This window comes from Macrotis lagotis, chromosome 4 (genome assembly GCF_037893015.1).
Source record: "Macrotis lagotis isolate mMagLag1 chromosome 4, bilby.v1.9.chrom.fasta, whole genome shotgun sequence".
In the NCBI taxonomy this organism is placed as follows: domain Eukaryota; kingdom Metazoa; phylum Chordata; class Mammalia; order Peramelemorphia; family Peramelidae; genus Macrotis; species Macrotis lagotis.
In genome coordinates, this window is record NC_133661.1 from 260,997,446 (window position 1) to 261,141,624 (window position 144,179).

The 144,179-nt window shown below is 35.7% G+C and overlaps 1 long non-coding RNA gene across 1 annotated transcript; it reads left to right on the forward strand.

Moving 5' to 3' along the window:
* The first annotated feature begins 27,446 nt into the window (after positions 1–27,446).
* LOC141520395 (uncharacterized) lies at positions 27,447–110,651 on the forward strand. Its single transcript, XR_012477608.1, has 3 exons — positions 27,447–27,507; positions 109,219–109,343; positions 110,220–110,651. It is a non-coding gene; the product is annotated as an uncharacterized LOC141520395 (long non-coding RNA).
* The last annotated feature ends 33,528 nt before the right edge of the window (positions 110,652–144,179 follow it).

Genomic DNA, 144,179 nt, shown 5'->3' on the forward strand with positions numbered 1-144,179 from the left:
AAAAACATTTGTACAAAATGAGAATAAAAAAATAAATTTAATAAAAAAATAAATACTGCTTTGGACTTATTGAATTTGAGAAGCTCATGGGTAATCCTAATGTCTTTAAGTAGTTTGGTAATGTGGAACTGGAATTCAGGAAAAAGAAAATATTGATTATAGATTTTAGAGTTATCTGCATGGTGAGAATTCGTGGGAATTGGTTGGATAATTGAGAATGTAGAGAGAAAACAGAAGGGAGCTCAGGACAAAGCTTCGGGGCATACTTAGAAATAGTCTGAGGACACGAATAATATTCTTGCAGAGGAGATTGAGAAAGAAATGTCCACCAATTGGGGAAGAAAACCACAACAGAATAGTGTCACAAAACTCGAAGGAAAGAGTATCCAAAAGAGCATGATCAGAAGTGTAACACACTGCAGAGAGGTCAGGAGATATGGTCCATGGGGTGACAAAGAGTCGGGCATGACTAAACAACAGCAACAATAACAACAGCAAGGATAAAGACTTAGGAAAGACTATTGGAATGGTCACTAAAGAGATCATCCATAACCTTGGAGAGAACAGAACTAGTTGAATGGTAGGAATGAGAATAAAGTTGTAGGAATCTGAGAAGGGAACAGAAGGCCATGAAGTGGAGCCAAAGTATTGAGGAAGCTCTTTCTGGGCATTGATTGTAAAGGTCAAGAAAGAGAAAGGACTACAGCTTAAAAGGATGGAAGGATCAAAGTAAAGAGCATTTAAGTGTATAGAGTACCAGATCTGGAATTAGAAAGACTCATTTTCCTGAGTTCAGATACAATCTCAGATACTTACTAGCTGAAAGTGCTCTTTCCTGGGTAAATCCCTTCACCCTCCTTGCCTCAATTTTTCTTATTTGTAAAATGATACCACTTCAGTATCTTTGCCAAGAAAACCCCATATTGGGTCACAAAGAATTGGACATGACTGAAAATGACTGTACAGTACACTAACAGAGGATCAAGTAAGGTTTCTTGTTTGTTTTATTTTGTTTTTCCCTAATAAGGAAGATATAGTCACTTGAAGGCAATAGGGAAAAATTCAATGGATAAAGACAATTTGAGCTGTAAGGAGAAATGATGATCTAAGTACCAATAACCACAGAAACTAGAATTGGCAAGAACTATCTGTTCCTTTGAGACTATAGAAAAGATTGGAAAATGAAGAGTTTGAAGTGTAAAATTGAGAAGGAAAAAGAGCTTAGGGATGGCTTCACTTTTTCCAGTGAATTATAAGGCAACGTCTTCAGCTGAGAGGGAGGGGAATCATATGTGTCTTGTGGAAAGTTTGCAGGAGATCCTGTAGGATGCAGGACAGTTAGGGAATAATGAAAGGCTTAATGTGCAACAGCAAAGAGTTTCATTAAAACTGGAAAGCACCAATATCTAGTTTGCATGAGTGTCTGACTTTTTTTCCACTACAATTTGACCTTACTTAGAAGTGGAAAAGGCAGATGGTAAAAGGTTTCAGAAAGAGATTAGCATGGATAGGGATGTTTAGCAGCTACAGGACCCAGAGTTGGATGTGGTGTGGCTTTGTGCAAAGAGGCCTAGATTTGGAGTTAGATAATCAGGGTTCACATCCTCTGTCTATTATTTACAACTTATGTTATGTTCAATCAGTCTCCATGGGCCTATGCACTGTAATTCTATATTGCTTCACTCTATCAGCAAAAGCACTCTGTCAGCAAAACTTTGACACTGTTTTTCTTCCCTCCTCATTGTTTTTCTTTGTAGAGTGAAGCAGTAGAAAGAACATTGGTTTTGTTTTGTTTTTTAAAGTTTTATCGATTTTTTTTTGTTTTTATATTGCACAAACATTTACAAGTTACCTACACTCTGTGAGAGTCTATCTCTTGGAACAAAGTAAAACAGTTAAATAAAAGCATGAACTTTCAGATGAATGACCTCAAAAGAGGAATGCATATGTGATCCTGGAGATATGGGAAGCCCCAGAAGCTTACTGAGTAGGGCAGTGACATGTCAAGCCCTCACTTTAGAAAAGTCACTTTGGGGTGGAGGATAGATTGAAATGGAGCAAGATATGAGACAGAAACATACATGCAATCTACTGTTTTTGCATTATACCAGACTTTAGTTGATTCTAGCTGGACACAGGCAGCTAGATGGTATTTTGGATAAAGTGGCGGACCTGAAGTCAGGAAGACTCATCTTGAATTAAAATCTGGCCTCAGGTACCTAGTGGTTTTGTGACCCTGGGAAAGTCACTTAGCACTATTTGCTTTCATTTTCTCATCTGTAAAATAAGCTGGTGAAGAAAATGACAACCATTCCAGTGGCTGCTAAAAAATCCCAAATGGAGTCATGAAGAATCAATCACTATTGTAAATGACTGAACAGCAAAACTAGGCATGGTATGTATTTTTTTTTTTTGGCAAGGCAATGGGGTTAGGTGATTTGCCCGAGGTCACATAGCTAGGTAATTATTAAATGTCTGAGGCCAGGTTTGAACTCAGATCTTCCTGACTCCAAGTCCAGTGCTCTATCCACTACACCACCTAGCTGTCCCATATATAATTATTTTCACTTGTAACTTGTCCTCTTCATTGCTAAATCTTTGTGAATGGTCAATGTCCCTATCATGTCCTATATGTGCTATTTTTACTCAGTTGGGCACCTTCACAGGATCTCAGAGAAGGTTCCTCAGAAGATCTCTAAGTTAGAAATTCTCATTGCCATTCTTTCCTTCTTAGCTGTCATTTCCTTTAATGTTAAATTTCCATCTCTTATTTATAGGTAATCTTGTCTTTTTAAAAAAAAAATTATTTTTTTTAGTTAAGACTTTTTTTTATTTGAAGATCTATGTAAATTTGTTGCACAGTTACTTTTTGGATTTAGTCCCTTGGAAATTCCTTTAGTCTAAGTTGTTTTCTTCATTGTGTTGTTTTCCATATTATCTTAAGGTTATTTTTCTGACTTACAATCTTTGTACCCAAACTATGTCCCTGTTTCGTAGATATTCACTTTCATGATACTGGTTCTGTGGGTCTTAGTTTCCCCTAAACCAAGTTAAATTTCCCTCTCAAGTGATCACAATATATTTTTGACCATCTAATGCACATTCATAACTGAAGCTTTTTTAAATCTTTTACTATTTCTCATCAGTTGGTAGAATCCTTGCATTGGACCATCATTAATTCTGCTTCTTTTTCTTATGATTTCTCTAAGTTTAAGGTTTTATATGTTATCCCAATTTACAGTAAATTTTCTGTAATCTCTTGACTGAAAGTCTGAGTGATCAGTGATGTGTTCTCTTGCTTCTGAGGCTCATCTATGAGAAGATGATCTGGAGACAGTTAAAATTGGATTTTCCTAAGTTAGATCACTTCAAAGCTTTAGGGTTATTCTTTAACTGACATTTTTTCTAATGAGTGATCAAAATCTAGAAGCTTCCATTCCTATTTAAGACTAATCAGATAATACCTTCCTTTCTCAGTTTATTCTGTCACTCATTCACATTAGTCTAATCTCATTTACTTTCTTAAGATTTCTCAAGATTTATTATGTCTCTCTCATCAGTCTCTGAAATTGATACAAATTATACAAGCTACAAAATCAGAAGGCTCTCCCTCAGTCAACTGGATAAACTTGACCTCCCTTGCTATGGTGCGCTTCCAGTGCCTAATCACTTGTCTGGTATTAGTGAACATTTTCCCCTTTTGCTTTATGTACTCATACTGCACAATTTCAAAAGCTGTTCCTTAAGATTTACCAAAAGCCTATCTTCCCATCTACACCCTTTTTTTTCAAACTCAGGTACACTCCAATAATGCTGAAATAATCCAGTCACATGGGTGCTCCAGACCTCCCATCATTCTTGCCTAAGGGAAGATTTCTTAAGTCTGTGGTTTTCCTGCTGTACAAGAGAACAGCATATGCTGGAAGTGTGGAATGGTTGAACAGCATACATTGGAAGTGTGGAATCTTATCGGTATCTAGAGAACCATTAACATAAAGTTTCAGAGGGAATTTGAGTCATATCCCATGCCCATCCTATGGATCCAAAAGGAAGTGAAGGGAATATTTCATATAGTCTTAGGTCACCATGTAAGTAAAATATGTGCATTTCTCCTCTAATATTCTCATCATAGCATGAAGATTTTGATGGCTAAAAATGAGCCCCAGCAAGTTTGATAAAATTGAAAATTCTTTGAATATAGTCTCCATATTTCTTCTTTGAGGTCCAGTTTAGCTAATTTTGGAGAGGCTTATCATTAGAAAGTTTACAAATAGGTAAAGAATTTCTTTAGATCTCATCAACTCATGAAGACCATCAGTTAAATCATGGAGAGGATATAATGTCCATGGAGAGGGAAGATCTGCACAGGTGTAATCACTCCTATTTTAAAGTGGTAAAGTACAAAAATTAGTATAAAATAGTATAAAATATGAATTATAATGTGATTTATTTTGTGCTAACTTTCCATACTTAAAGATGGAAATCATATCATAGTGTTATAAAATTTTGTTAGAATAGATCTTGAGATCATGTAGTCTAACTATCTGAGGTTTGATAGCATTGCATCTCAAATGAAATTCCCTAAATTGATTTAAAAGCAGTCAGGGTTAATCAGGTTTTTTTTATTTTTTCATAGAGGAGGGATTAGACTTATAATTTCATCAATGTAGGCAGTTCAGGTGAGGAGCTTCTACCAATGACTCATTTTTCTTTGTCTCCCCAATGCCTAACACAGTGTCTATCATAGTATATAGTTAGTAAATTAAGTTAATTTATTGAGAGAATGACAATCTTAGAAAATTGCCTAGGGTCATCAATAGGTTAGTGACTTAATTGTCAGTATATGTTAGAAGACTTGAACACAGAACTTCCTTACTCAGTGACCTAAATATCATGATGCTTTAGCATAGCTATAGAGAGGGGAATTGTGAAGGGTAGCCTGGGTCTGGATGAAAACATACAATTTAGAATTGCCACAAAAAAGTCAATTACAAAAAATATGATCATTAATTTGTGTCTATTTAGTTTAAGTAATAGTTCCTTAAGTATGATTCTAACAGTGGAAATTTGGGGTCCTCAGGAATTTGGGGTACAATTCTACCTTTTGAAACTCCCAAGTCATAAAATTGTAATGCATTTGTGGAGTAGGCTTCTGAGGAATGAGGAAAGGAATAGAGATAGATTGTCCCCTTCCATTCTGTCATGTCTTCTTAGAACTTGGAAAGTTTTTTTGGCTGCTAAGGGTAATAACACATAGAATTGCTGTAGGCCCAAAAAGGCACAGATGAGATTCAATCCTGTAGAAGCCCATTCCCTAAAGAGAGGAGACAAGTTCTTTTTCCATCACTCTGTGGCTCTTTCCATCCCCACAACATAGTTCTGGGGTGGGGTGGGGTGGGGTGGGGGGAAGAGAATCACTTAGGATCTCAAGACTAGAATTTTTGCTGAAAGAGAAGGAGGGGAGAGAAGAAGGGTATCTTTTGTACAATTTGAATCATGTAAAGAATAGTTATTTATTTTTCTTCCACTGAAGGAAATGCATCTCCCAAAGAAGTGCTTACTTGACACTTTTTTTAGGTTTCTTTTTTTTGCAAGGCAATGGGATTAAGTGGCTTGCCCAAGGCCACACAGCTAGGTACTTATTAAGTGTCTGAGGCCAAATTTGAACTCAGGTACTCCTGACTCCAGGGCTGGTGCTCTATTCACTGTGGCACCTAGCCGCCCCAGTGCTTAACACTTTTAAGAAATACTTGAGGGCGGCTAGGTGGTGTAGTAGATAAAGCACCGGCCTTGGAGTCTGGAGTACCTGGGTTCAAATCCGGTTTCAGACACTTAGTAATTACCTAGCTGTGTGGCCTTGGGCAAGCCACTTAACCCCATTTGCCTTGCAAAAATCTTAAAAAACAACAACAACAAAAGAAATACTGGAAAGAATCACAAGGGTGCATTGACAAAGATTTAGATGAACAACAGTAACTTGTAACTACTGCTAAGACTCTCTGAAGAGATTAATATTTGAAACATTGAAGCATAAGGCATTTTGCAGTATTGCTGAATGGGCATTTTACCTTCACCTATGCTCTACACTATCCGAACTCCTGTTCACTCTATATCTGTTGACAAGCCAAGTCCAGACAAGCTCAAGTCCTTGTCATCTTCTCCCCAAAGGGCATTTTTTTCTTCTACCAGTTGGCTCAGACAAGTCTGCATCCCAGATGGCCATGTCCGGTCTAGCAATTTGGGGATTGGTAGTCAGTGATCTATTCTTGGTGTAGGAATACAAAACAGAAGAGGCACATGGAAGCTGAGGTTCAAACTCAACTAAGTGAATCCCTAATCTAGCTGCCAAAAATGAGCAGTGGTCATTTTTGCCTGTGTTGAGGAGAACACCTGTCTCTCTTGCACCCCACACAGGAAATCCAAGAGAGGAATTTTCTCATGCCTTATGGTTCAGAGAGAGGAAAAGAGGGATACCAAGGGAAGGGTAACTCTTTTTAAATCCTCTGAGTGGGCAATTCTTCCTGTTTCTGTCCTCTCTGATTTAGCTTTGAATCAGATTCAGCCTGTCCCATCCTACAGTCATGAAAGGATGCAGTTTACTTTGTCATCCTAAAACACTGCACCAGGTTTAGTACACAGAGAAAAGGGGATAAGATTTATATATTTATAGTAATATTATTAATGTAAAGTCGGGACTATTATTATTTCATTTTTTCAGTTGAAAAAACGGAGGAAAACAAAATTAAATGACTTGTCCAATGTCACACAGTCATTAAATATTTGAGGCAGGATTTGAAATCAAGTCTTTCTGACTCCAGGTCCAAGGCTCCATCCTGACACCAGCTGCCTGTACATTGTAGGTGCTTACCGCTAGTTGACTGACTTGCACTAAGCCCTTTTGTGTTGAGCCACTTGTGTTGCTGGAAGTTGCCACATCGACTCAGCTCATGTTCCATTGGCTGTGCTCTAAACCAGACTAACTGGGATTCAGGAAGGTTTCCCATGATTACAAGCTTTTCATCCTTGTTAGTCCTACAGGTAATTACATAAGATGGTGATGATAAGAGACTGAAAGTCCTGCTGCTCTTCCCCTCCCTGTGAAAACAGTGTATACTTTTAAAGAAATGGTCTTTATATAGCTGAACTACTGTTCCCACATTTTAATAATAACAACTTTCAAATACCTTTTCTAAATCCCTTTCCTAAGATAACTATCTTGAGTTAGATTAGGGCATTCACAGCTGAGGAAGCCCATAATTTTTAATTACCTGGAAAATCACACTCTTTCTTTAAGTGAAAAATGACTTAGGTGAAAGAGATTAAACTGTTTTTGTTTTCAGATTGATTTTGTTGGCCAGTAGGTAGAAATATGGAAGATTACATCAATTCATTTAGCTGTGATGAAGATAAATTAATACTAGAAATCTCTTTTTTTAATATTTACAAATTAAAGTCCATTTTTCTCATCTGAAAACAGGTTTTCCTATCAGGAGAAGGAAAAGACTGGGATTTTGAAATTGGGTTGTTTAATTAACCTTTAAGCATCATTGGAATGATTGATCTGCTTGGTAGAAATCTAGCTAAGAGACTCAAGAGTCTTTAGATGAGATTTTGAGTCTTCTTTGAGTCTTCTCCCAACTGAAACCTGCAGATTTCAGCTGTTATCTCCATGACTTTCTCCAAAAAAGTAAGTTTTCTCTCTTGTTTCTATTATTTTACTTTAATTTTAAAATTCTAATTATGAAATTAGACACTGTAAGAAGCTGAGTACAAAAAAGAGGATTCTCTATGAAATCATGAATCTCCATTTTAAAAGTTTATTTAAAAAAATAAATTCTATTGATTACTTTCAAAACTGTCTGACTTATTTGTGCTTCCTTCTGTACTTTCTTTCATTTTCTTTTGTGCATTTAAAAATGTTTTGATGACCTCCTTTTTATTGTATCTTTGTTGCTAACCTTCTTCCCACTCCCAAATAATTACTATGATCATTTCCAAATATATACATATTTACATGAGTATACATACAGACACACTGACACATATTTATGTAATACACACCTATATAAACTTTTTTTTTTTGACAAGGTAATGGGGTTAAGTGACTTGCCCAAGGTTACACAGATAGGTAATTATTATGTGTCTGAGTCTGGATTTGAACTCGGGGCCTCCTGACTCTAGGGCTGGTGCTCTATCCACTATGCCACCTATAACTGCCCCCTATATAAACTTTTTGCCTTTTGTATGTTCGTTCATCAACTCTGTCTGGGTGTAGACAAAATGTTTCATCATAGGTCTTCTGGAGACATGGTTAATCGTTGCTTTGATTGGAATTCTTAAGACTTTCTTTTTTTTAGATTTTTAAAAATTTTTTTTGCAAGGCAATGGGATTAAGTGGCTTGCCCAAGGCTACACAGCTAGGTAATTATTAAGTGTTTGAGGCCGGATTTGAACTCAGGTAGTCCTGACTCCAGGGCCGGTGCTATATCCACTGTGCCACCTAGCCGCCCCTTCCTAAGACTTTCAAAGTTGCTTTTTCTTTTTTTCAGGGAATTTTTCTTGACCAAGAGCAATTGGACTTATTAGGAGAAGTATACCCATCATTGTGGAGTTCAAGTAATTGTGGGTCAATGATAAGAGACCAAAATGAACACAAAGAAATTTATTAGTATGTTAAGGAAGACTTCTGATTGATAGCAACTTCCAATTTCTAAAGTATAGATTAAGTTTTATAAGTCCACTTAGAGTACAAAAACAATTTAGCAGCATTCTGAGACAATTTAGGATAAAAGCATTTCACAGCACAAAAGAGGGATAGAGAAAGGGAGAATTAATCTGGGGGAATGAGGGGATTTTCTTTTTCCCATTCTAGACAGAATTTATAAAGAAAAGATTTTCCCTGTTTAAGGATAGGAGGCAAGAAGAGGTGAACAAATTCTTAAAAATTGTGAAAAAAAATCCTTTTAGACAAATCTACAAGGGAAGGTGGTAAACATTTAGATAAGACTTTACATTTCTGTAGAGCAACAAATAATTTTTACAATAGATAAGATTGTCTGCTTCACTATATTTTTGATTTGCTCTTGTATTTTATTTCTTCAAAAGAATTTGGGGAACATTCCAATATTAGGTTATCAGGTAGTTAGGGGATTATTCCATTAAGAGGTTGTAAAAAATGATTGTAACTCTTTTTCCTCCCCCCTTACCCATGTACATCTTACAATGATGCTATCCTTCTATAAATTATATATTAGTTCTGCTCACTCCACTCTCTATCTGATCTTATGAATCTCTGAAATTATATCTCTCATAATTTCTTATGATCTAGTATGGTGTTCTATTATATTTATATAACAAATATCTATTCATCCATTCCTCAAATCTTGAAGAGGCAATCTGAAAAACCCCTATAATTCTCTGTTTTGCTTCCTTCCCTTTTACTTTCTCCTACACCATCTAGAAGTATCATAGCTTATCCTTTCCTAATATTAACCTATCTCTTAACACTCCCCAAGATTATATTCAGTTTTTTAGAGTAAATTCTTCATTCTTCTTGGTTGTACATTTTTCTCTTTTGCCTCCTGGAATACTGTATTACAAGCTCTTTTCTTTATAGGAGATGCTGCCAATTTTTATTTGATTTTGACTATATATATAGTTTCCTGGTACTTAACTTTTTTTCTGGATGCATATAGTATTTTCTTTGATGGGGAAATTATGCATGATATTTCTTGTGTTTTTCTCCTTTGGAGGCAATAGATATATTCTTTTTTATCTTTACTTACTCTCTGGTTCTAAATATCTGGGTAGTTTTCATCAAAAATTCCTTAAAATATAAGTGTCCAAATTTTTTGGCCAGGTTTTTAGGAAATCTAATAATTCTTTTTAGATTTTTTAAGGCAATGGGGTTAAGTGGCTTGCCCAAGGCCACATGGCTAGGTAATTATTAAGTGTCTGAGATTGGATTTGAACTCAGGTACTCAGGTACTCCAAGGCCAGTACTCTATCCACTGCACCACCTAGCTGCCCCTAATAATTCTTTTTAAAAAAAAAATATTTTATTTGTTTGTTTTTCCAACTACATGCAATGGTAGATTTTACCAATCATTTTTACAAGGTTTTGAGTTTTACAATTATTCTGCCTCTCTCCTTTCTCTTCCCCTCCCCCTGACAGACAGCAAACTGATATAAACTATATTTATCACCTTACTAAACATAGATCGATATTGAACATGTTATGAGAGAAGACTCAGATCTAAACAGAAGAAGGAAAGCAGTACAGAGATAAAAAAAGAGATAATACATAAGACAACTTTTAAAAATTGAAGGTAATAAGCTCTGATCTTCATTCAAACTCCACAGCTCCTTCTTTGTATTTGGATGGTATTTTCTGTCACAAATCTTTTAAAATTGTCTTTGATGATTATTGTTCTGCTGAAATGAAGAAATCTGTCATAGTTGACCTCATGTTGTTGCTAATGTGTTTCGTGTTTTTCCTGGTTCTGTGCATTTCACTATGCATCAGTTTTGGAAGTCTTTCTAGGCTTTTCTGAAATTCTATCCCTCATGATTTATTATAGAACAATAGTGTTCCATCACATACATTTACATATAATCATTCTGCAATTGATAGGCATCCTCTCAATTTCCAATTCTTTGCTACTGCAAAAAAGTGCTGCTGTGAACATTTTTGTTCCTGTGAAATTTTTATCCTTGGAAATCTAATAATTCTTAAATGTTCTTTTCTTTACCTGTTTTTTAGGTTATTGTTTTATATCAGATATTTTTAACCTTTTGATTTTGTTCTGTTGGTTCTTGTATCACAAGGAATCCTTGATTTTTGCTTGGTACACTTCAATTTTAAGGGATTCTATTTATTGGAAAAGGTTTATATTTTCTCTTCTAAACTTTTTATTCTTCAAATTCCTCTAAGGTTTTATTTCAATTCTTAATATCTTTCTTTATATCTTATAGGTATACACCTTTTACTTATGGAAACTCCATTCCCCCCCACCACCCAGCCCACCCATTTTCTTTTTTTTTTTTTTAGGGTGGGGGAAGTCTCTACAGTTGCAATATTTTTGATACTATTTGATATTTTCTTTGATACACTTATCTCACTAATTTTGGTTTCTGAAATGGGACTTTGTGCTAGTGTCAGACTGCCAATTGTTTTGCTTTTAGATGAGATGGCTGGCCCTACTTGGACACACCCTGGGTCACATGATTTTCTATGCTGGAATAAGTCCTTGGAATTTTGAAGTTAGAAATTTAAATAGTCAAGGATTTCTCTGCTGTGTCAGGACAGAGTGGTAAGGATCTTAAAACCCCTGGGCCTTGAGAATTCTTCTCTGAGCCAGGTGACACCACACTGATTACTGTTCATTGCCATCCTAAGGACCTTCCAAGATTTTTCTCCCTGAAGATTTCTGTTCTTCCTTGGGCTTTCTTGGGTGAGCTTTCTGCTACTGATGCCCAAGGCCCTACAAGAGTAAGCCGCACACATCCCTGGATGGTGTCTCGTACTCTTCTCATGTTGGAAAACTGGGTTTTGCTTTGTCTTTGCCTTTGCTGGTGTTGCCGTTTCTCATTGTATTCTGACTTTTAATCACCCTAGTGAGCAATTCTGGATTGCAAAACATTACTTTGATATAGTTTTCCATTACATTTCTTGATTAATTTTCAATCTGATATGAATTTCAGGATTTTGCTGGAACAAGTGTATTGTATCTACTTAGCATGACTTCTTTTAGGACAGCCATCTTGGACATAAATCCTGCCCCTCATAATTTAAAAAATACATTCCTAAATCTGCTTAAAAAGAAATAAATTCAAAAGTCAAATGTACTTTATTTGAAAAATATTTATATTGATTTTAATATTAAATATTTTTACTTCATTGAGCAATGGAGAAACTGCTGCCTATTATTTATGTTCTGCAATGTGTGTAACAGGGCCATACCACAAAATTACCTTCATCCATGCAACTGCCATACTAGACCCTTCTGTCAAATGCCAGGAGCATAGACAAATACCAAAGAAAAATTTATCAGAGCATAAAACATTTTATGGACTCCATTCTCACATAAAGGTGAAACTGAAGAAGGGTAGATAGCAGCTCTATGATTTCACTGGTATAGGGGAACACCCAAATAAGGTAATTCCTCCAAGCAATACATATATACATTTACCATTTTAGGAAGTTGCCAAATGCACTGAGAGATTAAGTGACTTGCATGAATCAGAGGCAAGAATTGACCCCAGATCTTCCTGTCTTTGTGTCTGCCTCTCTATCCATATTGTTGAACACTTATTTCAACTAAGATTTCTGTTTATAGTACCCCAAATCTATTTATTTATCTTTTCTTTTTTTTAAAATTAATGCATTTTCCTCCCAATTAAAGGATGTTTTAATTAAGTATAAAAGGAAATATCAATCAACTTGAATCTAGCTAATGAGAACTGAAATTTTATCAGAATTCACAAATTCACAACAAGATTAAGAAGAGGGAAAAAATAGGAACCAACTTATATGTTACCTCTAGCCCACTATCTTTGTCTTTTACTTCCTACCACATGGGAAAATGCCTTCTAAATCTTTGAGCATTATTCAATGTGAATTACTATTACTACTCTCCATAGAACTGTTCAATGAGATTCTAATATAATATCTGAAATTAATATAGATGTAATTCAATTTATTATAGTGACTTACTGGAATAATTTGACAATTTGTAATTTTTTCAATAAAGATTGAAATCTCTATCAGAGTGTCACTCAAATGACTTATGTCTTCTTTTTTTAACTTATTTTTTATTTATTTAAGGCAGTGGGGTTAAATGACTTGTCTAATGTCACACAGCTAGGCAATTAATTATTTAGTGTTTGAAGTCAGATTTGAACAAAGGTCCTCCTGACTCCCAGGGCCAGAGCTCTATCCACTGCACCACCTAGCTACCCCTATGTCTCCTTCTTGAAGATTATTATCAATGGATTACTGACTCTGATTATTCCTACTAAACTAGGTAGGGATATATGCCAAATATACCATAGGTCATTTCCATATACTATAATCCTTCAAATATCCCATGGACTTCTAATGAAGAATTAACTTTTCTAAATTCAGAGAGCTTATCCCCAGAAGACTGTTTTTTTTTAAATCATAGCTGCTCATGAGGTCTGAGAGGATTGAAAGTTATATGATTTTGTTTTTTGTGTGGATATTATGAAAGGGAGAATATCCATGCTGATGAAATCACATAATTTTTGAAGTATCGAAGAAAAATTAAAGCAAAAGTAGTTTCTTAATTAACCAGAAAATCAGAATTACTTAGATCTTTCTCTTTAGTATATAAGTAGTACTTGAACAGACTTCAAGAAATAGCAGAGGATAGAAAATCCTGGCATGTTATGGTCCATGGGATCATGAAAAGTCAGACACAACTGAAAGACTGAATAACAAGGTTTTTCAGGTTATTAGCATATCAGGTTATGAGAAATAATTTCTTGAATGTTAAAGATTGTTGAAATTATATTGGAAATCTTTTTCACACATACATACCCACACTCAAAGATGCTGCTGCTGATGGTGATTTTTCAGTATGTGTGTGTATGTAATAAGAGTATATATAATGTTCATGCATAAAAATTTTTCTTTGGTTTGATGCAAGTTTCATGAATAAAACCAGTTTACAAAAAGTGGGGTAAACTATCTGAGTAAGAATGTGTAAAGGTATTTAATTTTTTTTTAAATGGAAAGAGGACAATAAAAAAATTAGAAAGAGGGTTATAACCAAAAGAAAAATGGAAAATATTTGCAAAAATCATCTCAAAAAACTGTATCTTTTTCCATCAGGCATAGTAGAAACACCCCATTTGGATTCTAGTATCACAGCTCAGAAAAAGAAAAAATAGTCAGTTTGGATCAAGTATATATATATATATATATATATATATATATATATATATATATACACATAATATATGTTCTGGAAGTGATACATTTATGAGATCACTGAGGGACTGATAGGCAAGGAACTGAAGGATGAAAAGAAGGAAATATGCATTTATATAGAGCCTATAACATGCCAGGCACTATGCTAAGTGTTTTATAAATATTATTTCATTTGATCATCACAGCAACACAGGAGTTAGATGATATTATTATCTCCATTTTACAGTTGAAGAAACTGAGGCAAACAGAAATTAAGTAACTTCCCCAGGATCATATAGTTAGTAAGTGTCTGAGATTGGATTTGAACTCAGGTCTTCCTAACTTCACAACCACTACTTTATCTACTGTACCACCAGCTGCTGTAGTTATCTAAAGAATGGAAATATATCAAAGACATGGGGAAAAAAAATAAAAAAAACCCTGTGAATACTCCAAATAAATGACTTGAATTTTGAAATCTGTCATTTGCTAAAATGCAAAACCAATGACAAATCATTTAGCATCCCAATCTCAAGTTCTTCTATAAAATGGTGATAATGGCACTTTCTCCAATATCCTCTCAAATTTATTTTGAGAAAAGCACTTTGTAAAACATAAATACAGGATGAGTGAGGAATAGACTCAGATTGAGAAAACCTGAGTTTGAGTCACTTACAATCACTTGACTTCCTTAGCTCTCTCTCAGACTTCTCATTTTATAGATGGATCAAATGACATTTTATTTAGTCATTTTCAGCTTTAAAATTCTATGACTCTATAAATCTATGGGAGAGACAGAAGGACATCTTGGAGAAAGTACCAGTCCTGAAGTTGGAAAGATTTTGGTTTAAATTCTGCCTCTAAAACATACTAACTGTATATTTGTCCCTAGGTAAATTAATTACCTTTCCTGTGCCTCTTTAAGATTATAAGTTATAAACTATTTAGGGCTATGTTCCAGTAAAGGGACTAAGACTAGGAGTTAAGTCCACACTGATGAAGACACAGATCAAGACAAATATGAATGTGAAATTTTTGGTGTTATTATTAAGGTACAAAAGAAGACCTTGGGCAGCTACTTTCCAAGGACTTCCTATCAACCTCTAAAATCTAAGGTACTGGGGCAGCTAGGTGGTGCAGTGGATAGGGCAACAGGATCAGGAAGATTTATCTTCATGAGTTCAAATGTGGCCTTAAAATATTTACTAGCAGTGTTACCCTGGGCAAGTCACTTAATTCTATTTGCCAACTGAAATGAGTTGGAAAGGAAATGGTAAATTTTTCCAGAATCTTTGCCAAATAAACCCCAAATGAAGTCACAAAAAGTTGGACAAGACTGAACAACAATAATCCTTCCTCTAATTGCTATAAATTTTAGAGACAAGCTATATTAAACACTAACGGTTAAAGCATTAAAATAAAAGTTATCAAAATTTCTGAAAACCTAGGAGGCCAAAAAAATTATGCTCAACAATCTCACTAATAAGTTGTGACTGCAATTTTTTTCAGTAAAATTGCCAAGTTTTAAAATTGAAGCCAGTAGCAGATACTAGATATAGTGATTAGATATGGGTAAAGGTTATTCATTTTTTTTAATGGAAAGAGGAGATAGTCTCCCTTACAAAATGAATGGACCAAAAGCTGTCTGTAATACTGTAAAGTAAAATGGTGATTGGCAAATTATCTACTTTGTGAGGTTTGTTGAATTTAATAAAATGACACAGAGGTCAAGATCAACTCTAGCATCTCTAATAATCTTACAGAAGAAATAACAACATGTTAATACAGTCAGCAAGTGATCATAATTTAGAGGTATTGAAAACTAGAGAAGAGCTGAATACAAAATAAGTTTCAGAATTGAAAGAAAAATCCTGAAATTCAAAGTACAACATTAGCAGGACAAGAAATATGTAACTCAGACTTTCAGTTCATGTGATCAACAATTCCCATGACTTATAAAACTTCTCTAAAACAGAAATTACATGTCAAAGATAGGTCCATAGTGGTATCAAACTTAAATAGAAACAGGCGATATATTGATTTAGAAAACAACAAATTAATATTTTCTATCTTCTATTGTATTTTTATTTATCTTGTTTAACCTTTTGCAACTGGTTATTGCTGTGGGGGCATTTGAGATATATGACTAGACCATCCAGAACCCAAAAGATGGTTTAAAAAATTCCATAAATTGAGCCTACTGTAACTTTATTCATCACCCTCTCCCTAACCACCCACCATGCTATCCTCAGTGAAACCCCATTAGCTGAACCAAGGACCTGAAATATGAATTTGCAACAAACCTAAACTTGCACCCAGTGCCCTCTTCCCTCTTTCTGCTATCATGGAGATATAGGCTCAAGGTTTTGAGCCAGTATTTCTCTGCTGCAAAATATCTTTGCATCAAGAGTGGAGGAACAGAAGGAAAGGGGCAATATATGTATCTGAACTTGAAACAGAGCTCAAAACTATATTCTAGTTCATCCCATCTTCTAGTGGCTCAGAGACCCAAAGTACAGAAATAAATCCTATAGCAACACAACAGTAGTTCTCCAGTTGTCAGTACCAAGGCAGAGAATTGGAAAATAGATCCAGTAAGGCAGAACACTGGGGTAGCACATTGATTGCAGCATTCCATAAGTCTGAGGGAAAGAGTCTACTGTACTATCAATTCTGTCCTCCTTTTCCTCTAATCACTTGGGGCAAAGACCTAAGCTGGTGAAATGTGAATTGGCCAGTATGGAAGGAGGCTGAGATGCTTTGAGATTTTACTCTCAAAAAAAGCACAGTCAGAGTAGGGAGTCAGAGACTGAGTATTAAGGGAAAGAAGAATTAAAAAAAAAGACTGAAACTACCAAAGATCCTAGGAAGAAAACTCAAAGGCCTTGAACATATGCAGATAAATTAACAAGGAAAACAGTAATAGCAGAAGGTGTTGTAATCTTCAAATTTAATAAACAAATTCAGACATCTATAAATAAATGCTACAAAACAAAAGAAAATGGTCCACACTTTATGAGATAGAAAACCCTATGGAATTTGAGAACATGGAATCACCACATTATTTCTGATTGTTTTACAATAAAAATAAGAATTATGAGAACATAATTCATGGCCCGAGTAGCAAAAACAAAATGGGAGGATAGAAAGACTTGAATTTGTCATAGCAAGTATCACCAAAAAACAAAAGGGAGAAAAATAGGTTGGGAATAAAAATTCATAAAGAAAAGGACAATCTAGAAGAAGAAAAGCAATATCATTAAAGGAAAATATTCTCATTATCTAAGCAAAATATATTGCTCTAGAAGTGTGTGCAGAGATAACCTATCTATTTTGTGTTGTCTGGGAGATAACACAAGATGAAAAACCTGAACACCATTTTACAAGATATAATAATATAAAGGAACTACCCAGAACACAGAAAATGAAATGCCAATTGAAAGAATTCTTGAAAACCCAAGAAGCATAGTGCTTAAATTTAATAATTTAATTCAGAGACAAATTCTGCAAGCAACCAGGAGAAAAACCCTCAGAAAATTTTAATAACACAGGACTCTTGCACCAAGAAGGGAATGGGTTAATATATTCCAAAGAGCAACTGGAGCTCAGAAGGAAGCCTAAGTGAAGCACTTTGCAAATCTTAGTTTAACTGTAAATTTTAAAAGATGAACATTCAATAACAAAGAGGCATTTGATACTTTCTTAGAAAGAAAACCAGACCCAAAGAGATTATTTGTTTATCAAATATCTCAGAAGAGAAAAATCCAAGAGAGGTGAATCAGTGCAAGAGCCAAGGACAGCAATAGCAACAAAGTGACAACACAGTCCAGGAATAGACTTCTTTCTAATTGTACAAAAGGATACAGGGGTGAAGAGGGGAGTTAGGTGAAGGTACATGAAGAGCTTGCAGGTCTGGAGCATTCTGGACCTGGTAACATTCAGGTTTTTTTAATTTTATTTTTTTTATTTTTTTGAGGAATTGTATTCCAAAGTGGGAGGTCCAGGAAGGTGGGTAAAGGAATAGGTAGATAGAGGGGAAGGTGTTCTATGGGTCAAAATCAGGTCAAATTAAGATCTAGGAATGAGGGGAAAGTAAACTCTTTGATTTCACAGGAACAGAAGAGCCTTCAGTGGAGTGAGTGAAGAAAAGGATTTAAGAAATAAAAGATGGGAGAAAAAGGAGGGAGGCCTTGCTATGGTGAAGAGAATTCCACTGCTTAATGTTCCTATGGAGGAAGAGAGATATTCTTTGAAGGGAAGTACAGCACTTATCCTACTTCAATAAGGGGAAGATGAGAACTCCCGAGAGCAACTGGTGCATGGGGGAATGGGAGAGTTATAGGGAAGAGATTTTGATGCAAATGGGGAAAAGAAGAGGGAGAGGGTATCCATTTAGGGTGGGCTACATAATTAAAGACATAATGTGAAGGGATCTTATCATGGAGTATTCTGCTGTTTGTCACCTAAAGGAATTGACTTTAGTCTGGGAATGAGTCACAATGGAAAAAAGAAAATCTGCAGGGCATGATCTTCAAGGCTGTGGCAGAAATATGGGGGAGCCCCGAATAAAAAATAAAGGATATGAAAGGAAATCATAAGCAAGTCAACATTAGTAATAAAAAATATATCCTCCAAATTTTGCCTTAGCATCCAAATTCGTACTGGAAATATTAACTAAGTTAGAATGAATCATAGACAATGACACACTAGCACAGAAGACTTCAATATCCCTCTCAGTTTTGTATAAATAACAGAAAGATAATTCAAAGGAAAAAAACATAGAACTGAACAAATTGTTGAAAGTAAAACTTAGACTTACTATATCTTCTGAGTGAAAGTGCAAAGATTATACTTATTTCTTGGCTTCACACAGAATTTCCCTGTGCCCCCACCCCACCCAAGAACCCAAAGATACTGAAAAAAAAATTGTAAAAAGGTAGATAAAGAATATATATTCTTTATAGACAAGAATTAAATAAAACTAGAAACTGATTCAAGAACCATAACCAAAGACATAGATTTTTGCTATTTTTCCTTTTACTCCTAAGGATTCCTTCAGGATACCTAGGCTCAAAACCTTGATCTCATCCTCAATTTCTCTTTCACTTATCTCACATATTCAATTTCTTACTGACTCCTGTCATTTTTATATATCCAACATCTCTCACATATGTTACCTTTTCTGCTTTCATAATTGCTTCCTTGACACAGGTCTTCATCACCCCAGACATGGACTATTTATTTTTATTTATTTCATTTTCTGAAATCTCTCCCTACTTTAGTCTACCCCATCCAATAGAAAAATTGATTTTCATAAAGAGTTGATCTGAACATGTTAATGTGTTCCTTATCTCAGGAAACTCTAATGGTTCTCTATCCATCCAATATCAAATAAAAATTCCTCTGTTTGACTTTTGGAACCCCCCTACCTTTACATTTTTCTTACATTTTACTTCCATGTACTCTATGATGTACTCTCTCTTTCAACATTTCTAGTGGCTCTCTCCCATCTCTGAAATGTTCTCCCTCCTCTCTTTTGTCTCCTAGTTTCCTTCAAGACTCAGTTCTATTCCACTTTCAGCAGGAGGCTAATAAATAACAACAATAAGATCAGTAATAATGATAATAAACTAGCATTTGTGTAGTTCCTACTACCTAGCAGATACCATTTTAAGTGTTTTTACAAGTATTATCCCATCAGTATTATCCCATTTGATCTGCAACAGGGAGATATACCATTATTATCCCCATTTGAAAAAATTGAAGCTAATTAAAGAGGTTAAATGACTTAGCTGAGGTCTCACTGCTAATAAGTTTCTAAGGTCAGATTTGATCTCAGTTGTATCACTTAGCTGCCTTTCTCATTCCCTGTTACATCCCTAAGCCTCCAAAGCAATCCATTTGAGATTATCTCCCATTTACACTATATATATATATATATATATATATATATATATATATATATATACATATATATACGGGAGATAATCTCAAATTGATATATATATATATATATCCATGTATATATATATATATATATTATATTTATAGTTGTATATTTTCTCCCTCATTAGCACCCCTTGAGGGGCTTAGTACCTTAATGCTTGCTACATAATAAGCATTTACTAAGTGCTTGTCACCTGTCATTGATTCAACTATAAAAGCTGTTATTTCATCCATTTCTTAAAAAGTTCAGAGAGCATTAAACAGGGATAGGAATTGGATCTGTGGTTTTATTTATGTAGGAGATAACTTGCCCATCAATGCTGGTAGGCATCTTCTCTGTGACTTGTATGATTAGGGAGCTGCTGTGAATACTAAAAGTATAACTGACTAGCCCATGGTCACAACAGTCAGTAATAGAATCACATTTCTAATGCATGTTAGTATTTGCAAAGTACTCTACATGCAACATCTCATTTGATGCTTACAATAAACTTGTGGGGTCAATGTTTTATTATTATTGTTATTATTATTATTATGTTATCTCACATGTCTAGCTCAAAGCGACTTGACCAAGGTTACACCGAATCATACTTAGCCTCTCTTAGTTTCCTGATCTGTAAAATGAGAGAGTTGGGTTGGATGATTTCTAAAGGTCCCTTAGGCTCCTATGGTGATGAATGTCTGGATAAGTATGAAATCTAGTGAAGTTTTAGATATAGCCTGCTTTTTTCCCCCACAGTGATGCACAGAGAATGACTTTTTCTAATAGGCACACAAAAATTTTGGCAAAAAAGTCCAGATGTGTTTTCACTTAAGATAAGATGACAGCCAACCCCAAATTCTTCCTAAGGACAACCCCTCCCCGCTCCCCAGATTGCTCAAATTCATAATGTTGCTGAGTTTTTTGTGCATTGAATTTTTTTTTTGGTGCCTTGAGATTCCTTGCCAAGTATTTCCATTTTAAAGTTGGAAAATGAATATGATGACTTGTTGAATTAAGGGCATAAACAGTTAGCTAACTTTCTTTCTGAATACTTTTTTTTTTGACCTAAGCAGCTCATTCTGAACATTTCTATTCAATATGCAAGTGTCTGATATATTTACTAACCATATTACCACTTTTTTTAGGTTTTTGCAAGGCAAAGGGGTTAAGTGGCTTACCCAAGGCCACATAGCTAGGTAATTATTAAGTGACTGAAGCTGAATTTGAACTCAGGTCGTCCTGACTCCAGGGCCAGTGCTCTATCCACTGTGCCACTTAGTGGCCCCCATATTACCACTTTGAGGAAACCTATAATACTACCTTGATTAATATGGTGATACTTATTGTGCTGAAAATGTATATAAATAAGTCATTAAATTCAGAAAAATCATAGTTTTTCAGTATGTTAGCACAGCATTAATATAATTTAAGCAGAGATGCAATAGATTCCTCTCACTTCCATTAAAAAAGGAACAGTAATTATACAAATAATAGTGCCCCAAATAGTTACTGATGGAAGTTTCAGCAAACAAAAGTTTTCATCTGGTATCTTTGTTTAGTTAACTCCTATCAATGTCAGTTATCTCTGCTCTTCTATTTACCAAGTAATTGAATGGGGCCCTTTTGACTGGATATGAAAAGGTCATGGTACTTCAGAAGGCAGACAGGTAAAGGACAAGACTGGAAAAATAGCTCTTAAAATATCTTATCAAACAATAGAATTGTGTGATACCTTACCACAAAAAACGGTCTGTGTTTGAAGGGTAATGCATGATAATGCCAGAGTGAAAAATGTGACTTTTCTGAGCCAACAATGATGTTTGTTCATTTTCTAGATAACAATTAAACAGGGTAAAATGTTTTAGAAAGATGTGGGTGTCTGACACTCAAGCCAACTGAGAATCTTGGACTAGTTCCAAGACAATGGTAATCCCTCACGATTCAGAGTAAAGGAATTTCTAGAGCTGATGTAAAATTTTAGCTTGGAAGTGTGGAAACTTCAAGACATTGGCAAAATGGCAACTACCAAAGTTAAACTTTGCTGCATTGTTGAATAAAAAATGTTCAAAATGAGTAAGGTCCTTCTCTACTTGGTCTTGGTCATTGTATTTAGTTCTGGGTGCGATCTCAGTCTCTTTCCTCTTTGTTAATCTATATAGCAGGTGGTTAGGGAAACTCTCTTATCTGGGGTATCTCCAATGGAACAGTAGCTACAGAACATGGAAATATGTATATGTTCTGATTCAGGGCTGAAAGACCCTTTCTTTGGTCTAGTGAAACCCTGTGACTTTGAGGCTACAAATAAAGATAATTGATAACTAAAGTAGGAATTGCTGTTTCCCCAGTAGACTATGAAAGGATAGAAAACAGGCCTTATCTCTTTATTGAGCATGCCATTTAGGATTCTCATCTCTTCTTTGTACTTCCATCGAGGGTGGACAGAGAGGACTTTTCTTCTTCCTCCTCATCATGTCCGGTGGTCATAGCAAGCAAGAACGTGTATTGCCCTAGGAGAGTCTCAGACTGGATTTCAAGTCTTTGGCTACCTTGTCTATTTTGTGTTTCTTTTCCTAAAATCAAGTGACCAAATAATAATCTCGAGGATAGTTGGTAGTGAATTTGAGAGGTCAGGAGTTCCTGAGGAAGTTCTACTGCAGTTTTAGGAGGAAGACTTTGGAGGATTCTGATTCTGAAAGAACTAAGGAATCCCAAACCATGTGCTGGTTTACCAGGGGTACATACTTGTGAGCTGCTTGGATGGCAAAGTTTACAGGGTAAAAGGAAATATCTGATTAGCAGTCCCCCAAAGGATCTATATCTTTGGGTAAGATTACATTGATTGTAATGAGTTGTTTTATATTTTAAATATTTATTAATGCATACTGATGAATTTTATATTATAAACAATTATTTTGTGATCGAAGAAATAAATAGCTGTTCTAAATTTTATATCAACTTTGTACATTGCTTTTTCTGGAAAGGGATCCTATTACTCCTTTTTTTAGGGGAGATCCTGGATTTAAGCCATAATGAAACTCTGTTTTAGAGATTTCCCCTGGAACTCCAAGGGGTCAATGAGCCAGGAAGTTAAAAAAAGGAGTCTGATCCTCTCTCTTTAGGGAAAGGCTCCCAGGACTGAGCTTGGCCTGTCTGAGACCATAGTTAGAGTCCCTTGAATGATATGTAAGCGCAGTCTTCTTACCAAATTTACAACTTCCATAGTTTAATTAATCCAACTGGTTCAATCACTTTTTCTTCTTGTATCCATTTAACATTAGGTGGTTCTTTTTATTATATTATTTTATCATTGGAGAAGTGCTGCATGTTACTTTTATGGACTTTTATATGTTGTCTCCTCAATTATTATTTAAGTTTCTTTATGATCAGGTTTTTGTCTTCTTTTTAAATTTCTTTCTTGGCTTTTGATAATGTTGGATTCTTAGGGGATGTTTAACAATTGTTATTTGAATGAATATATAAACAATTGTATTTGATGCAAAACTAATTTCTCATTGATTTTCTTTTTTGCTGAATGACTTGGAGGTAAGCAGTGAAAACTGAGACTCAGTACCTAAATAAATCAGTGAAAGTTTTTCCAGCTAGGAAGCATCAAGAAATTTAATCAGAGGAGGAAGGCTTCATTTTGGGCAGACATATCATGCTAATGACTGTTTTAAAAGATCTTAATTTTTCTTTCTTTAATCTTGTCCAACATTTTTAAAAAATTTAATACTCAAATCTCTGATTATAAGCAGAGAAAGACAGCTATATTGATGAAATAGTTCCCTCACATACCAATGCTTACTAAACCAGGTTTAGTAAAGAGTTATGTAAATGTGAGTTATCAGCAGTATTTAACCCAAAGGTATCTTTTTTGACCAATTTTGCTTTATAGTCTTGAATTGAAGCAGGGTGATACAGTGGGAAGACTATAAATGTGAAATTGAAACTTGAATCTTGCCTCTGCTACTTACTATAATTGTGTACTTGGGCAATTCATTTAAGTTTTCTGGAGCTTACTTTCTTCATCTATAAAAGGTGGTTATTTGAATAGGTGACTTTTTTTTAAAGGTTTTTTTTGCAAGGCAGTAGGGTTAAGTAGCTTGCCCAAGGCCACACAGCTAGGTAATTATTGTCTGAGGACGGATTTGAACTCAGGTACTCCTGACTCCAGGGCCGGTGCTCTATCCACTGCGCCACCTAGCTGCCCCCGATTAGGTGACTTAAGATTCATTCTCGCTCTAAATCTATGATCCTATTATGGATCCATCCATTCATTCTCTTTAAGGTACCAGCATCTTCTTATGGTCTGAGAACATAAGGAAAGTAGATACTGCTTTAAGATTTCATTTTCTTTCCATAGGTACTTATTGAATATTTATATGAAAAGAATGGTATTTAGGGGCTGCTAGGTGGCGCAGTGGATAGAGCACCGGCCCTGGAGTCAGGAGTACCTGAGTTCAAATCCGTCCTCAGACACTTAATAATTACCTAGCTGTATGGCCTTGGACAAGCCACTTAACCCATTGCCTTGCAAAAAGCTAAAAAAAAAATTAATGGTATTTGGTATCTTTTAAGATGTGGTTCTTGACCTCCAAGGTACTTATAGTCTATTATGAGAGAGAAATTATATGCATAGTCAACTGGGGAAAACCAACAACAAACTAGATTATAAATATAGTAAGTGATTTAAAGTGGTATGAATAAAAACTAAATAATAATGTTATAATAAGTATATAAAGAACAATCAAACTTGTCAGTGGCAGAAGAGATCTCTTTGGGCTGGGGGAAAATAAAGGGAATTTCATGGAGGAACAGGGATAAATATAGGTAGCAGTTTAGCAGCTTGGAGGCACAATGAATATGTCACCTGGCTTGGCGTTAGGAATATTCTTCTTCCTGAGTTTAAATCAAGCCTCAGACACTTTCTACTGATGTGATCCTGGGCAAGACAATTTGCCCTATTTGCCTCATTTTCCTCATCTGTAAAATGAGTTAGAGAGGAAATAGCAAATTTTGCCAAGAAAACCCAAATGGGGTCACGAAAAGTTAGATACCACTGAACAACAACAACAAAATATTTTAATAGATATATGGGCAGAACATTTCAGATTTATACCTTCCATTATCTTTCTGAGTTAGTCCAGTGATTAGGAAATAAATCTTGTGATGGCCTCAGAAGAAGAAAGGACATGAGAGTACTGACAAGACTGGAAAAGGAATAAAGCATTTTTTCCCTGACAGTGATCTTTAATCATGATTTGGAAACCTAGGGAAAGACCTAAGAGTCTTAACCCACTTTGTGCCCTTTACATAGAAACTGGACCCCTAGAGGAGGAGCCCAAGAATTTCTAATAGAAAGTTGTGTCTCAAGTTTTGCCAATTAGAAGTAGCAGTGAGTTTGGCAATTCACTATTGTAGGTTTATAAGTTCCACAATACAAGAGGGGAGATTTGGCAGACAAATAATCACAATTCATATTGAGATATGAGCAGGTATTGGGGGGGGGAATGAGAGTTATTGTACAGTGCACATTAGTTTCCTCCAATAATTCTGGAAACTATAAGTGGTCCCAGCAGGGAAGCAGTTAATGTATCACGGCACAGTTCTCAAGTCAGAAGAATTTGACCCCCACCTGTGACTTGTTTCTAGCTGAGTTTGGGGGATTTAGAAAGAATTGGAGGGTGGGTGTGGTCTCAATGTTTAGTTTCTCGGAAATAAAACTATCCTTTTCTTTGACCTTTAATATGACTCATATTAGTGTTTTCTTAGCATTCAGTTTTACTCAACTCATTACTAACTGAAAACTGTGAATGGTAGTTTTATGTACATTCTCCATATTAGTAACAAAGATCCTGAGAAAGAAACCCAGAGACTTTTGGATTCGGGGTCCAAAGGGCATTGACTTTCTGATATTTAACATTTTCACTCATTTAACTACTTCTCTTTCCTTACTTGTAAATGGGTAGTGGAGACCTCTTTAAATCTCTCCTCATTATCACCAAGCTATTCTTATCTAAACTAAAAGATGATGGGCAAGAATCACTCAGAGATCTTCTCAATGATATCCATCATGGGTAGCATACTTCTGACATAAGAAACCTCAGTTCTTAGAAACTAAAAACTAGAAACTGAAAGAAAACTTTAGAAATCCTGGCCAAAGGATATCCAAAAACACTGAAATCTTTCCCCATACCTGGGTTTTAACAAAATTTGACTTTGAGTCATTATGTTTGATGTATTCACAATTCTGGATCCTTCTTCTGTAATTATCACTGAAAAGCTGTAATCTGTGTATTATCCTCATTTGTCACATTCTAACACATTCCATTGTGTTAGACATTTCTGGGGCAGTGAGGTGGCACAGTGGGGGGCAGCTAGGTGCAGTGGATAGAGTACTGTCCCTGGAGTTAGGAGTGCCTGAGTTCAAATCTGTTCTCAGACAAGTTGGGCAAGTTACTTAACCCCATTGCCTTAAATAAATAAAATTTTTAGAAAATACCTAAAAAAAAAGAAATTTTGTTGTAGACATCCAATGTGGGTGATAATATAGAGAAAAACGATTCTGATTTGACTTTTAAACTCTTAAAATATAACCAATTAAATAAGATTGTTATTCTTATTGGGAACATTTAATAAATACTTGTTGAATTGTTTTAAAATTGAGATGATGGCAATTGGTTAATTTTTTTCTTTTCAAAAATAATCTTTCTTACAGAGGTATAATCTATATCCAATCATCTTTGAGAGGGAAGGAAAGGGGAGAGAGGGAGAGAACTCAGAATCTTTCAAATAATGAATTCTGAAAATTATCTTTACCTATAAGTGGAAAAAGACAATATTGATAAAAATATAAAAAGAAAATTAATCTTTCCCTCTACTCACTCTCTCTGCTCTATCAACTGAACAAATTAAAACAGCAACAAACACATTTTGCATAATCTGGCAAAACAAAGTCCTATATTGACTATAGTGAAAATACATGCCTCCTTCTTCATTTTGAGTTCATTCCTTTCTGTCAGGAGGCAAATGGTATTTTTCATCTTCATCCTTTATCATTGCATTGATCAGAGTTTTAAAGTCTTTCAAAGCTGTTTTTCTCTATCATGGTATCTGCATTTAAGGTGGAAAAGGTTTCTTTTTCTTTCTTTAATGTTCTGCCCTAATTTTTTCACCAAAGTAAAAGTGACCCAGATTAATCACTATTCTGGAATGGTGAAAGTGGGAACTTGGTCAACTTTGTATTGATCAGAATCATAAATACACCTTTAGAGTTGGAAGCCATTTTAGGGATTATCTAAGAATCAACAGCAGAATTGACAGAAAGTCCATAGAGGTCAAACTGTAATGTTTAGCATGAGATGACCATTTTTTTCTGAATATATATCTTTGGTTAATTCTGAGTCTTAATAGAGTTGATAAAGTTGTATTTTGGTCTTGTTTGGATTTCCTAAACCTTTAAAATGGAGAGCATTTGACCCAGGAATGAGATTCACTATCAGTCATTCTGACAGTGACTCCTGGGAGGGAAGAAGTCTTGAGCTCAGACTGTCAGACTCATCTGACAAGACACAGACTCTGTGACTTGGAGAAAGGATGATTTGTTTACTCTTCAATGCTAATGGAAACAAAGACTTTGATCCAGGTAATTACTAATAATCTTGAATCATGCAGCATGTATTGATCAAAGGGGCAACAGCTGGTGGATGTTGCCACCAGAAATTTTTGAGAGAGTTTGAGTTATGCTTCATTCATAATAGGTTTAGCCTGTAATTTGTAGCATCTTCCCATCTGTGCCTCTATTATGTTCCCTAAGAGTTTTTGTATCCTTGTGAAGTGAAGAGGACAAATAAGAGGTGGGGGTGGGGTGGGGAATATCTGTGTCTGAAGTATTAAACAGATACAGTAGTATGTCTACTTGGAAAGATAGTAAATTTAAATTTCAAACATTTCATTCTAAAAAAATATTCCAGGAGGATGGGTGCAAAGTTTCTTGCTTTTTGCCTTGTTTTAGCTTTTGGGCTTTTTATGTTCATAATGTTTAAAGCTGCTTTTTTGGACAATTCTCCAAGACTCTTACTGCTAGTAAACATTTCTGTAGCTCTAGTCAGTGAAAACATCTGTGGCAATCACAGTCTTTTTAACCACAATGAAAAGTTCTTATGAATCATGTTCATTCCTCTATTTCAATGTCTGTCTGAATCTGGTTCTGAAGAAATTCAATGAATAACAGTTTCATGGAGTATTGTCTTTTCTATAAATCTCCAGCTCTTGGGCTTTTAGCCTATACTATCCAATACTTAAACTTCCTCAAGGAGTTATTTAAAATTTTGGTTGAACTTTAGCTACCCCTTAAAACACTTGGTTTATAGACAAGTTTGGGAAGGGAAGTCTAATTAAGTTTCTAGTTTTGCTTTGTCTGTGAAATGTAACGAGGGAGGCTGGCTGGCTGCTTGGTAATCAGACCTGAGTTTTTCCTGGGCTGATTCAAAGATGAAGATTTTGGCCCCAGGTCTCAAAATTATGTCATGCCTTAAATTTCTATAGTACTTTCAGACTTTTAAAGTATTAACATACAACATCTCTACAATATTAAGGAGGGTAGACCCAACAATAGCTCCTATGGAAAATTACTTGTAGAATCATTTGGGAATATGTGAAATGCCATATATATTGTCATAAATGAAATGTGTGGATGATGCTCCTAATCTCTGAATTCATGTTATGTCTGAGACTTCTCAATTTTCCCTTCTTTTTTCTGTTTTTGATTGTTTCTGGTCACTGATGCTAACCTAGTGACCTAATGTTGAGTTAAATATCAGAAGTTTTAAAAAGCCATATTTGGGGGCAGCTAGGTGGCACAATGGGTAGAACACTGGACCTGCAATCAGGAGAACCTGAGTTTAAATCTGGCCTCAGACACTTAATAATTACCTTAATTAACCCCATTGCCTTGCAAAAAAAGCCATATTCATCCTGAGAAACCTTTGTTTTGACAAGAATGATTCCATAAATTCTTTTTAGCAACTTAAATCAGAAAATGTTTGGTGCCAGGCCTAAAATAGACATGGGTTTTGAATTATTCAGTAATTTTACTTTATCCAAACATCTTCCTTTCCTCACAGTGGGAACTTTAGAGAATCAACCATATCTTTATAGTCAAATGAAAATTGATTAACTATATTGCACTGTACTAGTAGATGTTAAATGATTCTTCTGTCATTGTTTTGTGATGTAGAATAAGCATCCATTAACTACCTACTATGTTCCAGTCACTGTGCTTAGCACTTTAAAAATATTATCTCATTCAATCTATATAACAACCCTGTGAGGAGGTACTCTTATCCCAATTTTATGGTCATGGAAACCAAGGCAGACTAAGGTTAGGTGACTTAGCCAGAATCATACAGTTGGCAAGTATCTGAAGCTGATTCCAAGCCCAGAACTCTATCTACCATATCTACTATACTCTATCTAGCTGCTTCTATTTAGCCTATATGTTACTCCCTGTATATAGTCTATACTTTCTTGTCTGCTTTTGCTTACATCATTCTCTCTATAACTTGAAAGACTTTTAGAAAGATTAAAAAAATGCTGATTTGAATAGGAATTAGGAGACTTGAGTTCTGGTTCTTGCTCTGTCCCTGACTAGATGTTTGACTTTGGGCAAATCATTTAGTATCTTTGGGTCCTTAATTTTCTTATCTGTAAAATGATGAGATTGGATCCCTTAAGATTTTATGGCTCCATAAATTTATTCCCCACTGTGTTGTTCATGCATAGAAGCTTAGAGAAGTCTTTTTGTACTTAATAATTAAATTGATCATTTTGATTTATTTCAAATTCATGAAATATTTCAAGAACATGAAATACTTATATTCCCTTCGGCAAATCACTTAAGCTCATTGGAAATCTTTCTCATTTTCATAATGAAGAATTTGGTCTAGATGATCACTAAGATTCCTTCTATTTCTAAACATATGAATTTATTTATGATCTTCCATTCTTATCAAATGAATGTAGTATGCATCCCTTTTATGTTATGAGAATGATGAATTGGACAAGATTAAATTCAATACAAGAGAGTTATTATTGACTGAAGAGTTAGGCTCCCTTTCTGTCCTTAGATGCTGTCTTGTAAGAAAAAATAATTTGGAACTGATCAATCAATCAATAATTATTTATTAAGTGGCTACTATGTTCCTAAAACTGTGCTAGATCCTGGGGATACAAAGAGTGAAACTATTCTAATAACCGATGAACTTATATTCTAAAGAGGAAGACAGGTAATGTATAAAAATATAAATATAATATATGAAATTAATATATACAAATATAAATATGTCATCTGGGACTTAAATCTATTTGCATAAAACTTTTCTTATTGGTGGAGATTGATATTTCAATGATACATTGTCTGCATTAAGAGTTTAGGAAAGAAAAAATCTAGACCTTATGGCTTTCAGTTTTTAGAGAAGAAGACATGAAATATCTAAAAGGAGAGGAGTCTGGGAAGAAACCATTGCATAGAGGAGTCAACACTTTGATCACATCCACTTCTCAGTTTTTTCTATCTTTAGAGTCCTCTCTTTGAAGATAATCTGGAACCACTGAGCCTTTTCCCTCTAAGTTGGAAGCCAGGTGATCAAGATTTCCTCTTTCCTAGTCTCTCATCAACTCCATCCATCATGTAAAAGGATTTGAAGCCCTGAATTATATCCATATACTAATATGGAAAGTGATTAAATTGTGGTACTATGAGAAGGAAGGCACTAGCATTTGTGGAATCATAAAAGTGGTATCATAGAGAAGATGGTGTCTGAACTTCATCTTGTTTAATTGACTCTTATCATAGTACTATGTCAACAAACATTCACAATAAGTAAGGTTAGATAAATTCAGATCCATGCCAAAAAATATGGAAAAGGAAGTTCTATATTTAAAATATTTAAATTATTCCATTTTGTTTGACCTCTCCTCAATCTTTTTTGTTGGATTTTCATCCAAAACTATCATTGTACCCCAAAGCTCTGTTCTGAGATCTCTTAGCTTTTCTCTATATTTTCTTACTTAACTTCTATGAGTTTAGTGATCATTTCAATTGATATTAACCACAGATCTATAGATCTACATATCTATATACTTTGTTCTACTCTGTGTCTTCTGAGTTTAGGCTCATGAACAAATTGATTAATGAATATTTTGAATTGGATGATCTGTCCAATCCAAAACTTATTGTTTTGTTCTCCAAACTCACATTCTGCCCAGTTTCCCCTAATATTACCATTTTATTTGTTTTCCAATCATATACAATAGTAATATGTATCCATCATTTTTTTTGCAAGGCTCTGAATTCTCCAGTTTTCCCCCCCTCTCCCTCCCCCCCCCCCCGAAGGCTGGTCTGACAGTCTCTACATTGTTTCCATGCCATACATTGATGCAAATTGAATGTTATAAGACTAAACATAAGAATAAACATAAACCCCCTCCCCCCCTCCAAGAAGGTGGGAAACCTCAAGAATAGAGAGAGAGAAAGAAAAAAAAATGTACTTCAGTCTGTGTTCAGATTTCAATGGCTCTGTCTCTGGGGTGATTTGCTTTCCCTATCATAAGTCCACCAGAAAAGTTGCTTCAATATTTTCCCCTCAGTTGCTATTACTAGCTGTACCTCCACCCTATTTCTCTCCGCTCTCATTTATTCTATTCTCTCTCTCTCCTTTCATCCTGGCCCTGTCCAAAAGTGGGTTGCATCTGAGGACCGACCCTCTCCCTTGATCTTCCCTCTCTTCTATCACCTATTCCCCCCTTCCTTACCCCCATTCCCCTTCATTCTGTCTCCTTCCTCCCATCCTTCTTCAGGGCAAGATAGATTTCCTCACCCTATTAAGTGTGTATGTCATATCCTCCCTGAGTCATAACTTGGACTGGGAAGTATCACTCAGCCTTTTTGTGGGTTCTGCCCCACTAAATTTTGGCTAGAGTTATCCTTTGTTTTTGGGGGGGTTTGGGGGGTTGGAGTTCTCAGGGAATGCTGCCTTCATCCCATCATCTTGGCTCCGCCCCCTCCCTATCAAGGCCACCTTCACTGAGTTTTGTTGTCTTGGTATTATCCTTGAATCCTCATTCCCACATACCCTACACATACAATCACTTGCCAAATCAATGTCCACAACATTTCTTGAATTTGTATTGTCTTCTCTACACTCATACATGACTCCCACCTTAGCTAATACCCTACTCACTTGGACTATTAAAGTAGGCTACTAAGTGATCTTTAATTTTTTAAGTTTTTTTTGCCAGGCAAATGGGGTTAAAAGGCCATATAGCTAGGTAATTATTAAGTGTCTGAGGTCGGATTTGAATTCAGGTACTCCTGACTCCAGGGCTGGTGCTCTATCCACTGTACCACCTAGCCACCCCTCTAAGTGATCTTCTTGTTCAAAATTTCTTCCCACTTCAGTCCAGCCTCCTTTGGCAGGTATCTGCCAAAGTGACTTTCCTAAAGGTCAGGTCTGATCATGTCACCTTCATCCTGCTAAATCAATATACATCTTTGTCATCCTACTATTTTTTTGAATCAAATATTAATTCCTCTATTTGACATCAATTCACAATCCAGACCCTTTCTGTCTTTCTCATCTTACACATTATTCCTTTTCAAATACTCTAATTATGGTGGCATGCTAGCTATTTCTCACCCTCAGTGCTTCATGTCTTTTGTGCTTTTGGACTGTCTGTCTCCCATGCCTGAAATCCTCTCCCTCCTCAACTCAACTTCTGGATATCCATAGTTTTCTATTTTCCCTGACTTCCTTTGAGACTTAGCTCAAATTGCCACCTCTAGCAGGAAGACTGGTCCTTCTCATTTTAAGTTTCATTTATGTATTTAATTGGTATGCATCTTTAAAAATTGTTTATTTTTCATAGTATTTTATTTTTCTAATTACATGTAAATATAATTTTTAATATTCAGTTAAAAAGTATTTGAATTCCAAATTTTCTCCTTCTTTTCCCCGCCTCCCTAAATAGTAAGAAACTTGATATAGGTTAAATATATGCAATTAGAGAAGAAAAAGACCAATTGAAAAAGAAAAAAAATAAAAAAGTGAAAATAATATGCTTCGATTTGTATTCAGTCTAAATCAGTTCTTTCTATGGATGTGGATAGCATTTTCCATCAGGAGTTCTTTTTAATTGTTTGAGATCATTGTTTTGCAAAGAAGAACTAAATCATTCATAGTTGATCATTATACAATGTTGCTGTTGTGTATATTGTAACATTTTCCTGGTTCTACTCCAGTTTGCATCAGTTCATGTAAGACTTTCAAGGTTTTTCTGAAATCTGCCGGCTCCTCATTTCTTACAACATAATAATATTCCATTACATTCATATGCCACAACTGTATGTATCATATAATGTTGTTTGTGTATTTGTTTTATCTAGGAAAATGTAAGGACCTTGAGGAGAGGGACTACTTTAGCTTTTTTGTATTCTCTGCACTGCCTGATCTTGAGTAAACAGTAAATGCTTGTTGTGTGATTGATAACTGTTGGATTGAATGTATAAAAAAGAATTAAGCATCTATGTGTTAGGCATTGTGATAAGTTCTGAGTCATATTTTAAAAAGTGATAGTCCTTGCTTTCAAGGAACTTACATTTTAAAAGAGGAATAGAACACAAATTGGAGAATGAAGGTCAGAGAGTAGTATTTCATTACAGAAAGTTTTAGGGGGGGAAGGGATGCAGACATTGGGTGAGATGTTTGAATGAGATGAGTGTGAAATGTGATTTGGTGTATAAGGCCAGTCAGTAGCTATAACAGTCTAAGTGGACCAGTTTGCCACAATAAGTCACCAATCAGTTGAGTTGGACCTTAGGGAAGGAGTGTCAAAGATGAATGTATTGTCTCAGATCATTGGGGTTCTGAAAGATATGTGTAGGAGTCCAAATCCAGGTTCGATATTGAAGGGTCTAGTCAAGGTGGGGGAGAGCTGAAGAGAAATAATTGAAGCCAAGTGCATATGATGAATTTTAGAAAAAAGTGATATTAATTTTTTTCTTTTTTATCCCAGAAAACAACTTAGGAAAAAAAAATTCCTTCTAAATCAAGTAAATTTTTTTTGCAATTGTTGTATGAAAACAAATTTCTTTTCACCCTGAAAATAAACTTGATATCCTTCAGGCTCAAAATAGTTGTCATGCTTTTTCTCAAAGAAATTGATTTTCCTTTTGCCAATTGAATTCTTACATGTCTTTTATTTTTAAAATAGTGTTTTCCCAATTGCATGTATAAATCTTTTCTATATTTTTTAAATAATATTTTGAACTCCAAATTTTTCCCTCTCCCTCCTTCCCCTACCTTTTCCCCAAGATAGCAAGCATTCTGATATAGATGATAGATTTGTAAAACAAATTTCCACGTTATATCTTTTAAAATATATTTCAAAAACCTTCCTCTCCATGAAGTTTCTTCTGTCTCTTGGTTGATAATGATCATCCCTACCACTTTTAGATATTAAATAATATTTCATTTTGCTTCTTTCTTAATGCCCTTATCAGGTATTATTTTGTAATTCAATTATTGGTATGCTATTTTTCTCCACAACTATACATTCCATGAATTAGAATGTATAGTTCTTATCTAAAATTTTATATATCATTCACTGCATATCCTGTGTGTAGTAGATGATAAATATTTGTTGAATGAATGAAAGAATAAATGAAAGATATTCTGATTGGTCTTTTACATGTTTTTGTATTTCACGATGCAGTGACCCTCAGTTTGTGTATACTTCTCACTAGAGTTCAAGATATTCTTAGCCAATAATTTTCCTCTGGTGGTAAGTATAAGGAGGGGTGGAGGTAGAGATGCGATTCCTGTCCCTTTCTCAGTTCATCTAATGTGACATGGAATGTTGTCTCATATAATGATGTTTTGATATTTTGGCAAGATATATCTGTGCAAAAGCAAAAGATGGTGACCAAGATAGTGGTGGTAGTTTCACCTGCCTGATTTGTGTTACTTGTCCTACCCTCACATTCATTGTGGCTTTGGCAATGCTAGCTTCCCTGTCCTGTAAGTGGCAGTTAGGTAGTTGGTGATGATGGCCTGACTCTTTTTGTTTTGTTTTTGTTTTTCTTTTAGGTTTTTGCAGGGCAATGGGGTTAAGTGGCTTGCCCAAGGCCACACAGCTAGGTAATTATTAAGTGTCTGAGACCGGATTTGAACCCAGGTACACCTGACTCCAAGGCTGGTGATTTATCCATTATGCCACCTAGCTGCCCCATTATGCCACCTAGCCTCCCTGGCCTGACTCTTTTCCACAGGAGTTGCCTCTTTGACTAAAGTTGGGAAGGCTGGCCCAGAATCAAGATTTGTGGTTTGGAGAATCTGCCACCCCCAGGGCTCTTGCACTTCTCTACCTATTGGCAGCAGTTGATCATAGTGCTGATAAGGAAGAAGATGGAGCCACTTTTTCCTAGAGATGTCTAGGCTGGGCACATGCATGCCTCACTCCTAATGCATTGAGTCCATTCTTACTATGGATGTTATATTTATTTATGTGTTCTCCAGGATTTTGAGGGATAAGATTTTTATACTGGATTTCCTTCCTATGCCATTTGAATAAATGTTTTTGATAAAAGCTATTTGAGCTGATTGCTAATGGGCAGCATGCTGATGGAGGTTCATGAATTTCAGGAGAACAGTATTAATAGCCATTCACCAGCTCATTCCTGGAACTTTGAGATAGTTTCTGTCCTCTGAGGACTCAGTTTGTGAATGAGAGTGAAGACTACAGGAATTTGCTTCAGAGAGGGTATTAAATAAAGATAAGATTTGTTCCTTACCATTCAGCTAACAATGTGATCACATATATGAATGAAAATACTTTTCAGACCTAGTTTGTACAAGAACAAAATGTATTTCTTTACTTTGCTTTCCATCAATTTTTCCAGTGAATAACTTTTTCCTTCAAGTCTCAAAATATCAACAAAAATACCCTTTGAATTAATTTTGCTTCATAATACTCCTCTGAGTTCACAGAACTCTGTCTTTATAATGTCTGAAATAATGTAGAGAAATTGGTGATAAAAACATCTTTTCTATTGGGATATTTCCTTCAAAGATTTGTATTAATGGAATTTTTACCCAAACAAATATACATTCTGTCTTGAATTATAGATTGATTTGAAAAGGTTGAATTTAAAAAGAAAAAGGTTGAATTTAAAATTTTTGTCATTTTGAAAATGGTCAAGTAGTAATTAATGACTTAATGATATTGAACTATCCTCTCTTCAAATTCCTGCTCTCACTCCAATTGTAGTTCAATAACCATATATCATTAGTTAACTGTAAAACTTTATTTTAAAATTTTTGTTTTGAATTTTGTTACTTTTATTTACATTTTTCTCGTTCACCTAGTTATTTAAATATTTTATTGATTATTTTTGAAAGATTAAGACCATATTCATTAATCAAGTTAGTAAAAAAACTTTAAGTGCCTACCATGTGCTAGGTCATGTGCTAAACTCTGGGAATACAAATAGGAAAAAACAAAGATAATATCTACATTTAAAGAGTTTATAATTTAATGGGCAAGGGGAGAGAGAATGGACAAAAGGGCGCTTAAAGGCATAGGGGATAATGAAGGTGAAAATGGAGGAAAAGTCAGACAAGTCTCAAATTACTTCAACCAGGTTGAATCCACTATTTTGAGCTGAGTTCCTTCCTTAAATGGAGGTTTAGGAGCTCATGGTTCCATCCTTCAGTCAGAGGGACAGAGGATCATATGTCATATGTCTTTTTAAAAACACAGTCACACCTTGCTTTGGTTCTGACTGCTTAAAAGTATATTTAGAATGACTTCCATAAATTCAAACTTTAACAAGTGATAGGTTTATTTGAAATCACAGCAGTGGAGCTACATGATATATAAAGCAATGCCAACTTCAAAAACCTTTCCCTTACTGCTTCTTTAAGAGGTAATGGAATCTTGGACCATTACAGTACAACTGTCATTCTTTAAGAAAACCATAAGAATATTTAGCTATTATTCTGAAGAGACTGTTAACTGCAATGACTTGAAAAAAAATACAAAAATAGAGAAAAAAAGACTTCTTTTAAAGAAAACTGTTTTGATTCTTATTTTATGAAGAAATATGAAGAGAGTTTCTGAGAATAAACTTAAATTGATATTCTGCTAGAATTGATAGTGACACTGTTTTCAGAATTGAGGAGGTCAGCCATAGCAGTGATGGTTAAAGATAACTTTGGCTACGAACTCTTATGAATGATACATTATAAATATTTATGTCTTTGTTTTGTTGTCTATTACATTGCTAATAAGTAGAATTTACAGTAATCTTGATGTTTTGAGCCTAGGAGATTAGGAAGAAGAGTAAAGACTAATGGAAAAATATTTTTATAGTTTATTTAGTTAATAATATTTAATAAACTGTAGTGGGGATCAGAACTAATTGATGACATAGCTGTTATTTTAATAATTTATGAAGAAATATCAAAATACCTGTTAATTGTCTTGAAACTTAGGATAAAAATAGATAAGGTAAATGAGTTAGTAGTAGGTAGGGGTGAACACCGTACATAGAATAAGTGCGGTGCAAGGGGCATTGCCCCTAAATCCTGTTACCCTGATGTTCACAAAGATTTCTCCCAACATTCTAGGTTAAAATGTATTATTGTTCTGCACTATCCCCTATTGTTGAATCTCTTACTCCCTTATCCTATATCCTATTATCTAACATAGTCCTAACACTGAATTATTCCCTCCAACAATATCTTCTATCTATAGCTGTCCATGTTCATATGCTACTGACAATATAAATTTTTGTTACTTAAATTCCATTGAACCTTCACTGCAGTGGAGAAATCTTTTTACTCTTCCTTAATTCTCCTTTGCACTCATTACAATGGTTTTTCTAAGCATTTTTTCTTTCCTTCTTTCTATATATGTTTCTCAGCTGAAGTATTCAATATTTTACTGAGAAAATGGAGACCATTTGACATGAGTATCCTCTTAATCATTTTTCCTACATTTCAAAATCTTTTAATAATATCCTCCACAATTCTCCTTTACTCCAGTTTCTGAAGAACTGATCCTTCTCCTCTCCCCTTTACATATATCTCTCTGATCTTCTTTTATCTTCCATTTTCCTGTTAATTGCTCCTCAGAATTGCTCCTTTCTCATGAATCTTCAATCTCTTACCTATTACTAATTCCTTCTCTCTTGCTCACAATTAGTCTGTCTAAAGTAGGAGGGATGGATCTTTACCCTGTGGGATGTGTTGAACTGTTCTTTTTGCTTCTGGCCAGGCATGGGTACTGGCTCAGAATTAAATGCAAATATTAATTACAATAAAAACTACTGCCAGATCCATGGGAGCTGGGGATCTTTTTTTTTAGGTTTTTTGCAAGGCAAATGGGGTTAAGTGACTTGCCCAAGGCCACACAGCTAGGTAATTATTAAATGTGTGAGGCTGGATTTGAATTCAGGTACTCCTGACTCCAGGGCTGGTGCTCTATCCGCTGCACCACCTAGCTGCCCCTGGAACTGGGGATCTTACACTGTTCCTTTCCATTTAGTGATCTTCCTCAATCCTGGACTCATACATACTACATATCCCAGGCTTAGTTCTCTGAAATCTTGCTACTTAAGTAAAGGCTTAGACCCCTTTATCCCCCCCACCTTCTCTGGTTCTTTTCACCCTAACTTAGAACTCAATGAGAATCTCAATACACTTGGGTTTGGCTCATGCCTAGAGTAGAAAAGTATGAAATTTACAATTTAAATCAGATATAAGGCAGTTAGTTATTTGTATTCTTCTCACAAAAGATATGCTTTATGCAAGAGATTGAAAAGAACTCTTTAGTAAAGATTTAAACACATAGGAGTAAATAATACATCTACTGTTAGAATAACCAGGAGTTTAATAGTAAAAATATTTTTAAACATGAATTGATTGTTTATAATTAAAGAAGATCATGATGTCATGTAAATGATGACTCCACATCATGTTGATTAAAGTGAGGGGAATATTATGCAAAGACATCCTTCTCATTACTCTCTTTAGTGACCTCATCAGCTCCCATGGGTATAATATAATTTCTATGCATATGGTTCTCAGAACTAGGTAGTTGGTCTTGCTTTACCAATTGCTTATTAGACATTTCAAACACTATGTTCTATAGGTATCTCAAAGTTAACATTTGAAATAGAACTCATTATCATCCCCCCCTTAACAAACCCTTCTGGTGAATTTCCCTTTTTATCTTTAGTGTAACATTATTGTTTTAGTAAGCCAGATTTATCTTTTTTGGAGTTTTTCTTTGACTCCTCACCCAACTTCACTCAGCACATGAATCAATCATCAGGCTTGCTGAACAAAATGGGACAATAATGAAACCATCTCTTTTGCAGGATCTTTATCCAAGTCATGCCCCTTAACTATGGGTATCCTAACAGGCTCTATTTCAGTTTCTCTTTTCTTTTCCCTCTGTTTCACTATGGATTCAATTCCTGTGGATTTAATGATCATTTTTATGCTGATGATTCTCATATCCCCTAATCTAGTCCTAATCTCTCTGTTAACCTCTAGTCTCTTATCTACAACTGCCACTTCCTATTAGAAATCTTGAAGTGAACATCCCATAGATAACTTAATTCCAAATTGTCCCAAACTGAACTCATGTTTCCATTACCTCTCTTAAATGTTCCCTTCTTCCTAATTTCCCTATTATCATGGAAGGTACCACTATCTTCCCAATCACCTAAATTTACAACCTAGGTATCATCCGCAATCCACCATCTAATCTGTTGCCAAGGCCTATTGCTTTTATCTTCATAACATCTCTTGCATATATCCCATTTTCTCCTCTGACATTGCTATTACCCTGATAACAAGGTCGTCATCAGTCCCCATCTGTACTATTGCAATAGCCTGCTAGTTGTTATGGAGCTCTCCTCCAAAAGTCTTTGCCAACTCCAGTTGACATTCTACTCAGTTGTCAAAGTGATTTTCCTAAAGCATAAATTTCCCCTCTAAATCTCCTATTGGGTCCCTATTTCCTCCAGAATCAAATGTCGAATTCTTTGTTTGGCATTCACAACCCTTTATAGCTTGATCTCTCCATACTTTTCCAATTGTCTCTGTGATCCAAAGATTGATATTTCTGTTCCCCAAACAAAATAATCCATTCCTTGAACTTGGACATTTTTCCCGATTGTCCCAATGCCTGAAATGTTTTCCCTCCTTTCCATCTCTTGGCTTCCTTGAAATATCCATTAAAATCCCACTTTCTTGAACCTCCTTAATCCTATTGCCCTCTCATTGTTGATTATTTCATATACTGGAGTGGTTTGCCATTTCCTTCTCCAGTTCATTTTGTAGATGTGGAAACTGAGACACAATACCTTGCCCAGTTTACATAGCTAGTAAGTGTTGGAGACTGGGTTTGAGTTTCGGTAGATGAGTTTTTCTGGTTTTCAAGCCCAGTGCTCTATCCACTGAGCCACTTAGTTGTTTGCAAATTGTTTCTCAGATCTACTAGGAGCTTCTTGAGGACAGTGGCTATATTTTGCCATTCTTTGTGTCCTTAGTACAGTGTCTGTCACAGAAAAGGTGCTTTATAAATATAGATATTTATTGACTGACTGATTTTACTCCACAGCACTTCTCACATCCATTCCCAACTCTCTACTCAAAAGTGAGCATTCTTTAAGTTTAAATATTTTCTTCCTTTGTTGGACTATTGCAGTAGACTCCCAATAGATCTTCCAGACTCCTGCCTCTTCCTTACTTTAATTTATCCTCCATACTGCTGCCAAAGTGGTATTTCTAAAGCATAGGTTTGACTATACCAACTCTCTACATAATAAACTCCAAAGGACTCCTATTATTTCTGCAATAAAATAAAAACTTGGCATTTAAATCCTTAGGTAAATTGGATCCAAATTTCCTTCCCAGGTTTATAGTATGCTATTCCTTTTCATACAGTCTTCAGTTCAGTCAAACTGACATTTGTTCTTTTCCTCACAAATAATATCCATATTCATGTTTTTGCAGTCCCCCATTCCTGGATGCATTCCCTCTCTATCTTCCCCTCTTAAGAATCCCTTATTTCCTTCTAAACTATGCTCAAATGTTAGCTTCTACATACAGCTTTTTCCTGATCCTTGCCCAAATGCCTAACTCAACTGTATATATTTTGTATATGCTTACAATTTTTATGCATCTCTCTGTGCATATATATGAATGTATGTATGTATGTATGTATGTATGTATGTATGTATATGAATCTACTTGTGACTCCTCCAGTTTTTCATGGTCTTCCTTCCCTCCAACCTCACTCTCTCAGTTTGCCTCATACTTCACTAGAAAAATTGAGACCATTCACTGATAGCTTTCACTTCTTCCCTTTTCCTCATATTTCATTATTCAGGCATCTTCTACTATCTTTTCATTATTGTCTCAGATGAAGAGCTAACCCTTCATGCTAGCAAATATTCTCCTGTATTTGCCCTAGATTTCATACCGCCTTGTAACTTTGCTATTGGATTGCCCCACTATAATTTCACTTTGTGGTCTTCAGTCTTTCCCTATCAACTGGCTCCATCTCTGTTTACTACATTCTTATGTCTTCTCCATCTAAAATAAACAACCCATTCTCACAATTCTCACTTGATCTAACCATTCCTGCTAGCTGTCATCCTGTAATCTTGAGAAATCCATCTAAAATCATTGCCTTCTCTTCCTCTCCTTTCACTTTCTTCCATATTCTCTATAGGCTGGCTTTCATTCTTATCAATCATGCCCTTTCTGACATTACCTGTGATCTCTTAATGGACGAATCTAATGACCTTTTCTCAATCCTGATCCTCCCTGACCTCTATGAAACCTTTGACATTGTCAATCACTTCATCTTGATTACTTTGTTTTCTAGTTTTTTTGTGACACTGCTCCCTCCCAGTTGTCCTTCTATGTTCCTAATCATGCCTCTCAGTCTCTTTTCTGAATTTTCAAACATCATCCTCAGCAATCTTGGTTGTTTCTTAATGCTCTGTCCTCTACCCTCTTCCCTTTTTGCACTATATGATTTTACTTGGTATTCTCATCAGATAGTATAGGTTCAATGATCTCTATGCCTATGATTCCCTGATCTATTCTCTAGTCCTAGTCTCTCTGCTGAGCTACACTCATGTATCTTCCACTGCTTTTTATATATCTCAAACTACATGTCTCATAGGATCAAACTCAATATACTCCAAATATAACTCATCTTTTATGCAAGCTCTCTTCTTGAGGAACTTCTCTAATACTATAAAAGGTGCTACCATCCTCTGAATCACAAAGTTTCACAATGTTGTTGTCATCCTTGACTATTTGCTCCCTACATGTACAATCTCTTGACAGATCTGATCATTCTTACCTCTGCATCGTATCTCATATACATGTCTCTTCATGCAGTCATGACACCAATTTAGAACTGTTATTTCTCCTAGATTATGACAATGGTCTCTAACTCAATACATTGATTCAATTGTCTCCCTACTCTAGTTTATCTTTTAATAAATTGTCAAAGTAATCTTCCTAACGTACAGGCTGAACAATGCCATCTCCAGGCTCAGTGAACTCTAGTGATTCCATATTGTTTCTAGAAGCAAATAGAGAGCTCCCTGCCTATTATCTAAAGTGCTTCATAACCTGATCCATGCCTATCTTTGCAGTTTTTTAATACTTCACTACATTCTATGTAAACTGAAAGGTGACTCCCCCCCCACTATCTAAATTGGTCTCACTCCTTTCATCCTCAAGATCACTTTCAAAGGGAACATGGAGGAAGGGGCTGGTAATTATCTCCTTTTAATGGATGGAAAAATGGTCAGCATGCTACCAAACAACGTTTAAATTGGGAGCTGCTAGCTTACTCTCCTCTGAGTTTGTTTTATTTTAAACTAGGGAAAAGATGCCATTCTCTACCTCAGCTCCTATATAACCTTAATCACTGAACGGGCATTGCTTCCATCAAGGTTAAGGTCTTCCACTGTATCCTGATCCATCCCCAGCCATCCTGATCCATATTTGGCCACTGGACCCAGATAACTTTGGAGGAGAAAGTGATGATGTTGCCTTTGCACAGTCATCCTCACTCAAATTCAATTCACTTGTATGTCATGGCATCACCTCCCTGATGTCATGATCTTTGAGAACATAGACCAAACAACAACAGCAACAACAACAACCCAGCCACAAGACTGAACTTGCAGTTCCTCCATTTGCTATCTATGTACCTTTTCATTGATTGTCCCCCATTACTGCAGTGCTCTGTCCTTTATGCTCTTAGTTTCCCTGGCTTTCTTCTATTGTTGTTTAGTTCTGTTGTTAGTTTAGTTTCAGGGTCTGACTCTTCATGATTCTATTTGGGGTTTTCTTGATAAAGATACTGGAATGGTTTGGATTTTATTCTCTAGCTCATTTTACAGATGATGAAACTGAGACAAATAGTAAATGACTTGCCCAGAGTCACACAGCTAATGAGTGTCTAAGGTCAGATTTGAACTAGGTTTATCCTGATTCCTGGCTATTTGCTTTATCTACCATACCATCTAGCTGCCCTGGCTTCCTTCTGGAATGAACTCAAATTCCATCTTCTGTAGAAATATGTTCCTGGTCTCTATGCTTTATTTCCTTCCATTTGAGATTATTTCATTCTCTCTCTCTCTCTCTCTCTCTCTCTCTCTCTCTCTCTCTCTCTCTCTCAATCTAGTTTTATAAATGTCATTTCCCCCCATTGAAGTTTACTTCCTTACACGTAAGGACTGGCTGTTGCCTTACTTGGAATTCCCAGTGTGCTAGTAACCTTCTTTTATTATGCTTGCCTTCTTTTCCCTTTTCTTTGGATGTCTTCAATTAAGTTGGGAGTATTTACCCTTTTCTTCTCTGCTAAACAAAAAAGACTATTGTTTTCAGCATGAACTGGTTCAGTTAATCCTTCTATAAAGTCCCTTGAGGTGGAACCCTAAAGAAAAATAGGTAAATGGGATGAAGAAAAGTGAAATGAGGAAAACCAGAAAGATGATGCAAAGGAAATTTTGAATTCTCTTCTTCATGTAATTCTAATGACATTGAATGTTTCTTATACTTTTGGGGGGTAAAGCCAGTCAAGTGCTTCAGAAATATTCAACTCTTAGCAAAACTTTTCTCCATCTGGAATAATTCAATATGGAGAAAAATCCAGCATTATTAGTTCAGTGTCTTTCCACCCCCGCTTGCACACCAGGTTAGTTTTGGGTTGGCTCTGGGGATGCTATCTTGAGCCAATGGGAGAACTGTGTGATTTGGATCAGAGGAATGGTTTGAATACATTTTCCCTGGCTGCAGAATGAATTTCATTTCTCAGACCTCCCTGGACCCTGGAAGAACAGTGCTTGCCTATTCTGACAACCATTCAAAGTCATCCCAGTGCTAGATGACTGTTAAGGTGGGGCCCAGTGCATCAGTCAAGGAAGCAGCAGCCCCTGGCTTAAACCAGGAAAAAAAAAGATTCTAATTCTAAGAGACCCAGAAAACAAAACTGATCTTCTGGGGGTAAATTAGCTGTCTACAAACCAGTGTGATCCCTTAGAGATGATATTTCGGTCACCTTTCTTCTTTTCCAGGAAAAAAAATCATTTGTTATAATTATGTTTTTCTTAAAATTTTTATTAAGACCCCATTTTGTTTGGGTAGCAAAAGCCTTAAGGATCAAACAACCTAATTTACTGATAACCCCCCTCTTTCATCTTGCTTCTTGACCTGTTACCATGTTTAACATTTTTTCATTTTGTCTGAACTAGGGATCTGTTTATATGTTTCCTTATTAATTAGTAATGTTTCGACATCTCCTAATTCCTCTTAGAGGAAGTTAGACAGTAGAGTGACTAGAGAGTCGGACCTGGAGTCAGGAAGACCTGAATTCAAATATGAATTCAAACACTTATTAGCTGTATGATCCTGGGCAAGTCACTTAACTGACCTGCCTCAGTTTCCACATCTGTAAAATGGGGATAATAATAGCATCTACCTTCTAGGGTTATAAGATAATAAAATAAGATAATATTTGAGAAGAGTTTAACCAACCTCATGTACTTTATAAATACTAGATGTTATCATCATTACTCAATTAAGCTTAGAGTCCCCTTACCAAATAATCAAATATTATTTATTTTAAAATGATTGAAACATCTTTTACTGGAACTAGTTAGTCATATCTCTATTTAATACCTTATGAATCTCCTAGGATTAAATAAATATTCAAATTAATGATATGTAATTAATTCTCAATGAAATTAATAATTAAACAAAGGTATAGAAATTTTTGCAATAGTTTAGGAAGGAGAAAGAGCAAAACCAGTCACTTCAATCCCTCACAGTAAAAGCAGAAAGTTTCACTTATAAGAACATCATTTTATTGTTCAGTTGCCTTGAGATACTAGAATTCTCAATAATTCTCTTTGTCCTCTTCACGAGGTAAAAATTAAAGCAATTCTATCAAGAAAGAAGGCCATTCCCTTCTCACTCTTCACCTTTTCTTCAACCATCAAAGGAAAACTACCTTTAGTGCTTTCCTCAAGTCATCACTCTTAATAGCTTCTTCTACAATCCCATTCCTTATAAATTTCTTTTTATGTTTCTTCAGAAACTAATTGACAGCATTCACAAGAAAGAAAATTCTCCTCACCTTTTTTCTCCATAATTTATCTCAGCTTTTCATGGAGCAAAGTCAAAAATATACCCTAACAGACTCCATTAGATGAAATACCTCACAGAGGGACAATTAGGAACATAACATTTGGCTACTGTGTTTTGAGAGAAGTGATAGTAACAGTTTCTATGGATTTTTAAGATAGAGTTTTGAAACAGGTGTCACACTTGTAAAGCTCAAATAAATAAATAGCTGATTCACCCAGATAATGACTTCATGCTCCAGATAGATTGTAGATTCAGCAGGAATGTCATTTAATCCAAACACCTCCCAGACAAAGCTTTTTTAGCCATTCTTGAAGGAAGAGAAGGAACAAAATGAGTGTTTGAGTGATTTCAGAATAATTGGAAGCCAGCATGTTGTATGCTAAGGAATGTGCAAAAGCTTTGCCAGCCAATATATTTGATAGATGGTAAATGTATTTGTAAAATAAATCTACACTTAGGCAGGCACCCATAGCCAACAGCTGCAAGGCTTAAATTGGATATCCTACAAAAATATCTTTCACAAACACAAAAACATAAATATAAATGCCAGGGTTGTTTTAAATGGACCCCTTCACCATTAAAATGTACTTTCTAGAGTTAAAAGGTCTTCGAGAGAGTTTCATTGCTGCAAGAATGACCCATATTATTTATATTCTGGTTGAAGGATAAGGATTCTTTCCTCTCTGTGCCACTTTACTGGAAAATCTAATGAAGTTGAGAGGTTAGAGATGAATGGTTTATTTTGCATTATGATAGAAGAAGCATGAGGACTCTTACTGCTCAAACAGCTGCATCATAAATAATCCATGTAGAATTAATGCAAATTTATCTTGGATAGGATACTTTACTGGATCATTGGTCACAGTGAACTATTCTGTATAAATGTTTAAAGATAAACAAAATAACTGGCTGAGGTTTTTTATTGAAAAATCTAAACCATAAACTTAGATCTGAAGTTTAATGCTAATGTGGTAGCTTTTTTATGAATGTCCTCTATTGAAAAGAAGAAATTTCAGTGTGGTAAATAGCATTAGCAGATACTTGAAGACCACAAAAAGAGCTTTGGGTGAAAGTTTCTCATTTAAAAAATGTGGTTTATTTAATATATTTATTGATGAGCATGAGCTAGTCATTTTATTGCCAAAACTTGGTATTAGGAAGTAGTGATGAGGAAAAATTAAGTTTGAATCAGCTGAAAAAACACTTACCATGATTATTGCTTTTCAAGATACAATTTACAGGCCACCAGCTGTCTCTAAAGACCATGTTTGGTGGTCTACTTTGCCACTTACCAGTAGACACAGGGATTTTGTCAAGAGTAGGAAGAGTGAAAAAGGGAGTGTACTTCAAATGTTCAAAGTAGAGATGTTGGTAATATATCCTTAAATTGATGACAAATGTAACCACAGAGTCCCTGGGTCCAAGAGGGCTAGGGGCACTTGCCTTGTTAAATTTTTATACTCCCACTTTGGAGATCTGGGGTGGGGTATCATTTAAAACTTAAATATAGCTTATGTCTAGCTTCCTACCCAAAGTTACAGTATCGTGTAGATCAGGTATATTGGTTATTTATTTCCCCTCATAGAAAACAAATGCTTAAAATACAAAAGGCTCATAAGCACACATTAGCAAAGACAAAGCTTGATACAGTAACCCATAACTGCTATTATAGTTTTCTAGGAAGATGATACTTAAAACATGGGTGGTTTAGAAAGACTGTGGAATAAATAGTTCATTTTCACATTGATTCAGGACTGTCTAAACAAGCACATGAAGGTTCAAGTCTTTTCTCTGGCCATACCAGGGCCTGGACTACTCCTTTTGGTTTCCATGGGCTTTTTTGAGAAGTCTGTAGTTACCCCAGGAGCATCTCCTGAAAACAAGTGGCATTTAAAGTACCCAGGCATGACAGACCAGTGAAGCTTCCACTGAAGCTCACTGCTCTCAGGTAGGAAATATCAGGATTTGGGGAAAGAAGCACCAAAAATAGAGGCAGCCAAGGGCTTGAAGTTCAGACTTTAGCTGCCATGTGACTGTTGGAAAGTGTTGCTCCATTCCTATCCCATTTAGGGGGTGTTCCATGCTGTTGTGGAGAAATAGATATTTTTTTTAAAGCTACCTGAGTGGACAATTTTTCCTGTTCAGCAGCTCATAAAAGTACCATTTAATCATCTCAACATCTGTGCTGAATCACATATTAAGCATATACCCAGAAGCCCTTAAAGGTAGTAAAAGTTTTGTCTGTTCACTATCTTCCAGACAAGATGGTTTTTTTGTTTTATAGCTTGAAGATCATGGAATTTTTCTTCAGCAACTTTTTCTTCAACCCTAGGAAGATTTGGAGTCTGGATCTATTCATATTCATTCATCTATTCATTGAAGAAATGATTGACTAATGGAAAGTGGGGTTAGGAATGAGACATGAAACCTCTCTAACATGCATAAGAACTAGAAGAATATTAGAGAATGGCCATCAGGAAGTTCCTATTTTCTTGACCTCAATGAGATACTGTTTTGTAACACTCTAGGAACCAGAGAAGGAATGTTAAATGGCAAAGGATCTAAATTTTAATCCTTCAAAATATAGAATAACAGGCATTTAAACCTGAGAATATTCTTTTTTAAAAAATATTTCAATGTGAGTAGTGTTTTCACTAGTTTTATACTATGGAATGTAATGTATTAAAATTAAAATTAAATTAACCTTAACTTGACCCCCAAAGTTTTTACTTAAGCTTTGATTTACTTAAAACATCTCTGTTCTCTTTCTCATATCATTTTTGGTAAATATTTTTTTTAATCAACTAAACAAAGTTACACTTTTTTATAGTCCAGAAAGAAAACTGACATTGTGGATCACATCCAAAAGGAAAATGATCAGAATGGACAGGACAGTATTTTTTATTAGGTTGATTGAATCCAATAGTTCAGACTTGGGTTTGGAATGACTTGAAACATGTGTGGATCATTTAATATTTAACAGAAAAGAAGCATGTTTAATAATAAAATGGAAAAGATATTCAGTAGAGTATGCAATACTGACTTATTTGGGGACAGATTCTCTGATGTTGCATTTTTCCATGGTGATGCAACAGAAAGAAAGAGTTTCAAAACTGAGGGTCGCCTGAGTTTTTGTGCCTTTTTTCTTTGGCTAGGCAATGGGGTTAAGTGGCTTGCCCAAGGCCACACAGCTAGGTAATTATTAAGTTGTCTAAGGCCAGATTTGAACTCAGGTACTCCTGACTCCAGGGCCAGTGCTTTATCCACTGCACCACCTAGCCACCCCAACTTGAGTTTTTGTGAATGGACTTTTTCATTTAGTTGAAAAGATAACTAAATCAAAAGTTTGAGTCTTAGTGTCTCTCCTCCCTTGCACCCCACTCTCACCCCCATTAATTCTCAAGGACAAATTGATTAGCTTTTAGGGAAAAATTACTTTTCATTATTTGGGGGTAGATGGTAGTCCTTGACAGTAAGATCTTAAGGTCTTCCAGAGGACCTTCTATTACTTAGATGAATTTGGATCCAACCCTAGATAATCCTAAACTCTGGGATATAACAAGTCTGGCATAGACATCAATGGAAAAAGAGTGTAAGGTAAAAGGAAAATAAAAAACAGAAAGCATAAAAAAGGCATAAAAGAAAGCAAGTTATGTTGTTATCCCCTGAAGAGATTGTACTGAAGGAATAACTGAATATAAATGAGACTAGAGCCCAGAAACTGGAGGCTTTACTTTCCCATATTTGGACTGAAATCCAGCTCTTAATTATCTGGTCTATGTGCACAGTTAAATAGGCACAGATACTACCAGGTTCCCCCATGTAAAATGGTGATTATGAGCTCCTTTTTCACAAATCTAGATACTTCATGTAGTTTCAGTGGAGATGTGCCAGGAAAGATAGAAGCCAGCCATAGCTCTTGTAATTCAGGCCTGAAGCAGTTGGGGTCATGGTCCTGACCTATCAGAACAATCTCAGGGGAAGGAATCAGATATTGCACAGGTTACTGCTGAGGGAGACAGCACTGGACTTGTCTTGGAGCACTGGAAACCCTGTCAGGAGCCTGGGCCAGGTCAGCAACTGAGACATATGGAGAGGTGGGGAAAAGAGAGGGAAGGGATCTTAGTGAAGACCTGAGGCTAACCTACTCTTAACATCTGATTGGATCCTGTCAGGTAATAGCAAAGGATAGAAATAACTCTCAGTTAGGGTACTGTCAAGAAGAAGAGGCAGAATAAGGCTGAGGTCAACAGCAACATTGGGCTACTAGGAGAAAGAGAATTGTGGCAGAGGAAGGGGCATGGTCCTAAAGGCCATAGAGGCCCTTCATACTTCAATGGCAGTAGGGGTTGCATCTAGATTGCAGAATTTTTGAGTCAGCAGAGAGATCTCCCCAATTCATGTAAGAAAATGGAAGGAAAAAGAAATTTGGAAGCTGAGACTGAAAATAAAGAAGAAAACACTAAATGTAATTAAGTATTATTAGGGGATTAAAAGAAACCAAAGAGTTTAATCCAGAATAATAAAATAATTCTACAACTAATACAAGTAGGGCTGAAGACAAAAGAATGTCTTAGAAATGAAGATTTTAAGAAGGGCTATAAGAAATAAATAGATAAAAGTATACAAGAAAGAAATTAGAAAAGAATTGCTTAGAGCAGAAAGGAGGAAATCTTACCTAAGTAGTTGATTTCTTGAAAAAATGGAGAAATCAGAGCTTAGGTATTCCATCAAATTTCATGAAGAAATATTTGAGCAAATTCTAAAGGTTAAAAAAAAATAAAACATGGGCAGCTAGGTGGCGCAGAATGGATAAATCACCAGCCCTGGAGTCAGGAGAACCTGGGTTCAAATCCAGTCTCAAACACTTAATAAGTACCTAGCTGTGTGGCCTTGGGCAAGCCACTTAACCCCATTTGCCTTGCAAAAATCTAAAAAAAAACAACCCCCCCCCAAAAAAACAGCATTTAGAGTATTGATTGCTAAAAACAAATAACCTGAGAACTGAGTTGAGAGCTGATTTAAAAATGATCTGACTGAAAAATATGATCAAACAATGAGAACTGATTTTAAAATGATCTGACTTAAAAAAATGATCAAACAAAAGTGTATTTCAAGAAATTATTTAAAAAATACTCACATCTATTAGAATCAAAGGACAAAGTGAAAATAGTGAAAATAATTTTAAAAGAATCTCCTAATTGAAAACCCCCATGAATGTCATGGCCAAAACCCAGTTTCCTTATCAAAGAGAGCAACAAGAGAGCAAAGAAGAGCAATTAGAAAGAAACAAGGAGTAGAATTGTGTTTCAACTAAAATAAAGAGAAAGATTTGGAAAATTATTTATCATATGGAGAAAGATTAAGATTTTTAATGAAAAATAATTTACCCAGCAAAATTTAATGTAATTGACCTTTAATAGAATTGAAACAGAAACATTTAAATGAAAAGGCCAGATCTGGGTAAAAATTTTGAAATGCAATGACCAGAGATGAGAAGAACATAATAAAATAATATATTTGAACAACTTGGACAATGGGTAAATTATGATGAAGAACTTACATGACAATAAGTGAGATAATTCTTCAGAATTTCACTGTCTTTAGAGATCACAGAGAAAGTCAAGAAAATCAGAGTCCCTGGGTGTCTTTTTATTCTCTTACTAGTTTTAAAGAGGAAAGAAAAAGGAGAGAAAATGCACTAGAGAAGAAAATGAGGAAGAAGAGGTAGGACCCTACTATTTCTTATAATTAGGGTATAAGAGAAGAAGAGTATACAAACTAGGAAGGAATAGATGGAATAAACACCTCATGAATGTTTATCTGAACTTAAGGAGAATTGAATATATACATACACAAGGAGTTTAGTGTAGAAACTATTTTGCAAATGCCAGTCTATCAGGTTTCAACTTCTTTAAACAAGATGTCTACCCCACCTCCCTGAAAACTTGCCACTTCTAATCTCTTTACCCTAATACTACATCAATCTCTGATGAACACTTCCCTCAACCTCCTCTTTCCCCTCTGATTGGAGAGCTGGAAGGTGGAGCACCAAACTCTTTCCAGTTCCTTCCTTTATAGAAGGTAGAAACTGGACTTCCATCTCACTCCACTTTGCATCTGTTGCTTTACCTGGTTTCAACCCCATGAAATATGATGCTCCTTGGTATCTTTCTCCACATCTTGCTTTCCTGACTTCTTTTGTTTATTGTATCTCCCTATTAGATTATAAGTTCCTTGAGGGAAAGAACTTTTTTTTGTATTGTCTCCCAGCATTTAATACAGGTCCATAAGAAAAATTTATTTCTTCATAAAATTTGGTGAACTAAGTTCTGATTTCTCCATTTTCAGGAATTCAACTACTTAGGTAAGATTTTCTCCTTTCTGTTTTAAGCAATTCTCTTCTATTTTTTCTCAAGCCATACTTTTATTTTTATCTATTCAATTCTTATAGCCTCTCTTAATAAGGGAAGAAGGGGGAAAGGGATAAGGTAAGAAGAAGGTTTAGGAAGAAGGGTAGAGACTTGGGGAGAGAATAGTCACTTGCAAAACAATTTGAATTATTCACAATTCCTCATTGTACAATATCAGTGTAACTGAGTGCAGTATTGTCTTGGTTCTGCTCACTTCACTTTGAATCAGTTCATGTAAGTCTTTCCAACCTCAAAAGATTGTTCATATTGGGGAGATTAAAAGGAGGAAATTTTAATTTGGGCTAGGTCAGAATTAGAGCAGTGAGGCTAGATCTATTCAATATAGATTATTATTCCTACTGACATTCTTTCTTTTTTTTCTTCCTTTGTAAAAAAGGATATAGGGGACAGGATAAACAGGATATGATGGAGGAAGGATTTCCTTTTTTTTTTTCTTTTTTAGTTTTTTTTTTTTTTTTTGCAAGGCAATGGGGTTAAGTGGCTTGCCCAAGGCCACACAACCAGGTAGTTATTAAGTGTCTGAGGTTGGATTGGAACTCAGGTACTCCTGACTCCAGGGCCAGTGCACTATCCACTGGACCACCTAGCAGCCCCTATGATCTTACATTCTTTTTTTTAGGTTTGACTGATCTGAGTGACAGAACAGTTATATCTTTTTTTAAATTTATTTTTGAATTTTACAATTTTTCCTCTAATCTCGCTTCCCTCCCCCACCCCTCCACAGAAGGCAGTCTGATAGTCTTTACATTGTTTCCATGCTACATACATTGATCTAAATTGAATGTGTTGAGAGAGAAATAATATACTTAAGAAAAAAATAAAATATAAGAAGTAGCAAAATCACATAAGATAACAGTTTTTAAAAAAATTAAATTTGGTCTTTGTTCAAACTCCACAATTCTTTCTCTGGATACAAATGGTATTCTCCATTACAGATAGCCTGAAATTGTGCCTTATTGTTGCACTAATGGAATGAACAAGTCCCTTAAGATTGATCATATGATCTTAAATTCTAAAGAGAAATTTTAGGAAGGTCCTTTATTTAGCTCAGTATTGAGCACAATGATGTTCTGAACATCTCAAACTAGATGTCCTCTGGACATCTTAATGGACAATGACAGTAAGGTCTTGCAATGTACCTGCACATTGTAAATGAATTGGAAGTCCTCATTGGAGAATTAATGCAGTTAGTTAAACAGAAAATTCAGGGAGGGCAGTAGACCACAGCATCATTTTGTAAAAGGAATAGAAGGCATAGAAAAGTAACATCTTGATTAAGGACCAGCAGGGAAAAAACAGATCACTAAGTACCTTATAGAGGGACAGCTAACTATAGAGCACTGAAGACTGCCAATTCTACAGGCACAGATACATCAAAGGAAGTTACACCAACAGAAGGAATCTAGGAAAGTCAGGTCAGGCCAAATAGGGTCTAACTACCCCCATCCAATAGTGTGGAAAGGGACAGACTTTATCACTAAATTTCAAATCTAGATCCAAGACTAGATATATGAGTAATAGGAGACACTGAACACTATGAAGAAGCATTAGTCATCAAGAATGGTCAAAGAGAAAGACCCAGAAGGAGATAATAACAGCACCATAGCATTTAAGAGCTTCAGAGAAGAGAATGATTTGTCCAGAGGACTGCAAGACTATCTAGAAGAAATTATTCCAAGAGGTCTCCATCTTAGGTGGTATTCTTTCTCTCTATATAATTCTGCTTCAGAATCTTATAAACTCTGATGCATTCAAACATGCTGATGATTCTTATATCTAATTATCTAGCCTACCTACTCTGTTGACTTTGAGATTTGCATCTCTAACTTCCCACAGGACATCTCAAATTAGATGTTCTATAGACATCTTACAGCATACACAGGATGCCAAAAAAGCAAACTCATTATTTCTTTCCCCTCAAATCCTCTCCCCCACTTTCCAATTTCTTTTTTACTGTTGAATAAACAACTATCTTCTCAGTTACCTAAACTCTCGGTTACCTAAACTTGGTTATCAACTTTGATTTTTCGTTATATCTCACCCCATTTCCCCCATATCTAATCTGTGGCCAAGACTCTTGCATATACTTTATTCCCTTTCCCAACACTGCCACCTCCCTGGTACAGACTTTCATAACCTCATGTCTGGAGATAACAATAGAATGCTAGTTATTCAGTCTCTCCTTAGACCATCCTCCACTGAACTATCAAAATGATCTAGGGAACAGATCTAACCACATTTACCACTTTATCTCCCTATTCAGTCAACTCCAGTGACTTTCTAACATCTCCAGAAGCAATTATAAAATCCCATCATTTTCAAATCCTACAAAACTTGGTTCACCCCCCCCCCCCACATTTTCAGTCTTACATGTTACCACTCTCCAATCCCCCACATACGCAGTTACTCAAAGACACTGATCTCCTTGTTCTTCTTCTAAAAAGATATTTACTTCCCAACTTTAGGCACTTTCACTGTTTTCCATGTCTGAAATGTTTTCCCTCCTCATCTCCTCCTGGCTTTCTTATATTGCTTTAATTCCCAGCTAATATTCACCTTCTACAAGAGATTTATCCTGGTCAACATTAATGGACAATGACAGTAAGGTCTTGCCAATGTACCTCTGTCGTTATTTCAAATTTATTCTGTACATAGCTTGGTTGGACATAGCTGTTTGCGTGTTGTCCCCCCCATTAGATTGTGAACTCCTTTAGATTAAGGGCTGTCTTTTACCTTTTTTTTGTATATAAAGTGTTTAACTCAGTAACTGATATTTAGTAAGTACTTAACATGTTTATTGATTGATTGAAATGAAGCAAGCAATAATAAGCTATGTAGAAAAGACTTTGAGGGCAATCAATAGCTTAGAAGATGAAGGGGGTGGAACTTACTATTGCACATAATTAGGAGGTGTGAAGTGGAGTATACAATCATGAAGGAAGGGCTGGAAGTAATGGGCATCACAAGAGTTTTGTTTCATCTGAAAACTCTAAAGGAATGTTAGATACACAGACAAACATACAAAGAATTTAAGGATACATTAAATTCAAATGAGAAATAGTTGGGGGGTATTCAAGTGGATTAATGAAAGAAATCAGAAGAAACAAAACTTCTGTATCAGAGGGAGCTTTATGAAGAAAGGATTAGAAGGAAAGAAAAAGTTGGAACCTGAGATTTATGGCTGTGCAAGGGAAAGAGAAGAGAGACAGTAGAGTGAAAACAGATCATTTAAATGATAGTTCAGTAGTATTAAGCAGACTTCTTTTACATGACATTTTTCTTCTGCATAAAAAATGGGATGGGGAGGAAATGAGAATGTAGGTGAAATGAAATTCATTATTAATAACTATAACCATGAACAAGAATGGGGTGAATTTACTTATAAAATGGAAGAGGATAGCAGACTTGATTATAAAGCAGAATTGAACAATATATATAGTTTAATAAGGAACAGATTTGACATATGAAATGTCTCTCAGTTAAAGAGATATTGCTATCATTCTCCATATGAACTCCTAAAAGTTGGGGTAGAACTTATAGTCCCAAACAGGGCAACAGTTAAAAATAGATGACTAAAAGAGATAAATAGAGAAACTATATTATGCATAAGGTATACCATATATAATTTATTAAATATACTGAATGGCATAGCATCTAAATGCTTAAAGGAGAAATTAATCAAATCGCCAAGAGAAATAGCCTAACTATAATAATGAGGAGTCTTAATGCACTCCTTTCACACAAATCTTTCATAAACCTAACAAAAAGATAAAAATAGTAAAGTTAAAACCTGGATGGAATTTTAGAAAAGTTGGATATGAGAACTTTCTAGTGATTACAAAACAGGATCAGAAAGAAGCATGCATATTTGTCAGAGGCACATAAGTGAAATTGGCCCTGTATTGAGGTATAAGACATCTTAAATCAACGCAGAAAAGAAGAAAGGGATGAACTATCAGTTAGACACTAAATAATTATTAGTGGATCAAAAAGCAAGATATAGAAACAATAGAAAATTTTATCCAAGAAAATGATAACAAGACAATATACTTGGAATTCAGCCAAAGCAGTTTTTAAGGGAAAATTTGTATCTCCAAATAGCTTCATTCATGAAAGAGAGAGAACAGAAAAATGAATGCACATCTGAAAAAAGCTAGAGGAGCGCTAGGTGGCACAGTGGATCTGCACTGGCCCTGGAGTCAGGAGTCCCTGAGTTCAAATCTGACCTCAGACATTTAATAATTACCTAACTGTGTGGCCTTGGGCAAGCCACTTAACCCCATTTGTCTTGCAAAAAACTAAAAAAAAAAGCTAGAAAAGAAACAAATAAAAACAATTAATATTAAAACAGAAAATTTAAGAATCAATGTAAAAATTGACAAAACTGAAAGCAACAAGTCTGAACAATTGAATTGATATAATTATGAAATGATTTAAAATAATAAATAACGATTTATTTAATCTGATTTAAAATATAAAAGGGAATATCCACAAAAATTGAATATGAAATAAAACTATTAATCTCTATTGTGCCAAGCTATATGAAAGCAAAACTTAGAAATTAGTTGAAATTAATAGATATTTACAAAAAATGTAAAATTTGCAATTTACATAGGACATAGAAAATTTATTTAACCCAATTCCAGAAAAAAAAAATTGAAGAAGAAACAAGATACAAACTCATTCTAACATGATATTGTCTTGATGATTCCATTGTCCTGCATAGAGATGGGCAATGGAAGCATCAAGATGAAATCAGTATGTTTGCTATTCTTTTTTTTTATGGTTTTTGCAAGGCAATGGGGTTAAGTGGCTTGCCCAAGGCCACACAGTTAGGTAATTATTAAGTGTGTGAGGCTGGATTTGAACTCCTGACTCCAGGGCTGGTGCTCTATCCACTGTGCCTCCTAGCCACCCATTTGCTATTCTTGCAAACATTTTATGTATATTATAATTAATTGGTTTTCAGCTTCACTTATAAATCTATTAGATCCTGTTTTTTTCCCGTTTGGAAATACACTTGTTTCTTCAATTTTTTTTATGAAATTTGAATAGATAAATTTTCCATTTCTGTATACACTATTCATTGATATGACCAATGCCATTAATACTGTCAGTCAGGAGGGCTTGTGGAAGATCATGGCAAAGAAGTTCATCAATATTGTACACCAGTCATTGAGATACAGCAGAGTATAGATCGATTCTCTGTTGCTTGTGCTAATTTTGGCATCATACCATTCATACATTGAACTATTGATTTCAGTAAAGGGGACATTTTGAATGCTGTGGATACATTCACTCACCTTGGCAGCATAACTTTCTAGGACTGATGAAGTTGATGCTTGCTTTGCCAGAGTTAGCTCAGTATTTGAGAGGAAAGGAAAGTCTGGGAGAGAAGAGGTATTAGGTTGCCTACTGAATTGAAGGTTTACAGAATGCTGACCTCATTGTTGTATGCCTATGAAACCTGGACAGTATGCCAGTGCTAAGTCAAGAAACTGATTCACTGCCATTGAAGTTCCATGAAGATTCTGAAGATCTCAAGATAAGGTACTGCACACCTAGGTACTTCCTCTAGCTCAATTGCCAAACATTCACAACTCCAGTGGGCAGGTCTTCTTGTTTGAATGCCAAATGAATGTTCACCTAAAAGACTATTTGCAGAGAACTCAACACAAGGCAAGCACTCATATAGAGGTCAGAAGAATTGATAATGCAGATTCTCTCAAGGTTTCTCTGAGGAACTGTGGAATCAGTTGTGAGATATGGGAGACACCAGCACAGGGCTGCCCAGCATGGGGTGCCTGCATCAAAGAAGGCTGTGTTTTATGAGAAAGTAAAATTGCAATAGTTCAAAAGAAATGTGAGATGTGCAAATCTGGAGATAGTCTACCCCAAATGTCCTTACAGTCTTCTGAGTTCATGCTAGCAGGATCAATCACAGTTTACAGTATAGACATACTGTACCTTGACCTCAGCATAGTGAAGTAGTTTGGTCCTCTTTTATCACAATGGACAGTAAGCATGGTCTTAAAAGTTAAATGAGGGAGGGACAAAGCTGAGAAATAAAAAAAATCTCTAATGAATATCAGTGAAAGAATTAAGTATTAGCAAAGAAGTTACAAGACTGGGAAAAGTTGCTTACAGAAAGTAGAACTTTAAATTTGAAGGAAGAGGCAGCTAGGTGGCACAATAGAGCACCAGCTTTGGAGTCAGGAGGACCTGAGATCAAGTTCAGCCTCAGACACGTAATAATTACCTAGTGGTGTGACTTGGGGATAGTCACTTAACCTCATTGTCTTGCAAAAATCACCCCCCCCCAAATAAATAAACTTGAAGGAAGCCAGGGGAGTAAAGAGATAAAGAGGAGGAGGGAGAAAGTTCTAATGAGGGGTGATGGTTAGTGAAAACTCTCGGTTAGTTAGGAGATGGAATTTCTTTCTGAGGAACAGCAAGAAAGCCAATATCATTGAATCTCAGTGATTATGAAGGAGAGTGAGGCTTCGGAAGACCAGGAAGCTAGGAAAAGACTATGTATGAATGACTTTGAAAGCCAAACAATGGATTTTTGGATTTGCTTCTGGAGCCCACAGAGTCATTGGAGTTTAATGAATAGAGGAGGATTTGGTCAAGCCTGCATTTTAGAAAGGCCAATTTGAGTAGAGGAAGAGTCAGAATGGGAAAGGTTCCCTATAACAGACATAGGCTTAACTACGAAACCATGAGCTCACAACTTGTGGCTGGATCAAGGGAAGGGGTGCTCCTCTCTCCCCCAATCCAATCCCCTTGAGCTCAGAGAGTTTTTTCTTTCAGTTAAGGCTGGCAGGAAGAAGAGATCTAAATATCAAGGTTTGCCCTTTTAATGTATCCATACATTTCTGTCTCAGCAGCTAATTAAAAGATATTTTCTTGGCACATCATGTACTGTCTTCATCATCATGATCAACAAGACATAGTTGGAGTTTATATTTGTGCATGCTCTGAAGTTGTCCATTGCAGAGGTACTGGAGAGGACCTGCTGTCCATAAGTTTCTCAGATAAGCTATCTGAACTCAAGTCATAAATAAGAAAAGCATTCTTAGTCTGCTGACAAGGAAAATTAAAGTATGGACATTTATGAGCTAATATAGTATTCTCGAGGCAAACAGTGATGTAAATTGAATCCTCACTTCTCAGATTAGCTGCAATATTCTTACAGAATAAAGTAATATAGCAGATACTGATTTATTATCAATCAAACAGAAAAAGGTCTCAAAGGTACTGGACTAGCATTAAGGCATGCAAGCAACAAGCATTTATTTAACTATTGTGTGACTAGCACTTTACTAAGTGGTGGACATTCAGATACTGACTAAAAGAAAGACAGGCCCTGCCCTCAAAGGAACTCACATACCAATGGAGGAAGATTCATAAAAAGGAGGTGAAAATGGTAGAAGGGCATAAGAGAAAGTACCTTTCTGAGGATATGGTAATAGTCCTTATGGTCACAAGCACAATTGAAAGGGGAATGAAAAATGACAGGCCTGGCCTATCCACAAACAGAGGTTCCAGAAGGGACTCATCATTGTGGGAAGAGGACATTTAAGGAAATGCACTAGAAAGAAAGGCTGCTGTTCAATTGTAGTATAAAACAAAAAGAAGAGAAAATGCTAATTTTTAAAAAGGTAATGTAGCATACTAGATAATAAAAAGTTCTGGATAAAGAATCTCTCCAGGGGGTTCTCAACATTTCAAAGGGTCTAATGTTTATTGAGAAGAAATCCCCATAAAATAATTGCAGGCAGTTTTCTTCTCATCTTTATGCTTTCTCCTAATTTGGTTGTCCATTTGTCTTCTGCTTCAACCAGTTGCTTCTCTGAGTGCACAAGAAGAGATCATTTTCACCTTTACAACTAATCATTTCCTATTCACTAAAGTACAATTACTTTTATCTTTTTTGTGATAATGTTCTGTATTTGCCATTTAAATTGTCTTCTGATTTACTTTGAATAAAATATTAATAACATATAGATATGAGTTTTTAAAGTCTTTTGAAGCCTTTGGACTCTTTCAGTTCTTGATCCTGAATCATTTTCCATCTTTTTTTTTTCCATTCTCCTTTGTGCACATCTTCACAGTTAAATTAGAGAATAAAAAGAATCTTCATGGAATTTTTCCACTTCCTCAGTTCCTGCATTAGAGTTTTGTTCAGAGACTCATTATCTTCATGATATTTATATTCACCATGACCACTGCAAGGTGACCAAGCATTCTATAAAATGATATTTCTTGTTGCCTTTGGCTAAAACCTGCTCTACCCTCTCCTGTATTCATTCCTTCCCCTTAATTGCAAATTCCTTACATCTTTTGTTTTAAATGATGAAAATATCATTTTGAATATTCTTTATTTCCTTTTACTGTAGTCTTTTGTTTATACTTATACTGTATATTTTGATCAGTGTACAAAGGTTTTAAATTAAGAGTATTAACTTAATTGCCCATCAAAGCAAAGTTTTTAGGCAATGTAAAAACTTTAGCATCTTCTGTTCTTTTTTAAAAAACCATTTTGTCACTATTATTTGTGGAAGCAGAAGGATTCAGGGTTATTTTGCATTTTTAATCATTTCACAGGGTGCCATGAAAGATGGGGGAGTCATTATCAATAAGCAAATACTTGTTTAACATGTTTTATGCACAGATACTTTTGTTTTGTTTTTACCAACTTAAATGTACCAGTGCTTCTGTCAGATCAGAAAATTATTTTACCCAAACATCGTAGTGATAAGATGTGTGTGTGTGTGTGTATGTGTGTGTGCATGCATATGTATATATATTTTATAAATATTACAATTGTTCACCAGGGTTTTGTCAGGCTTTCCAATTCTGTAGTAAGTATTTGACTACTAACAAATTATGACTGAATCTTGACTCACTTCCTATCTTTGATTTATAATTTTCTCCTGACATCAGTTTGTTTGAGGTGGGTGGTTTAAGAATTGGATGAATCCCAGGGAACTTTCCATTACACTCCTATAATGAATGTGTTTAGTTTTCCATCAAATAATTTTAGAGGATTGACAGTTTTTTGGGCATTACATTATCAGACTATTAATTTAAGTGAATTTAGTTCTTGCCATAAAGTGATTAACTACATATTCTTGTAGAGTAGTATGCAACTCTCCTATCCAACTTCGTTTGATTTCTCTTGTGGACTTATCATATATTTATCATATAACTCTTAATATCTAGTTCATATTTAACATATCAGGACTTATATCATATCATATTTTGAAGGTCAGCTGGGTGATAACAGTGGATAGAGGGCTGTGCTTGAAGGCAGGAAGACTAATCTTCCTGAGTTCCAACTTGACTTTAGATACTTCCTAATTGTATGATCCTGAGCAAATCAATTTACCCTGCTTGTCTCAGTTTCTTCAGCTACAAAATGAAATTGCCAAATGAGCTTATGAAGAGTCAGAAACAAATGACAAATGACTGAACAACAAATAATATTCTGATATACATAAATACATATATATAACTATATATATACATATATATATATAGTTGTTGTTTTATGGTTATCCAAATGTGCAAATGTTTTACACACCCTTCCTCCTAACAAAATTTAAGTTATTTGGGGCTAGGGACTGATTACATTTGTGTTTTCTTTTTCTTAGAACAGGGTCTTGTACATAATATATGTTTAGTAAAAATTTATTAAAGTGAATCATGGGAGAGAAAACTGTTGAGTCATACAGAAACTTATCCTTCCTAGAAGCTCACTTCAGTATTGAACTTCACATATTACTATCCTGCTCTTCAGCCTCTCCTTCTGATTGACTAGTTTCTCACACAACCCCCATTTTAAGGAGGCTGCTCAGGCTGTCCATGCTTTCATTCTTTTTAAAGCATAGATATATTTATTACATGCCCTTGTTCCTCACAGAGGAGCATGGGGTGGAACAGAAGAGTTTATAAAAGCTTTTGAGCCTATAGGGATCTCTAAGCAGATCCAGAGAATGGGAGGCCCAAATCCAGTGGCCAAACAGGGAAAGAATACTATTATGCTGGAGTGCTAGTGGCACACTTGGTTGGTTCTTCCACTCTCCAAACACTGTTGAGGTGTGGGTGGGAGGCGAGATGGGATGACCATCTTGGCAGAAGGGTCAGGAGGAATCTGAGTCAAGGGCTGCTTGCTCAGTCAGTGGTGGGGAGAGGGCTTCCTTCATCATCCCCACATGCTTTCATTCTTTTCCAAGCTGCACTCTTGATTCTTATGGATTTTCTTTACAATACCATTGTGTGGGCACTTTCATCAGTCCTACTCCCCTTTCCAGCTTTCTTTTGTATGTTGTCTCCCTCCATGAAAATGTAATCCACTTGGGACAGGGATTACCTTTCTTTCTCTTATATTTATATTCCCAGTTGATGTATGTGGAGAGTTCAGGGAGGACTAGTACTTTATTAGGGCTGGTCATCCACCTTTGATGTTCATCTCTCACCTGACTCTCTCACCTGTGGTTCTAAGAAGCTGCTGCATGTGCAGTGAGCACCCTTGAAAACAGTCTTTGGACAGATGGACTAAACCAGGTTACAGGTAACTCATTGGCAATGACTTGGGAGATTATCTAACCCAAGCATATGAAGACTTGACCCAACTGAGTGAACAAATGAGAACAATTTGTTCTGTTAGCCATGAAGGCAGCTGAAGCAGGTTCTGTGTAGTGCCTAGAGCTTGGTCAGACATTGAAGATGTCACATCATTCATTGCAGCCTGGACATTCAACATTCATCTTCTTGGCAATAGACTTTAATGACTCAGGAAGAAAGAGTAAAGCTGAGGACAATGCAACTCTGACTCACTTAAATCCAACTGACAACCCCCAGGATGTTATTGATCCTTTTAAAAAATGAAGGAAGGGCAAGTATTCCCAGTATTTTCCACAATGAGAATTTAAAAGCAGAGAAAAGGAGCTAGTGAAGAAGCAGAAGGTGGAGGAGGAGGAGGAGGAGGAGAAAGAAGAAGAAAAAGAAGGAAGAAGAAGCAGAATGTAAAAGAAGCAGAAGGAAGAAGAAGAAGAAGAAGAAAAGTTAAAAGGAGAAGAAGAAGAAGAAGAAGAAGAAGAAGAAGAAGAAGAAGAAAAGAAGGTAAAAGGAGAAGAAATAGAAGAAGAAGCAGAAGAAGAAGAGGAAGAAGAAGAAGAAAAGAAGGTAAAAGAAGGAGAAGAAGAAAAGAAGAAGGTAAAAGAAGAAGAAGCAGAACAAGAAGGTAAAAGAAGAAGAAAAGAAGGAAGAAGAAGAGAAGAAAGAAGAAAAAGAAGAGGAAGAAGAAGAAAAGAAGGTAAAGAAGAAGGAAGAAGGAGAAGAAGCAAAAGAACAAGAAGGTAAAAAGAAGAAGAAAAGAAGGAAGAAGAAGAAGAAGAAGAAGAAGAAGAAGAAGAAGAAGAAGAAGAAGAAGAAGAAAGAGAAGGAAGCAGCAGCAGCAGCTTTGGAGAAAGTTCTCTGCTTTTGAGAATTCTCTCTTCACCCTTTCCTTGTACTGCTTTGGAGAGTGTCCCAAAGGAAAGAAGGGGATTTCTCCTCTCCCCCAGCCCCCATCTCCTTTCTACAAACACATCTAGCAGTAGAAGTCCATGAACTTATAAATTCAGCAGAGGAGTTTTGTTGAGTCAATGAAAGAACAAAAAATCCAATACCTGGGATGTAGATTTTGCTCAGGCGATTTCAGGTCCTAGAATAGAAATTCCTGCTGTTTCTTTCTAAGAGATGAAGTGTATCCCAGATCAAGATTTCTGCTGACTCTGAAACTGGAACAGTGGAGACTGGGATCAAGTAGAGATGCTACTCCTAGGGAAGAACAGGTCCAGGGACATAGAAAAGTGCTACATTCTTCAAGAAAATAGCCTGAAGACTTTCTGATAAGACACTGGGGCAAGTGCCTTACATCAGAGGTATGGTTGGACTTGACCACATCTAGTCTGTGTATGCACAGTCTGTGTATGCAGTTATAAACTCTATGGGCATAATTTTTTTTTCACTGATGCTGTTTTATTTATGAAAGAGTATGACCCCCAGTTGGAGGGGGTGGGGGTAGGGGATGGTAAGCCAAAAGGGAAATAGTATTACAACCACAAAGTACTGATGTGTTTATAGAAGGAACAGTAGGATAATGAAGTTCTTGTATATTTTTGTTGTATAAGGATAAGAAGTTATAGACAAGACATATTACTATATAAGGCTGGGGCAAAAAAATTGATGTTATTTTTAACATTTGTTTAGTGCAGAAGCACTATGATGTTGGACAGATGTTGGACCCTATGTATGGTCTTCTACAGACATATACACACAAATATTATATATATATATATATAAACATATACATATATATTTGCATTTACATACACATATATTTGTATATATATGTATAAAATTTAAAACCTTGAGGAATATTTTAGACTAGTCATAAGCTAAAGATTATGTCAACAAAAGAATGAAATCAGCATAGATAGCCCCATTTATAAAGTTTTCCCATTTGATATATTCTGTCCACATTTCTCTATGTTCATACATCTTTTTTTCTCTTAAAGGATTTTTAAAGAGGAATTTGCTTAAATGTTTAGAATTTATTTCTTTGTAATTTTTTTCCTTCTCCCCTTCTCTCCTCATTCCCTCCCTTAGACAATAGAACACTTTTGAAAAATCTCAAATATCTAGAGGTGAGGATGATGCTTCTTGTTAAGAGAAGTGCATTTAGAAAATGTGAGAAGGAAAACAACAAAACTTCCAGCTGGAGTGAGAAAAAAAATCAAACCCTCACAGACATTTTTGTCTGTGGCCAACTGGTGACTTTCCAATGGATCTGATTTGTCATATTTGTTTCTCTCATTCCAAAAGGAACCTCCAGTTGTGTCTTTCAAAAGGGAAGTTTTCATCAAGTTGTCAATTTTACTTTATAAAGGAAAGAAAAAAAATGTTAGTGAAATTCCTAGGGAAAAGTTAACAATCATATTTCTTTGCTGAATTCACATTCATTGAGTTTTCTATAATATTTCTTTGCACTTAAAAGCTGCTTCCTGGTGAAAAACCTCTCTTTCTAATGTCCACAAAACTTCAGAAGTCTTTTAAGAATCAGAAACCTGGAATGATGAAAAGTAAAAGAGCTTCTGAAGTGAAGGGTATCTTCTCCAATAGCAAGTGACCCAGAATCATCATCTTCCTTTGAGGGTATTGATTCCCTGGCTAGGCCTACATTCTTTGAGTCTGACTATGGAACAGACTGTCATAAATGAATGAAAATGAGTGGAAAAGGTATTTATTAAGCACTTATTATTTGACACAGTCAAAGAATATAACCTGGGGAGGAAAAAAAGGGAATTACTATAAACAATCAAGACTGTTCTTGTGAGGACACGACTCATTTCTTGCAAGGGAAGTATGCTGATGTAATCTTCCATGTGGAAGACACTGGGAAGCTTGCTTCTGAAAAGCCATGAAGATGCAGAAAGGAAGTGCCTTCTGTAACTGGTTCTGATCTACTAGCCATGTGATGAAGAGGAAGCTTTTTATTTTTCATTTTTGAAGGTGTGGGGGAAACAGGAGAGATGTTTGGCATTTCAGCCAGAAGTGGAGGGGAAGGGAACATTCAAAAGTCACTAATCTCTTGGTGAAGGAACTTTTTGGATTTGTTGACTCTTAAAAAAGATGAGAGGCTGATTGCTTCTGGGTGGGGGTGGGGGGTTCAGGCTCTCTTTTTCCCAGAACTGGGATAAACTAAGAGCCCATGGATAGCCCCACCACTGATCCTGTGTCTGTTGTACCTATTATTTTTTAAAGAACTGAAATTGGAGATATCTGTGACCTTGTGAGACTTGAAAAGTCAGGAGAGCAAGCCACCAAAAACCCTGAAGGAGAGTTCAGACTGGCTTTTGTATCGATCCTGAGAAATGACCTTCAGGACCCAAACCAAAAGGAGCTGAGACAGAACTCCTCCATCCATTGGTCATCACAGGTTTGGGACTGAACATAGCAAGATGAGCCCTATAGAGAAACTTTGTTATATTTGAAGTCCCTCTCCTCAGGTACTAAGGTGGTATAGAGGAGAGTGTGCCCCTCTCAAAGTGTTGGGGAGAAATATTTAAGTTTCTGTTTTTTGTTATGTCTTTGAAGTAAACATTCCTTTGTCAAAGCTAATCAGTGTTAAATGGCTAGTTGGAACTAGAACATTTATTATTGGCAGTTGTTGGTCGGATGTGGAGAACATACCAGAGGCATGGTTCACCCGGACTTCTAATCTTACTTGCTTCATCATCCAGCAACAGGAAACAGTAACTTAGAGGATAAGCCCTTAGTGAAAGTGTTTGCTTACCCAGGAAGCCTGAAGTTATTGGATCTCATATTCTTGACCATCTTCTGCCTTTGCTTTTATTCTTGAGCAAAGCTTAGAGATCAGAGTTCTAGAAATGTCTGCTTTTTAATGTCTGCAATGGAGGCAGGAGGCAGCTAAGTAGACTGCTAGGCCTGGAGCCAGTTGAACCTGAGTTCAAATTTAGCCTGAGATACTTATCAGATTGTAAGGCCCTGGGCAAATCATTTAACTACTATCTGCCTCAATTTATTTCAATTACAAAATAGAGATAAAAACAGCATTTCTCTCTTCCATGTTTGTTAAGGATAAAATCTAATATTTATTAAGCACAGTGCCTATCACATACTAGGAGCTCTACATATTGCTTATTCCCTTCTCTCTTTCTCCCTACTTTGTTTTTCAATAATTTGCCAGTTGTATAGGACTCCATGATACCAGTTGGGGTTTTCTTGGCAAAGATATTGCAGTGATTTGACATTTCCTTTTTCAGTTCATTTTGCGAATGAGAAAACTGAGGTAAAGAGGGTCGAGTGACTTGAACAAGGACACAGTGTTAGAGGTCAGATTTGAATTCAGGAAGAAGAGTCCTCCTGACTCTAGGCTTAGTGATCCAACCACTGTGCCACCTAGCTGCTTTAGCTTAGTTCTAACTAACTCACCATACTTAGTCTTCATAAAACTATTATTTCCTTACTGGAATATTCTATTCTTTTTTCTTTCCTTTTTTATTAAAAATTTTATTTATTTTGAGTTTTCCAATTTTCCCCTTAATCTTACTTTCCTCCCCCCACCCTCACAGAAGGCAATTTGTCAGTACATTGATCCATATTGAGTGTGATGAGAGAGAAATCATATCCTTAAGAAAAAAAAATAAAGTATAAGAGATAGTAAGATCAGACAATAAGATATCAGTTTTTTTTTTTCCTAAATTTAAGGTAATAGTCCTTGCTCTCTGTTAAAACTCCACAGCGCTTTCTCTGGATACAGATGGTATTCTCCATTGCAGACAGCCCCAAATTGTTCTGGATTGTTGCACTGATGGAATGAGCAAGTCCATCAAGGTTGATCATCACCCCCATGTTGCTGTTAGGGTGTACAGTGTTTTTCTGATTCTGCTCGTCTCACTTAGCATCAGTTCATGCAAGCCCCTCCAGGCTTCCCTGAATTCCCATCCCTCCTGGTTTCTAATAGAACAATAGTGTTCCATGATATATATATATATATATATATATATATATATATATATATATATATATATCACAGTTTGCTAAGCTATTCCCCAATTGAAGGACATTAACTTAATTTCCAATTCTTTGCCACCACAAACAGGGCTGCTATGAATATTTTTGTACAAGTGATGTTTTTACCCTTTTCCATCATCTCTTCAGGGTATAGACCCAGTAGTGGTATTACTGGATCAAAGGGTATGCACATTTTTGTTGCTCTTTGGGCATAGTTCCAAATTCTCTCCAGAAAGACTGGATGAGTTCACAGCTCCACCAACAATGTAATAGTGTCCCAGATTTCCCACAACCCTTCCAACAATGATCATTATCCTTTCTGGTCATATTGGCCAGTCTGAGAGGTGTGAGGTGGTACCTAAGAGAAGCTTTGATTTGCATTTCTCTAATAAGTAATGATTTAGAGCAATTTTTCATATGACTATATCTTTGCATATCCTTTGTCCATTTGTCAATTGGGGAATGGCTTTTTTTTTTTTAAAAAAAATGACTCAATTCTCTGTATATTTTAGAAATTACTCCTTTGTCAGAAACATTAGTTGTAAAGATTGTTTCCAAATTTACTACATTTCTTTTGATCTTGGTTACAGTGGTTTTGTCTATGCAAAAGCTTTTTAATTTAATGTAATCGAAATCATCTAGTTTGTTTTTAGTGATGTTCTCCATCTCTTCCTTAGTCATAAGCTGCTTCCCTTTCCATAGATCTGACAGGTAAACTAGTCCTTGATCTTCTAATTTGCTTATAGTATTGTTTTTTTAATGTCTAAATCCTGTATCCATTTGGATCTTGGTGTAGGATGTGAGGTGTTTGTCTAATCTAAGTTTCTTCCATACTACCTTCCAATTTTCCCAGCAGTTGCTATCAAAGAGAGAGTTTTTATCCCAATAGCTGGACTCCTTGGGGTTATAAAATAGCAGATTACTATAGTCATTGGAATATTCTATTCTGTAAAATGAGGGAGCTGCACAAGATGACCTCTGTGATCCTATGACTGTACCCACCTCCACACCTCTGAACCTTCATAATGGTTGATTTCCAGTTAACCCTGGAACACAGCTCCTTCTTGGGCGAGTCCACTGCTCTAGAAGATATTTTGTCCACCCTTTCCATTGGGCAATAGTAGACTACATATTCCTTCTTATATCCCTCCCCAACATACCATCCCAGAAAGAATCAGCATTCTCTTTAAACCTCTTTTCTTCCATCACCTCTCCTTCAAATTTCACTCCATCTGGTTATATCATCTGGTTCAGATCCTTGTCATAGTTAGCTACCAAACTTCTCATCTTTTGCAAGGAGTTTAAAGCTTAGTTCACAGTCTTCCCTCTTTTCTAACCTTTGCCCTTTCATGAAAAGATTTCAATACACATCCCAACATCTTATTGTCTATACCAGGGCTTCCCAAGCCATCAACACCCTCAACTCCCATTAACTATTTCATCTCTCCATCTCAGTTGCCTATAAGAAAGTGCTGTATCCTTGTCCCTTTTTTCTTTATAAATTATCTACATGTCCTATTGCACCAACATATTTTGTATAATCATAAATCATACATAACAAATGAGATTTTTTTAAATGGCATATGGAATATATTACATTTTAAAATTTCTTTTTAGTAGTATAAAACATATTATTTTTCTTTAAATATGATCATAAATAATAGAATAAAATACAATTATATTAATATTTTAGTGGAAACAATGTGATTGAATATGACTTATTATTTTTGAAAACATTGATTTAACACTATGATACAGTCATTTAAAATTCTAGTTCTAAGTTCAGTTTATTTTAATCTTTGTCTATCATAGCTGAAATGTGGAAACATTTATAGTCTATAAGCATCAAATTACTTTGTGTATATTTTGGTCTGTGTAAGGGGGTGGTATGGCTGGTTTGCCCATGTAGGATATGTATGTAAACATGGATCTATCTCAATAGGGCTCAAAAGGAAGTGAAGAATAGATAGTTCAAGAATCTCTTCCCCCTTCCATTCTCCAAGGGAAGGAAGGAAAGGAGGGAAGGAAAGGAACGGAAAGGAAGGAAAGGAGGGAAAAAAGAAAGTTAGGGCTAGAGGTTGCCTATTCTACTCTTCTTAGAGAGAGGGGTTTCCAGGCTAGCATTATGTCTATCTACTCCCTTAAAGATAATTATCTTAGGGAAAATGAATTTTAGTTTGAGGGGGTATACTCCCAATTATAATCCTTTAATACAAAAGGATGACTCAAGCTATTTATTGGACCCATTTCCTGCCAGATGTCAGTTCTGCAATGAACACAGAGCAAAGAAATAGCAAAGAAACCCACTTATTCAAAGAGATAGTAAAGGGAAATGAGAGAAAGTATACATATGAGATTATATCCAGACCATATCCAAGAACGAATGAGCTCTCCCTCTGGGAGTGAGATAATTCAGTTCATCTAAGAGAGAGAGAATTCCAGATCTCACTCAAAGAGAAATTCCCTGAAGTGTTTAGGATAGCAAGTTAGGGATAAGGGCAAGAATAAGACAAGCAGCTCCTCTTCATGCTGTCTTTTTCTCAGAGGTTTTCTTCCTTTAGGGACTTTAAAAAAGGTTGGAATGGCTTACCTTTCTTTTTGAACCCAGAAGCCCCAAAAGCCTGGATCTCCATAAACCCTCCCCTTTCAACCCCCAAATGTAGAATATAAATTTCTTGAGGGTAGGCACATTTTTACTTTGTCTTTACATAGCTTACATTTGAGACTACAGTGCCTACCTAATAGGTATTTAATAAAAACTTGTTGAACTGCAGTGATCAGTCTTTGGGGCTTTCTTTCTCTATTATGCATAACACACACCTACCTTCACTTTATTGAGAAAGAAGCAACTCTGAACACCAAGGAATAACACTGATTGTAAAGGACAGTCCTGTGAGAGATCACAGAACTGCCAAATAACACTGACCTGAACTCTGTTCTGTATAATTTTCCCACTTACAATATTAATGACAATTCCAGGACCTTTTTCCATTCCTGAAATGTGCTCCTTCAGTTTCCAAAGGGAACAGAAATCGACTGCATTTCTCAGTTACATTATTATTACTATTATTATTATTATTATTATTATTACTCAGTTATTTCTCTCACCTTTCCTTCCCATTACAAAATCCACCAGGTCCAACATTTTAAGCAGGTACATTTCATTAGACTGAACTGGGTGGAGGAGAAGGAGTATGGATGCAAATAATGTGGGAGGGGAGTTCTTCTTAACAAAATGTTTAATGCAAGCAGAAGCTAGAAGAATGTCCTACCCAGCCCATTCCAGAGCTTTCACTAGTTCCTCCTCTTTACAGTTGAGGCATACTTCCTTAATTCACAAATCAATCTCCTGCCTACTCGTGTGCTTCAAAGACTTGCTACATCTCCCCAAGTCCATGAAGCTGTTCAAAGAACTGACCCTAAGCAGTCCCATCACAGCTAACCTTGGTCTGGGAAACTTGGAGCCCATTTCTGAACTTGACCCCTGGGAAACTATACTGGGAAGGTGAGGGTAGGAATTAGAAGAGAGAAAATGTGCTGTTTGGGACCCAAGGTGAGTACAAACCAGCCAGGAGATACTAGTAAAACTTTTCTCTCTTGCTTATTAAAGAATGAGAATCAGAGGGCTTATTTACTAAGCCATCTAGAGAAGTGGCATCAACTCAGAATCAAATCCCTGTGGGTTGCGTATTGACTTAGAAAACCACAAATTGACATCACTAATGTTGATTTTCTATTTATTTTATTAAACATTTCCCAGTTACATTTTGATCTAGTCCAACCACACTTTTGCCTACTTACAGCTCAAACTTGGCTCTGTTCCTGAATATGGTCAGTCCTGCTGCCTGAGACTACCAAGAAATTACAATGATTACATTTCATTTCCTCTAGATTTTGCAGATTTTGGAAGGGGAGAGAAGTCTAATGTGATAGGAAACAAATGAGAAAGACTATTGGTCTATGTGTTAAGTATTAGCAAAACTAAATTCTTCTTTTTTTATATAGAAAATAAATGCAAATTGAAATTCTAGTATCCATGTACTACATGGAGTATCTTTTACACCCACATAATTTTGGAGATCACTGCTCTTGAGAACACATCAATTCTTGTTTGCACAAGGTGATGATGAGGCTAATTTCTGACATTTTATAGCATTTTAAAGTTTAGAAAGAACTTTCTATACATGATCTCATTTGAGCTTCACAATACTAATGTGCATTAAGTGCAACCATTTTACAGAGGAAAAACTAAGGTCTAGAGAGCCTTAGTTGTAGGTGACTTGCAGAGAGACTTGGTTACCAGTGGTGTCATCAGAGATCTGAACACATATCTCCCCTTCTGATGCCAAATCTAGCACTCTACCCAATATGTTCATTATGTGGAAGGAAGAGATCTAGGACTGTGACAGAGGTTCTCAAGTTTTATTTGTTTGTGGTGACTTTTTCCCCAGTAATTTGTTCATAGTGCTCTTGGATCAAAAGAAATATTTAACAGTTCTTTTTTATGAAGTAACTAGATCCAGATAACTTAAATATTTATGCTCTAGCAAATTAGTGATGATTTGAAAACATAATACACATAAATTGAAAAAAATGTTTCATTCTCTTTTAAATATTTTACTTTTCTAACTACATTTGAAGACAGTTTTTGACATCCATTCTTTTACATATGCAGTCATGTAAAATATGCCCATATTATTTTGTATAAGAAGACTCAAGTAAAAGAAAAAAGAATGAAACAAAGAAAGTAAAATTAGCATGCTTCAGTCTGTATTCATACAATATCAGCTCTTTCTCTGAGAGCACATAGCATGTATCAGTCCTTTGGGATTGTCTTGGATCATTATATGACTGAGAATATCTAAGCCATTTATAATTCTTTATCATACATGCTATTTCTATGTACAATGTTCTCCTGGTTCTGTTCCCTTTACTTTGAATCATTTCTTATGTTTTCAGGTTTTAACATTCATTTAAAAAATTTTTGAGTTCCAAATTTTCTCCTGCCCCTCTATCTTCTTTCCCCTCCCTAAAATGGTAAGCAATTTGATATAGGTCATCTATGTGCAATCATATAAAACATTTCCATAAATGTCATGCTGTAAAAGAAGTATTTGGTTCTTTTTTTTAAGTATTTGGTCTTAATTACAATCAGTTACCACTGCACAATCAGGGTACCTTTTGGGCATTGGCCAGGTTCTCAAATCTTGGAAACAGAATGAAGACTAATATTCTCATTTCCTGTTTCACATCGATTTTAAGACTATATTCATTTTACAACAACTTCCAAAATGAGAACTATAAAAAAGGAAAAGTCTAGCCTAAACTTTGGGACCTTTTTGTGAGGAAACCTTTTTGGGTTTACTAAACTATTTTACACAATTACTTTATTTATTGTTCAGCTATTTCAGTCATGTCTGACTCTTCATGATCCCATTTGGAGTTTTCTTAACAAAGATACCAGAGTGGTTTGCCATTTTCTTCGCCAGCTCACTTTATAGTTGAAATTGAGGCAAATAGGGTTAAATGATTTACTTAGGATCACACAACTGGTGAATATCTGAGGTCAGATTTGAACTCAGGAAAATGAGTCTTCTTCTCTCCAGGCCAAACTTTGCACTATTAGCTGCCAGACCTGACTCTGAGGACAGTTTTATACCAAGAGAGTGGTAACCATCTGAAGCCTAGGAGAGGGTTCACCCCCACACCAGTGAAATTCTATTCTATTCATAAGTTGTTCTTGGCCTTGAAATGAGCTTTTGTTCTTAAGTTCCAAGACTACATATTCAGAGACTGGTCACAAATATGAACATTTAATAATACACTGACATGTTTTAGCAGATGCCCAATTGAATGCTGTCAGCAAGAAATGTTTAGCAGCACATCTCAATTATTAATTCAGTGTGCATTACTAGCCAGAGTGATGGAGATGTCCTACTGAAGTCAACTATTAGCCAATCATCAATTATTTATGAAGTCTTTGGTGTTGTGTGAGGTATAAGGTTATGTAGATCAAAATGAAAAAGTCCCTGCTTTTCTAACTAAACTATTGGAAACTTTGCTGTGATGTCATTATGTTCTCTTTCAAAAGTTATTTAAAGGGGCAGCTAGGTGGCATAGTGGATAAAGCATCGGCCTTGGAGTCAGGAGTACCTGGGTTCAAATTTGGTCTCAGACACTTAATAATTACCTAGCTGTGTGGCCTTGGGCAAGCCACTTAACCCCATTTGCCTTGCAAAAACCTAAAAAACAAAAACAAAACAAAAACAAAAGTTATTTAAAGCTTAGGTTTGACTCCCTTCTAAGGTAGAAAAGTAATCAAAGTACACCATGAATCAGGACATGAGATAGATATCTGGTAACTCAGTGGTTAGAAAGCTGGACCTGGAGCCAAGAAGATCTGAATTTAAAATTGACCTGAGACATTTAGTAGTTCTGTGACCCTGGACAAGTCACTTAACTCTGCCTCAGTTTCCTCATCTATAAAATGAACTGGAAAAGGAATTGACAAAGTACTCCAATATCTTTGCCAAAAACCCCTAAATGGGGTCACAATGAATTGGACATGATTGAAACAACTGAATAAAAAAGGTCTGAGTGAAAGGAGAGGATGTAGAAACACTGAGTATAAATAGTTTTTTCATAGAATTTAGCTGAGAAGAAGAGGAAAGATAAAACACACACCTATTACCTTTCCTATGGCTTACCCATCCAAGACAATGAAAGACTGTGGTTTATTTGCAGACTTGGCCAAGGGAGAATTTGGGAGAGCTGAGATGGAATAGTCTATTGGTCCAAAATGACATCAGATGTATGTAAAAAATGTGAGACCTGTGCTCAGTGTATTCAGAGAAAAGTGGTTATTGATTCATTCTGCTTTCTTGACTTGCAAGTCTTTGTGACTGGTAGTCATAGAAAGAAGGGACAAAGCATATACATAAGACATTATTGATGACAGGTAGCATTTTATGTGGTTGATTAGGTAAGATTCAAGCAAGAGACTACCCAATCAATATTTAGATACAAGAGCAACTTAGTCAAGGAGATACTAGACTTGATCAAAATTAAAAAAAAGTCTAGAATATATCATTTTCAAGGAACCCTACAACTGAATGTTTTAATCATACATTACTGAACATTCTGGACACCTTAAAGTCTGAAGGGAACACTCAAGGGAGTCAGTATGTGGCCTCCCTGGTATATGCACATAATGTCACCAAGAATGATCTTATAGGATATATCCTGTTCATGCAAAGGTGAGAGATCAGGTCTATTGCATATCTATTATCTCAACTCTGCAGAGCTTCTAGAGGAAGAAACAATGGTATGCTCCTCTAATTTATTATCACAAATCCTAGACAAAAAAAAAGTCTTTCTAAAAAGCTTGGTGTGTTGAAAAAGCATGTGATATTGAATTTGTAGATAGCCATCCCTAACAAGAAGTTGAAAGATTAGATAATCTTCTAGTCTACAAAGTAGCCCCAGGAATTGGACCCAAATACACTCACTTAAGAAGATTTCTCTCTATTCTTTTTCAAAAAGAGGGACATTTTGTCCTTCTTCAACTTTGGTATCTATATAGACATCTTTAGACTACATTCCATTTTTTTTCTTGTGCCTTAAGAATTTCATTCTTAAATATCTCCCTTTATGTAACATTCTGATTCTAAAATCCCAGCAAGCCTCAAGTATCCCTGCCTTCTCTTCAGATCCTTTTTTTTCCCTCATCAAAACATTTCCCCTGCTTCCTTCAGATTATTACTACACTGGAGAGACAGCCTGGGATGTAAAGGGGACAGTTCTTAAGTGATCTAGGTGGTCATTGGAGGGGGGGCATTCAAACTCAGATTTCTCCTCTTATCAATTACCCCATTCCTTCCTGGAATGCCTTTTATAGAAGTTTAGTCCAGAGAATTCACCCTATCTTTTTTTCTGAACCCTTTGATATCTGCTTTCCTGGAATCTAGACTGTATGTTGGACTATGCCAACAATGCAATGAAGCAAATTTGAACATAAAGGTATTATGACACTTGCTGGCATGAAACCAAGAATTGAAACATGGATATTGTGACTCCCAAGCAGCTTTTATTATCAAAAGTATACTTTTATCATCAATAAGATTTAGAGATATATTTATAGTCACCCCCCTTCAATTCTTTTTAGTTTTAACCATTTTTGATTGGAATTATAAGATTGTAAGAATATATTCTTACCAGCCCTTCTACCAAGCTTTTAAAAGTATGTTCCATTTCTGTAATTCTTATATTTTAGCCTATGATCCAGAAGTTCAAGACCCATTCTAAAATACCATCCTTTTCATCAATTATTTACTTCTCAAATAAGTTTTTTTTATCTCCTGCTTCTTTCATCTTTAATGGACAGCTGTGAGGTAAACATAGCCTGTGCTTTTGTGTTCTTTAGTCTTCTGCCAAAACTTCATTATCTGTGGTAATAGGTTTTGCCAGTGTCACTTTTGTCTTCCGTACTGAATATAGTGTTCTCATTGGAATTTGGAGGATCATAGATCTAGAGTTGGAAGAGCACTCAGAGGTCATCCAGAACATCCAGAAAATATATTAATTTTACAAATCAGGAAACAGATATAATGAGGTTGCAAGATTTATCCAGTGTCATACAAAGCTTAGATTTAAAACCAGGTCTTCTGACTCCAAATTGAATACTTTCCCCACCCCAGCCAACTTCCAGACAGGAAAAGAGGAAATATGACAGAAACTGTCTCTGAATGTCACAAGGCATAGATAAATGATACTTTCAGTCTCTCTATCTGTCTCTCTCTCACCTATCTATCTATCTATCTATCTATCTATCATCTATCTATCTATCTCTGTTATAACAATCCCTCACTTAAATATTTTTCAAATGGTGACTTCCTCTTGGTATTGTCATGCTGTGATCCCCCTATATCCTTATCTACCTCCTTAGCACTCTGAGAGGCTTAGATAATGAATGTTTGCAAGCATTATTAATAATTATCACCTTCATCATTCTACAGATCTTCTCTGCTGTAGGGCAGGTGATGGGTTGGCTAAGAGTACCATTTATCAGAAATAATTAGTTAGCCAGTCAACCAGCCAGAGGGGTTGGCTTAGTGGTCTAAGTGTGAGGTTCACATACCACAGATGCAGTCAGCTCCTTAGAGGATCTTCTTAGTCTTTTTCATCTTCCTGAGGCAGATAAAGTGCATACTGGTTTATTCTTTGTAGATGATTTGGTTGAGGCTTTTCTCTGCTCTCAGAATCCCAGAAAAATATTTAGGCTCTTATGAGAAGAATAGTAGTTTGGGTTCTTGGTTTTATCTTTTCCAAGATTTAGGACATAAGAGACTTGCCCACTTGGTCCTATGATCAAGGATTATCCTATGGGAAGTCATACTCTATCCCCAGAGTTCCTGATGTGTCAGTCACCAAAGAATACAACCTGCTCCTCTGAGACAGAGTACATTTAACTGGGAATTTGTCATTCCTATATTTTTAATCCATGGTCCAGAAATTCAAAACCCATTCTAAGATACCACCTTCTTCATTAGCTATTTGCTTCCTAACTAAAAAAATTATATTCTGCCTTCCTTGTTTTTAATGGACATCAGTGAGGAAAACATGCATGCATCAGGTTGACTCTCTTAAATACTATACATTTTTAAGAGCTTACTTATCACCTGAGTTGCACTGCTTATTGTCATGGCTGAACTTGGGTGTTGTGGGAAGGAAAAAGTAGGTAGCCACGAAATGCCAAGTCAAAGGCATTTCAGTTTAGGATCTGCATCCTGCTATGTACTCTTAAAAGCCTGGAAAACCCCAACAATATGAAGAACAACATGGTTAATGCATTAAATTTGAAGTCTGTGTCCCTAACGCTTGACTGGGAGAATTCATATTGAGTTTTTGCATGATTGAGAATGGTTTAAGGGGCAGGAAACAGAGAAGGAATTTAGAATATGGAATATAAATAACACATTTCAAAATGACTTTTGGTCTGCTGCCCTGATTTTTCTACACATTTAAGTGAAATAGATCATAAAAATTATGAGAGGCCATGCATTATAGTTCCGGGAAAGACATTGGAGTTGGAGGCAGAAAGACCTGGGTTTGAGGCATTTAAGTGTGATTGTGGGCAAGTTATTTGATCATACTGAGCCTCAGTTTCCTTATCTGTAAAGTGGAGCAACTCTGGATTTAGTATTTCAGATGGTTGCTTTTTGGAAAATGTTTCATAAACACTAAAGTGCTACATATATATATATATATATATATATATATATATATATATATATATATATATACCTAATTATCAAGAATTATTTTCATTACTTAATAACTCTCAATAATGAAAAGATATTTACAATAATACTAATAATAAATAAATATATGGAGAGTTTTATCTTCCTATAATATTATAAACCAAAATAATCCTACTCTAAACTTTGATGCCTTGTTACTTTGTAAAGGTGACCCCCTGAGTTCTCTAAGGCTAAGCCAGCAAATTTCTAATTTGTCTTGCTAAGCTGGGAAGACTTCAAGGACTTCAAGGATAGGCCCTACCTAATTAGTCTACCTAATTTCCTAATTTTTGCCAATAATAATTCTCTTTTTTTAGTTGTTTTTTTTTTTTGCAAGGCAATGGGGTTAAGTGGCTTGCCCAAGGTCTCAGAGCTAAGTAATTATTAAGTGTCTGAGGCCAGATTTGAACTCAGGTACTCCTGACTCCAGGGCTGGTGCTTTATCCACTGCACCACCTAGCCTCCTCGATAGAAATTCTCAAAAACTTTCTATTATGTATAATTTCTATGCCCATGAGCCATAGAAACTTGAATTATATTAATAATAATAATAATAATAATAATAATAATAAGTGCATCATTAAAAATAGAGGAAGGGAATTTGAATAATTCAACTGAACAATTTTTTTATCTTATTCCATACACATTACTGGACAATGTGAATGCAAGCACACAAAAATGGACACATTGTGATTCTACCTCATTTTCCACCTGAAAACATTATTAAGTTAAAGTGAGGGAAGGATAGATCTTGGAATTTAAAACTTAAAAAATGTTAAAAAATTATTTTAACATGTAATTAGGGAAAAAAGAAAATATTCTTTATTAGGAAAAAAGTAATATTTGTAATTTTCTTTCTACTACCTGTTAAGAATTTGATTTAGAAATGGTTTGTTTTCCTTGCTAACAAGTTTTTATTTACATAAAAGGTGGAAATAGAAACTTTTTTTAAAAAAAAAGAACAACAGATCTGTAATTTCATTGGAATGAAATGAGACTAGACTTTGTATTGAACATATAGGGTTCAACTGGAGCTCTGTGACTTTTTGTGCTAAGGTATACAAGAAACTTGAGCCAATTAAATCTCATTTCCGTTTTGAAAATGGCACATGTTTTGTAATGGAGGATTCTGACGGCTTCAAAGAAATTGTCACAGCATGCATCTCTTTAGGAGAAGTCATTGGTGTTCTTTAAAAATGGCATTGCAGAGACATCAATCAATTGACTTCTCTGATTGGATTTTATAAGGTACAAGTCACTGAGTGAAGTTCCCATAAGATTGTAGGATAAAAGTGGAGGAACTTTTGGCATCATCTTGTCTAACCTCTTCATTTTACAGATGAGGAAACTGAGTCCCATAAATGCAAAGCCCACAATATCCAAGTTCATGCAGGTAAGTTGCAGCAAAGCATGGATGTGAATCCAGAGTTTTTGATTCTAAATCTAAATTACTTTTCATAACATGATTATACTATCCCCATGGATGTGTCCAAAATCTTGTCCTCAGTTTCCAAACTTCAGGCGTTTATCATTCCTTATTAAGAAGTTTATTCAGTTTCTAGATAATTAATTCACATAAAAGAACCATTTATGAGCAAATGGATCAATTTATTAATGTGCAGTGGGAGATACATTTAGCAAGTACATTCTTACCTGATGAAAAGGTGCTTTTAGGAGACTAAATTGTTAATCATAAGGTGGTTGATAACTTTGTGAACAAATAATCAGAGTAAAGGCCTTGGTTGTTAAATAAATTGCAATAAATCTATATATAGGCTGGTAAATTGTTCTTCTCAACTTTATAAATATCTCTGTTTAGTCTGTGAAGATCTGTTATTGGGAAGATGCAATCAATTCTAATAAGATCTCTTTTGTAGTTCATACATTTTAGATTGGTGTTTGTCTCTCTGATAGGTTTGGGAGAGATAGCCTAATCTCATCAAAAGGGCTTCTATGGAAGGAGTTGTAAGAGAAAAAAACAAAAAAGAACAACAAAAACCAATAGAAGGACTTGGACTGAAGAAGACAGAGACATCATTTCTTAAGGTTGATAACTAATGCAACTGGAGAATCTCACCTGCTTTGTGGTTGTTGACTTATTCTTTTTCTGGGGAGATATTTTCTTGACCTGCCTCTTAATATGAGAGTATAACCTGTTTAAAGCTTAATTCTTGGCTTTGCACCTATTACATTGCAAAGGATGGTGGTGCAAAGGATAGTGTGCCTGAAGTCAGAAAGACTCCTCCTCTTCCTGGGTTCAAATCTGGCCTCAGACACTTCTTAATGATGTGACCCTGGGCCAGTCAGTAAACCCTGTTTGTTTTTGTTACCTCATCTGTAAAATGAATTAGAGAAGGAAAAGACAAACCACTCCAATATCTATGCCAGAAAAACCCCAAATGGGGTCAGAAAGAGCTGGATACCACTAAAAATGACTCAACAAGAACATTAAGGTGTATTTGTCCTATTGTTTTCTTTAGAAGTATTCAGGTTCAAGTATAGGACCCAGTTTCCTCTGATTTTGGTAGGTAGGACTGAAAAAAAGATATATGGGAACTTTTCCATATTAAAGATTTAATTTGGTCCATCTGAAATGGTGCCACCATATAGTTTCTGCTCCAGTTCCAGCTTCAACTTCAGTTCCTTGTCATGTAAAGTTTGATGGGCCACCTCTACACATGAAAGGTCAGATGTGTGATAGGCTGAAGGAAGACAATATGATCTTGTCTGCTGACCATAGCCTTATTTCCATGCTTCCCCCCTCCCCATTAATGTTCTTGGGAGAAGGAATGGTCTTGGAGTTGAAAAAATTGGGGAATCCCCAACCACAAAACTATTTAACATTTATTGAGTGAATATTTCTTAAGTAAATAATAAGTGAAGGTGAGTGGGAGATGCAAATCACAGGCTAGAATTCTCTGCCTGAAACCCAAATCTCTGTACCAGAAAGTTTAGTTCAGAGAAAAGATAGACTGAAGCTTGGCACCTGGGGCTGAGATACCCCAGATGGAGATAATAGGCATTCCAGAGCAGATTCCAAAGGGAAGATGCTGAAAAGATCATTCCATAAATGAAGAAAGCCAAGAGAGGTTTTTGTTCCCCTAAGACTTTTGCTGGTCTGTGGTTAAGGGCACTGTATTTTCCTAAAAGTTATAAGTAGCCTCTGGTTTTGAAGTAAAAGAACATGGTAGAGATTTACCCCACAGCTAAAGTCATTAGCTGAAGTCAGAAGCTGGAAACAGAGAAAAGCTTCACAACAATATTTCTAATGGGGTGCTCCCTCGCGGTGGTCGGCAGAGACTCTATATTCATTATTCTACCTTCCCCTCCACCCCTCGAAACTGGCTCCACTCCTAAAAACACCCCAGGTGAACCTCTGCCTTATCTTTCACAGATCTAGTCCTTCCTCTTACTTCCAGAGATTTCTAAATCATTCCACCTTGCCTTCTTTTTCTCCTCCTTTTTATGGATTGTCCTCTGTTAGAATATAAACTCATTGAGGGTAGGGGCTATATAGCTTGTCTGTATTTATATCATCAGAACTTTTGTACAATACCAGGAATATATATTTATGTCTAGTAATGACCATATGTTCATCATTCAATGGAGACTATGTGATCAATGAAGCAGCACTTAGTGGAACTATATCTGGACCAGTAAGGATGAAGGCTGCTAGGAGCTTCAACATGATATATAGTATACCTATATTATATATAATATGTTAATTATTAATAATTAATACTATTAAAACAATATTGATAACTGGTGATTAATCTATTAATTATTAACCATTATATTATGCTTTATATGTGTATATATATGTGTGTGTATATATATATGTATTTGGCCATTTTATGTGTGATCCTCCTTTTTTTTAAATTTCTAAATGTATTAATAGTATATATTACTCTGCCTTCTCCCCTAGTCTCTAATAATCAGGAGGTTCATCTTGCCAAAGGAAGGCCAACTAACTCCTCTTTTTGTGCTCTGGATCCCATTCCCTCCTGTCTTTCCCAATGAATTTTCTCTCTCTCTCTCTCTCTCTCTCTCTCTCTCTCTCTCTCTCTCTCTCCCCTTTCATATATGTATATGTGTGTGTGTATGCTTGCAGGTTTGTATATATTCTTCTATATACATATATACACACACACAAATGCAAACAGATCTATCTGTGTGTGTCTTTGGGTGTACACGTACTCACAGGTATTTATATCTGTATCTGTAAATGTATATGTGTATAGAAGTAGCTGAGTGGTGCAGTAGAGTGCCAGACCTGAAGTCAGGAAAATCTACACTTAAATCCAGCATCAAATATTTGCTATCTGTGTGATCTAGGGAAGTCATTTAAGTTCTGTTTTACCTCCTCTGCAAAATGGGGGTAACTGTAGCACCCTCCTCCCAGGGTTGTAATGAGGATCAAATATGAATGTAAATTTATAAAATACATATGATCCATATAATCTTCTCCATAGAGAGCTAGTTTTATTCTACTTCCTTCAAAGTCCCTCATCTTTAGAAGACTTTCACTAGATTCTATTATCCCCTCAAGCTCTCATTCTAGATCTTTCCTTCTTTTCTCAACCAAACTCCTAGAAAAATCCAACAGTACTCATTACTCCATTTCACTTTCCTCATTTACTCCTCAACTTTCTGCAATCTGGCTTCTGTCTCCTTCACTCAACTGAAATTTCTCTCTTCCAAGTTACAAAATATTTCATTCTTGCCCAATTGAATGGTTTTCTCTTAGTTTTCATTCTTCTTGACCTCTCTACTATATTTATCACTCTTGACTGTCCTCATCTCCTGGATAAATCTCTTCTCTGAGTTTTAATGATAACATTTTTTTTTCTAGCTCTCCTATTATGGTTGTAACTGCCCCTTCCTTCCTTGTCTCTTTTGCTGGCTGACCTCCACATTCCATCCTCTGATTTTGAATGTTCTCCAAGGCTTTATCCTAGGTCCTCTTATATCTATATACCCTCTCTCAGTGACCTTGTCAGTTCTTGTGGGCTTGTCATTCCTACACAGATGACTCACAGACCTATATATCCAGCCTCATTTTCTTTCCCAAGCTTCAGAATCTCATCTGTCTAATAGACATTTCAAACTTAATATCCAGGAAACACCTTGATCAACATGTCCAAGGCAAAACTCGTTATCTTTCTCCTTAAACCAACCCTTCTATCAAAATTCTCCATTTTCTTGAAGGTACCAATCTTTCATTTTCATCAATATTCAATGGTTCATCACTCTAATTCATCATATATATATATATATATATATATACATACACACACACATACACACACACACACACACACACACACACACACACACACACACACATAATCAATGCTCCAGCTTCTTGGAATCACAGGTGACAGTTAAACGGTTCATAAAAGGTAGAAAGCAGCCCTGAAGAGAACTTGGTAGCCCTCACACCAAGGTACTAGTCTTCCTTGTACACACTGTATGTGCCAGGTTTCTGGATAGTGGACAAGGCTCTTGAGATTTCCCAGGCACCAATAGAGTGAAACAAGACCCTGCTCCCATACTTTTTAGCAAGATGTTTCCAGCCATGTTATCAAATGCCTTCAATGAGAATGAACATGGCCTCAAGATCAGCTACCATGCTGTTGGCAAATTCTTCAACATGAAAAGACTGCAAGCCAAGAGCAAATGGAGGGAGTGTTAGTGCATGATCTTCTGTTTGCTGATGATGGGGCACTCAATGCAGCCTCTGAAGCTGAGATGCAACAAATCTCTGCTTAATTTTGGTCTTACAATTAACACCAAGAAAACCCAGGTGCTCCATCAGCTAGTACCACACCATCCATATGTTGAACCATCAGTTACAGCAAATGGAGAAGTTCTGAGCACTGTGGACAAGTTCATTACCTTGACAGTGTCCTTTCCAGGGAGGTGCACTTTGACAATGAGGTTAACACTCACGTTGCCAAAGCTAGCTCAGTATTTGGGAGGCTCTGAAAAAAAATGTCGGAGAGAAGAAATGTTAAAATAACCAAACTGAAGTTCTACAGAGCCATTGTGCTGACCTCATGCTATATGCCTGTGTAACCCGGACAGTCTTCCTGTGCCATGCATGTCAGGAAACTGAATCACTTCCACTGAAATTGTCTCAGGAAGAATCTGAAGCTCACCTGGCTGGAGAAGATACCAGACACTGAAGTCCTTTCTCAAGCTAAACTGCCAAGCATTCCATCACTATAGAAAATGCAACAACGACAGGCTGGACACATTGTTAGAATGACAGATGTATGCTTGCCAAAAACACTGTTTTATGGGAAACTCTCATGGGGCAAGCAATCACAAGGGGGTCAGAAGAAGCCATACTGAGATACCTTGAAGATCTCATTGAAAGAACTTTAGAATTGATTGTACAGCTTTGCGAGATTGCTGGCACAGGACTGCCCAGCATGGTGTGCTCTTACCAGTGAGGGGGCTGCACTCTATGAGGAAGGAAGAATTGAAGCAGCTCAAAGGAAGCATGACATCTGTAAGTTTATAGTACCTACTCCAGGTGTTCACATGAACTATTTGTGCCCAAACTGTGGTAGAACATTCTGAGCTTATATTGGACTCATATCAGCCGCAGTTGGACACATTGTAGTTTGTCTCAAACATTGTAATGTTGCTTTGATCTTCTTCAATAATGAAGGACAAGAACCAATCATATACAATCAATCACCAAAATTTGTTGCTTTTCTCTTCACATCATCTCTCACATCTTGACCCTTCCTTCTTCCCCAAAAGCCATTGCCTTAGGCCAAGGTCCATTTACCTTTCACCTAAACTACTACAATGTTCTAATTTATATCTCTGCCTCCAATCTCTCTCTACTTCATTCCAATTCACCATTTTAAGTACACATCTGATATTGTCACTCACCTGCTTAGTAAACTCCAGTGGTTATGTTTTCCTTTTAGCAAAAAAATATTAGCTCATCTGGATTTTAAAGCTCTTTATAACTTGGTTCAAATTTTTTTTACCAAACCATTGTACAACACTCCATTGCCATACTCTAAAGTTCAGACAAACTAACCTTCTATCTCTTCCTCTTGGCAATGCTCCATATCTGATTGACATATTTTTGCACTGACTATCCTTTATAACCTGAAAGTCACTCCTCTCCTCATCTCCATCTTCTCAAATCCCTCACTTCCTTGAAGATATAAGTGCCGTGCCATCTTTTATATACTTTCCCAGTCTCCCTATTAGGAGCCCTAATTATTTTGTATTTATTTTGTATTTTACTATTCCCCTCCCCCCATTCAAATGGAGCTTCTTGATTAGGACTTTAATAAAAATCATTCTTATTCTCACTGATTGACAAATAATAGGTCCCAGTCCAAGCCTCATTTGGTCATTGCTTAGGTTTTGATGGTTCAGAATTAATGTAAATAGCAGTTGTTTCTGTTCTGGCTAGAAATTTTGAAGTTTTTCCTCTTCCTAATTGATTCTTTTGAGAAGGCAAACTAGGCCATATTTTATCTCAATTCTTACTAACCCTTTAATAACCAAATGAATGATTCCACAGACTAACTGAGACCTGGGAAAGACCCTAGCTTAAAAAGGCCAAGGTCTCCTTCTGTGTCCAAGACCATTACCAGTTGTCCTGACTTACTGTATTCTCACCATGTATAAGACACATCCTTTTTTGAAAAATTTGGGGTCTAAATACTGGGAGCATCTTATACAGTGTTTGTAGATTTTTTTACTTGCATTTCCCACTTTTTTGCGCTTGTCTTTGCGCTCATTGTTTCACATTTGTTAGTGGTATATTAGGTTACATTTTGCCACATTCTGCCCAGAAATGGCTCAGAAAAGATTTTCATACAATGCTGAATTCAAGTTCAAAGCGATCCAGTTTGTAAATGAGAATGCAAATTGTGCTGCTGAAGGTCAGTTTGGTCCTCCAGCTGAGAAACTAATCTGAAACTAGTGATGGGAAGAAGAAATCCTACTGAAAATGCGTGGGCAGGAGAAGACCATGAAGGGCAAGTCAGCCAAATTAGAGCCTGAGTTAGAGAGGGAAGTGAAGAGATGGATGGAAGAGCAAAAGGCCAGTGGAATTCCTATGTCCATAAAGATGTATCAACAGGAGGCTAGAAGAACTGATGATGAAAAAGAAGTGACTGATTTCCAAGGACACAATTAGTACTTCAGGTTCATGAAACAGAATGGGCTGAGCATGCGTCCATGCACCAGACTTGCCTAGAGAGAGCCTGTGGTCAACCACAGAGCAGGAGAGCAGGCAGAGCCTCTCCTAAGACAATGATTCATCATCAAACACAGATGAGGACGACCTAATGGATGGGAGTTTTGACAGTGATGAGGAGTTGTATGAATTTTATGATGAATAAAATGAGTTCAATAACTATGCAATTCTTTTTTTTCAAATTTTGGGCCACAAAATTAAGGTGCATCTCATACATGTGAGTATCTAATACATGGGGAAATACAGTATGTCTTTTACTGGACTCTGGAGGAAAGAGTAGACTGATGACTTAGCACAGCTGACTCATTAAAGTATAATTCACTTGCAAGTCAAGATATTACCCTTCTGAGGTTCCCCTCAAGAACAAAGGACAAACAACAATAGGAATGTAAATGTATATTTAATATGCATATATTACATATACAATATATGTATATGTGTATGTATCCACACACATATACATATATGTATGTATACACATACATATATAACCTCCTGGTAGAATGTAAGGTTTTTGAAAGGAGAGATTATCTTTTTGGTTTTTGTATTTATATCCCCTTGAGTTTCATAGAACTCTTAGCATGTAGTAAGCCCTTAATAAATGCTTATTCATTCATTCACATTTAATTGCTTGTTATCCACATTTTGTATATTTATGTATAAGCTGTAGGTTTTATTGCTAACTTCTTTTTTGAATTTTGTCTTTTTGTGAATTACTGGGCCTCTTTCTATTTTTCCTTTGCTGTAGTTAATTTCTATGGTATCTTGGTTGGGAGATATATGCGATGAATTATGGTACTTCCTCTTCCCCCAAAACACTCCCTTTTTAGTTTAAAGTTTCCTTGATTAACTTTCCAAGGGTCTAGACAAATACACAGGTCTCCCAGGACTCCCCCCACACACATGGACCTTCCTGAAAGCTAACCCAAGCTCAAGGAACATTTTGAGCAAACCTCTATTGAAAACTGTGCTTATAAGCTTCCACTGATATTTTTCTTTTTGCTAACTGAGAAAAGCACACATCACTTCAGTGGAAAGGACATTTAGTAAAATAAATAAGAACAAAGCATTTCTCCTACACTGGATTCACTTTCCCATAGGTTCCATATCATCGCTGGAAGAATGGATGAACATAGGAAGACACATGATGAGACACATAGCAGGCATGTCTAGAGAACATATTTTCCAGAGAACCTGATGCCTCCTGTTCTGCTAAGTAGCTAATGCCCTTTGGTGATGCCACAGGACAGTTTACTCTCTCGGTCAAGTTGAAATCTTTTGGTAATGCCATTGGCTGAGTTGTTCTTTCTGCTTAAATTGTGGTCATCTGAAGCTATATTGTTCGGGTTCCTTTGCTTTCTTCTGGAAGCCTTTGCTGACCTGTTGCTTTGTTCTTTTCTCTCCCTGCTGAGTGTCTCTGCCCTTCTTTTCTGTTCATCTGTTCTCTGTTGCCACTCTCCAGCTCTAGCTATTAGCTTCTTCCCCTAAAAAAGGAAATGAGGTACCTTCCAACTCTGTCTCTTGGTCTTGGTACTCATCCAATTAGTTAGCCAGAGAGACCTTAAGGCATCTTTAAATCTGTGTTTTGAAGGGACTCCTATATCTTGCTGCCTTCTCAAATACTTTGGGTTGAGTTCTTATCTAAATTATGGTCAGAAAATCCCTTTTAATTCCCCTCGACTCTGCAAATCATCTCCCAGGATTTTTCCTTAACAAAGGAGCTGGATGAAACTGCAGTGGGAAGATTTTTTTCAATACCTTCTCTGCCTTCCCCCTCATTGCTTCCCCCCATCCCTCACCCCAGGCTCCTGTGACACAGACAGTATAGGTTGGGTGGGGAAGACTGAAAAGGATTGGTGGTTATCTTTGCCTTTTTGCCACCCAGGAGCAAATTCAATGCTTTTTGTTCTACATTCCCATCAGTCAAAGAAGTGTTCCTCTTCCTTCTTAAAATAGTACTTCCTACTTACTTGCAGAAGGGAGAGTAGATTTTTTTTTGTCTGCATGGCCCCAGAGGGAAGAATAAGAAATAGTGGATTGAGTTGCAGAAAGACTTAGAACTGTGCAATCTGAAAAATTTCCTAAGATTTAAAGCTATCTAAAAATGTTGTTTGCCTTAAGGACTTGCTAGGCCCCTCTCACTTTTAGATGTCTTTGAATAAAGACTTCACGATCGATTCTCTTTCTCATTTGTACTCTTGTAAATAACTCCCTATTTCTGTGTGGTTTTCTCTAAATTGTCCATGAGGAGCCTTCCAATATTGAGACCCCATGATTCGAGGAAAGACAGTAGCTACTGTCAAGTCTTGATAAGTACATTAAGCTTTTTTCATCTTGGAATTACCTAGAGATCATGCTAAAAGTTCTTCAAAGTCTAATTCATCACACTATTTTTGTAGAGTTGGTTGTCCTTGAAGTGGGGAGAACCAAGTAAGATTTTGTTATGGGAGACATGGTTGGGAAATGGAGTCCTGATGTTTTTAGGTTACTCACTATTTGTGTGTGTGTGTGTGTATGTGTGTGTGTGTGTACATGGGGAAGTCCTATACATCATTCTATGTTGTGTGGATGGGGATGATGCCATTTTAGAAGTGTCTTATGTCACTAAGAACCTACTTTCTCACTGTAATGGGCCAACAAAGCTCCTTATCCATCTCACATAATTTTATTTGAGTCACTTGGGACCTTTCATTAAGTAATGATATAACATACTTGCAATCACCAGATCTGGGAAATGCTTTTGGTCCCTAGTTCCCAAGCTGTATGCTACAGGAGACTTTAAGGAAAGCTGCTACATAGTTTAAGTTTTTGACTGAAATTGGTGATTCTTGTCATTTATCAGAAATATATGAGCTTCTTACTAACTCTCAATTCTCAAATTTTTGAGGTAGATTTTTGTTTACCTGGACTTTTGACTCCATCAATAACTTCTCAAACTTTCTTGTTTATAGCATCATATCTTTTAAAAGTTGAATTCAGGGAGATTTCTGTGATAAAAAAACAAGTACTTCACAAATGAGGAAATGAGAGTGGTTGTATCAAGCATGATCCTAAGGTTGGAGAAGCTAACACCAGCATTTTTCTTGTTAGTAAGCAATTGTGATGATTTAAGAATGGAGTAAAAAAATATTATTTTTTTTCAGTTTTTGTGTATTTTTTTCAACTAGCTGGTTAAGTTTTTAGACACAAACAGTTATTAAGCTGTTTGGACTGAACTACTTACTAAATATAACTATAAGATTTTTTTTGGCTTAAAAATGCCATGAAAAAAAGTTACTGAGCTATTAAGGGTGCTGTGAACAAAGAAAGTTTGGGAATCATTGCTACAGGCTTCAGCAAAAACTCTTTCAAATTTGAGAAATTAATACTTCACTAACTAGTTTAACTTTACTTACCTGTCAAAGAATACTGATTGACTATGGGCTTGACTTCTAAGTGGGTTTGAAAAAGACACATTAACCAAAACACTTGAGTTGCTTCCCATAAGCAGTTTTCTTTAGCATCTAATAAATATCTCTTCCTTTCAATTTAGCTGCTTATTTTATTTGATCTCCAGACTGTGGATCCACTGTGGACAAGAAGCATGTAGGTCTTTATCAGAACCCAGACTGAGAATTCCCCAACAGTTGACAAGGCTTTCAGCAAAGAAAACATTGAAGGATTTCCTAATAAATTTCCATTACTGGTTTAGCAGTTTTTTATCTTTGACCTCACTCTATAAATAATTTTTTTTTACTTAATGTGAGTGTGATTTTACAAAAAGAAAAATCAGAACTCTCAGAGTTCTTGGGAAGGAAAATCTTTTTTTAGTTTTAAAATTTTATATTATTACAATAATCTTGTTGCGAGAGTAAACATAACCCCAACCCTCAGAAAGATGAGAAATCTCAAGAATAGTGAGAGAGAAAAAAAAAAGTGTACTTCAGTCTGTGTTCAGATTCCATCAACTCTGTCTCTGGGATAAGTAGCCTTCTTTATCATAAGTCCACCAGAGAAGTTACTTCAATATTTTCCCACAGTTGCTATTACTAGCTGTGTTTCCCTCCACTCTATTTCTTCTCAAGTTCATTTATTCTATTTTTCTCTCTCCTTTCATCCTGTCTCTGTTCAGAAGTGTGTTGTATCTGAGTACCCTCTCCCATGATCTTCCCTCTCTTCTATCACCCATTTCTCCCTTTCCTCACCCTGTTCCCCCTTATCCCATCCTTTTCCTCTCATTTTTCTCTAGGGTAAGATAGATTTCTATACCCTCTTAAGCATGTACGTTATTTCCTCTCTGAGCCATTTCTGATAAGAATTGAAGGCTCACTCATTCCCTCCCTCACCTTCCCCAGTTCCACTCCATTGTCAAAGCTTTTTCTTGACTCTTATGTGAAATATCTTAGCCCCTTCTTCCTCTCCTTTTTCTTTCTCATTGTACTTTCCTTTATCACCCATTGATTCCATCTTATTACTATATTATACCATTATAATCAGATCCTTCCTGTGCCTTGTCTATATATGCTCCTTCTAACTACTCTTATAAATGAGACAGTTCATATGAGTTATCAGTATCTTCTTCCCATGCAGGAATACAAACAGTTTGACATCATTAAGTTCCACATAGTTAGTCCTTCTCGTCCACCTTCTCTATAGTTCACCTGAGTCCTATACCTTCTGTTCAGCTCTGGTTGTTTCAATAAGAAAGTGTGAAAGCCCCGTTTCATTGAAAGTCCATCTTTTCCCCTGAAAGAGGATATTCAGTTTTGCTGGGTAGTTCATTCTTGGTTGTAATCCAAGCTCTTTTGCCTTCCAATATATCATATTCCAAGCCCTAAGAGCCCTTATTTGTAGATGCTGCCAGATCCTGTGTAATCCTGACTATAGAGCTGTGATAGTTGAATTGTTTGTTTCTGGCAGCTTTTAGTATTTTCTCTTTGACTTGGGAGTTTTGGAATTTGGCTATAATATTTCCTGGAAGTTTTTTGAGGGGAATCTCTATCAGGAGGTGATTGGCGAATTCCCTCAATTTCTATTTTGCCTTCTACTAGGATCTCAGGGCAATTTTGCTGTATTATTTCTTGAAAACTGGGTCCCTGAGGGCACCCAGGTCTGTGGCGGCAGAGGGGGGTTTCCAGGCCTCTTGACCCAGGGATCACCAGGGACAGCTGGAAGGGGTGGTGAGAGAACTCTGCCACACCAGAGTGGAGTGCCTGCATGGAAATCTGGGACCTTCTGTTCTACATCATCATGTATTCACAACATAATCCCTTTTCACTTCTCTCAGAGAGCCATTCCTTGCAACAAATAATGAGAGGGGGGAAAAGGAGTTCACAAAGCTAGTCAATATGTAAAAAAAATTCATTCAAATTCAGTGTCCACACCAGTAGTTTTGTCACCAATGTGACTTCTTATAAAACTTTTTTGAGGTGAAGTGTGGTTATTATAATTTCATGGATTCAGATTTGATTGTATTATTGTTTTAGATCTATCCATTTACTTTATTGTAGTCAAAGTGTACATTGTCTTCCTGGTTTTGGTGATTTCATTTTGTATTAGGTCTTATATCTTCCAATACTTTTCTTCATTCATTGCATAGCAATATTTTATTACATTCGCATAAGATAATTTGTTTAGCTATTAGTTGATAGACACCTATTTATTTCAAGTCTTTTGTTGCTACAAGAAAAATGCTGGTATAAATATTTTGGTGTATAGATAGTTTTTCTTTTTGTCATTTATCTCTTTGTTATGTGTGCTTAGGAATGGAAACTGAGTCAAAGGATATATTTGGATAATTTCAAATTGCTTTCCATAATGGTCCCATCAATTCACCGTTCTGCAAAGAATATATTAATGTTCCCATCATTCCACAATTCCTCTAACAAATGCTATTTCTATCTTTTGTTATCTTTGCCAATTTTCTTGATGTGAGGAAATATCTCAGAATTGTTTTTATGTACATTTCTCATTATTAGTCTTTTGGAGTATTATTTTATATGGCTTTTAAAAATATATTTTCTGGGGCTGCTAGGTAGTGCAGTGGATAGAGCACTGGCCCTGGAGTCAGGAGTATGTGAGTTCAAATTCAGCCTCAGACACTTAATAATAATCCAGCTGTGTGGCTTTGGGCAAATCACTTAACCCCATTTCCTTGAAAAACTAAAAACTATATATATATATATAAAACTAACTGACACTGGGGAAGGATATATAAAAACTAAAACTCTCTCTCTCTCTCTCTCTCTCTCTATATATATATATATATATAAATATATATGTATGTATGTATATATATACACACACACTATTCTTTTAATAACAATTGTTAATATCTTTTGACCACTTATCTATTGGGAAATGATTTTTGGTTTTGTTTATTTCCATTAGTTATCTATATATTTTCAGTAATAGACTATTTTTTTTAGGATTTTGCAAGGCAAATGGGATTGAGTAGCTTGCCCAAGGCCACACAGCTAGGTAATTATTAAGTGTCTGAGGTCAGATTTGAACTCAGGTACTCCTGACTCCAGGGCCAGTGCTCTATCCACTGCGCCACCTAGCTGCCCCGGTATTAGACTATTGACAAAGATATTTGACAAAAAGATTTTTCTTATTTGCCCTCTATACTTCTTATTCTAATTATATTAATTTTGCTCATACTTTTCAATTTAATGTTTTAAAAAGTCTATTTTATTTTTTTGCATTTGATTTTGATTGTATTTGTTTTATAATTTTCTTTCCCTCCCCTTTCCCAGTTTTTTTCTGGAAGATGTTGTGTTTGTCTGGCTTTTTTGTTGTTTTTAAAAAAAGCATGCATTTATACCTTCTTTTGGCAGAAGGTCTCTGTGATTTTCATGCTATCTGTTCTGTTTCATGTTTAACTTGCTATTTAATTCAAATTTTGTGTGTCTGAGTGGCAACCCCATTGTTTAAAAGCAATGGTTATGGTATGGTTCTTAGCACTATCATATTTAGCTTTTATAGATCTAGGACTATGGAAAAAGAACACTGGGGTTGATAGTCAAACAGATTTTTGTACCTTATTAAAGCTTGTTTAGCATAGGCCACTTTATATTTAATTTTTGATATGACAATATACATATCAGCCTTGTAGAGAACTAAAGATGTTTTTTTACTCATTTTACTTAAAAGAAGAAGAATTTATCCTCCACCCTGAATCTAAAGAATTAACTTCTTCCTAGTTGTTGTATGGGATGATGTTGAATATTCTAGCCACATAACTATTATGAATTTATTGTTGTCTATGGAATATAGAATTATTTTATTAGCTTTATGATTCCCATGAATATGATTCATATTAGCGTTTGTGAATTATGTGACAGATGGGAAGATTTTCCAACAAGTGCCTGACAAATGTCCCATGGAACTAGAGAATCTATAAAATTGTTATCATCAAAAAGTAGTCATTAAGCTCTAATTGAATGTGGTAGATGGTTGGCAGAGGACCCAATCTTACTATTAAATATAAAAGTTTACCAGCTGCCCCTCCTGAACTGCTACCAAGTACATATGGCACAGAGAGCAAAATAAATAACTCATTATCCTTTCCACTAGCCAGTCACAGATTGGGACTGACTGGTTATGATTGAGACTTTCTCTGAAGTTCATTAATTTTACTTTTTCCTTAAAAAGTAAGCATTCCTCATGAAACACATGTGATTCTTTTCCTCATTGATTTTTTCTAGCTGGCCCCTTTCCCTTTTCTCATATGACTGGTTTAAGTAATTATTCCATGTACATATTGTTGTTATTGGTGACTTCTCTTATTCATGACTCTAGACTTGAATTGTGGTATTTTGCAAGTGAGTGAGGGATTGCTAATACGTAGGAAGGGACTGTTTTTCCTGGGTCACTGATTCATGTCCTTCAAGTAAACATTTGCACTGTCCTCTGAAATGATCTGTCCTTAAAGTGGAATGGTCAACACAAATCAGACAAGATTAATCTCTAACATAGTGGATTCTCCAAGCAGAGCTTCCAGGAGCTAAAGATTACTGATGTTCCTATCTGACTTTGGGAAACATATAGGAAATACAGGCTGTCTTCTAGTTAGTCCAACCTTAGCCACTCCTGTTTATCCTTCCCCAGTGTCAGTTAAGGTTTTTACAAGAATTCCTAGGTTGAAATGGTCTCATAAGTACACTGCTTGCTGCCTCAACACTTTGGGATAACATTTCCCTTGCAAAGTGTACTCTCTTAGTGATACACTGAAAACTGAGAGTCTTCAATCCAAAAGGCAACTGGGTAGCTCAGTGGATAGAAGGCAGGGTCTGGAGTCAGGAAGAGCAGAGTTCAAATTTAGACTTAGACACTTACCACCTTGTGGGCAAATTATTTAATCCTGTTTTCCTCAGTTTCTTTATCTGAAATCAAGCTGAATAAGGAACTGGCAAACCAGTCTAGTAGCTTTGCCAAGAAAATTCCACATGGGGTCACAAAGACTCGGACTGTACTGAAATGACTGGACAACAACAATACACATCCATTGGGGGGACTATCAAGATTAGCTTGTCCAACACCAACACTTTGTATGTGGGAAAATGTAGACCAAGAGGGTTTAAATGAATCTTGCTCAGGGATACCTGACTATTTAAGGTCACAATTAGGATTAAGACCTAGTTCTCTTACTCCTTGATCTATCACAATTACAAACTTTTTTGTGTATCATGTATCCACAGGTATGTTAGTAAATGTTTAAAAACCTCTTCTGCAAAAAAGTACAGAAAATACACTTTAAAATTTAATCTGTATTATTAACATTATCTCCATCATGTGTTTAAGTTGAGACAACCAACAAAGCAATGAGTCAAACCCTGAAAGAGATCTTAAGAGAGTTATTCTAAAAAATGAATGATTTTTGTTCAGGACAAAATAGTTTACCTGTAGATGCTTTCAGGACTGCTCATTGTAACCTGTCACTAGCTCTCATCTGTGACTCCAAGAAGGTATAGCATGTGTAGCTACTACTCCCCAGTAAATCATCTCAGAAGATGGACTAAACCAGATTGAGGGCAATTTACAGGTCTCAAACCCACCAGTGAGTTAATGGAATGTCTATCCCAAACATGAGAAGACTTCCTGGGGAGAAAAGGTGGCTGAGAACAAGTTATTTCAAGGGCCATAAAAGTGGCTGAAGCTGGTGCTGAGGAGCATTTATAATTTGATCAGATATTGAAGATATCAGGATCATCCATTCACTGTATCTCAGGCCATCTGTAGTCACCTCGACTTTTGAGGTGTCACTGGACTCTGTGACTGTGGAAGAGAAAATAAGGTTGATGACTTTATGCAACTCCTCACTTAAATCCAATTTCCAAGCAAGTCAAGAAATCATCCCATGATGTAGCTGTTCTTCAAATAAAGAACAAACAACAGCAATGGGTAGAGAGAGAGGAACTAGATTTGTGATTTCATTGATACAAAGAACTCAGGTAAGGAAACTTCCTCTATCAAATAATGTCAGCACCTTGACTACAATTTAAAGTCTTAGAGAGTTGTGTGAACAATAGCAGGATAAATGACTTATCTAGGGTCACACAACCAGTAGGCAGCAAATATTGAACCTGTTCCAGGTTTTCCTGACTTCAGAGTCAGCTCTCTATCTACCATATGGCACATTGTCTCTCATAAAATTGAATATAGAATAAAAAAATTACAATGTAATATATTTGCAATGATGGCTCAGTAGTGTGAAGTGAACTTAGTAGTATTTAGATTCTAAGTATAATTGAGCAATTGAAGCTTACACATAAACACATTACCACTGACTTGCCAATAGGATATACTCAGATAAGGAAATTAAGGATCAACAGTGAACAGATATAAATAAACCACATTTCTCCATATCTGTGTAGTGTCAGACCTGGGAACTGTATATTTGTACAGTAATCTATCTTATTAAACATTCTGTAGTGTGTGTGGTAGAAATGTCTTTCACACAGTACATGTCAGTGTCTTCAAAGTGAGATGTAATCACTCCTCTATGTCCTTTGGCCTTTCAGGACTAGGTTAAAGGTCTTATTTGTTCTAGGAGACTAAGGAAATGTCAGGACAGTCTATCAATCATCAGAAAGAGCTGATATGACTGACTGTGGGTTATCTTGACCATTATCATACATTTCAGATTTGCACACAAGAATTCAGAAACAAATGTTTGAAGCATGGAAGCAGTTTTGAGTAACATCCACTGGATATTTAGGATTTAAGAGAAACATAAGGCTGCCTATGGGTAACTTTGAAGCAACACAATGAGTTCTCAATTTCCTCTTTGGTTGAGGCAATGGAAAGATGAGTCTCAGAATTTTGTGAATTTTCAGAGATAACAAGTCAAACATTATTTTAGTGAGCACCAGAAATTTGCTGTGGTTTACACAGGAGGGAATTAATGATTAATTAATGATTAATTAATCCAAATCCATTGAGCCAACAATCTCAATAGTTAGATTGAAAGAAGTCTTTGATAGCTCAGGTAAGTGAAGAGCAGAATTGCAGTGCTTTTGTTTGGTAGCAAAGAATTGGAAATAAGGTGGGTGTACATAAATTAGAGAATGGTTAAAAAAGCTGTATGAGAATATGCTAGAATAAGAAATAAGGTATATGAGGAATTCAGGGAATTGTAGAAAGATTGTTTTTCTTTGTTACAAGGGAGAGAGAGATGGGAAATGATTATGACAAAAGACCTCTATAAAATATACTTTAAGAAAAGAGAATTTTAGGCAGGAGTATATCATCTGATATGACTGACATGTTTAGATCAAAGAATAAGAAAAATGGATAATCATGAGGCAATTGAGCAAGCATAAAAAATAAGCTCTCAGACTCCTCTTTCAGAAGTAATCAGAAATACTGTCTTGTTTTTATGTTTTGGTTATGACTTTTATTATAACTTGTCCTGATATATTTTACAAAATCTGCTCTGTCTACTATGCAAGCAGATTTCTGCCAATGATGACTGTTTTACTTTTTTCCAGTTACATTCCATGGATGTGTATTTAAGAAACATTAAAAATGAATGTTCAGTGGTTGTAACTATCCAAAATTCTGAGCATCTTTCACTTTTAGAAGATAGAAGAGGCTCTCAAATTGTCTTCCCTAGGATTCTCTGCCTACATACACCTTTTCCTTCACATCCTTTTTAGGACATGAATCTTGATCTCGATCTTATTTTCAGTGGTTATAAAAAGAATATCTTGAGAAGATATATTATTTGGTCAACCTCCAGTGAACTTATCAAAACTCTAAGCCAATGACTGGTCCTGATGCTCCCAGATGGATATTAATGCCAGTAGCCATTTGATGGTCACAAATACTAAAAGTTAAATTTGTTCATTCTAATACATATTTTTAAAATGTTCACTATATGTGGAGGTTAGGCATAACCCTGACATTAGGCCCAATAAACTTCTGGGAAATGACTTGTCATGAAATATTTGAGCCGATTCCTTAAATACCCCATTCAGACCTTTTTCAGAGAAAATCATTGCAAATATTTTTCCTAGTTATCTATTTGCTTTTTAATTTTAATTGCATTAATTTTGTTCATGCAGCAGCTTTTCAATTTTAAGTAATTTAAAAATTATCCATTTTATCTTCTATGATCATCTCTATATCTTCTTTGGTCAGAAAATCTCTTATCTATAGTCATGAAAGGTATCTTCTTCCCTGCTTCTCTAATTTGTTTATGACATGAACTTTTAGATCTAGGTTTTATTATGAGAATTGGTATGAGATCTTTATCTAAACTCAATTCTTGCCAGTTTTTTTCAATTTAAATATCCTTATGTTGCCCTTATTTTTTATAATCTGGGCTCATTCCTAACATCAGAAGACCCTATTCCAGTTAAAAAATATAGTAATATTTATTGAATGTATCCCTCTCTATTTAAAAATAGTGACAATGTAAACTTCATATTTACCAAACCAATAATGCTAACCTTATCATTAAATATGTAATAATCAAATAACAATAAATGAAATTAATGAGTCAAATAAAATAGTGAAAAGGGGAAGCTAATTTTTGTACATTTACATTTATGATTTTATAAAAGAAAAACATGTCTAAGGGAAAAAAGTTTAAACTGCTAGATTTAAGCCTTTAGGTGTAATAAGGTTTAGGAATAAACCAAATTCATGTGTACTTTAATATGGTATTCACTCCCCTTTTGCTGCTTGTTACCATATTCATCCTTATTATCCCAAGTTCTAAAGTAATTTCAGTATTTGTTTGTATTTTTCTTTATTAATGACTAAAATTACATCTTTCACATTAACCAGTCTCTCTGAATCTCTGCCTTAGTTAATTTTTTTAACAATGTCTAGTTAAAAGAGTCAGTCTTTGCATGCTTACTGAAAGAGTGTCAGATCTTAGGACAACAGCTTTGTATGGAAAGTGGTAATATTTGGCATCTATGAATTGTTCTGTGTGTTATTTAAGGAACAACATCCAGATGTTCTTGTGGTAAGATGCAGGAATCTTCACTATGGTGCCAAGAGGGGGTGAAAAAAGGAGAAGGATGAGGAGGGAGGAGAAAGAAGAAGAGAAATAGAAATAGAGAGACAGAGACAGAGAGATATAGAGAGACTCACAATGGAGAGGCAGAGAGACAGAGACACCCAAGACAGAAAAACAGAGAGATAGAGAGACACACAGAGAGACACAGATACACAGAGACACACAAAGAGGTAGAAAGACAGAGATATAGAAGACGAAAAACAGAAAGACACACAGACACACAGAGACACAGAAATAGAGAGGCACATACAGAGATAGAGATATACAAGACAGAAAAAGAGAGATAAGAGAGAGACACACACATAGAGACAGATACACAGAGAGACAGATGCACAGAGATAGAGAGACAGACAGAGACAAAGAAAGATAGAGATAGAGAGGGACACAAGACAGAGAGACAGGGAGTGAGAAAGGAGAGAGAGAAACAGAGAGGTAGAGAAAGAGAGAGAAATAGAAAAAACAGACTGAGACAAATGGAGATATACAGAGACAGGTAGAGACAGAATCAGAGGTAAGTTTAGTAGGATTCAGTGGCATGGAGGGGGAGGATGAAACAGAGCAATGAATATGACTATTAAGTCAGTGCATTTGATTAACAGTGTGTATGAATGATGGCCAAGAATTCACAGGGCTTGTGTGTGAACCTGAGAGGTAGAAACAACAAAGGGCCATGCTCAGAGCTACAAGAGTGGGTTTGAGCCTTGATTTATGGGAGTTTAGAGAGTGAGTGCTAGGATGATGGAGAGGATTTAGGGAAAGTAGGTGTGGGAAAACTCCTGAGATTGTTCGGACTTTGGATTCTAATGTCCTAGTGTATTATGATACCAGATATTCTGGGAGCATTAATGAGAAAGCCAATTGCATGCTGAAAATCTAAATAGAATTCCATTTAAAGTAACTGTAGACAATACAAAATACTTGGGAAACTACCTGCCAAGACTAACCTGGAAACTATATGAACATGATTGCAAAACACTTTTTGATCAAATAAAATAAGATATAAATAATTGGGAAAATGTCAATTACTCATAGGTAGGCTGAGTTATTATAATAAAAAATGACAAATATAACTAAATTAAATGACTTATTCAATGTCATATCAATCAAATAATCAAAAAACTATTATATAGAGCTAGAAAAAATAGGAGCAAAATTCATCAGGAGGAACAAAAGAATAGTATGTGAATTAATGAAAAAATGCAAAGGAAGATGGCCTATTTATACCAGATTTAAAATTATATTATAAATTGGCAATTATGCAAACTGCTTGGTACTGGCTAAGAAATAGAGTGATAACTTAGTGGAATAGATTAGGTACAAAAGAAACAATGGTAAATGACTATAATAAATTGTTTGATAAACGAAAAGACTCCAGCTTGTGGGATAAGAATTCATTATTTGACAAAAACTACTGGGAAAAGTGGAAAAAAATATGGAAGCAACTAGGCACATACCAACATCTCATACCCAAGATAGGGTCAGAATGGGTACATGATTTAGACTTAAAAGGTGTTATCATAAATCAATTAGGAGGTTTATTCTGTCTCCCTAATCTGACAATTATCTGTCAGATCTATGGAAAGGGAGGTGTTTATGACAACAAGAGATAGAGAACATTATAACATGCAAATGAATAATTTTTATAATATAATATATATATATATATTTATATATAATATATTTATTTAAGTTAAAAAGGCTTTGCACAATTAGAGAGGAATGCAGAAAACTGGGAAACAGTTCTTACAGATAGCATTTTTGATAACTGACTGATTTCTAAAATATATGGAGAATTCAGTCAAATATCTAACAATACAAGTCATTCTTCAACTGAGAATGGTCAAAGGATATGAACAGGCAGTTTTCAGATGAAGAAATCAAAATAATCTATAATCCTATGAAAAAAGCTCATTTATTGATAAATCATTACTGATTAGAGAAATGCAAATTAAAACAACTGTAAGGTTCTATCTCATCACTATCAGATTAACTAAGATGAAAGAAAGGAAAACTATCCATGTTGAAGAGGATGTGGGAAAACTAGAACACTAATGCACTGTTGGTAGAATTGTGAACAGATCCAACCATTCTGGGTTTTTTTGTTTGTTTTGTTTGTTTTGGGGTTTTTTTGCAAGGCAAATGGGGCTTGCACAAGGCCACACATTAGGTAATTATTAAGTGTCTGAGGCCGCATTTGAACTCAGGTACTCCTGACTCCAGGACCAGTGCTCTATCTACTGCGCCACCTAGCCACCCCAGATCCAACCATTCTGGATAGTATTTTGGAACTCTACTCAAAGGACAATAAAGCTATACATTCCTTTTGATCCAATAAGGCCACTAATCTCAAGAGATCATAAAAAAGGAAAAAAACCCATATATTCAAAAATATTCATAGCAGCTCTTTTTTGCAGTGGCAAAGAATTGGAAATTGAGGGAATGCTCATCAATTGAAAAATGTCTGAACAAATTGTGTTATGTGAATATGGAGTCCTATTATTCCATAAGAAATCTTGAGCAGATAGACTTCAGATAAGTCTGGAAAGACTTGTATGAACTTATGCTGAGCAAAGTGAGCAGAACCAAGAGAACATTGTACACATTAACAACAATATTGTGTGAAGATCTAAGACTAAGCTCTTCTCATTAGTACAATGAAAAGACAATTTTAAAAGACTTGAGAGGGAAAATACCATACACATCCAGAGGGAGGGAGAAAAATGTGAAGCTAAAAATCTTACAAAAAAATTAAAGTTGAAAAATATCTTTACGTGTAACTGAAAAAAATAAAGAAAAACTTAATGAAAAAGAAAATTTAAGTAGTAAATTTCTGATAGACCCTCTCCACCCCAACTCCCCAAAGATACCATATGGGACAGGAGAGTGCCTGGAGATGATGATGAGGAGGATGTAATGGATCAGAGTTTGGTGTATGATTTATACCACTGCGAATGTGAATGTACCCTTAATAAATAGTTGAATACAATGAGTTTTTAAAGACTGGCCTAATTTTGACTGAGTCCCTTAATTTAGAATTGACAATGCTCTGCTTTAATACTATCTTCAGAGAATTGTTTCAGTAGGAGTTATCTAGGACCTTAGAGATTCTCACTTTGTATCCTCTGTAAATACTAGAAAATACTAAATAAAGTCTATAGAATAGTTTTAAAAAGTCTAGTTTAGACTACCAAAAAATGATCCAAATTCTTAGTGAAGAATAGAGGAAATTATCCAAAATTGATGTGATTTCTTTAGGGTTTAGATAGAATTAGACATAAGCCACAGTTAATATGGTTCTTCAGAAGACTGTGATTGGGAGTTGCTCTCTCTGTGGGAACTTGACCAGTCCCAGGTTTTAAGAAGTCTGGACTGAGGAATGTATAGAATCAAGTAGTGGTAAAATTCGTTGTATTTGGTTTGAGATTATGCTTTCACAGAGCAATGGAAAGAATTATGTTTTCTTCATAATAAATAATTCAAGACACACTAGAGATTACTGTGTTACCTTGGGGGTAGTCTCATTGCATTACAGTATTTACTTTATAACTAGTTGTGGTTTTCTTGCAAGAGTTTTATTGGCCCTCTTCTCCTTAGTGCCTGAACTGTCTTGCTATGAAAGGAGCATATACATTTTGACCAAGATTTGGGTGATCTCAGTCACACACTCCAAAATCTTCATTTTAATATAGACCATTTCCCATTTTGTTAAGCAATCAGAGTTGACTTGCCACCCTTCAGGAATACCTACTCTTCAAAGGGCATATAAATTGTGAACCTGCTGTCATTAGGGGCTTTTGGTCTAAAAGAGAAGGCCAAATGTTCATCTTTTTATTAATTATTATGCTGATCTTATTAATAAAATATTACATTATCCCCCAAAAGAAGCACATAACTGTTGTACATCTGAAATGAAGACAAAAATGTGAGACTAAGACTAAGAAATCTAGATCCATGCTTAAATCTTATTATTCACAGATTTTTAGAGAAGATACTTTTTCCTATAGGGCCTTGAGGCTTTCAGATAGCATTGATTTCTATTGATTAGCTATTGTTGATAGTGGTCATGTTTTTTGTACTGGTAGTTAACGTTGAAACATCAAGTTGTTTGAGAAGTCAGGAAACTAAATTCTTGGATGGCAAAAACTATTATTATATTTTGCATGCAGTGAAAAAAAAGACAAAAATATTCATTTTTGGCAGCAAAATGTTGCATGAAATAGATTCAGTTCATTTGGTCATTCTTCATTTAGCAGACAACAGACTAAACAGTCTCGAGCCAGGCAATTATCTAATAAAGATAATTTTAGTCTTACTTGAAGTGTTTTGAAAGAGTTTAAGGAAGGAGAAACATTTAGTAGTAACTAACTTGTCAGTTTAAGTTGTGAGTGCACTTATTAACTTCCTAAGCACTAGGATTAGAGTTTACAAAAGGTGAGGCTCAGACATACAGCAGTGAGTAAGCCTGGAGGTAAAGGTAAACCTACTTTCCCAGGAGAATGTCATTATTTCATTCTTTGTTAGAATAACTCTTCTTGCTATGTTGCCTTGAGAATAGTACTACTGAGCACACACCCAAAGCAGGCCTCTTTGTTTCTTCTAGTACCATGTTGGCTCATCATGCAATTACAAAAACAAATTTTATTTTTATGCCTAGAAGCTTACATGCCAAGATTTACTGAACAACATTCAGCATACTCAGAGGCTATTTCAGAATAAGAACAAACAGAATGTCTAAACAGGCCAAAAATGCTCAAAGTAATAGGATTTTTATTATAGCACCATTTAACTCATGTAAAGGAAGTTAAATATAAGATGACAGAATTAGGGAGAAACAAAGATATAACCAAGGAGGTCTCCTCAACTTCAGGTGTAATGATCAGGAGGAAGAATGGAGGTTGGTGGTGGTATTGTAAGACAAAAGAGTGCGTAAAATGTGCAAGGGTATATCTGGGGACACCTAGCCCACCCCCTATGCATAGTTAATTTACCAGAGGTTATCCTCAGATCTGGCAACCCATTTGTTTTAGTTGATAAATTGGACCCTGTAATTGGTTCTTTTGTCTCCTCCACATCAGGACTCCTAATAGGAGGTTCATAGATTTTATAGGTATGGATGAGTTCTTATTCAGGTGAATCTAATTGGTTCAGTAGTTCTGATTTCACAAACAGGCAGACAGAAAGGGAATCCTACACTAGAGCACCAACAATACAAGCATGAGAAATAGACATTTTTAGAAGTTTCCAAGGAAGGATAGAAAGAGGAGGTGTTACCCAGGAGAAAGGAAAGTTTAGAATTCATAAAGCCTGTTACAAGAGAAGATACTTCCCTATACCTGAAATATATTTTGGGGGATCAAAACAAATAATTTAATCTCTCTAGTCATCAGTGTACTCACCTGTAAAATGAGGGGGTTGGATTAGATGATTTCTAAGGTAGCTTCCAAGGGGTCAGCTAGGTGGATAGAGCCATGGGCTTAAATCAGAAACTCATCCTCATGAGTTCAAATCTAGCTTCAGATACTTAACACCTGGATGACTTTGGGCAAGTCACTTAACCCTGTTTGCCTCAGTTCCTCATTTGTAAAATGAGCTGGAGAAGAAAACAGCAAAGTACTCCAGTATACTTTGCCAAGAAAACCATACTTGGGATCACAAAAACTTGACACATTTGAAATGAGTCAACAACCACAACAAGATAGTTTCCAAGTTGTGACATTCTGTTATTCCTTTTCTAGGACAATTTTCTAGGACAAAATGTTCCCCTTTGTTTTCCCTTAAGAGAAGCCTTATCTTCATACCTAGCAAATTAGCAAAGATGGCAAAAGGTGGGAATACACAGTGTTTGGAGGAAAGGGTGGGGTTGCGGATAGACTGGTACTATTGTGAATAGATATATACTTTTGATTGAATTAAATCAATCTTTCTGGAAAGCAATTTGAAATTATACTAAAAAAGTGACTAAAATGTTTGATTCAGTAATTCCACTGTGGTGCATAAATCTGAAGATGTTAAAGATTGAATGAAAGATCTATTATATATACCAAAATGTTAATGTAGCATTTTTTTGTAGTAGCAAAGAACCAAAAGCAAGGTAGATTGGAGAATCACTAAACAAAATGTGATAATTGACTGTAATGGAATATTATTGTGCTATAAGAAATTATGAATGGAGAATACAGTAAAGCATGGTAAGACTAAGATGAACCAGTGCAAAGCAAAGTGAATTAAGAACTTGTAAAATGACTACAAGATTGTAAAGAAAAAAAGAAACCAAGATTGGAATTAAAAAACTGTTTAATTATAAGAAAAAATAGGGAGAAAATATATGATCATGCATTTCCCTCCCTTCTTTTCAGAAGGGGAGATGATTCTGGAAATAGAACAATGCATACATACTGTTAGATTTGGTTGATGTATTAGTCAGGTTTATGAACTACTCCTCCCACCCCTTATTATTTTTTATTATCCTTTATTTTAAGGATAATCTGGGTAACAGAGTAGAAGTAAAGAGAGATACATTGGAGAATGAAGGTGATGTGAAAAGAGAAGAAAAGAATAACAATTTTTTAAATAGAGAAAAGGCCACCTGAACAGCCCTCCTCTCAAAATTCTTGAGGACAGAGGTCAAACAGAGAGAACAGACTGCTTTGATTAGACAGTTATGATTTCTGTGTATTTCTTTTCTTTTTCAGTAGGAAGTTGCTTTATAAAATGATTTATTGTTATAATTATTATTATAAGAAAGCTTGAGCTAACAAGATCTTACTTTTTTTCCCAGGGGGATGTTACACATTTAGGAAATCTGAAATTAGCAGGAAGAAATTTATACAAAAAGTAATGGGTATGGGTTTTGTAATTTTTAGCATCATTAACAGTATATGTGTGGTATAATGAAATCAACTTGGTTTTGATCTATCAATAACTGATAAATAATAGTTTCTAAAGAAAAAAGTTGAGAAACAAGCATCTGATTAGATGAAGAATTCAATATATATCATGTTGGTATGACTTAATACACATTTTAGATTATTCTTGTACACATGGCTGACCATTTAATTCCCATTCTCTCAAGCAATCAATTTTTTTTTGCTTTGCCTTTAGAATAAAATGTAATGTTAAGAGAGGCATAAAATTAAGAAATGTGTTTGTCACAGATGTCCACCAATGTCATGGGAGAAGTTCTGCTCAAGGTTTGAATGGAAAAGAGATTCCCTATGAATGGTGAAGTTTTCCTGATGTTCTAGTTTTATTGAATCAAGTCTTAGAACATAACTTAAAAGAGATCGACCTAAAAATCTAAATAGCAAAATGTCTATTGTCCAGAGTAGCAATGCAATTCGACAGTTTGTTTACTTAGTACCTCAGTCCACCATTAGCTTTTTTGAGATAGTTATTGTAGTTGAATGGTGAACTGAGAGCAGAACTAGATAAAAGGAAGAGAGTGGGATGTACTTTCAATGAATCCAAGCCGCTTCCAATTAAAAAATATCTAGCTTTTAAACAAAAATTTCTTTTGGTGATGATGAATGGTTGTAAATCTTGGAATACCATGTGGTGGTATACTAGAGCCAGTCTAAAATATTTCTTTACATTTTCCTTATTTGTTCTTGGCTTTGTTTTCTTAGCCCAAGAAATCCATTTTCTCTTTCATATGAGATCCCTTCAAATACATGAGGATACCAGTCTTGTTTCTAGTTTTCTCTAGGCTAAACAACTCTGTTTCCTATAATTAATCTCTGTGTATATGAGTATTGTGTGGGATAGATACCTGTAACATAAATTCTAAGGGCACTTTCCTTTAATATATTTACCATTTCTACTTCAGCATCCATTTCTTCCTTGCTAGAGAGAATCAGACTCAGAATAGCAATTTCCTGCCACTTCCCTTTTGAATAATAACATTATATTTAAGACAAGCCAGGAAATGATTATCTTGTTCAGTGGATTACTGGAGAGATAAAAGAAACCAAATTTTGATGTTTCCAGAGATTTTGTGGATGATTACAAGTACGACGAAAAGAGTAAAACCCCTAAAATAATAATTCAAGTTTGTATGAGCACATAGCTTTAAATAAGAGGTTACCAGAGGAAAGTCAAGTAGAGATGCTATTGTAAATCAAGGAGACAACATAATATGGGGGAAAGATCACCAACCATGGAGTAAGAACACCTATGTGGTATTCATACATACAATGTATGTGACCTTGGAAAAATCCTTTATCTCCCTCTGTCTCAGTTTCCTCATCTATAAAATGAGTGGGTTAGATTAGATGGTTTCCAAGGTGCCTTTTACCTTTGGATATATAATCCTATATAGAAGAAAATATGACATGATAGATAATTTTCAGACTTGTAGGACTGAAACTTATTATTAGAATATGATTTTTGGGAGGTATTTCAAAAATAGCAGATTAGATAAAAGATGAGGCAGGATGGCATTGCATAGGCATAAGATGTTTTCATATAAAGAAGGGTAGGACCTAGAGGGAGGAAGAATGATAGAAGGAATTTAAGTTAATATTAAAGGAGACAGAAGTAAAAATGAGTAGTGTCTTTTGGAGTGTATCACAGACCACATAGGCAGAAGAAAGAAATAGTTGCAAATCTTGACCTTGGTATAGAGGCATAGACATCTCTAAGCTTGTCTTAATTATAATATTATTGTTCAACAAGTAGAAGTGACAGAGAATTGCTATTCTGAGTCTGATTCTCTCTAGCAAGAAAAAAATGGATGCTGAAGTAGAAATGGCAGATATATGAAGGGAAAGTGATCTTAGAATTTATGTCACAGGTAGAGTGAAAAATCAGATCTAGTTTGAAATTTACCCTAGATTTTAGAAGAACAAATTTCAAGTGGCTAAGATAGGTAGGATGGCATTGGAATGAAATTCTATAGGGAATGTCAGCAGAGGAAGTATGTGAATCTCTCAAGGATGATATTGGAGACACCAAGAAAAAAAATTCTGATGGCATAGGAAAGAAATTTTTCTAAAGGAACTAATATAAATGTAAAACCAGCTCATTAAACAACTTTGACTTTTAAAAATTATATAAAAAGTGAAAATTGATGTATGAATACAAAAGTGTGTCCTGATTCTGTGAGAACGGTTGCCAAGAATACCAAAACTCAGAAAGAACTAAGTTGCAAGAAAATGTAAAGGAAACAAAACTAACCAGTGTGCTACAGTGGTGGAATTAAAAAGATCTGGGTTTATGTCCTGGTTCTGCTGCTTGGAAACACAGAGGTGATCTAGTTTAGCGCTGTCATTTTACAGATGAGAAAGCTTTCTGAGCCTTGCAACAATACTATGAGTCCCATTTAATAGATGAGGAAACTGAGATAAACACCATCTCATAGTGAAGGGAATTGCCCACAATAGAGTAAAACATAAGTGGGCAGAGATAAGACTTCTCAATCCTATTCTATTATTCTTTTCACCTACCATGCTGCTCCCTACAGTGAGACTTTATTCAGGTCATTCAAAATCTCTGGTCTCAGTTTCCCCATTTGCAAAATGAGAGTTTGAACTAAATGATCTCTGAGGTTCCTTACCACTCTGAATTTATAAATTTATTTAAAATTTATTTTAATTTATTTAAAATTATAAATTTATTAAACTGCATTATAACATATATTTCCAGGTTCATAATAAACTAAGTGATACAGTGGATAGAGGCTTGGAATCAGAAAGAATCATCTTTCTGAGTTCAAATCTGGTCTCAGACACTTATTAACTGTGTGACCCTGGGCAAGTCACTTAACCCCGTTTGCCTCAGTTTCTTCTTCTGAAAAAATGAGTTGATTAAGGAAATGGCAATCCACTCAAGTATCTTTGCCAAGAAAATCCCAAAATGGGTCATGGAGAGAAGGATGTGACTGCAAAACAACAACAATAAGAGTAACAATAGTAACTGACATTTATATAACACATACTATGTGCTATATAATGCTATATTTTTACATGGTTATAATTTGAATACTCTAATACATAACATTTACATGGTCCTTTCAGGAATACTAAGTCCTTTTTTATTAAATTTCAAATTATAATTTATTAAACCCCTTAAAGATATTATTTCATTTGATTGTTACAATACCTCTGGGAGATAGGTACTATTATTATCCCTACTTTATAGGAAACTGAGGAAACTGAGATAAACAGAGATTAAGTGATTTGTCCAGGGTCACATGGTTTAAAAGAATCTGAATTAAAGTCTTCCTGATTATCAACCCAGGATTTATCCACTGCTCTTCCTACCTAGTTGGACTACAAAAAAAAAATAAGGTAATGACTCTGAGGTATAAAATAAGCTATTATGGTTTTTATTAATTTCCTTTTTAAGTTGATGAGGTAGAATATAGTGCATCGACTAGGATTTTATTTTCTTTTAGCATAGGCAGATATAATTGTGATAGAGGGAAGATGCATTAGGAGACCCGGACTGGACCATTACAAGTTTTGATGGATTATGTGATTGAAATAGCTGGCAATCATGAGAAATTTGACTTGCTGTTGCTCTCTTCCTTTCAGGTTACTGGAAGCTGATTACCAGTTATTATTCTCTCTATTATGATGTCTAACTTTGAAGTCACAATCTGGTATGGCCTGGTCTGTTTGTTGGTTGATGCTAGAAATCCTTTGTTCCTCTTTATAAAGTGAGTCAGTTAAATTTTGAACATAATTATTCACTCTAAACAGTTTGAAATAACTTTTCACATAAAAACTTATGCTATTATGCTTTATGGAAAAAATCTTTTTTTAGAAGCTTACATATATTAAAACATCTGATTCTTAATTAAAGTTTTTATGAACATGTAACTTTATGAACATGTAATAGGAGACCAGTGTTTATATCATGTTCAGAGGGATGACCCACTCTCATATGGGGTTCATTTGTACTTTTCACCAAATGTCATGAAAAAAAAGGTATTCATGGCAAAAACAAAAACAACCCCTTCAACTCCCCCCCAAAACTCAACTTCCTTAGTAGGAGCAATGGGAAATGAGGCTCCATCTGAAGCAGAAAGGAAATAGGGAAAGTACATTGATGTATAATGAATTTGGCATGCTGGCACCAGAGTACATTCTAAAAGCCTGACCATAAATAAAAGTGCTATTCATTGCTCATAAGATCATCCAGTGAGCTGGGGGGTGGGGAGTGGTAGCCCCATTTCTTCTGTTCAGTGTTTATTTGGGGGGGAAGGCTGACAAATGTTATAGTTGAATCTGAACATCAGATCCCATTTTTCTGTTAAATGCTCCTTTTCAATAGCTGGATAATTTTGGTATTGAGTTCATTAACCAAGGTAAATATAGTTACATCTGGATGTGCCAAAGCCAAGTGTTGGAAAGGTAGAAGGTCCCATTCAGGAAGACGGATGGTAAAATGATTTCAACAAGGAAGGTGAAGAGTTTTATCAAGTTAGTACATTAGAACAGCATTGTGATCATGAGGAAACATTTAAGAAAGTTTTAATAATAATAATAATAAAATAATAATAATAATTATGTTTGTCAATCATTTTTCAAAGGCCACAACATCAAGGAGGTGATGCCATGACAAGCACATAAATTAGGTATGACTGAGGGAGGCTGTGCTAAGTCACCAACCTCACTTTCTCCTCGAGAGGCATCTGGATCCAGTGTTCAGGTATGATTCAGGACAAATGGAGATGGTCCTGAATGTGAGGCAATCAGGGTTAAGTGACTAGCCCAAGGTCATACAGCTTTAATGAGTCAAGTACCTGAGGCTGAATTTGAACAACTGTCCTCCTGATTACAATGCCAGTGCTCTATCATCTGTGTCATTTAGCTACCCTAGATTGACTTAATGATTATAGGAATAAACAATATGATAAAAGCTAAGTCATGTTGCCAGAAAGGACTAAATGATTTAGGAAAGTTATTTTGCATTTTAGTATCAAAATACTCCTCTCTCTCCTTTTGTAAACCATTTTCTTTCAAAGCATTCACCTTGGGTGGCTAGGTGGCACAGTGGATAGAGCATTGGCCCTGGAGTCAGGTAGTACCTGAGTTCAAATCCAGCCTCACACACTTAATAATTACCTAGCTGTGTGGTCTTGGGCAAGCCAGTTAATTCCATTGCCTTGCAAAAAACTCAAAACAAAACAAAAACATTCACCTCCGGTTCTTAATAACAAATTTTCTAATTTTCTCTCTCTTTTGCAAAAATTATACTTCTTCCCCCCTCCCCCAATACCCTTTATTGACTGTGTTGTTTTCCCTAGAAAAATTTGTCAATTTGTTGTTTGAAAGGTACATTGGACTCTAGGCTGACCTACAGAAACTTGCTTAACATATATTGTAACTTAAGTATAGTAGGAATTCTATCATAATTTCCAATTATTTTTGAGGATTTGGGTTTTGGGTTCTAGTTAGAAACTTGTTACTTAGAGTAATAATTCTTTGAAATAAAGCACCAATCTCTGGGAACAGAATTTTATCTCTCTCCTTTATGCTAAAAAAATGATTCACTTCAACTACTCACCCCTTGGCCTGGCAGTAGCAAGGGAGGAGTTATGTATCATGAAAAAGTCTTTTGCCCATCTTTGTTCTTCTTCAAATGGCAGGCAGCAAGAAGGAGTTACACTCTGATAAACATTCATTATATAGGGAAGAGATTTGTTCTATGTAAGGTTGTTCCCCTGGCAAGGTAGAAGACCCTCTAAGAGAAGGTATGAAGTGATGGTTAAAATTATTAGATGTTTTTGAGCACAACTACTACACAATATTTACTTTTTTAATGTAAATGAAGATCATATCGAAGTCAACAAAAGAGAAACTAATACCATGAAGTCATTCCAAATGATGGCATAATAAAATGGTATGTGAAAATATGATCATTTTCTAGTCTGTGTGTACCAGATCTTGATGTGAGTTCAATTTGAGATCATTATTTTCATTAAGTATAATATCATACATAGAAGAGTTTTTTGGGGGGATTTTTTTGCTACATTTGAACATGAAATATGTGAATTTGAAATTAACTAATTTTTGATTGGAAGTTAAAAAGTACCATAATAGTTATTATATTGCTTATATTAATTTAAAAACTGTCTATTTGTATTTTATATTACCTGTATTCCCCAAAACATGACACCTCTATTATGTATAAAAAGAGAAAGAAGGATGCAAAAAGAAAGCAGTTCAGTACATTAACCAATCCCAATATTCCCTTCTTTAGTGAAGAAAGGGAGGTACATCTTTATGCATCTTTTCTAGTAGCAATCTGCCACTAGATTTCACTGATTTTTTTGCCTGCATTCAGAAATTCTAGACAGTTTTCTTTTAATATCCATTTAGTATTCCTATAGTATTATTCGTCCTTTAGTATTCTATTTCAGACATTCATCGTGTTTTTCTTAGAAGCATATGATCTTTAACTTATGTGATAGAAAAGGAAAATGATAAATGTCAGAGAGGATGTGAGAAACATTAATACATGGTTGGTAGAGTTGTGATCTGATCCAACCGTTCTATAGAGCAGATTGAAACTCTGTCCAAAGGGCAATAAAACTGCATACTCTTTGATCCAGTAATATCATTATTATGTCTGCATACAAAGATCTTAAAAAAGGCAAAAGGACCCACTTGTATAAAATATTTATGGCAGCTTTTTTGTGGTGGCAAAGAAAATTGAGGGGATGCTCATCAATTGGGGAATGACTAAGTTGTTGTGTTGTGATGGAATACTTTGATGTTCTAAGAAATGACAAATACGATGCTCTCAGAAAAACCTGGAAAGATATACAAGAACTGATACAAAATGAAGTGAGCAGAACCAAATTTTCTTTCTAGCAGAACTAAATTTTCTTATACCACAGTAATTTCATGTTTCTTAGTTTCTTCTTTGGAGAGAATTTTTCTAAGAATTCGAATTCAATTTTTCTTAGTTTGCTAATTGTTTATGAAAATTCTTTGCTCATCCTTTTAATTTCTTTACCAAGAACTCTAGCTTCTGACTTCAGTTATTTCCTTAGTTCATCTTTCATTACTTTTTGCCCCCTCTTTTGAGCCACTCCAATGTTTCTTGCTTTTGTCCATAATTTTTTGTTGGCCCATAGGATACTTTTATTAGAAGACTGGTTTACTTCCCTTTGTATTATATTTGCTAATAATATATTTGGTTTTCCTTTGTGTTTTTCTTAATTTTTCCTTCTGATTTTTTTTTAGAATCCTCTTTGTTGGTTCCTGTGGGTGCTGAACTTTTACTGGTATCAGTAATGACTTTTTCTTTTGAGATATTTGCAATTTTCATCTCTTTGTTGTATTCTCTATCACTTTTTGTCTCCTCCCTCTTTCCTAGAGCCTCAGATTATATGAAGTTGGGATGTCTCAGATTTTTTATCTTGAGGGACATGGGGTCCCCAGTATGAGTCCCTTTCTTAAGTAACCTCTAGGATGTTAACTCATTCCAGTTGGAATTCCAGTTACTTTTCCTTCAGCACTGAGGCAAACTGCCTGGAGTTCCATTTTCAGCCTTCTCAGTTTTTTTTTAGGTTTTTGCAGGGCAAATGGGGCTAAGTGGCTTGCCCAAGGCCACACAGCTAGGTAATTATTAAGTGTCTGAGACCGGATTTGAACCCAGGTACTCCTGGCTCCAGGGGCAGTGCTTTATCCACTGCCACCTAGCCGCCCTCTCAGTTTCTTTCACTTTTTCCTTTTCCTTTGTGTGGTTGGGCAGTGTTAGCATCTGCTTTTCTTTGCAGGGTGGGGTGGTAAGGGGTTGAATCAATGTATTTCCAGGATTTCAAATCTTATTGTCATAAGACCAGTCCTAGGGCAGCATAGCATACTTTTTAAGTCAATTCTATTTTCTTTCCTTCCTTCAAGTGGATAGGTAGATGTGGCACTGGCTACTTTTTGTAGGATTGAAGAAGAGGTTGTTTGGGCAGAGCTACTATAGTCACAGGAGTTAGTGTATTCAGAAATCTAATGGATAGAAAGCTAGTTAGATTTCCTGCAAATCCTGTTAGATTTCCAGGCTTTCCTTCCCATGACTTGGAAAGAGTCAGTGTCTGCTGTTCCTTGTAAGTTGGGGAGAGGTGTTGGTTGGTATACTTGGGTACAATCAGGGAGTCCCTACCTGAAGTCCCTATCTGACCCTGAAGAAACCAGTAACTTACATTGTGCTCCCTATTGTGGTTATAAAGAGGTGTGTGTGTGTGTGTGTGTGTGTGTGTGTGTGTGTGTGTGTGTGTGTTCATTGCGACAAAGAGATTAAATATTAAAATATTAAATGTCTCTTGTGTCCTTACTTTGCCAAGATAGTTCTGTTTTGGAGTGTTTTCTTTTACTTTATTTTTGCCCACTATGTACCTGGTTCATGATTCCTTTGTTTGAAAGTTGAAAAATTGAAGAAGTTTGCAGAGTGACTATCTTGCTGATTACCTGTCATATATTATTTTGATAAGCATAAAATAATAAGTTTTCCAATACAAAAAATGTTAAATTTTCTAAATTTTTATTGGAAAAAAGTGAAATTATATCTCTGGGTAACTGACAAATTCATTGATTTGGAGGTGTCAGCAAGTTTTAGTAAATGCCAGATAGCTTGGTATTACTATTTATCTCACAATAATTCTGTGAGATACATGCTATACTGATCCACATTTTTCATTTGATGAAACTGAGGCAGACAGAAATGAATTTACTTGACCAGTGTCAAGATCCTTGCTAATAGGGTCTGAGGTCAACTAAACTCAATTCTTCCTTGCTCCAGGTACATCTCTCTATCCACTGTGCCACTTAGTTGCCTCTGGGTTGAAGAGAAAGCACATTGGAACAACTGAAACATGAATAAATACTTATAGAGATAATTTATATAGAAAAATTATAGGAACATAAAACAAAAAGTATAAATCCAGAAAAAAGGATCCATGGTATTTATCACTGGGATTAACCAATAATAATGTTGCTATAAAAAGTTAAAGATTCCTAATTGTTTTATACAAATTAAAGCATTGAGTATATCATATAACGCAATATATAGAAAGGACATATTAAAGTTATTTTTTGCAGCAAATATTAAGAAGACAAAAGAATTTCTCCAAAGAAAATGAGATACTTTTAATAAATAATATCCCTTTCCCCATGTTTCCTTCCCAAACTATGTCCGCAATATCAAAGGAATTGTTTGTATCTCATAAGGTTGATTACAGAACTGTTATGTGAAAAAATTCTCATCTTGTAAGAAAAATGTCATTGTTCCCTGCAGTTATTGGTATGGTGAAAAATGATGCTTGACAAATCATGTGCAAAGTAAATTTGAATGATTCCAGTTGCAATAATAGGCTGGCAAGAAGAACTGCCTGAAGACCTTTACAGTCAATTAATTAAGAAGCTGACATTTTTCGCTTCAAGTGAATGAAGATAGAAATACTCATTTAATTGCATGTATGTGAAATATTGTTGAAACTGATATTAAGGGAAATTTTTTACTTTGCAAACCCATTGATTGCAATACCACCCCAAAAGAAAATTTCAATTTGATTGATATATTTTTTCAAAAAGGAAATCATGTTATGGGAAAATTGTGTTAGTATCTGTTCAGATAGAACTCAAACAATGTCAAGAAGAAATGCAGATCTACAAGCACTATTTTAAAATGTGGTCCCTTGTATTTGGACATATCACATTTTTCATAGACAATTGCTTGTATTGAGAAATATGGATGAGGAGCAGCAAATAGCTTTTAAAGCTATTATATTAGCAATCACTTTCTAAAACTCCATTAAAAGAAAAGCTTTTTGGAAAACTGAGTAACTATATGGAGTCAAAATATAATGCACTTTTATGTTATTGTAAAGTACTGACTTTTTCATGCCAAAGTACTTTGTAGGATATATATATATATATATATATATATATATATATATATATATATATATATATATATATATATATATATATATATATATATACATCTATATATAGGAAGAAATTGCTGCTTTTTTAGAGATGAAGCAAATTTGCTTTATAACAAAAAATTTCTCACTCTTTGACTCATTACCTTCCCACCCTGATCCTCCAGGGAATAAATACTTAAAGTTTGAATTTTGTCTCATGTGTAGGATCTCTCCCAAAAAGAGAACAGAATGGTACTTATACCATATGAATCAGTAAGTGACAGTTATTTTCTAAACAAAAAAAGAAATGCTCAGAGAAACAAGAGATATTGTGAATTGACAAAAGTTAAGTAATCAAGTAACATAACAGTTATGGTAAGAATTTGTTGGGAGAGTGAATCATAAATATTGGAAGATAAAACAAATCTCATCTAGTTTGAATAGATATTATAGTTCAAAGTTTTGCACTGTCCAAACAACTTCTGGTTAATGTCTTCTGCAGATCTAAGCTTGGATGGATCTCATCTTTGTTCTAGTGATCATTTTCTCTGATGGAAAAAGTTTTCCTTGTTCCAGTCAGCTCCACTTATCAATGAACCTAGAACCTCTGTATTTCTTAAACTCACAAGGTCACCACTAAACCTGGACACATTAATCTCAATAGTAACATTGGGTTGTCTACTCAGGAAGGAAAGCCCAAAGTGAAAAAGGCAGCAAGGGTCTAGGACTAAGCTTATTTGTTAAGTGTCCTTACTCTTGCAGTCACATAGAAGAGGCCAGCATACAAGTGGGGTAGGACAAGGAGTACCCGCCATGTGTTCACTTCATCATAGAAAGTATAATGAAAGAGAGACCTATTTGCCACACACACACATAGGAGAGTCAAAGCAATTAACAGAAGTGTCGCTTTTGGGGGTGTGCTGCTTAAATTTTTTAAAATTTAATTTAATTTTTATTATATAAAGATTTTTATTTGTTTTCCAATTATATACAATAACAGTTTCTACTTATCATTTTTGGTAGGGTTTTGAATTTTACACTTCCCCCCTACCCTCTCCCCCTCCGCAGAAGACAATCTGATAACCTTTACATTGTTTCCATGTTATGCATTGATCAAAATTGAATGTGTTGAGAGAAAAAAACAAGGCCTTGAGGAAAAGATAAAATATTAGAGATAGCAAAATTATGTAATACCTAATTCAACTTTTTTAAAAAAAAAATGAAGGTAATAATCTTTGGTCTCTGTTTAAACTCCATTGTTCTTTCTCTGGATACTAATTGTATTCTCTGTTGCAGATCCCCTAAAATTGTCCCTGATTATTGCACTGATGAATCGAATAAGTCCATTAAGGCTGATCATCACCCCCATGTTGCTGTTAGGATGTATAATGTTCTTCTGGTTCTGTTCAACTCACTCAGCATCCATTCATGCAAATCCTTCTAGGCTTCTCTGAAATCCCATCCCTCCTGGTTTCTAATAGAACAATGTTTAAATTTTTAACAAATAGCTTTCCTGAAAAAAACCCTTACAACATAGTTAAATTTAATTTTCATTGTTAAAATTTGTTCCATCACCTCCTCAAGTCTAGACAATAAAACAATAAAGCAAGTCTTTCTTTGTAGTGTTTGGTAATTTCTAAAGTATAAATGCTAATTCTAAAAATTTAACAATTGGCTCAGGTTAGAGTTGACCCCAGAGCATCCCTGGATCCCTTTTTAAAAGTCTTCCTGCTGAGTGGTCAATAAGGGGAATTTTTCTTTACTTCATTGGTGCAAGAATGCTGAGTCACAAATGGACAGCAGGAAGAAGTCAGGGAGTGTGCTATCCTCAAAAAGCCCAAAATGTTGAACTAAGTCATATACAGAACAAGGAAAGGTGACTTTGTACTGCTCTGTTCAAGCCCCGGGCACATCTATACCTTCAGTGCTAGGGCAGGCCTGGTTTTTGTTGTTGTAGTTGTTTATTTGTTTTGTTTTGTTTTTTATTTTTTGTAAGACAATGGGATTAAGTGATTTAGCCAAGGTCACACAACTAGTATCAGGTGCCTGAGGCTGGATTTGAACTCAGATCTTCCTGACTCTGAGGTCAATGCTTTTTAAAAATGATTGCCACCTGGAATGAGATGCCGCCTCACATATATACTTTACAACTCAATAATTAGGTAAACAGAGCCAGCTAGGTGGCAATTAGTGAACAGAGTACCCAGCCTAGAGATTGGATGACCTGAGTTCAAATTCAGATGCTTCCCAGCTGTGTGAACCTGGGCAAGTCACTTAACCTTCAATGCCTCCAAAAGGAAAAAAAATATAATCATTTATTAAGGGTTTACTATGCTAGATACCTGTTGGAGAGCCTGAAGCAGGAAAAAAAAATAGGAGCTAGTAATTTAGAATTGCTTGGTGTCATATGGCAGGAAAAGGTTAAAGTGAAATCAAAAGATTCTGAGGTTGCTAGGTGAGAAATGGTAATACAAGAAAAGGACTTTCCTAAAATCCCACTTTTTTCAGTAATAGAATTTAAACCTCAAGAATTCCTTTACATTTTTAAAGTCTGATGATTATTCAGCTAAAACATTCCTCCTAAGACTTTACTTACAAAGTGAAATATATACTAGGAACTAAAAAGCAAGATGAATCCTGAATGGTTGAATTAATTTTCAGAAAATTTGAGACTGAGCAGTGTGTCTCAGGCATTGGCAGTGTGTTTTGCAGAATGCTAACAGTGCATTAGAAAATGTGAGGCAAATGAAGACAAGAAAGATGGTGAAGGCCCTGGAGTCCATGTGAAACAAAAATTGGTAGAAGGAACTGGGCAAATTTATCTTGGAGAAGAAATAGAATAATGTGTGTTGGGGGGGTGGGAAGGTGAATGTAATGGCTATGTTCAATATTTAAGGGTTAGCATGCAGAATAGGGATTAGGCTTGTTTTGTTTGGAGTTGGGTGAGGAGCAAGGAGTAGAAGCTCACTGCAATTAATTCAGGCTTGATGGACAGAAAAAAAATTTTTATAAAGATATTTTTTAAAAATGGAAAAAGTTTCCACCCCTTGGAAATCTTTGGGCAAAGGTTAGTTAACCACATATTTTTTTTAAAAAAATTTAAAGAGGATTGGATAAGATCAATCAGCATATTTTTGGGAGGGCGGCAAATGGGGTTATGTGACTTGTCCAGGGTCACATAGCTAGCAAATATCTGTGGCAGGACCTCCTGGTTCCAGGTACTGGTATTTTTATCCACTGTACCCCTAGCTGCCCTACCACTTCAGTATTTTATAATGCGATTTCCTTTTTGAGTGTAGATCAGAGGGCCACTGAGGTCTCTTTCAACTCTAGGTTTCTGTGTCTCTGTGATTTGACTCTTGGGTCAGAAATATTTGGCTAGAAAGAAGTGACTGATTAGAAGGCTTTGTCAACCAGTTTTCTCAAAAGTGGAAGTGAATAAACATGAGGCAGAAAGAAAATTATGGGGGAGATGGCACTGGAAGCAGGTAACTCAACAGTGAAGAAGGCTCAAAGAAACAGCTGTAGAGCTAAAGGGAGCAGATGGCTGCATTACCTCTCCTAAGGGTTGATTGAGTGAGATGGATCATGGAAACAATAGGGAAGGCAGGGAAATATGTGGACTTGATTTCTGATACCTTCCTTTTTCCCTGAAGAATACTTAATACGTAAGGATGGGGGGAGGAGAGGGAGAGAGAGAGAGAGAGGGAGAGAGAGAGAGAGAGAGAGAGAGAGAGAAGAAACAGAGAAACAGACAGAGACAGAGAGAGAGAGACAGAAAGAGACAAAGACAGAGACAGACAGTCAGAGACAGACAGACAGAGGACAGACAGAGAAAAAGAGAGACAGAGAGAGACAGAGCAGACAAAGAAAAAACAGAAAAGATGAGAATGAAGTGGGGTTGGGGTTAGGAGGGGAAGAGAGAGAGAAGAGGAAAGAGAGACACTGAGGCATTTACCTATCACCAGAGAAAAGATACAGAAGTGCTCATACTGACAGTTTCAGCATGGTGACCCTGTCGCAGTTGCCCCTAGCTGTGGTGATGGAGATGGGGGAAAAAGCTATGTGAGATAAGATCTAGCTAGAGTGAAGATGTAAGTCCCATAGCAGTAAGTTCTAAAGCAAAGCTAAATTCTAGGGTGTGCAGGATTATCTGTTTTTGATACATCACCTGGTCAGATGAATCTACAACAAACTCCCTTCTACTCTACAATACTTCCTTGGATTTAGCTGCTATAGGCCCCTGACCCCACAAAAGTGGTCCCAGACATGAAACTCTTTTCCCTAATCCTTTCAGCACCTGAGGAATGCAGGAAGGGCAGTAGAAGGAGGTTTTTATTTCAGGAAATGGTCAGAGTCATTGTGGACTGCTTGTAAAATAATAAATATATAGGAGGTCATGAATGAAAAGAGGAGGTGTCAGATATGGGGAAGAAACTTGAGAATAGAAATGAGAAATTTCACTGTTTTAGTAATTTCGGAACATATTCTGTATTACAACCTAGTCAATTTAGAAGTCAGACCAGCAAGAACTTCCTTGCTTCTTGTAGGTTTGCAGAAATCATAGATCCCAACCTGTTGCAGGCTGTCCCTTGCTTCTGTGTCCTAGCACAAACCAGCTAATGCTCATTCTGTCTGCATCCACCATCACATAATGGAAGAGCTGAGGAAGAAATATCAGTAGCTAGGTGACACAGTAGAGTCATACTTGGAATCAGGAAGACCAGAGTTCAAATTTGATTCAGACATTTGCTAGCTAGGGAAGAAGAAAGGAGATGATAAATTGTAAAGCACTTAGCACAAGCCTTCAACATAGTGTTATATAAATCATAGCTATTATTTTTAATATTATGATTAGGGTAAGGTGGAAAAGGTCCAATATGAAGGAAGAATAGAGGAAAATTTAAAAACACACACATATATACACATATATGTATGTATAGATGTATACACACATACATAATAAAATCCAGTGTATACACACATACATAATAAAATCCAGTGATGACTTGACTCTTTAAAAAGAATAGGGAGTTGTCAGAGCAGAGAGGGAGATTTAAAACATCACAAGTCATTGTACTTCTCCTTGTTTCGTTTCAGGTAACCTGCTGTTGCCATAACTTGGAAGATTCAAGTGGATTTCTTTTCTTTTCTTTTCTAGTCTAAAATTCTAATGAGTCTTGGGATATAATCATTAATAATTTTATTCTGTTCTTCTTTGTGCTTTCCATGGATAACCATGGAACTTACAATCTGAAAATATTGCAGAGTGAGGTTTTGCCCTGAATAGTTTTTTTGGATAATTATAATAATAACAGATATTTTTTGCTATGCTTTAAAAATGACAGTTTTACCTAAATTCTCCCATTGAGTCCCATATCTATGAGATTGTTAACACAGATTTCATTTTTCTAGTTTTATGGATGAAGAAACTGAGGCTTGTGGATGGGTTCAGTTATCTATCCACTGTACCACCTCACTGTTCACCAGTGGCAGTGGTAGTGAAAGTGGGGACTATCCAGCTGAAGGTAAGTCAAAAGAAGCTGATGGGGAGAGTCCCAGTTGATATTGCTCATTGCCAGTAGAATGGGAAATGCAGCAAGTTGGAATTTCCCTTTGCTAGCTCAATAACTTATTGCTTATCCAGAACTAAACCTTGTGTTCCAAACCTTGGAATTCATTACCTTTGAGTTTCCCTAGTTTTGCTTATGTTCCTGATTTTAAGCTGATTTCCTTTTCAGAAAATGATATAGCCCCTTGGGCCCATTCATCTTTACAATTCACATTCCTGGTGACTGACCTTGGCTCCAGCCTGTCAGTCACTGATTCTTACTGGGCCTTTCAAATCCAAGGCCTGGATCCCTGGCATCTGACCTATTTGATCATGTTTTGTAATTCTGCCTCTATTTGCACCCCACATTTTGCCCTGGAATGTTCCACCTGAAACTTTTCCCTTTATTTTCAACTCTGAGGGATCAGCATCATAGTACAGGATTGGAAAGGTAGAGAGACAGTAAGGAAGGGAAAGGGAAGGAACAGGATTTATTAAGAACCTTCTATGTTCAAGGGTAAGGAATAGCACTAAGGTCTTTTAAAAATATTCTCATTCAGCCCTCACAACAACCCTATGTGGTAGATACTGTTATTATTCATGCATTATAATTTACATTTTATAATGCAGGAAAGTTACACTGATACATTCCTTCACATAGAGATGCAAATAAAAAGGAAATAAATAAAGAGAATGTCATCTTGAAGTGTGATATTCAAAATATATTCTAAGGAAGCTACAGCAATTTATCAATAATTTGTCAAAAGATCATTTATTAAGCACTTACTGTTTTCTAGGTCCTGTACTAAATTCTAGTGATACAAAGAAAGTAAAAAACACCCCCTCTTCTTCACAGAAGTCATATTCTAATGGAGGAGACAACTATGTCCAAAGAAGGATAAATTAGCAATAATCTTAGAGGGAAGGTTTAAGTCTTATGAATGGACTGATAAAGGTTTCTTTTTTAAAAAATTATTAAATTTTTATTTTTTTCTGAGAAAGGTTTCTTGAAGAAGGTAGGTGATGAATTTTGAAGGAATCAAGGAATCAGCAGGTAGAGAGAGAAAAACAAAGAACTGGAAATTGAGGGGATGCCCATCAATTGGGGAATGGCTAAACAAGTTATGGTACATGAATACTATGGAATATTATTGTTCTATAAGAAACCATAAATGGTCAGACTCTAGAGAAGCATGGAATGACTTAGGGGATCTGATGCTAAGTGAAGGGATTAGAGCCAAGGGAATAATTTCCACATCAACATTATGAGATGAATAAGCTTGATGGAAGCAACCCCTCTCAGCAGTCCAGAGAGCTAGTCAGATTATGGACTATATTATCCCCAACCAGAGCAAGAAAAACAAAACAAAACAAAGTACACAGGGAAAAAGAACACCCCTACTGAATCTAATGAACACTTTATAAAAATTATCTCTTATGTATCTCTTTCCCTTAATCCTAATTCCTCTTGCCAATAACTAAATATTTGCTTAATATGTTTAACAAAATATGTATGTAGATTGCTAACCTGACTGTTCCCAACTAAGGGGAAGGCAATGGGAAAGAAGGGTAGAGCAAAACTTTAGAGCTTGAAAATATACATGTATAAATGGATGAAAATAAATTTTTAAAAAAAGAAAGGAAGAAGAATAAAAAAATAAAAACTTAAACAAACAAAGGGTAGGGAGGGAAGGGAGGGCTTTCTAGTAATGAGGGATAGCCATAGAGTCAGGAGATGTTCTTTCACATTCAAGAATCAGCCTACTTGTTTGCAATGTATGTATAGCAGAATAAAATATAACAAAATTGGAATTTAGAAAGGAACTGAGTTGTGATGAGCCTTAAAAGTAAAGCAGAACATTTTATATTTTATTCTAGAGGTAACAGGGATCCATAATGGTTTATTATAAATAACTGATAGACTTTGCTTAGGAAGATGATTTTGACAATTTGAGTAGAGGATAGACTGGATGGGGAGGGATTTTAAATTAGGAGCCCAACTATTGAAAAATTCACATCTTGGCAGTAAATCCTGAAGATGTGTCATATTTAGAAAATAGATGGCATGGTGTTATTGTTCAGTTGTTTTTGACCGACTCTTTCTGGCCCCATTTGGAGTTTTTTTTTTTTTTTTTTGGCAGATACTAGAGTGGTTTGCCATTTCCTTCTCTGGCTCATTTTATAGTTGAGGAAATTGAGGCCAACAGGATTAAGTGACTTGTCCAGGGTAACTCAGCTAATAAGTACCTGAGGCCAGATTTGAACTCAGAAAGACGACTCTGGTTCCAAACCTAGCCTTTTATCCACTACTTTGCAACAATATTTTTATTTGCAACAATAATTATAAATGGTTAGGAGTGGAATTTGATATCCATTTCAAGGTACTGGTAACTTTGAAGTGACTCACATACATATCCAGAACATTTGTACCATTTGCTGTGCGCGAGGGTCCCAGTCATGATTTGATTTCCCTTTACACTCAAAAGGAGACCAATTAAGTGGATGAATGCCAGACTTGGAGTTAGAAAGAGTCAACTTCTTAAATTCAAATCTGGCCTCAGACACTTCCTAGCTGGGTGACTCTAGGCAAGTCACTTTTAATCCTGTTTGTCTCAGTTTTCTCATCTATAAAATGAGTTGCAAAAGGAAATGTCAAACTTTTCCAATATCTTTGTCAAGAAACCTCAGATGGGGTCATGAAGAGTCAGACTCAACTGGAACAACTGAACAACAATATCTACACCATCAGTCAGGTATGTAGCAATCAAGGGACTTGGATTGCAGACCTTGCACAACTGGGGTTAACTTTGTTCTAAGGTGTCATGATTTGAAAATCATGCGATTTTTTTGGGAAGAGGAGATCCAAATAATTGTTCAGGACTTTGTTCAGGAGCATTTAAGACACCAGGGAACTTCCTTGCTGACTTCTTTTTAAACTTTCTTGCTCATAGTACTTATTTGTTTTTTTACCCTACACTAATATTTAACTGCCTTTAGAATCACTTCTATCTGAATCTATTAGAATGTGTTATTTAATATAAAGATTGTTTGTTTGAACCCAAGGCTCTGAGTGACCTACTGCACCAGATGAAGAAAAATGACTTGGGCACCATTAGAAATATAGTGAGTTGTTAATGAATTTCCCTGAGTGTTCTCTGAGGAAGAGAACTAATGAAGGAATGCTAGAATCACTCCATTAGGAGCTTGTCTTTGTGCCAGTTCATTAGAAAGTTAAATATGCATCATTTCATCAAACAAGAGCTAATGGAAGTATTATGCAGACCAAGCATAGTATATTGGCTCTGCTAGTACAGAAGCTGAATGGTGAGATTTGCTTGTGTTGAGATTACAAAGTTCATTGTTCACAAGACAAGTGTCACTAGTATCTGGTTCTGGCAGCCAATCATATCTTTGCTCTTTTTGCCAGGGGAATCATACAATTAATTTAGAGATGAGGGACCTTTGAACTCATCTAATCTCCTTTCATTTTATAGAAGGAAAAATCAGAGAAAAGATGGGATTGGATCAAGACCACACTTGCCCCAGTTCAGAAATGGGCTCTTTCCACCAGATGATTCTGCTTATTGTTAATTCTTTATCAATAGTGGAAGGCAGAAGCAGCTAGGTGGCACAGTGGATAGAGCACTGGCCCTGTAGTCAAGAGTACCTGAGTTCAAAACTGGCCTCAGACACTTAATAATTACCTAGCTGTGTGAGCTTGGGCAAGTCATTTAACCCCATTTGCCTTGCAAAAACCTAAAAAAAAATAGGTGGTGCAGTGATAAGACACATCTTCTGAGTTCAGATCTGGACTCAACTTAACTCATTTTGCCCCAATTTCCTCATCTGTAAAATGAGCTGGAGAAGGAAATGGAAAACCATTCTAGTATCTCTTCCAAGAAATGGGATCATAAAGAATCACACATGACCAAAAATAACTGTACAACAATGAATAGTGAAAGACTGATAGAGTGCTTTCCGTGGGGGTGGGGGTGGGAGGAGGGAAGCAAGATTGGGGGGAAAATTGTAAAACTCAGATAATATCTTTAATAAAAATAAATTAAAAAAACAATGAATTGTGAGCTGCTGAAGATGTTTAAGTTATTAATAAGGGAAATTCTAAGTTAGATATATTTGGTTCAGAATTTCTATTGTCACTGGATCTTCTCAGTATTTCATGGAGGATCTACTGTCTAGAATTCTGGAGAAATTATCATGTGGAAATTATGTCATAGGAATCATAAACCTCATAGGATTAATTTTTTAGCCTCATAGGATTTAGACCATCTAGCCTAGGAATTCTGAAGCCTAGGACCCAAGAACCTGGTTTTTAAAAAATATCTTGATAGCTACATTTCAATAATCTTGTCTCCTTTATCAACCTACTTTTTTTCTTTGTATTTAAAATACTCTGAGAAGTGGTCCATGAGCTTTGTCAGACTGTCAAAGAGATATGTGAATCAATAAAAGTTAATAATCCCTCATCTAGATCTTCCTCTCAAACTATATTCTGGGGGTCTTCCCCAACCTTTCTTTTTCTTTTTCTTTTGCAAGGCAGTGGGATTAAGTGACTTGCCCAAGGTCACATAGCTAGGTAGTTATTCAATGTTGAGGTCAGAATTGAACTCAGGTCTTCCTAATTCCAGGGACTGAGCTCTATCCACTGTGCCACCTAGCTGCCCCCCCAACCCTTCTTAATTCCAGTGCCTTCCTTCTGTTAATTACTTCATATTTATTTGTGTATTGCTTCATATATATATATATATGTCATATATATATATATATGTATATGTATGTATACATATATTTGTTTGCATTAGATTACTTCCTCTTCCCCATTGATGACATTCTACTCCTCATCTTTGTGAGTCGCCCAGGCTAGAATACACTTTGTCCTTACCTGAGCCTTGATAGAATCCTGAGTGAAGCTGTCATATCCTACATGAAAACTAATCTGATGTCTGCTAATGCCTATCCCTTCCCCACAAGAAATCACATTATATATATTTTACTTTTACTCATCTGTATATATATATATATATATATATATATATATATGTTGTTCATTCAATACAATGTCAGATTCTTAAAGTCAAGAGATCTTTCATTTCTATTTTTGTATCTCTATTCCTAGTAGACAATCTTGCACATTGTAGCTGTTTTAGAAATGCTTGTTAAAAGAATGAGTGAATAAATAATTCAAAAATTCATATCATTTCAGTAATAATAACTGACATTGATATTTATATATTTAGTGTTCTTCATGCATCATCTTGACTGATCACAACAACCTTGCCAACGTATCATTATTATTTCTATTTTTAGGATGAAGAAACTGAGGCTCAGAATTTGTAGATGGCTTATATATATATATTAAATTATAATATATATTATATTATCTATAGTTATAGAACCAGCATATGCCAGAAGGTAGGTTTTGAACCTGAGTCTCTCTAGACTTCAAGTTCAGTATCTTTTCTCCTATATTGCCTCAATAACACCATTTATCACATTCAAAAAAAGAGAAATTTGAATTTGGAGCCTCCACTGCTACCTTCTTTTATGGTTCAGTTATTTTCTTTTTTATATTTTCTTTTATTTTTCCACTTATATAAAAAGGCAGTTTTCAACACATCCATTGGCAAGTATGTGTTCCACATTTTTCTACTACTCTCCCTTTTCCTCCCCCTCCCCATGGTGGCGAAAAATCTGGTAAAAGTTATACATGTGCAATCATGTTTAATATATTTCCATATTAGTCATGTTGTGAAAGAGAATTAGAACTAAGGGGAAAAACAATGAGAAAGAGAGAAGAAATATAGAAATTTTAAAAAGTGTACATAGTATGCTTTGTCCCACATCCAGACTCCATAGTTATTTCACTGGATATGGATGGTATTTTCCATAATAGGTCTCTCAGGATTGTTCTTGATCACTGAACAGCTGAGAAGATTTGCATACATCATAGTTGGTCATCTCACATTGTTGTTAATGTGTACAATATTCTCTTGGGTCTGCTCACTTCACTTAGCACCAGTTCATGCAAGCCTTTCTATGCTTCTTTAAAGTCTAACTGCTCATGATGTCTTACAGAATAATAGTATTCCATAACATTCATATACCATAACTTGTTCAGCATTCCCTCAATTTCCAATTCTATACCTCTATAAAAAGAACTACTATAAATATTTTTGAATATGTGGGATTTTTCCCTTTTTTGAGATCTCTTTGGGATATAGACCTAGTAGTGGTATTGTTGGATCAGAGGGTATGCACAGTTTTATTACTCTTTGGGCATAGTTCTAAATTGCTCTCCAGAATGGTTGGATCAGTTCAGAATTCTACAAATAGTGCATTAGAGTTCCAATTTTCCCACATCCTCTCCAACATTGATCATTTTCCTTTTTTGTCATCTTAGATAATCTGAGAATTGTGAGGTGGTACCTCATAATTGTTTTAATTTGCATTTCTCTAATCAATAATGATTTAGAGTATTTTTATATGACTATAAAATAGCTTTTAATTTCTTCATATGAAAACTTCCTGTTCATATCCTTTGACCATTTATCAACTGGAGAATAATTTGTAATCTTATAAATTTGATTCATAGTTGACTGTATATTATAGAAATGAGTCCTTTATGAGAAACACTAGCTGTGAAAATTGTTTCCCATTTTTCTGCATTCTTTGGTTGCACTGGTTTTATTTGCACAAAACCTTTTCAATTTAACATAGCTGAAATCATTCCTTTTGCAATTTGTAAAGTTCTCTATCTCTTCTTCTCCCCTCTCCATAGGTCCAACAGTATTTCCTGTCCTCTTAATTGGTCTATGGTATCACCCTTTATGTCTAAATCCTGTACCCATTTTAATCTTATTTTGGTATAGGGTGTGAGATGTGGATCTATACTTAGTTCTTGTAATGCTATTTTCCAATTTTCCCCAGCAGTTTTTGTCAAATAGTGAGTTCTTATTCCAAAGTGTCTTTGGGTTTATAAACAGTGGATTACTATTTTCATTTACTACTGTTTCTTTTGCACCTAATCTAATCCACTAATTTACTTCTTTGTTTGTTAGCTGGTATCAGACAGTTTTGATGACTAACCCTTTATAATATAATTTTAGATTTGGTACTGTAAGAGACTGTTGTGTCTGGGGAATGGCTTAGCAGTCCTCTTGCCCAGGTTCACCCTTCACCTAATCTTCTGGGTTGGCTTTCTGGATCTTCTTTGTTCTTCCTGTTTGGCACTTCCTAGAGCATTGTGTTTAACCCAAAACCAGTGATAGCATCTTTGTGTGAGAAGTACTAGCCTGAGGAAGTAAACTGCCATCTGCTGTCTACTAGCTGGGAGGCATTTGTTTGATTTGCTAATTGGAGAACTCCTTGTGAATTGGGGGAAATCTGGTACTAAGAAGATATTTAAGCTCTGGCATTTTGCAAAATAAAGGAGAACTTGTCATCTCTGTCTCTTGTCTTTTCAATGTTCTTCTGAGACAAGGCAAGGTATTCAACATGGTACAACTAGGTCACCCCATTTGGGGTTTTCTTGGCAGAAATACTGGAATGGTTTTCCATTTCCTTCTCCAGTTTATTTTACAGTTGAGGAAACTGAGGCAAATAGGGTTAAGTGACTTGCCCAGTGTCACCCAACTAGTTTCTGAGTCTAGATTTAAACTCAGGAAGGCCTCTGCCAGGCCTAGCACTCTATCAAGTGTGCCACTTAACAGCCCAGTCACTTTCTTAGGCTACCATGTGAAAATTGTTGTTGTTTCTTTCATGCAAATTAAGTACAGTCAATCCAAGGTGAGATTGCTCTAAAAACAAAATAAAATGCCCAAACAAAGCCCTCTAGAATTTCGTCTTCCCTGCATTTCTGCCATGTCTCTTATCCACACTACACTTCTAAACTGTTGAGTACTTTAATACCCAATAGGAAAAAAATGTTCTGTGATACTGTACTCATTGATTTGAGGACACTTTCTGGAAGTATGGGTAGGTGAAATTCACTTCCAAATCCATTGAAGTATTCCATTGCTTCTTACCAATAGTGTTATTTTGAAGTTATGCCTATTCATAAAGTGCCAAATTCACACTGAGGTCTCAGTTTTCTACTATTGAAGAGCAACATCACTAGCAAAATCAAATTATGTAAAATTGAACAATGTTCTTCATGTGTGGTTTTTTTTTTGGAGATAAGTTTCATGGCTGTTTTTGCATCTCTGCCCTTTAAGTTTGCATTCTCTTTTATCAATTGCAAATCCGCATACCTTTAGTGGAATTCTTTTCTAAGGAGAAGCCTTTATCTTCATGGCAGCATCTATACCATGCTAGAATCTTTTCCTCAAGTGCTTTTGATTACTTTTTATTACTTCTTTCTGGGGCTACTGTCAAATCAAATTTCTCTCTGCCTGTCTGTTTGTATTTTTCTCTTTCCCTCTCAGATATTTCTATGATGGATGGTTGAGGGAAGTGTGACCTCCCTTAATCTCCTTAGAAATAGCATACTGTAGGAGAGATAAAAATGGGCACCTGGCCTATGTATTATTTTTCCTGATTGTAAATGACTGAGCCTCAGTCTTGAAAGGGAAATGTCCTTCCTTGGAGGAAGTCTCATGAGTTGAAGTCAGAAACTCCCAGGTCCCTCAGTTGGTGTTGACTTGGCAGCAGGAGGAATATTCTGTAACTATACTCTTCCTGGAGAGCATGACCTAGACAGAGAGAGTAGCCCTAGGTTATGATCTGGCTTGTAGAAAGACATGAACCTTGCAAGAATTGTTTTGTTAATGTACAAATGAGTGCCACTAACATCACTTTGTTTTCTTACTATCTTCTTCACAATTTCACCGACTGTTCTGCTGCCCTAGAGAAACTAAGACTCCCACTACTCTAATTGGTGACTACTTCTCCCAGACAAGTACTTCAGGAAAGCCCTAATTGTCACACTTCATTTCACTCCCTAATCTCTACCTATTTCTTCAGTAGTTTTACCAACCATCTTATAGCCTGTCTTTACTCTTTCCTCCCACCCTGCTCCAGTATCATAATCATGAATTATGATCAAATCAACTCTGTCATTTTCCTGGTTGGAGTGTGTCAATTTCCTCCCCCCTATGACTTCATACCCCATCCCATGGATCTTTTTGAACCAAATTGACCTCAATTCCCATTATTTGTGTGTTGTAAGGTCCTTGAGGAAATGATTATTTTTGCTTTTTATTTGTATCCAAAGCTCACAGACTTAGTTCAGTGTTTTGAAGTAAATTAGAATCAAATAAATGCTTTTTCTTTCATCCATCAATCCATCCATCCATTAAATCCTCCCTTCATCCCTCCATCTGTTCATTCAATCATATAAGCCTAGAAGAATGGTATTGTATTTTGATGTTCTTATCCCACTGCTGCTACTGAATCTAGATTGTTATGTCAACTCCAATGGAAATTTTTACATTAGAAACCTTCATTGCCTACCTCTTTAGACTGATAAAATAGCATGATGAAGTCCAGAATTCCACTTGGGTTCATGCCTCAAAACTAATTGTGAAAGGGTTAGCCAAAATGGTAACTATCAGAGGCAAGTGAATTAACATATATTATTTATGTATAAAGAATGCCTTTTATGAGAAATATTTCTTTTGCTATTTCAGATTGTTATTCCAGAATGTAGTCATTATGTTATCTTGGACATTTTCATGAAAACATTGATAAGAAATTATTTCTTGTACCCTAAGACTGATGTGACTTGAAAAGGTTGTAAGGATATATAGCTTATAATAGCCAAAGACACTCACTTTTTCCACAGATAAAGAATATGATGCTTTTGTCAAGGATGCTAACTTTGGAGGATATGCATGCAATCCATTTTTATTAAGTGCTTACAATGTGATAGTTACTATTCTTTTTTCTCTGTTTGACATCTAAAAATATTTTATTTATTTATTTTTTCCAACTATATGCAACAGTAGTTTGCAGCAATCATTTTTGCAAGGTTTTGAGTTTCACATTTTTCTCCCTGCCTTCTTTCTCTACCCCCCTCCCTGACAGAAAGCAATCTAATATAGATTATACATGCAGAACCCCAAGAAATCTGTTTCTGTCCCAATATTTTGATCTATATTAAATACTTAGATGGTCAGATGCTATCTTTTTTCTGATAGTGGATCTTTATTTAGTTTATCTGAGTTAAAGGAATTTGTAGAAATGTTATTTCTATCTGTCACCCTGGTTCTTTAGCACCTTCAAGCAAATGGTCAGCATAAAAGGATGCTGCAGGGATATCTGGACTAGTGACAAAGGTTTGTCAGGTTTCTCATTGTTTAATATATAAGCCTTTCATGATCAATAAAATGAGTCAGTCCTATTAAACTTCAAGTTTAGTAACATTTCAAGATGTACTTCAGTCATTTCTATCTAGATTAATCAGATTTACAATGTGAAGTATGTATTTTCCATTTGTATCTGCTTTTTTATTCATTTCTTTGTTGTAAGAGTGAGTGTATGCTCAGAATGATAGATTCTTGCTCTTACAAGTGAGTTCTGTCCCAGAACATAGATCTGCATTCAGATTCAAGCTGTTTTTTTCTGGAGGTGGATATTGTTTTTCATCATAGGTCCTACAGAATGCCTTTTGAATTTCTATAGCTAAATTCTATCTTGTTTCTGAGCAGTTCCACAGGGATAAAGTTCTGACATCATGAAGACCTTCCCATCCCTAACTTATTTCTGATACACAACACTTTGCTGGAGCTCATATGCCACATGAATTTCTACCATGGAACCCCAGGTCTTGGTTTGCTGGCCTCTCCTAGTGGTTTTTGCTATTGTTGTTGCTTGTTTTGGGGCAGCTAGGTGGTGCAGTAGATGGAGAACTGGACTTGGAGTCAGGAAGATCTGAATTCAAATCTAGCTTCAGACACTTACTATCTGTGTGACTCCACTTAACTGTTTGCCTTAGTTTCCTCATCTGAAAAATGATCTGGGACAAAAATGGTCAATCGCTACTTTATTTTTGCCTGGAAAATCTCAAATGGGAATGTGAAGAATCTGACACAACTGAAACAACTCTCTCTCTCTCTCTCTCTCTCTCTCTCTCTCTCTCTCTCTCTCTCTCTCTCTCATCTTTGTCTCTGTGCTGTCTATCTATTTCTCGTTTTCTCTCTCCCCTGGTTTTCCAAGTGGGAAAGTTCATTTACTTTGGGTATTCTTTGGTATATCCTAATCTCTCTAGCTTCTCTGGATTTTGTTTGCTTTTGAATTGACTAAATGGATTTGCTCACCATTCACTAAATCAGTACCAAAATATCATTACCTGTTTTTGTTAATTATTTGTGAATGAAGGACAAGCACGACAACAACCAGAAGAAAAGGTAATGATATTTTTGGTACTGACATTTGGTGGGAAGAGACTCAAGTCTTTTGATATAACTTGTATATAACATTCCTTCACCATAGCAGTTAGGAGATGAACTATAACCTAAAAATTGTTTTTCCTTCACTAGTTATATTTTGTGGGGGTGGTGATGATGGTAGATATAATTCTAGCTCTGTTCTCTCTGTCTCAAGAGAGCAGAGTGGTCAACTTTATGACCCCATTTCCTGTTCATTGCCTGGATGAATCAAAGTTCCTCTTGGACAAAGGGTGATTTAAGGAGACTGAAAATATCTATATGTTTCCCCTCTTAGCCACATCTAAGCATACCTATATGCATGTACATAACCTATATGTACCATACACTTGTGTGTACATTTCTCTCCCCTACACATACATCCACATACCTCACACATAAATATACACACTCCATTCACACACACACCTCCTAAGAAAATATGAAGGAAAATAGCTTTGGTGAACAGCATGGTGCAGTAGAAATAGAACTGGATTTATAGTCAGAAGGCTCATGTCCAAATCCTATGTGATTTTAAATAAATCATTTAACCTTTTTAAGCATCATGTAAAATAGAGGAGTTTATCGTATGTAGGAGAAATAGATCTTTTTCTCCTTTCACCTTTTTCAGATGATCTGAAGTTCATTCCAGCTCAGGAATCAATGCCCTTATAAATGTAGTCAGCCTGTGAAACTTGGCTTATAACTTTTTTAAGATCTATCATACACTCAGAGTCATAGCTTTGAGGCCATTTCTATTGAATCTTATCAGAAGATGCATAGCTTCAAAGCAAAATTGAGAAACATTTATTAAGGACATATGAGTAAATTAAGAATATATAAAAAGCAATGTACAAACAAACACAAATAAATAATTTGCATGAATAAGCAAATAAATAAACTAATAGATAAATAAGTGAATAAATGAATGAATGGATGAATGAATGAAAATCAGTCTTTGCCTTCAAGAAGCTTACAATGGGATGGGGAGGGAAGGGGAATCACAGTTTGGGGATATGATATTTTCTAGAGTTTAGATCAAACAAAGCTGCAAATGGAAAGGGGACAATGGCCATACCCACTGTGTTATCTTGATCTGATACCATTTGTTCACTTTTCTTTTTATCCTTGGTTCTCCATACATGCCAGTCTGGCTATTGCAGCCCAATATAAACTCCTTTGCAAAACTTCTTCAGTTATTCTTAAAACCTTTGACACTTAAAAATTCCTCATATGGCAAACTCATGTGCAGCCTTCTTGAGAATGTAGTTCCAAAGAGAACACAGACATCTAGAAATACTGTCACCATAAGAAATGCATAGACAAAGAACTGGTGGCTATAAATTGTAAGGAATCTTACAAGCCATCTGGACTAACCCCCCTCATTAGAGTTTAAGGACTTGTCCAAGATTTGTACACAGGAAATAAGTGACAAAGCTTTGATTTCTGAAGCAAAAATTATATTTGAGAATTAAATTTGAGAATTCATGCCCCCCTCCTATCTTATACTATCTCTCTATCCTCTGCTGTCTATACCATTATACTCAACCTGGGATCCTAAAAAATATTGTGATAACTATTTCAATGTCACTGATTTCCATCATAACCCTTTGTATTACAATTATTCCTTTATAAAATCTGAGGAGGGCTCCAAAGATTCACCAGACTGCCAAAGGGGCCCATGACACAAAAAATGTTAAGCATCTCTACTCTACTATCAATTGATGGATGACTTGCAGTATGTGAGACTGTCCAAGCTTCTAGAATACATTAAAAAGAACAACAACAACAAAACATGCTGTCTAGTTGATTCTCTTGGGTCTGATCTTGGTGAGGTAATGCTCTTTTTTCCCAGAAATCACAGCACATTTTAACATAATGCCTACCAAAGAGGAACTGCTTAGGGGACAGGGAAACCAAGCAGCCCATAGAGATCAGAAAGCTGGGGCAGCTAACTGAAAGCTACAGTAAATGGTCTATTGCTTTAGATTATTAAGTGTCTGCTCTACTCAGTCGGCCTCAGAACACAAGAAAGATTTCTTATTTTATTCTTCCTTTTTGTTAGTCTACGAATGCAGTATTTTCATTTTCCATTCCTAAGTGATCTTCCATTATGTAGTATGCCAATGGGAAGAAGCATTCTCATCTCATGTTTCTATTTACAGTTTCCATTTTATTTGTTTAGTTGATGGTAGTGCCTGCTTATCCTGACTCCTCCCCTAATTCCTGCTTACAGAGAAAGATTGGAAAGCTACTAGAATGAGTTTAGGAGATGAGCTCTCAACATATACATTCTTACAAACACATGAATGATCAGTTATATTAAAAGTTGTGTGTGTGTGTGTGTGTGTGTGTGTGTGTGTGTGTGTGTGTATGAAAACTGGATTTTAGTAGCCTTGGCTCCTTAGATCATTTAAAAATTAAAAAATTGGATCCTAAAAATGAATTATAGACATGGATACACACATTAAAAAGATCTCTTTTCAAACTGTTTCTCAAGCCCTGAATGTTCATCTTCCCTTCGTTTGCTGAATTCCAACTAAACTTGCTACAAGAAGACTTTCCTAATCACTCCAACATGTTATAATACATGTTGGACATTGGAGTATAAGATTTTAGGTTCAAAAGGGTATTTTTAGAGGTTGACTAGTTCAATACTGTCTTTTACAGATAATAATTTATTCTATAGCTCTCTACTACAATCAATATGCTAATCACCAATAACAGAAGAACAAGAAGTGACAAAACAGTACTTGTATCATATGTTCATATTCAACTGAAATGTCACAGTATTAAGTGTCATAAATACCTGTGTTTATTCCTTATAAGACTAAACTGTACATATGGACATTTTCTTTGTCTACCGATGCCTAACATAGTACTTTCCAAAATATAATTTTTTTGTGTTTCCTTTCCTTATTTTGTTTTTCCTTTTTGAAGAAGACTGTGACATCAGGGAGGTGATGTCATGACAAGTACATGAATTGAATTTGAGTGGGGAGAGGGCTGTACTAAGTCATCAATCTCGCTTTCTCCTCCAGAGACATTTGGGTCCAGTGGCCAGATATGAATCAGGATGCCTGGAGATGATCCTGGATTCAAGGCAGTCAGGGTTAAGTGACTTGTCCAAGGTCACACAGATAGTATGTGTCAAGAGTCTGAGGCCCCATTTGAACTGTGATCCTCCTGACTACAGGATGCCAGTGCTCTATCCACTGCATGCCCAGCTGCCCATCTTAATAGCAGGAATGTAAAGACAGTACTGAAATTCTGATACTACTAGAATCATTAAGGGAAAGTAAATTAACATTTTGTATTAACAATTTTCTGTCTTTATCATCATCAATCATCTATCATTTCCCTTTCCTCCCAATAGATGCTGCCTTTGAAATATCTCTTGTATATTCCCCTGTTTCTCCTCTGACACTACTTATGTCTGGACTATTTCAAAAGCCTGATTGTTTATCTCCTTACCTGAAGTCTCTGTACTTCCAGAACATCTTTCACTCCATTGTCAAAGTGATCTGAAAGCATAGGTCTGAACAGTTCCTCAGAGGTTACTTCAAGGATCAAATATAAAATATTCTGGTTGGCTTCTCCAATCTCTTCATAACCTCTTTCTACCTTTCTAGTTTTTTTACAGCTGACTCCCCTCCAATCACTCTGCAGTCTGGTTACAGTGACCTACCTACTACTGCTCCTTGCCTACTATACTCCATCTTGCACTTACAGGCATTCCTTCTAGTTTTAGCTAAAATCCCAACATCTACAAGAAACTTTTCCTAGGGCTCCTTTGCCTTTCCTCTGATATTATCTTCAACTTATTCTATATAGATTTTGCTTATATGTATTTGCTTACATGTTAGCTACTTTACTAGAATACACACAGGTGGAGAACGAGGGACTTTTTAAAGAAAACTTTAGTGTTTAGCAGGATCAGAGCAGGAATTTATTAAATGCTTGTTGATTTGACTTGTTGATATTCCCCTCGCCTTCCTTCCCTTGCCTTCTCTTTTGTCCTGTCCTTCCCTGGCACCTCTCTTCTTTAATCCTCTGTCTCTCTGTCTCTGTCTCTCTGTCTCTGTCTGTCTCTGTCTCTCTGTCTGTCTCTGTCTCTCTGTCTCTCTCTCTCTCTGTCTCTCTCTCTGTCTCTCTCTCTGTCTCTCTCTCTCACTGTTGATCTCATTTGTAAAATCATGAGGTTGAATTTGATGATCTCTAAGGTCCCTTTCAGTTCTAAATCTAAGATGTTATGATTTCAAAACTTCGAATATATCATGTAGGTTCTTCTAAGAAGATCTCACAATTGAAAAATTTTCATAATAAGTTGTTATGGTAAAACAGCTTTAACAGTTTTGTAAGATTTCTTTTGAATTAAATTATCTAACTTTGTAAAATCCATTCTCTTTGTTATCTGAAGTCTACTTACTGTTCCTGTGTTTCTCCATAACTGGTAGTAGAAAAGTTACATTGCTACCTACAACAGGGGGGAAGTGAGGGGTTGGGAAGAGAAAGACTGACATTTCAAAATATGACTTTATTTTATAAATGTATGTTTCAAAACTTATTTTATTTTTATTGATCTTTTTGGTTTTATATCATTTCCTAAAATATCCCTTTTCCAGCTCCTACACAGTGAGCAATCTCTTGTAAAATGAAGTATGAATCACATTTTTAAAAAGCAGTTAAACAAAGCAGCCTTCATATAAATTCACTCTAAAAGTATACACAACATTTTACACTCATAGTCCTTCATTTCTACAAAGAAGAGAATGAGGAGCATTTTCTCAATTCTTCTCTGGTGCCAAGCTTGATCATCATCATAGAACATTCATTTAGAAGTTATTGTGGGTGCACTTTCTGTTTATGCTATTGTAGTCAGTATGTGTATTGCTTTTTCTGGTTCTGCTTATTCCATTCTGTGCCCATACTATTATGAATCCTCCATATTTGCTTTTCTTATGATGTTGTAATATTCTATTACCTTCCTCACCACAATTTCTTTTGTTATTTCCTAATCATTAGACATCTATTTTGCTTTCAATTTTTGCTGCCACAAAAAGAGATATGAACATTTTTACTGCCAGAAAATTCCTTTTTCCTTGGCTAATCTGGTCAGTGTATGGTTATTTTGTTATAAGCCAAATCTCTTATCTCACAGGATAGTCTCAAATCCTCTGGCAGACATTAGCATGAAGGAAGCACAATTTTTAAACTTTGTCTAAGGAGACAAACACCCTGTTTTGGCTATGGCCATGGATTTTTCATATATTTAATACTGCCTGCCCTTATAGTTTTTTAAAATTTCTGTTTGTACTCCTCAGTAGCTTGTCTATAAACAAGTCTCTTAATACTTTTAATATTTAATAAATATTTAAATGATTGACTATTATGTGCCAGACACATTGGCTTTGTGAACCTGGCCTTAGTTTCTTCACCTATAAAAGGGAGATTATAATAACATCAATTTCATTTGTTAACAAAATACTTTACATGTATATTATTTCACAGAGTATGTTGATAATAAAATGAATTAAGATCTGTAAAGTACTTGTAACCATTAAAAAGCTTTATAAATTTTTGCTCTTGCTGCCATTATTCTTAGTGTTGGTGTCTAGAATATAAATATCAGGAATACAGAAATTAAAAAAAAACAACAGTGAAATTTATCTTGCCTTCAAGACGTTTGACATTCTTGAGGGTGGGGATAAGGAAATAGGTGAGTAGCTTATATTTAGGTGAGCAAATATAAAATATATACCTGGATAGAAGGTACCATCATGTCTGCCTAGAGCTTGTCTTAAGAAAAAACAAACAAATGATGAAGTTAGTATGGCATCCTCCTTTCATAATTCTCCTTCCTTTTGATAGTGCTTCCCTCTTTGAGGTCCAGTAGTAGAATGCTTGCTGCTCCAGGGCAGGAGAATGGTCCTTACCAAAGCCTCAGTCAGACAAAGACAACTTTCTATCTTCCAGATCATCCTTCAGGTTATCAAATCTCACCCATTGCTTCAGGGTCCATTTCTAAACAAGAATGAATCTGACAAACTAATTAGAGCTAAATCATTAATGCATGATAATGCACTAATGTATTGCCTTTCCTGAGATAAAATTTGCATTTTAATTGGGGCTTTTAATGCTTTAATCCTAAGAATTAGTGATGGAAATTTTGGTCACGGTCTGGCTGATAAGAGAGAGATTGGGGGGAGGGTTGGGGAGAAGAGGTCTTTTGCTCTTTTTAATCTGACCTGGCAGATAGAATGGTCTGGTCCTGACTGTAAACTGAGTCTTATAAGCAACCTATCAACAAACATTTATTTAACAACTATTTATGTGAACATTTTGTGATAGGTACAGGGGATGCAAAAAAAAAAAAAACCAAATCAAAACAAAACATATCCTTTCTGCTGTAAATTAGCTAGGAAACTTTATTAATGCTTTATCAAATTGTATCTTTTAGCTATCACTTGCTTATTTGATTATTAATCCTTTTATGCTTTAAGGCCTGGCAGAGGAGTTTAGCTTTCCTATACTAAGTAGAATAATTAATAATTTATTTGAAATCCCTTGGATTGAGATAGAGTAATTTAGTGTTACGAAAGATCAAGACCATGTAGGCAGTTAACTGTAAATTGCCTGGTGCTAATGCTGCTAGTTAAGGAATATGTGGCTGAGCTATGTGATTTTTGTTCAATATGTATTCCCATTGGAATCAGAGAATTTTAAATCTAGGAGGAATCTTAGAGATGACTTTAACCGGGGGTTCTTAATCTTTTGGGGGCCCTGGCACAACCCTTTGACAGTCTGGTGAAGCCTATGCACTCCTTTTCAAAATATGTTCTTTAAACATATAAGGTAAAATGTAAAGAATTACAAAGGAAACCTATTTTGAAATAGTCATCAAAAATATTTTTTAAAAATGTTCATTCACCAAAGTTTAAGAACCCCTGATTTCTAGTCCAATTTTTTCACTTAATAAGCAAGGGAAACTAACGGTGATGTGAAGATATCCTTGAATTTTTTAGGTGACTAAAGCCATGGAAGATTTTGTTAGAATAACTGTGACTGAGAAATCTCAGTATTTATACTTTGGTATTGTCACAAAAATAATTTTACCTCTTAATAATTCTTTAAGCCAAGTAATACAATTTATTTTGATAGTATTAAAGCCAAATTAAATCAAGCACGAAACTTTTAAGTAAATGAAATGAATGGATAAAAAAGGAAATTTAAGGGTTTACTTTATATAGTGTAGCTAGTTGGTGCAGCGGATAGAATGCAGGGTCTGGAGTATGGAAGGTTCATCTTCCTGAGTTCAACTCCAGTCTCAGATACTCCCTGATTCAGGCAAGTCATGTTTAACCCTGTTTGCCTCAATTTCCTCATCTGTACAATGAGCTGGAGAAGGAAATGGCAAACCATTTCAGCATCTTTGCCAAGAATACTCCAAGCACGTTCACAAAGAGCTGGACATGACTGCAATGACTGAACAACAACAACAATAATCTGGACTGTGGGTGAAGAACTGGGAATATAAAGTGAAGCAGGAAACTCTTTGCCCTCAAGGAGCTTACATTCTAATTGGAGAAATATTATATAAAGGACATCTAGAAGAGAGAAGAGAAGTCTTTTGGTTCCCTGGTTTGGAAGTGAGCTGGAGGTCTAATTTTAGGCAAGGTAGGGTGAAAGCTCATCTATCAGAGCCCAGGGACCATCCACCTGTACATCAAGTTGCTTCCACTTAAGTCATTATGTCCTTTCCTTTACCTCCAATCTTAGAAGAGAGTCCAGGGGATGCCAAATTTAATTTTGTGTTTATTTTGCTGTCTCTACACTATGCCACCTCTTTTTCCTCTTTCAACTATCCTTTTGTGTTGTTTTCATTAGAATTTAAATTTCTTGAAGGATATGGGCTGTCTTATTTTGGTATCTAAGTTTAGCATGGTGCCTTATATTTATGAAGCACTTAATGCTATTCTCTCTCTCTCTCTCTCTCCCTCCCTCCCTCCATTTATCAATCTATCTATCTCATTTCAGGGGTAGAGTTCAGGGCCTTAAAGGAGGAGGATGAGTGTGATCCTAGTGCAGGTCAAATGATTTGAAAATATCCAGGAAATGAATGCTTAAATTTGAAAACAGTTATAATGTGAGATCCTATTTTAGATTATCATGATAGCTAGCTATAAATATGATTAAAGGCAATTTCTATAATGCTGGGCTGTGGTTTTTTTTTCCTGAAGTAAATTTAAAGACATCTGGGTTACAGACTTAGAAATAAAAGGTATTTGAAAGCAAAAAGTTTTTTTTTTTTGAATCTTAAACATGATTCTGAATTTTTTTTCTCTTCAGTTTGCAAGGAGACCTAACAGAAGACCAAATCTGATTCCTAGTTGAACTCTCTGTTTGACTGTTCTTCCTCATTATAAGAAACCTTGAAAATCAATTCCAAGAAAGAAAAGCAAGCTTTGTACAATGGAGACCTGTTAGTCCTCCCCCCCCCCCCCGCCCTACTGTGTATGGTGAAAATGTCCATTTTATTTAGTGTTTGTTAAATTCAGAATAGAATTTTTTTAAAGAAAAAGGAAATTGCTTCCAGGGTCTATGAGAAAAGGGAAAGGGGAGAAAGAACTGAGTAAGAAGCTTTATTACTAAAGTGAGTAATTTGACTAACAGCCTTCATAAAGAACACATTCCCCTTCTTTTCTCCTTTAGCCCTCTCCCTTTGCTCAGGCTTTGGTCAGTGTAATGACCCTTCTCTAGGCTTTCAACCATACCTTTCCCTTTATTAATCACTTACCACATGGTTCTCATCATCTTCCTACTGGGGAACTCCTCTTGAACCTGTCCCAATAAATTTTGTGGGTTCCACTTCTTTTAATTTAATAATTTTTACTCTGACAAACTTTCAGATCTTGAGCTCTTGTTTTCTAGGCATGTGTGTTCCAGATATTTCTAGAAAGGAAATAAAGTGATATGTGTGTGTGTGTGTGTGTGTGTGTGTGTGTGTGTGTGTGTGTGAGAGAGAGAGAGAGAGAGAGAGAGAGAGAGAGAGAGAGAGAACGTGAGGCTTGTGACCTTGTACAACTTAAATTCAATTCACTTCCAAGTCATCAAGTCAAGACATCACCAAACAACAGTGAGCTCATGGTGTAAAAAAAAGGTCGTTATCACAGCTGTAGGGGAGGTTGATGAAGAAGAACTGGAGCTTTTCTGTAGCTGGCATTGTTTTTTCAAAATGTATCTTAAAACACAACAAAAGCAGCAAAAACATTAAGGGGAGCCAAAGATGCAAGAATACATTTGGAAATTTAACTGTGCAAAAATCACCTTAGATGTTAGGATATGCTCCTGAGTCAAGGTTAGAGTATGGGAAAAGAATGAAGATTCAGGGAGAGATGGAAGGTAGAAGGACTGGACTAGGAGAGTGCATTTCAGTGAATGGCATGTATGGGGGATTGGGGGTGGGGTGATGAGGAACAAACTGTTAAATCAGCATTCACTTTTCCTGAGACTTATCAATTCCTCCTGTTCTTTTGAAGTTCATCTACCCTCAAACTTAAGGGGTTCCTCAGATAATGACTGAAAGTGGCTTCCAACAGTCACATTGTCTCAGAAGCAACAGGGAAATTAAAGCAAATCAACACTGAGAGACTTGTTATCAGAAGGGCTCTATCTGTGTGGTTCTGGGAGCTTGCTGAGAAAGCCAAGGTAAAAGGTAAAGCCTCCTGTGACCTCCAGATTGGATTACTGCATGCCTAGCATACTCTCCAACTGGGGCTCTCAAAATGTGGAAGGTCCTCTTATCCTACCATCTTGCAACACTTTTGTTTCAAATGTAAATGAATCATTTACTTAGGACACCTAATAAGATTCCCAAATCACCTTGTGGGTGTCTCATCACTCTCCATTCCATTTGGTGTGTAGGTAGGGAAGAGGTTTAATAGATGGTCCATAGTGATTTCTTGTAGACTTCAAAAGCTTAACAGCCTTCTTTCTATAAAAGAGTTTTCCTTGTGCCATATCTCTCTGGGTTTCAAGAGGGCAATGTGGCATAATGAAGAGAAAGTTGGCTTTAGGGACAGGAATACCAGGGTTCAAGGCTTTCCCTCTGACACCTGTAGGATTCTGGCTAAATCACATAAACTCTCAGTGCTCCAGATGACTCTATAGTCAGAGTCAACAAACATTTATTATGGACCTACTTATTCAGATATTGTGTTAAGAAAGAAAGGCAGCTTTCTCAAGTACTTTGAAAGTCTAAAAGGAAAGATAACCACTCTTTACTAAGAAAATACATAAAAGACAAATTGGAAATAATCAACAGAGGGAAGACACTGGAATTAAGGGAGATTGAGAATGGTTTTCTGTAGAAGGTGGGATTTTAGCTGAGATTTGAAGGAAGCCAAGAGGCAGAGATGAAGAGGGAGAACATTCTAGGTAAGGACAGCCAGAATCAGGTATGTCTTATTTGAGGGTAAAACTTCAAGTTTCACAGAAGATGCTGCTGTACATTAGTAGAAAATTTCTTAATGTGAAGTCTATATCAATAAAATCACATGCCCTCTCCTTATCAGTGGGTTGCACTGAATTTGTTACTCATTATGATTTAAAAAAAGAAAAATTAATTTGATTTTGGATTTGCCTTTCTTCCTAAGACAAAGCTTCTGCTCCTGGTTTTGAGATTGGAAATTTAGCAAAAATCTTAAAAAGGACATTATTTTTGGAACACTTGAGTTTGCCTATTAGATGAGACCTAATAAATAATTTATGCATTTGCAACCCCACATTTCCATGCCAGGTCAAATAAATGGAGAGATCTTCTTTTGGAAAATTTATTTACAATCCTCTATCTTTTTGGAGGGTAGAGAGGAATGATAGAATTACAGAGAACTTCAAGCACTGATTACATTGAATTTAACATCTCTTTAAAGTTTATGTCCCTTACATAACTTGGCTAACTAACCCAGATACTTTGACCTGAGAAACTTTATGGTCCCAAGATTTAGAAGTTTGAATAATCTACTTTAATACCTTCAATTGACAGATTGGGAAAGTAATGTCCAAAAAAGGTTAAGTGACTTGCTGAAATCACATAGGTAATAAATAGTAGGGATCAGAGTTAGTTTCAAGTGGTGCCAGGATGCAGTGGTAGAACACATGGCCTGGAATCAGGAAAATAAGTTCAAATCTGGCCTCAGACACTTGCCACCTGTGTGACCCTTGGAAAGTCACTTGACCCCTTTTGCTTTAGTTTCTTCATCTGTAAAATGAGCTGGTGCAAGGAATGGCAAATTATTCCAGTATCTTTGCCAAATGTCTGTAATTGTTTACATGAATTTCCCCTCATTAGACTGGGAGCTCTTTGAGAATAAGGACTATTTTTGCCTTTTTTTTATATACCTAGAAAGAATAGGAGGTGCTTAATAAATTGTTGTTGACATGACCCCAAGGCACTGGGACTCCTACTAAAGGGTTCCAACTTCTGGACTCACATCCTGGAATGATCCCTAAAAAAGAAGGGTTGAGGCTCTTCCCTGTTGTCCCCAGTCTTTTGATCTTTATCTGAAGCTCAAAGGAAAACTCACCTTAAAGCTTTAAGCTCATATTTAAAAGTGAATAAAAAGATATTCAATTTATGTTATAGGTCAACTATTGGATAGCTATATATTTCTTCTATACAAAAGAAATGGT